This window comes from Tasmannia lanceolata, unplaced genomic scaffold, assembly GCF_043159265.1.
Source record: "Tasmannia lanceolata isolate RefF3 unplaced genomic scaffold, GAP_Taslan_0.1 ptg000006l, whole genome shotgun sequence".
In the NCBI taxonomy this organism is placed as follows: Eukaryota; Viridiplantae; Streptophyta; class Magnoliopsida; order Canellales; family Winteraceae; genus Tasmannia; species Tasmannia lanceolata.
Genome location: NW_027518683.1, coordinates 27122461 through 27266639, shown reverse-complemented (window position 1 = coordinate 27266639; position 144179 = coordinate 27122461). Strand labels below are relative to the sequence as shown.

Genomic DNA, 144179 nt, shown 5'->3' with positions numbered 1-144179 from the left:
GGGTTGTCCAAGGTAACTTAAGGGGTGAGAAGTTTCTTTTAGTTAATTCTTCATTAAACTTTTTCTAAATGACCACCCTTTTGCCACCAAAACCAAAGCAAAATTTTTGAAAAGGGGTTGTCTTATAAACTAATGGGGGGACAAAAATTAAGGGAAAACACTATAGATAGAGCATTTGGGCTCTCATTTGAAAAAAAATTAGGGCTTTTAATCTAATTTTAGAGAGAGGGAGAGAGAGCTTTCTAGAGAGAGAGAGCTCTCTAGACAGAGAGAGAGAGAAGATTCTAGAGAGAGAAAATTCTAGAGAAAGAAGGAGATCTAGAGAAAGAAAAAAGGAGATCTAGAGAGAGAAAAAAGGAGATCTAGAGAGAGAAAGAAGGAGATCCAGAGAAAGAAAGGAGATCTAGAGGGAGAAAGAAGGAGATCTAGAGAGAGAAATAAGCTTCGAAGGAGAGATCCAAGAGAAGAGCATAAGGTTAGTAGATTTTGAGTTTTCTTTGAAAATCTAGCCTAAAATGAAAAATCTAAGTGAAAAATGCTTAAAAATGGTTAGATCTAGCAACCTAGGGCTAAAATCTACCAAAATATGTTTAAAAACATGCCTCATATGAAGATCTAAAGTAATTTACCTCAAATTTTGAGTTTTAGATGAATTTCGATGTGAAAATGGCAAAACTAGGTGCACTCCAGCCTCGTTTTTGCCATTTTCATCAATTTTCAGTTGGAATTAGTGAAAATTTCTCACAAGAAGCTGTAGTACTTGTTGAGATCTTCGATTTGGCGTATAATGACCCAAAATTGGCCAAGAAACGAAGAAGTTATGGCCGTTTTAATATTTCAGCTCAAAATTCGGTGCAAAATGGTGAATCTATGTGTGTTTTTGTGAAAATTTCTTAAAGATCTTCAAAAATGACACTAACATGGTTAGATCTAAGCCTAATCAGCATGTATTATCATATATTTGTGTCGACTTCACATGGATCTTGTGTTTGAATGAAATTTTGATGTGAAATGTCATGAAATTGTTTTGAATTACATGTTGTTCAGATTTTATTTTCATTTTTTTACTAAAATTCGGTTAGATCTAGCGAAAGTGATACACAAGGAAGTTGTAGATTTTTTTGAAATCTTCGATTTGACATCTTCGGGGCCTCTTAACGATGAAAAATGAAAAAGTTATGATAATTTTAAGATGTCAGCCAAAAACACTACATTTTTCGATTTGGACTTGATTGGAAATGGCCGTTGTTTTGCCACTTCCGGCAAGATCCAGCCGAAATTATCAACAGATAAAAGTTTATTTGATTGATTTACCAAGATCCAGCCGAAATTATCAACAGATAAAAGTTTATTTGATTGATTTACTAAAACTTTGTAGTTGAACATTTTTCTTAAAAATGTATTTTTGATCCCCTGTTTTACAAAACCAAATAAGAACTTTTGAAAAAGCAAAACTGCATAAACGAATTTTGAAATCATCCTAAAGATGGCCGTTTTCCGGCCACTTCTGGCGAGAACCGGCTGACATGCATAACTAATCAAATGTTCCCTGATGTGCCGCCTACAACTTTGAGGTATATTACTTTTACTGGTTTTGCCATTTGAATAGTGTAATTGTAAATACAAATTGTTAGCTTCCATGTAGAATGCAAAATGCATGCTTTTGATGCTTGATTCATGCTTAGCCTAGAGGGCGATGAAGGCGTTAGCCCAAGTTCATCCTTTAGAGGGACTTACTTGATCATGGTGGTACCCTCTCTCTTCCTTTCCCTTCCTTAAGTAAGGATTTCCTAGCCTTTTAGGTACCTTTGAACTTTAGGTCCCTTATCCATTGCGTGGGCAATGAAAGAGATATCTAGAGCCCATCCTTAGAGGGACTTACCTGGATATGGTAGTACCCTCTTTTCTCTATTTTCTTCTTCTTTAGGTAGAGAACTTATAGTCTTTTAGATACCCTTTGAACCCCTTCTCATTGCAAGGGTGATGAAGGCGTTAGCCCAAGCCCATCCTTTAGAAGGATTTACTTGGTCATGATAATACCCTCTTTCTTCCTTCTTCTTTATATAGTCTTCTTAGCCTTTAAACACCTCTTAGACATTAGTAGCCCTTTTCATTGCAATGGTAATGAAGGAGTCATCCCAAGCCCATCTTTTAGGGGACTTGTTTAGTCCATATAGCAACCCCTATTCTCTCTTCTCTTTTCCCTTGTATAGAGACTAATTTAGTCTTTTATGTGTTTTTCCTATTATTCATTAGCCCTTTTATTGCAATGACGATGAAGGCGTTAGCCCAAGCCCATCCTTAGAGGACTTGTTTAGTCCAAGTAGCACTCCTCTCTTTAGTTGTAAGACTTGCTCAGTCTTTTAGATAGGTATATCTTGAGCCATTAGATTTTTTTAGCTCCTTCATTGCATGGGCAATGAAAGAGTCATCTAGAGCCCTTTAGCAGACAAGCTATGTCTCATATGGTAAAAGTCACACCCTTTAGAGACAGGCTTTGTCTCATTAGTAAGTCACCCATAGGTGACTATCTAAGTCTCAAGTAGAACACTCCTCTCAGATAAAGACCGACTTGGTCTGTTTGTTTCCATGACCCTACTTATCATTGCAAGGGCAATGATAAGGATACTTGGACCCATCTCTGTGTCTAGGAGACTTGCCCAATCTCACTAGCACCTTTCTTTCTCTCCTCTTCTTCTAGGAGATTTGCTTTAGACTAGTTAGCACTCCCCTTAGAGCTTATAGGTTAACAGTCGGCCTATACATTAGGAGTCAGTCCTTTAGTCTAGGAGTCAGTCCACTAGCATAGGAGTCTGTCCTTGGTCAGAGAGTCTGTCCTTAGTTAGAGAGTCTATCTTTCAGGAGTCTGTCCTACCATCATAGGGAGCTAGGATTCTGTTCAACCTTTCATAAGTCATGTGATTTTGTCCAATCCTTGCAAAGCATAGGATTCTGTCCAACCCTTGCAGAGTCATGATTCTGTCCAAACCCCCGCAAAGCATAAGATTATATCCAACCTTTGAGGGATATTAGAAGTCTGTCTAACCCTTATGATGATAGGAATATGTCCTCTTGAGTCAAAAATAAAAAAACACTTGAAAAACATCTGAAAAGTTATGAGTTTTTAGGAGTAGTTAGGAAAATCTGTTCCAAACTACGTTGGCTTGATCCCCTCTCACGGGGTACGTAGGCAGCTTGGGATCCTTATCCCAAGTCCAGTTAAACCTTCAAAAATAAACATTTCAAACCTTCAAAAAATCCTTAAAAATCATTAATAAATTCAAAACCCTAAAAAATGAAAAATTCTTCAAAATTTTTTCAAAAAAATCTTTCTCTAAAGTTAGGAGTCTGTCCTAGATATTTGTGGTGTCTTAGAGTTAGGAGTCTGTCCTGGTTATGTTGATGCTTTGTGTGTCTTATCGTGTGAGTGTCCCTAGAGTTAGGAGGCCTCGAGTTGTAGTCGGTTAGACACTTAGTTGAACCGATGGTTAGATTAGGATGCACTTAGTTAGCCCATTGTTTTCCTTATGACATATAGCCTAGTTATACATAGGATGTAGGGCCCACCTGCATTGGACTAGGTTAATTTGCATTAGTTTAGGACCATAAAGGTGTGTCTAAAATACTTAAACAACTTAAACATGAGTTGTGGCGTGTTGTGTCGTGTTGAGTCTAGTATGGTCTAGGCACATTTAGGCATCGTAGCTTAGAATAGGCCACCGAACTACGTTGACTCTGGTTCTTCTCGAGGCCGAGATACGTAGAACAACCGGGATGGCCATCCTGGTCCGAGTCAAACTTCACATTAGAGTCTTAGGGTTTGTTGCTAGTGATGTAGGATTTGATGATTATCACTATTTTTTGCATAGATCCATGACTGTGTTTTCTTTCGGACTGAGATTATTCTTTTACTCACATGCTTAGCTGTAGCTCTTTACTGCTTATCAGTTTATTGCTTTTGATTATATTGCTTAGCTGTAGCGCTCATATTCTTAGATACAGCTCTTTACTTTTGTTGATTATTATTTTTGCTATCATCTACTAACGTTTGCTCACTGTGCAGGTTTGTCTCTTTAGCTGTAGATGTGCATGCATATGTTTACCATTTACTTAGATGAGTTGAGTTAGGATTAGATGAATGTATAGAGACTGGTAACAGGGTTATCTGTTATCAGATCGATACTAGTCTTCTACGCCTCTTTATGAGACGGCGACTCTAGTATTCATTCTAACTAGTTGCAGACCCGTGCGATGCACAGAGCAGCCCAAAAAAGAAAGCTTTATAAAATATAAAACATTTTTTTACTGGAGAGGTAAACATGTAACTTATTAGTAGAGAAGTGGTTATAGAGAAAGTTTACCTTCCATCAATATTCTTGATTGTATTCCTTCTATCCAATGTTTTGTATTAGTTGATGCAGGAAAAGATGAATCGCAAAAAGGAAGGAGGATCTTCTAAGACCTGCTTTGAAAAGGCTGTTGCTGCTGAAGAAAATGAATAGATGAGTAGAGAAATTAACATGCAAAGCATAAAAGAAAATAGAAACATCTTGAAAATGTAAAATTAGAATGAAATTCAAAAAATGTCTGCCCATTAGTAGTGCCCGGCCCCCTTTTACAGGTGAAAGAAGTTTGACACTACAAAGGGTAAATTCACAAAGAGATGATAAATGAAACATAAAAGTCCAGAAAAAAAAATTAATTTATACCGCGTCTCCCTTTTCCACCTGTTTCTTCAAAATAAGAGATAAGATATCAACAATTTTAACACATGCAAAGATTAAACACAGCCCAATTCGCCAAATTTGAGGAGAAAAGGATACATAAAAAACAACTAAAAATAGCATAATCAAAGGAATAGAAGGAGCAGATTGGAACATGAACTGCAAAAAACAACATTACAGGGAGAGTCGGCTTTCATTCAAAGAGAACCCTTATGTTGCATATATCACACGTGGATCTATTTACGGTGACAGAGTAATCACTTCCAAATAAGAAAAGAATAGATCAGAAAAGAAATGGAAAAGAAGATAAATCCCTAGAAAAATAAAAGGGAAAAAAGAGAGTTATAGAGAGAAGTATGGTGGCCTTGGAGAGGAAGAAAAGAAGGTTGTATGGTGGGTTCAATTGCAAAAGAGGTCGGATTTCCATTGCAAATACTGAAAGCAGCCGCTTCCTTGAGGAAAAAAGTACACAGGACCATGAATCGGAGGCATGCCTCTCTGATCATTCCTGGGTTCTGTTCAACTACAATATATGATTGTTGCTTAGGGTTTTCTTCGGCCAGTGGAGGAGGTTCTTCTAGCTTTGTGATTATTTATGTAGCAGGCGAGGGAATAACAAAGGGTTTAGAATAGCAATAGAGGAACTGTCTAGAAATAGCAGTGGTTGGCATTTTGGGAATAGCAGGAGAGGATGACCGTTTGGAAATCAAAGGGTTGTATCCGTTTGGAGTTTTTATTCATTATTATGGAAATTCGATTAGACAATCGGCATTTATGGATGGTAGAGGTTTATTCCTATTTGAGCTTGGAAGGGAATTAAGGGCTTTGTTATGAGAAAAAGGAAATAAATACAGTAGCGTTTTTATTCCTACTTGAGCGTGGGAGGGAATTAAAAGCGTTGTTATGAGAAAAAGGAAATAAATATATAATAGCATTTTTAAAATTACGGGATAGAGGAGGGGCTGACACGTGGCACCACCACAGCTTAAAACGTGGCAGACCCGTGTGATGCACGTAGCGATGAAAAAAATTATCTATTTCGTAAATGGTTGCGCTAAAACTAGGAAAATTTGTTACGAAAATGCAAAGATTTCATAATATTGTGAAGTAAGGGTAGAGTTTTCAAAATTATAGGAAAGGGACTGTCAAGGTACGAAATTAGGTCTTTAGGACATATATACCCCTTGGTTTTTCCCACCCTCTTGAGAAGCTCGTTTCCCTATGCTATTTCACCTACCACCTTCTCTTTTTCTTTCTTCTTCCCAAATGGAGTTCCAACGTGAAATACCACCATTGTTGGATACCTTGGTAGGTCATCCAACGTGAATAACAGACAGTCGTTTGGGAAGAAAACACCATTTTTCCTATGCTATTTCACCTACCACCTTCTCTTTTTCTTTCTTCTTCCCAAATGAAGTTCCAACGTGAAATACCACCATTGTTGGATACCTTGGTAGCTCATCCAACGTGAATAACAGACAGTCGTTTGGGAAGAAAACACCATTATTTCTTCTTAGTCGATAATCAAACTCCAAGTATGGCCATTCTCCTCTAGTTGAAAAGGGTTTACATATTCTTTTGTTTTCATGTTTTCATGTTTTCATGATTTCTTGGGTTTTCATTTTTTTCATGTTATTTGTGAGGTTTTTTCATGTTCTCATGGTCTACCAGCTTATTTGTTTGGATGTTACCATGTTTATCTCTCTCTCTCTCTCTCTCTCTCTCTCTCTGTAACTCTCTCTCTCTCTCTATAACTCTTTTGTTATCTGTGTGTGTGTAGAGAGAAGCCTGATTGGATTCGTTTGTATACTTGGACTCTTGGAACCAATAGTTAGGCTTCGGAACCACAATTTAGTGGTTCCCCGGACGTTAAATAGTGGTTTCATTACTGTAAATTATGGTTCCCAAGTGGTTGGTATATTGTATGAGTACTTTATTAGTTGTGAAAGGGATCATGACTGTATCATTAGTGTTTGGAACATATTGGAACCATTACGTAGGCCTTGGAACCACAATTTAGTGGTATCGAGAGGTTACATAGTGGTTCCAAGACTAAAAATTGTAGTTCCAATAGTCGAACTAGTGTTTGATATATTATTACAATATTTTAGTGGTTTTAAAAGTCATCATAGACCTATCATTTGTGTTTAAAACTTATTGGAACTATTACTTAGGCCTTGGTTCCGTAATGGTTCCGCCATATAAAATGTGGTTCCGTAATGGTTCTGCCATAGAAAATGTGGTTCCGTAGTGGTTTCGGCTTATAAAATGTGGTTCCCTACTGGTTCCGTTGTGAAAAATGTGGTTCCGTAATGATTTCGGGGTGAAAAATGTGGTTCCGTAATGGTTCCGCCCTAGAAAATGTGCCGTAGTGGTTTGGGCTTATAAAATGTGGTTTCCTACTGGTTCCGGGCTGAAAAATGTGTTCCCTAATAGGTTCGAGGTATAAAATGTGGTTCCGTAATGGTTCCGCCATAGAAAATGTGGTTCCCTAGTGGTTTCGGCTTATAAAATGTGCTTACCTACTGCTTCCGTTGTGAAAAATGTGGTTCCCTAATGGTTTCGGGGTGAAAAATGTGGTTCCGTGATGGTTCCGACTTGGAAAATGTGGTTCCGTAGTGGTTTCGGCTTATAAAATGGGCATCCCTACTGGTTCCGGGTTGAAAAATGTGGTTCCCTAATGGTTTCGAGGTATAAAATGTGGTTCCGTAATAGTTCCGCCATAGAAAATGTGGTTCCCTAGTGGTTTTGGCTTATAAAATGTGCTTACCTACTGCTTCCGTTGTGAAAAATGTGGTTCCCCAATGGTTTCGGGGTGAAAAATGTGGTTCCGTGATGGTTCTGACTTAGAAAATGTGGTTCCGTAGTGGTTTCGGCTTATAAAATGGGCATCCCTACTGGTTCCGGGTTGAAAAATGTGGTTCCCTAATGGTTTCGAGGTATAAAATGTGGTTCCGTAATGGTTCCGCCATAGAAAATGTGGTCCCCTAGTGGTTTCGGCTTATAAAATGTGCTTACTTACTGGTTCCGTTGTGAAAAATGTGGTTCCCTAATGGTTTCGGGGTGAAAAATGTGGTTCTGTGATGGCTCCGACTTAGAAAATGTGGTTTCGTAGTGGTTTCGGCTTATAAAATGGGCATCCCTACTGGTTCCGGGTTGAAAAATGTGGTTCCCTAATGGTTTCGAGGTATAAAATGTGGTTCCGTAATAGTTCCGCCATAGAAAATGTGGTTCCCTAGTGGTTTTGGCTTATAAAATGTGCTTACCTACTGCTTCTGTTGTGAAAAATGTGGTTCCCTAATGGTTTCGGGGTGAAAAATGTGGTTCCGTGATGGTTCCGACTTAGAAAATGTGGTTCCGTAGTGGTTTCGGCTTATAAAATGGGCATCCCTACTGGTTCCGGGTTGAAAAATGTGGTTCACTAATGGTTTCGAGGTATAAAATGTGGTTCCGTAATGGTTCCGCCATAGAAAATGTGGTTCCCTAGTGGTTTCGGCTTATAAAATGTGCTTACCTACTGGTTCTGTTGTGAAAAATGTGGTTCCCTAATGGTTTCGGGGTGAAAAATGTGGTTCCGTGATGGTTCCGACTTAGAAAATGTGGTTCCGTAGTGGTTTCGGCTTATAAAATGGGCATCCCTACTGGTTCCGTGTTGAAAAATGTGGTTCCCTAATGGTTTTGAGGTATAAAATGTGGTTCCGTAATGGTTCCGCCATAGAAAATGTGGTTCCCTAGTGGTTTTGGCTTATAAAATGTGCTTACCTACTGCTTCCGTTGTGAAAAATGTGGTTCCCTAATGGTTTCGGGGTGAAAAATGTGGTTCCGTGATGGTTCTGACTTAGAAAATGTGGTTCCGTAGTGGTTTCGGCTTATAAAATGGGCATCCCTACTGGTTCCGGGTTGAAAAATGTAGTTCCCTAATGGTTTCGAGGTATAAAATGTGGTTCCGTAATGGTTCCGCCATAGAAAATGTGGTTCCCTAGTGGTTTCGGCTTATAAAATGTGCTTACCTACTGCTTCCGTTGTGAAAAATGTGGTTCCCTAATGGTTTCGGGGTGAAAAATGTGGTTCCGTGATGGTTCCGACTTAGAAAATATGGTTCTGTAGTGGTTTCGGCTTATAAAATGGGCATCCCTACTGGATCCGTATTGGTTTCGGGTTGAAAAATGTGGTTCCCTAATGGTTTCGAGGTATAAAATGTGGTTCCGTAATGTTCCGCCATAGAAAATGTGGTTCCCTAGTGGTTTTGGCTTATAAAATGTGCTTACCTACTGCTTCCGTTGTGAAAAATGTGGTTCCCTAATGGTTTCGGGGAGAAAAATGTGGTTCCGTGATGGTTCCGACTTAGAAAATGTGGTTCCGTAGTGGTTTCGGCTTATAAAATGGGCATCCCTACTGGTTCCGGGTTGAAAAATGTGGTTCCCTAATGGTTTCGAGGTATAAAATGTGGTTCCGTAATGGTTCCGGCATAGAAAATGTGGTTCCCTAGTGGTTTCGGCTTATAAAATGTGCTTACCTACTGCTTCCGTTGTGAAAAATGTGGTTCCCTAATGGTTTCGGGGTGAAAAATGTGGTTCCGTGATGGTTCCGACTTAGAAAATGTGGTTCCGTAGTGGTTTCGGCTTATAAAATGGGCATCCCTACTGGTTCCGGGTTGAAAAATGTGGTTCCCTAATGGTTTCGAGGTATAAAATGTGGTTCCGTAATGGTTCCGCCATAGAAAATGTGGTTCCCTAGTGGTTTTGGCTTATAAAATGTGCTTACCTACTGCTTCCGTTGTGAAAAATGTGGTTCCCTAATGGTTTCGGGTTGAAAAATGTGGTTCCGTGATGGTTCCGACTTAGAAAATGTGGTTCCGTAGTGGTTTCGGCTTATAAAATGGGCATCCCTACTGGTTCCGGGTTGAAAAATGTGGTTCCCTAATGGTTTCGAGGTCTATAATGTGGTCCGTAATGGTTCTGCCATAGAAAATGTGGTTCCCTAGTAGTTTCGGCTTATAAAATGTGCTTACCTACTGCTTTCGTTGTGAAAAATGTGGTTCCCTAATGGTTTCGGGGTGAAAAATGTGGTTCCGTGATGGTTCCCACTTAGAAAATGTGGTTCCGTAGTGGTTTCGGCTTATAAAATGGGCATCCCTACTGGTTCCGGGTTGAAAAATGTGGTTCCCTAATGGTTTCGAGGTATAAAATGTGGTTCCGTAATGGTTCCGCCATAGAAAATGTGGTTCCCTAGTGGTTTTGGCTTATAAAATGTGCTTACCTACTGCTTCCGTTGTGAAAAATGTGGTTCCCTAATGGTTTCGGGGTGAAAAATGTGGTTCCGTGATGGTTCCGACTTAGAAAATGTGGTTCCGTAGTGGGTTCGGCTTATAAAATGGGCATCCCTACTGGTTCCGGGTTGAAAAATGTGGTTCCCTAATGGTTTCGAGGTCTAAAATGTGGTTCCGTAATGGTTCTGCCATAGAAAATGTGGTTCCCTAGTGGTTTCGGCTTATAAAATGTGCTTACCTACTGCTTCCGTTGTGAAAAATGTGGTTCCCTAATGGTTTCGGGGTGAAAAATGTGGTTCCGTGATGGTTCAGACTTAGAAAATGTGGTTCCGTAGTGGTTTCGGCTTATAAAATGGGCATCCCTACTGGTTCCGTATTGGTTTCGGGTTTTAAAATGTGGTTCCCTACTGGTTCCGGGTTGAAAAATGTGGTTCCCTAATGGGTTCGAGGTATAAAATGTGGTTCCCTAATGGGGTGAAAACTGTGGTTCCCTAATGGTTTCGGAGTGAAAAATGTAGTTCTGTAATGGTTCCGACGTAGAAAATGTGGTTCCGTAGTGGTTTCGGCTTATAAAATGTGGTTCCCTAGTGGTTCCGGGGTGAAAACTGTGGTTCCCTAATGGTTTCGGGGTGAAAAATGTAGTTCTGTAATGGTTCCGACGTAGAAAATGTGGTTCCGTACTGGTTTCGGCTTCTAAAATGTGGTTCCCTAGTGGTTCCAGGGTGAAAACTGTGGTTCCCTAATGGTTTCGGGGGAAAAATGTAGTTATGTAATGGTTCCGACGTAGAAAATGTGGTTTCGTATTGATTTCGGCTTATAAAATGTGGTTCCCTACTGGTTCCGTTGTGAAAAATGTGGTTCCCTAATGGTTCCGGGGTGAAAAATGTGGTTCCCTAGTGGTCTCGGGTTGAAAAATGTGGTTCCCTAATGGTCTCGAGGTATGAAATGTGGTTCCGTAATGGTTCCGCCATAGAAATTGTGGTTCCCTAGTGGTTTCAGCTTATAAAATGTGGTTACCTACTGGTTCCGTTGTGAAAAATGTGGTTCCCTAATGGTTTCGGGGTGAAAAATGTGGTTCCGTAATGGGTCCGACTTAGAAAATGTGGTTCCGTACTGGTTTCGGCTTATAAAATGTGGTTCGAAAAGTGTAATAGTATGTTTTGGTCCAATTAATATGATAAGTGTACTAATAATGGTTCTGATCGAAACAGGGTGTGCAAAAATGGTGGAAAACAGGGCTTCTTTTATGTTACACGTTGATGGGTACTTGAAGGATGAAGTATCATTCGAATATATTGGCGGGACGAAAATGTCTTTAACTGTGAATCGCCATATAAATTTTCTAGAATTTCAGTCTCTAATTCACCAAAGGATTGGGACCACTGGATGTCGCATGTCATTATCTATAAAATGTCGATATGTCATGGATCCATATCAAATCGTGTTATGCGACATTCGAAATGATCATGACCTAGGTATGGTAATGATGGTTTTTGAGAATAGCCTCTTTAATTCTATCAGCCTGTCATACGTAAAGAGTACAGAGTTGGAGAAATTATATCTGCACCCATGAAGAGGTAAAATATTAACTCAGCTGGACTTTGGCATTCTTTAAATTCTCATTCCATTAGAATATTATCTGATATGGAAATTTTCATTGCTCAGAAATGTAGTTCAGATAAATGAACATTATGAAGCTTCTACTCCAATCGAACCTGCTTTGAGTCCCAAAAATAATTCCGTTCGTGCAGTGTCAGCAACACCTATTGCAGCTGAAGCTCCCAGCAAACGAAGACGACATGGCGAAGGACATACCAACAATAGGTACTATCCGTGTATTGAATTGTGATTCCATTGATGAATTTATGATTCCATTATTGTTACTCTAATGTTGATCGGGTTGGCAGATATTCAGTAGACTTGGATGAAGATTATGAGGATCCAATTTTTAATGAGACAGAGGAAGATACAACTGAACATAAGAGCACTTCCATGTAATAAATTAAAAAAATTATATTTAGTTGGGAGGTAATATTTTTGTCTCATTGAATTTCATTCTAACCTAGTCCTTTCCTTACCCTACAGGCACGATGCACGGTTCAGTAGGGATTTTCATAGTGATATGCATGTTAATGATGCCATTTGCTAGGATGGTAATGAGGACTTTGATGAGGACAATGAGGACTTTGATGAGGACGATGACAGCCAAGGTGTAGAGCAGGATGGTGTAGATGATCAGGATAGTGTAGATCACATTATCGGGGACGAGGATGGTGTAGATAACATTATCGGAGACCAGGATGGTGTACATAACATTATCGGCGACCCGTTCGGTAATACGTATACAAGGGAGCCGATGGAAGTAGATGAAATGGTTGTGGATGAATTAAATGTGGGGAGAATAGGACTTGAGGAGTTGAAGGTGGGGGGAATCTTCCTGAATTTTAAAGTATTTAAGAACAAAGTTAGAGAGTATGCAATTGATAGGCGTTTTGTATTCGTCCCAGTAGACTCAAAACCTACAAAGTATGCTGTTAGATGCAAGAATGGAAGTTGTCCTTTCAGAATTACTGGGACAAATTACCTGGATTCTGTCAGGGTGACCAGGTTTGTGCCAGAGCATACATGCTCAAGTACGATGAGTGGTAATGATCATCCCCTTACCACGGCATCTTGGGCAGCTGAAACCTGCCTAGGGTTATTTCCCCGTCCAGGAGACGTGACACCTAGTTTGATAAGAGCATACGTCAAGGATAAGTGGAGTATAACCTTAAGCTATACAAAGGCTTTCAATGCGAAGGTCATTATACACGAAATTATGTGTGGAAATGCGGAGGCTTCTTACCGCATCCTTCCTGCATATGCTCAGGAGATGGAGAGATGTAATCCCGGCACCATTATGCGTGTATACCGAACCCGGCAGCTATGGGCTAGTGGAGATGACACATTTGGTCGTTTATTTTGGTCATTCGGCCCCAGCATCCGTGCGTTCAGTTGAACAGTTAGACCCCTGATACTAATTGATGGGACACATTTGCGGGGGAAATATAAAGGGATCTTATTAGCTGCGACAACTCTAGATGGTGATGGTGGATTATTTCCGTTAGCTTTTGTTGTGGTTGAGAACGAGAACTTTGACAGTTGGCTATGGTTTCTTCTTTTACTCCGCCAGAGGGTGATGCCAGTAGAAAAAAACAACAATGAATTTACGATTTCCTCCGATCGGATGAAGGGTCTGCTTAGAGCTGTTGCTGAAGCATTACCGGGAACATACCATAGCTACTGTATTCGTCACCTCAATGCCAATCTGTTGAAGACCTTTAAGAGTCAAAAACTTTGTAAACTATTTTCGAGAGCGGCATATGCCTTAAGGGAGAGTGACCATAAGGAGGCGATGGAACTCATAAAAGCAAAGAATGAAAAAGCAGAGAAATGGATATCTGAGATTCCTAAAGAAAATTGGGCTAATGTACATTTTAAAGGGGCCAGGTGGAATGTGCTCACCACTAATGCAGCAAAGTGCTTCAACAACGTATTGAAGGGCGCAAGGGAGTTGCCGATTGCTGCTCTAGTCGATCACACTAGATGGAAAGTACAAGACTTCTTCCAGTTTCGCCGAAAAGCTGCGGCTACATGGAAAACGCAGTTAACTCATAGAGCAGAAAAGTGGTTGGACAGATCATGTTCGTTTGGCAGTAAGTTTCTACCCCGCATGTGTAGTTGGAATGAATATGAAGTGCTCTCATCCACTCATACGGATAGTGTGGATTTAGAGAAGAAAACATGTACGTGTGGTCTTTTCCAAACGATGGGATTGCCGTGTGGCCATGCCATAGCAGCTATGGGATTAAATAAGCTTGACCGATATAAGTACTGCCAGGATTGGTTTTTGGCTTCAACATATCGGAGTACGTATGAGGAGGTGATTCATCCAACTTTAGATCGAACACAATGGCCCGAGCCATCCTATGATTTAGTAGTACTATTGCCACCGCGAGTAAGACGACAGCCCGGACGACCCAAAAAAGTACGAATAGAGAGAGGGCTGCAATTTGAAAAACATCACAACTGCAAATCATGTGGGGAACCTGGACATAACAAAAGAACGTGTAAAAATCCTCCCCTCGTAAATCGTCAGTTAAATATGACTCCCATCGGCCCATCCGCACCTACACAGAACAGGTATGTTTCATTATTACGCACTCGATATGATTTTCATATTAAACCCATAATTGTTATTGATTGTACCAACTTTCTCTTGTAGGTCCGGAGTGTCCTTCGCACCTCCTTTCTTTACTTAGGGATGGAGTTGTTGGTTTTTCTGTACAAAGTGGCAATGATTTTGGGAACCTTGTTACTACACATGATACTTACTCACAGAAAATTGTAAAATGTGGCAATGATTTTGGGAACCTTGTTACTACACATGGTACTTACTCACACGAAAATTGTTCAATTTATACGTTGTTGTATCTACTAGTTGCCCGGAACTATACATTTTTTGGAACCACAATTTTGGAACACCTGGTTGAATAATTTTGTTTGGAACCACAATTTTATTTGACCTCTCTCTATCTCTCTATCCTCTCTCTCTTTCTCACTCTGTGTATAGAGTTGGTCTCCAATCGGGGATGTCCAGTACTTTTTTGTTCCAACTGGGCATCACTCGGGAGTCCAAATGCGTCGTCGGAATTCGGAATCAGAAGTCCGGTAGTTCCTTCGGACTCCCAAATGATCTCCAGTAGTTTATGGTTTCTACTGGGCATCATTCGGGAGTCCGAATGCCTCGTCGGACATCCGCTTCGGAATTCCAAATGTCCAATCGGACTCCCGAAGGATGTCCAGTACTTTTTCCCCACTGGGAATCATTCGGACATCCGGTTCGGAATTCCGACGCTACAATCGGTCTCCCGAATGATGTCCAGTACTTTTTGTGTTTTACTGGCCATCATTCGGGAGTCCGAATGATTCGTCGGACTTCCGACTCGGAATTTCGACGGTACAATCGGACTCCCGAATGATGTCCAATACTTTTTCTGTTTCACTGGCCATCATTCGGGAGTCCGAATAAATTGTCGAAAATCCGATTCGGAAGTCCGACTGACCAATCGGACTCCCGCTTCATGTCCAGTACATTTTTTGGTTTCACTGGACATCAATCGGGAGTCCGAATGAATCTTCAGAATTCCGATTCGGAAGTTCGACTGAACAATCGGACTCCCGATTGATGTCCAGAACATTTTTTGGTTTCACTGGCCATCAATCGGGAGTCCGAATGAATCTTCGGAATTCCTATTCGGAAGTCCGACTGACCAATCGGACTCCCGAAGGATGTCCAGTACATTTTTTGGGTTTCATTGGACATCAATCGGGAGTCCGAATCCATCTTCGGAATTCCGATTTGGAAGTCCGACTGACCAATCGGACGCCCGAATGATGTCTAGTACATTTTTGGCTTTCACTGGACATCAGTCGGGAGTCCGAAAGCATCGTCGGAATTCCGATCCGGATTTCCGACGGTCCAAGCGGACTCCCGAATGGATTTCCAAACTAGCGTCACGGCTGAGGTATTCCATCTCTTTCAAAACGAACAGCCCACAATCGTAGCTGCAAAACATGTATGCAACAATAAGAATTAATCGTTTACGTAGGTTTCCCTAACTCAAGTAATTGGAAGTTACATCACCCGTTATTTTGTATGGGCCGAACAACGACTTCATCAATGGGGAATGCACTGATATCAATGTCTTTCACCCTTTTGAACTATTGAACAAGGTAATCAACCTACAAATCAATAATTCAGTACGTTATGCCAGTAGTCAGCAGAAATTAATATTCCACAAACGAAATTGGACTTAGGGTAGTACTCACAAGGGGTTGCACCCTTGTAGGATCCGTGCGAGCGACTAGCGAGTCGTAAAGAGCGAAGGTACACTGACCCATATCCAAGACTAGAAGAACCCAATGAACCAAATTTATGTTGACTGGAATTAGTACTTTTCTTAGCTCTTTAACTGAGATATGCTCTAGACGCTGTACGAATTGGGAACATGCTTCGGAATTTTCACATCTATCGGTTATTATAAGTTGCTGCAACCACGAAAAGAAATGTTATAATTGCCGGCAGCTTCAAATATAGAAATCATTACTTGTAATGTAAGTCACATGAATCTCACAGCTAGATGGGTAGTCAGGGAAATGCATGCTTCCTTTTGTTCTTTTCGCAAACATTCGTCCCGCGAGTTCAAGTAGCCCGTATATACATTAACGATCTACAAAACAGACCATTGGTCGACGAGAAGGAACTTAATAAGAAATGTGCGCTCACTCTTTACGTTACTCAATGAACCATATCTAAGAAATAACATAAAATCTTACCGGAGATGATAACCACCCTCTACGATCGCTTAGTAGAAGCAAGTCCTCTTTACACATGTAGTACCCATCACTTTGAATGACTTTGTCACTGCAAATCCAGTGAAAAGTCATCTCCCTCTATGGACCTTAGCTCAGATCATTCTACTAAGGTAACCTATCTATGAATTTGATCGGAGAAGATAGAGTTCCAAAAAGTGGAAAACGGGCTTTCCAACAGAATCTAACTTATAAGGAATTTACCAAGGTTGTAGCACTGCCAATGCATCCACCTTGGTCGCTGCAGGCCCGGTGACTTTGGCAAGAGCATCCTTGAATTTCCGCTGGCCTATGTAATATGGTGATCTCATTGCTCTACTAGGTTTTGTTCGCCTTCGACGTTGCTTTACATTTTTTTCAATGCTCCATTGTTTACTCTTCATTTCGGGAGTGTCAAGCAAGATAGCAACTATATTAGCTGCAGCCTCTCGGTCATCCTCTGTAATTTGACTATTAATATAGATCTCGTCTATTCGATCAACAACCACATCTTTCCCAACATCATACCCAAACTCTACAATATCCATCGTCTTCGGATCTTCTACTAATCCACCCTCCGAACATCCCTTATCACTCCCTATCCCAACGTCCCCATCTTTCTTTTCAATATGTCCTGTTTTATCCATTTCTTCATCATCATTTGTTTGCTTCTTCTTTCTTCGACTATATTTCTTTTTATCCTTCACTACCTTCTCCTCCTCACCCGATAACTGTACACCTTTCTTCTTCAATGAATCTGTCCCTTTCAACTGACTGAACTCACTTTTTAGCTCCCCCACTTCACTTTTTAGCTCCCTCACTTCACTTTTTAGCTCCCTCACTTCATGTTCAAGTTTCTCTATCCTCTCCAACGAAGAACTATGAGATGCAGATTCCTCTACTTCTTTCATAAGTCCCTCTCTTACTTTCATCCCTCTCCTTCTTCGTTCTCTCCCCTTACATGCCACAATTGGCCCGATCGCATTCAGAAGTCCCTCTCACTTTCATCCCTCTCCTTCTTCGTTCTCTCCCCTTACATGCCACAATTGGCCCAATCGCATCCCCCACTGTAGGCGCAATTGCCCCAATCGAATCCCCCATTGAATCCTCTACAGCACTAACAACGTCGTCCTCAACCTGGCCGAGCAGTAGGGCTTCCTCTCTCGCCATAGTTTTAACCATCAGAACCACCTGAAATAAATGTCATATTTTTTTTATTACAAATACGAATGTAAGAAAACAACACGCAAGACATACATACAACGACCAATTAACATTAATCTCTCACCTCTGTTGGTTTTACCATCCCATCACAAACACGGTCAATCAACTTTCTATGCTCCGTTTTCTTCGTATCCTCACCGATCCACTTAAATAGACGTGGATAAGCATCAGGGTAATCAGGTACCCAGAACGTGGTATGCTCAAATACCCATACCTGAAATGCGGCTACATTATTTACGCACTCCTAATAATTTAGAAACAAGTAACTATAAGGCATGAATGGAAACTAACCTGTAAAATGATAGAGCAACCCAATATATGCCCCTTCCCACCAAGTGCAGCATGTGAATTTAAGAACAGGACCAAGAATTCATGAACGAGATAAGCCCACGCAACATCTCCTATAGTCCCCATATCAATATAAGGGAACAGGCAAGAATATGCCTTGTGATCCCTCTGTGCGAACAACACAGTACTGCAAAATAACAATATCATATGTTTCACTTTGGACTTTATCGACTCTTCTTCATTTGAATCCATTTCCGCATGAATAACATTTACGACCTCTTCGAAGGTGGCTGTTGGAAGCCCAAACCTCTAACCATCCACCGTTGTGATGCTATCCCAATTTAGTTGCACCCTCTCCCCTCTCATAGTTAAGCCTAATATTTTGGCTACATCACTAACTAGAAAAGGAACTACAATGCTCCCCAATCTAAATGCTTTCCGCTTCGGATCCCACTTTCTCACCAATGTCGACAAAATCCTCTTGCGCAACTCCACATCCTCGAGGTTCTTGTGTAGTAGCAAATCTCTGAATGGGGTCTCATTTATCAAATTCTTATGCGCATCATGTAACCGGAACGTTTTGAAGGACTCCTAGAAGCGGGAAGGACAGCATCTAGAGAAGACATATCTGGCCAGCAAAAAAAGCTATTAGGAAACAGTTGAGGTAGAAAGTTAAGGAGATGCAAATGGAAATGGAGAAGTTAATCACCATGACGAAGCCGCAACGAAGGAAATGGGAACCTTTGTATCCTTAAGTTTCTATCAGCCTGTACAAAGCAGCAACAACCACTTGAAACACAGTGTTAGTCCCATGCACAGGTAAACAGAATAAAAATTATCCATAAAGGCCTCACAAATATCCCCAAGTCACTTTAGAGTTGTACCATTCATTGGATTAGTAGGACCATTGCTATTCATAACAACCATGAAAACATACCATTCATCCAAGACAGAGAAATTGAACAACCATAATAACATATCATCCATTCATCCATCCTTAATAACATATCAAACCCAAATATAACATACCTACTATCCATCCATCCATAATATCAACCATAATAACATACCATCCATATACATGTCAGAAAAAGTAAACCAAAAAGTAAATAACTGCATAGGGATCATGTACAGTTCTCATCGGCAACAACAACCTAATGATCTGGGGGCAGAAGGCGGCGGACGAACTCACTGAGTGAAGAAACCTGCTTAGTGAGGGAGGTGAATGACGTCCCATACTCCTGCCGGAGGGTGGAGACCTCGGTGCGTAGGGCGCTCACAGCCTGTTGTGTCGCAACATGGTCCTCATGATGAGATGCAAGGAGCTGAGAAAGCGCAGCAAACTTCTCGTCAAAGTACTGACGATGTGCAACGAGCTCCTCTGCCGATACACGCTGACCCTGCGGACGAGGTGGTGGAGCGGGCCTCTGGTCATCAAGTCGCATTGTCTTTATAGTTGTACGATTCATTGGATTAGAAGGACGAACGCGTTCTTCGCTACCTTGGATCAGCTTCTCATGTTGGAAGATACGTGTCAGAAGCATCCCAAATGGTAGACTAGCCAAGGCCTTTGTCCTCGTGTCCTCCATGAAGCTAAGTATGATATAGCCAAGGTGAAGGGGCTGGCCCTTTAGAAGTCGATACATAATAAACACCTCAAAAGGCCGGACCATGTCACTATTACCTCCGCGAGGCGTGATATTGCTGATCAGAATCTTGTGTAGGACTTTGCACCTACGGCTAAGGGAATTGTAGGACACGTTGGTTGACCCGTCATTAGGTGGGGGTCTGCAACCAAGCTCCCCATAAGCAGTGACAGGATCAACCATATAACGATCAAAGTCATCCATGGTACCGGGCCAAAAGAAACTCTGGTCGCCTGTGGTGGGAAGAGAGGCGACTTCACAAAACTTCTCCATGGTCATGCGAAAGGTTTTATTATTGACTATGGACTGGAAGAACTTATAATCTTCGTCGACTCTATAATTGGCATAGAATTGTTTCACAAGAGTCGGGTATGAATCGCAATGTACTCCGAGAAAATTGACCCATCCAAAGGCCACAAAAAGGGATCGAACATCATATCCGGCAAGATCTTCAAAGACGATTTTCCTACCTCGCAATATGCCCTTCCTTTCTATACGACGGACGGAGGATGCCGCCTTTACGGAGCCGACCTCGACATCCTCCTCTCCTTCGCCCATATATTCGGCTTCCTCGGAAGAAGGTGAGGGAGGGGAGGGCTCACGGACAGCCTTCCCTTTCCGTTTGCGGCTGGAAGAGCCTTGGGGCACAGTGCCAGTCTTGTTCACATTCTTCGTGCGCGGCATGATCTCTATATTGGGGTTTTGGCTTACGCTTTTAGGGGGTTGCAAATACGAAAAAGGGAACCACTTCCACTTCTTCTCTGCAGAAACCAGGACAAGATACTTGAACGAAAACAAACTTCAAACACACTATTATTCCATTCACAAAAGTACGATGCAGTAACACACTTCAAACCACATTTAATTACTATTACACACATGGAACACTATATAGATACTTGAATTTAAAAACATTTACAAACTTCAAACAAAACCACTCTTTCTCGCAGAGAAGATCCATGCATACCATTGAAACCCCAAGTGAATAAAACGCATTGAATGAAACCCTTTCACACCGAAAATCAAAAATGCTGAAATACCAAGTCAAATGAAACTCTTTCGAACAACAATTTCGACAGTTGGAACCACATATTAGACTGTTGGAACAGATTACTTACTGATTAGCGCATCCAGGGAACCTTAAATTACACAATTGGAACCAATATTACTAGATAGAGGATCCATCGAATACTGCTTCCAACTTTCTAATATTTGGTTCCATGGATCCAACTTCCATGTTTGGTTGCCTTTTAGCACTAGGTTTATTTTAATCCCACTCTTGTAATGATTACTTGTGGGGTGAATTTTTTAATCCCACTTTTGTAATGATTGCCTTTTCATCCCATCCCAAGATAACCCCACGAACATAAATAAACTCAGGAACCAAAAATAAGCTTCAGAAGATTTTTTTTCTACCCAACATTTCAACCAACCAAAGAAAGTTTTTTTTTTCCCACCATATCTCCCAGGGTATTTTTTTCTCCCACATAACTTCCAGGAACAAAAAAAACCCGGCAACCATACAGAGCATAAATGGAACCATATATGCAACCATAAACCATTGAAAACCTTAAATGAAACCCTATGAACTAGAGTCAAATCCAACATGAAATATGCCGAAACCATTGAAAACCTAAATGAAACCTTTTCAAACCATTGAAACCCATTGAAATCCTAACTGAAACCCCTTAAACCATTGCAAGCATTGAAACCCTAAATGAAAGAATTGAAACCCCAACTAAAACCCTAACTCAAACCATTGACAACTATTGAAATCCTAAATCCTAAATTTTACCCTAAACCATTGAAATACTTTGAAACCCAAAATGAAAATAATGAAACCCTACATGAAACCCTTTCAATCCCAACATGTTGTTTGAAACCCTAAATGAAACCCTTGCAAACCATTGAAACCATTGAAACCAAACCCTAAATTAACCCATTCAAACCACTGAAACCATTGAAACCCTAAATTAAAGCATTGAAAAACCCTACAACAAACCCTAAACCATTCAAACCCATTGAAACCCTAAATGAGATCATTGAAACCATTTAAAGCCCTAAATCAAACCCTTTCAAACCAAAAATCAATGCCCAACCATTGAAAACCTACAAACCCTATATCAAAATACTTTCTTCCTAACAATTAATAGTTCCAGCCCATTGAAACCCTCAAAATTCCAAAACCCTCCAAATGAAACCCCTTCGAAACCATTTCAAAGCCTTAAAAATTACATAGTAATGCATATCCGTTTCACACACTTGTCAACAGGCACTTAAAAGAGCTTCAGAGAGCAATGTAGAGCAACATACATTGTTGAAAGTGTGTGAGATCCAACCCCTAAAAAAAAACCCAAAATAAACTAAACCCTAGAAGAGATATTTGAAAATTACCTTCGTGTAGGGGACGAAACTGAATTCCGGCGAGAGGGGGTTGTTTCTGCCGACTATGTCGTGCTTCCGGCGAGTAGAACGGGCTTCGGGAGAGACGTACGAGGTCGACGGCGAGTTTCTCCAGCGAGATAAACCGTCGTTTCGGAAGAGAGAATGGGAAAAGTGACAAACAGTGAAAGTTTATGGGTCTCCTGCTTCCGGCGAGTACAACGGCCGTCGGGAGCGACGTCGGAGACGAGGTCGACGGCGAGTTTCTCCGGCGAGTCGTTTGGGAAGAGAGAAACAGAGAGAAGGTAAAAACGTAAAAATAAGGGTTGAAAGTAAAAACTCATGGGTTAAAAGTAAAACTAAAGAGGGGTATTTTCGTCTTTTGAAAACCTGACAACCCCTCTTTGACAAATTCTGCAACTCTACCCTTACTTCACAATATTATGAAATCTTTGCATTTTCGTAACAAATTTTCCCTAAAACTATTCTAAAAAATTAAAAATGAGTCAGTATTACAAACTTATTAAACTAAAGAAAATTTAATTGGTAATTGAGAAATATGAGTCAGAATCCGATACATTTTTTTTAGACTCTGTTTCTATGGAAACCAACATATCGAAATTGAAGTTGAAAGAAAAAAGAGAAATCCAATATAAAGGGAAATAGCCTAAAGCAATCAGATACTTTGAACCCAAAGAAAAATCGTAGTCATAAAATCAATAAAAAAATAAGAAAAAACTGTTTCAAAAAAAAAGAAAGATGCATTCGTAACAAGATAAAAAGTTGGAAATGCAAAAAAATGGAAATAAGGACAAATTGTTCGTATAAACTAAAACTTGGCTAATTTTTCTTATATTCAAAGGGGACACATGGACAATGGTATAATTAAAATCATCTTATAAGATAGAGCTGAATATTTGAAGAACCAAAATACTTGTACATGAGTTACGATTATAAAAAGTATGAAGATTAAAAATTTGGTAAACAGTAGCAATAGTGCCAAGTATATCAAAGCAGGGATATAAAGATACAGAAGCAGCCTTTGATTTAATCATGAAACTATGAAAATTTTGAATCCGGAAAAACAGCAACTTCAATGATTGAATAGCAATGAGAACGAATGAAAGATCGTTTGCTACATTCAGAAAAATAGCCCCTTAGGTGACCGACTTCACCGCGAAGCTGATGTTTGGGTATCAGGTAATTGAAACCTTCAAAAAAGTATCAAGAACACATATAAGAAACAAATAATCTTAGGACATTTAATAAAAAGATAGTACGGAATTAAAAAATAAAAAGGGTACACTATTTTTAAAAAAATTAGATATTGATTAAATACTCAAATTCGAGGTGGTGTAAAGAAAGAAGAACAAAACTTCAGTTCTTACTAATGTTATTGAGTTCCAAGTGAAAGGAAACAGCACAAAAGCATAAACCAAACCAAAATCATCATTGGCATACATAAGATGATCCAAAAGAAGAAAAAAAATCATAGCTGATTTTTCGAGGATTTAGAAGCAAATTCCATCGCCTCTCTCATTCTCTTTGTTACATCTTGCATGAATTACAGAGATCGGTCAGTTAAATATAGAATAGCCAGGGAGAGAGCATCAAAAACGTAAAAAAAATTACCTTTGAGAAAAGGAGTGCTTTCCCGTGGATCCGCAAGAGCAAAACAGAGTGGAATTGAGAAACATGATGATCATCATCACTGACGGCAAGGGATGCTAGAGCTACTATTTAGGAAGGGAATGGATAAGCCGAATGAAAATTCCTTAAGAAAGATGTTTTTAAGTTATTATGTGCTATGGAACTGAAACGGACGGGTGGTAACGGAAATGTTTAATTTTGAGTAATTAGGAAGGGTTATCAATTAAAAGAAACGTTTGTATCTTTTGGAAAGGAAAGGATTGGAGGAAACAAATACGTTCTATGTGGTTGTATTTAATACATTAATGTTGGAATTTTTTTTTCAAAAAATGGTCCACTCAGAATTGGTGCAGAATTGGTGCGAGATTTCAAGAACATGAAAATGGAAAACGGCCATTTCAGGGATATGAAGTGATTTGTTAAGAAAATGGAAAACAGAATGGAAAAGGAAAAACGTGCTTTTAAAATAGCGGGATAGAGGAGGGGCTGACACGTGGCAACACCTCAGTTTAGAGGATTCCGCTTTACTTATATATATATATATATATATATATATATATATATATATATATGACGACAGATGGTACTGGTACCAACTTTCTTTAGGCATGGATGTTAGACATGATGTATGGAGATAGGTAGCAGGGTTATCTTATATTGGATAAACTTTAGTCTTCCACGCCTCTCTAAGAGACGTTGGATTCTAGTGTTCATTCCAATGACAGACGACACTGATATCAACTCTTCTTAGGACCTGGATGTTTATTTTTCTTTTGCCTATCCCCAAGACATGCATGCCTAGGTAGACGTCTTCTCGGGGATATTCGTTCCCATTTCACATGATTTTCGCCCAAAATTTTTCAAAATTAATAAAAAAATGGCATAAGAGGCAGGGTATTTACACTCAGGCCAATTGGGGGCGCCTAACACCTTCCCCATTCGTCATCAGGCACGTACTTTTGTATCTCTGGTTATCCGTTGCGACAGAGTATAGTATGGGATCCATGGCCTACTTCCTTGGATGGCGAGTCTGAGTTATTTTAGGTACGTCTCGATTCCGGGCTAGTCCCCGAATCAAGAGGTATCTCATTTTACATCGCCACTCATGCTGTGAGGGCACTCTGTCTAGAGTTCCTTGGTAGAGCTTTCCTTCACGTGTAAAGATCTTAGAGGATCGACGTGGATCTCTTATCCTCACCAGCTTCCTCGGGATCGGGGTCCACAGCCTCGTATGCCATAACCAAGAATCTTCATTTATTGCAGTTAGGAAATTTACATTTTTTTCAATTTAAGTTCATCTAACCCTATCATCTAAACATTCTGTTTTATATGTACAAAGAATTTTATTTTACCATCATTAGCATATTTAATTATGCATTGGTCAGGTTTAAATACTACTTCAAAACCTTTTCACATAACTGACTAATGCTAATTAAATTATGGGATAAGCCATCAACATAAAGGATATCATGTATGGAGGAAGTGAAGTTACTTATGGTGCCTTCAGCAATGGCCTTTCCTTTCTGGTTGTCTCCAAAGGTAAAATTCCCACTATCTTTGATAGAGAGTGATGCAAATTGGGTGAGACCTCCCATCATGTGCCTCGGGCATCCACTATCATTTGTCCTTCTTTTCATGACTCTTTAGTCATTTCTACATGAAAGTAATTTGGTTAGGTCTTCTAAGTACCCATATCTTTTCAATCTTGCTTGAATTGGCTTCATTAATTGAATTTTTGGTTTCCACACAAACTTATCATTCTTAGCATAGAAGCAAGCAAATTTATAATGACCTTCTAGTCCACAATTAGTTACATGTTTTTGTTCCACTAGAGGAGTCTTTTAAAAACTTATTTTCAAGGTTGTTCCGTCTAGATTGCCATTTATATCCAATTCCAACTTTTCATGTGACCAATTATGCACATCAATTAGCTAGTTCAAATTTAGTGTACCACTTTCAAATTTGTCAAATGAGGATTTTAAACTATTACTTAATTGATGATTCCTTATTCTTTTTCTTTAACTTCTCTTTTTCACGCATAAATCTTTCTTTTCATTACTAAGCTTTTCAATAATTTCATTTAAATCACCAAGTTCAAAGCTAAAAGTTTTCTTTTTCAACAGGTAAGTATTCATGATCCTTAGTCAATCATACAATTTTTTTAGTAATATTAGCTAATGAATTTCTAAGTGTTATATTCTTAGCTAGTTGTTCTTCAAGTTGTTCATGTAATTTTTGAAAACCATCAAACAATTCATCAAATGTAAAACCAACATAATCTACTAAGCTTACCTCATTGCAATCTTCTTCTCCTTCAGAGAATTCACTCTCTTCAGCCTCGTCCCATGTGGCCGCCATTCCTTTCTTCTCTTTCCTCTTGAAACTTTCATTTGAGGTGGTCACCTTGTTGAGTGGACACTTAGGTCTAGTGTGTCCCACCTTCTTACATTTGAAGAACCTTGGTTGATCTTCAACTTCTTCCTTCTTCTTGTTGGAGTTTATCATCCTCCTATCACCCATTTTTCCGATGTTTCTTCTTAGGAACCTTGTGAAGTTCCTTGACATTAGGGCAGTGTCCTCTACCAAGATTCCTCCTTCTTTACCTGCATCACTAACCAATGCAATTCCTTTTTCTTTTTCCATTTTGTTTTCAATTACAGTTATTTTATTTTTAAAGATTATTTCATGGGTTGTCAAGGATCCTATTAGTTCTTCTCTGTTCATTTTAGATAGATCTTTAGACTCAATAATAGCAACTACCTTAGACTCCCAATCATTGGGAAGGGATCTTAGGACTTTAGAAACTAGTTCTTTATTTGAAATTTGTTTTGCTAGGCCCTTTAAAGCATTTATCAAATTTATAAATCTTGTATGCATTTCAGCAATTGTTTCATTTGGTTGCATCTCAAAGAGTTCATATTGCCTAAACAAGTGATTAATTTTTTATTCTTTTATTTGACTTGTTCCTTCATGAGTTACTCCAAGTAAACCCTAGATTTCTTTTGTTGTTTCTAAGTTGATTACCCTATTAAATTATTTCGGTAAAAGTGCACAAATTAGGGCATTCATAGATTTTGCATTAATAGTTGAGGCAAGTTGTTCATTTTCATCCCATTCTTCTATGTTTATGCTAGGTTCGATATACCATGTTTCAATTTTGTTTAATGTGTTGAAGTCTAGGGGCTTTTAGATATATTTTCATCCTAGCGTTCCAATACCCATAGTTTGTTCCATTGAAATAGGGTAGTCTATATAGACTGGCCATCCATCTACATTTTGAGGGAAGGTTGCCATTTTAGTGGATCTTAAACTCCAAATCGGTTAAGGTTAGCTAGAGCCAAAGCTCTAATACCAATTGAAAAGGAGATAAGGGAAAGAGATGCACACAAGGATTTATAGTGGTTCGGCATTTAAACCCAAAGGACTACTCCACTCATCTCAAGTTTAGCTCCTTGATGTGTTCCACTAACTTGATCCTACTTGAGTGCCGGATCCAAGCTACGTACAAACGAGCTTCAAACTCCAAGGGATTTATAGTTGGTGCCCTTCCACCTTTAAAATAATAGTACAATTGGAGAAGAGATTAGTGCTTGCTTTGCCTCCTTGATAGGGCTTATTGTACGTTGAATCTTGAAGAAGAAAACTCTCAAATTATATTAGAAGTAATGCCTAAAGCCAAACTCTTAAAGATTTATTCCAAATAGGGAACTAGAATTTTGGATGAGAGTTGAAAGCCAAAATAGGTTTGCAAATGAGAGGAATTATATGGTGGCCACCCTTTATATGTAAAGGGCGGAGAGAGAAAATATCAACCACCTTGATTTTTTATCCAACAAAAAGTCAAAAAAGGGGCTCATGCTAGATAAAAAATCAAGGGTGAAAGTTTTCTCTCTCTCTGCCCATGCTGTTGGATGGCGGCCCACCATATAAAAACTCTGCAAATGATTAATGAGGGCTTAAGAGGGTTGGTATAGAGTTAGAAACCCGAATAAATGAAGTTCCTATGCATTGACAATGAAAAAACCAAAAACTAGCCGTTACTGGGCCCCCAACGGCTCGGGCGGGCTTGGGTGGAAGACCCCTCGGTAGACCGCCCAGCAAGTTGTTGGGCTTTTTTATATTTTTTATCAGGTGCAGTCGACCGGGGATCTCGGTTGACTGAGCTAGGTCGACTGCTCGATAGACTTTGTTCCTTTTTCTTTTTTGTGACCAGAAGGCTCGCGGTCAACTTTATCTGGCAGTCAATCGAGGAACAGAGTTTTCCCAAATTTTAGTTAAAACCATTTTTTTAATTTGTAAAACCCATTTTGAAAGCATTTTGGGAAACATTTGACAGTGCCTTGAGTTTGAAAAAAATCAAAAGAGAAGGATGTACATTTTGAGTTAAAATCTCACTTCTCTTGATCTTGTCTTCAATATGATTCTCCTCTTGATACTTGGTTTGCTTGACATCGATTTGAATTGAAATTCTCCTTTATTCATCTTCAAGGATTGATATCTCCAGTTTTGTCTAGCTCCTTTGCACTTGTTTATGGTTGATCTTCAAGATTTGGGAACTGTGAAAAATCCCAAATATGGCAACCAATAGGGGGAGGGGGGTGTGAATTGGTTGTCTTTCAAAAAGATTTGCCTTCTTTGAAACTTTTCAAGTTCACCCTAGTTTTATCTTTGCTTAATCAAGTTGGGTTATTGGGACAACAATAATGTTGATGATTTATGATCAAAACCCTAATTAGTTTACAACTTGATTAAGAGAGTTATTGGCCTAATTAGCTAAGTATGAATAAACAAGTGAAATTTAATCAATGTAATGATGATATAGCATGTAAGCACAAATAAATGTGAGTGAGATTAGTACCAAGAGGAAAGATACCTCACAAGGATTTTTATAGTGGTTCGATCTATAAACCTAGACCTACTCCACTCTTCTCAAGATGTCCTTGAGGGCTAACACTAATTGAGAATTGGTACAGCGAAGATGGCTCTGCGACTTCCACATTCACTCATGAAGAAGGCTCCGCGTCTCCGAGTACTCGTCAATAATCTCTTCTGGGCGACCAAAATTAAAGCCCTTATAAACTTCCAAGGGAATAGGTGCCCTTTCCACCTTACAATTTTAGTTCAATGAAGAAGAAGAGTTTTAGCCTCTTGATAGGCTTGATTACAAGTTTTAGCTCACAATGATTCTTTCAAAGCAAATTACAAGTAAAGCCTAATCTAATCTCTCAAAGATCTAATCAAGATCAAGGCACAAGAGATGGAGATAGATATGTAAGGAAAAATGGGTGGCAAGTCTTTGTGTAGGCTTTAGATGGGATGGAAATCCTTTTCATCAATAATAAATCCAAGTTCAAACACATATATATGGGTTTTACCCAAAGCTAGCCGTTGATGGGCATTTTGGTAAAAACTGGGTCATTTTAGAAACTAGCCATTATGCCTCAACAGCTCTATTTTTTCCACTACGGCTAGTTGACCCGTGGGGTCCGGTTGTCTACCGAAGGCTTATGTTCATATTTAAAAAAAAAAAACTTTTCTCGGGTCCGGTCGACCGGGGGGTTCGGTCGTCCGAGATTCATACATTGTTGGAAATATGATTTTGTGTTTCTCAGGGGCCGGTCGACCCTGGTAGGGCTGGTTGACCTTGGTAGGCCAGTTGACCGGTTTGCATTAAAATCTGTTTAAAAGGTTGAAAACTATTTTTATATTTCACAATCTTTTGCTTTTGGTTATCAAACACGTTTTGAATACTTTTTAGGGTTTTTGGAGTGTGCCTTGATCAAGAGAAAACATAAGAGAGAGAGAGAAAGGAAATACAATCTACCATAATGTGCACTCTCATGAGTGTCTTTGAACTAGCTTTCATTAGATCTTCCTTTAAGTTGATGGCTTTCTTGGGATGCTCGAATTTGAGCTCCTCCTTGATTGTACCTTCAAGGCATGATGATCCAAGTTTGTTCCAGCTCCTTTGACACTTGACTAGTTCATCTTCAAGCATTGTCCATGTGTGGTGGTGTGTTAGCATGGATTGACCTGTGAATAGCCTTTCTAGTCCAAGGCAATTCATCTGGACTTAAAACTTAATAAAATTGGGTTTGTTGATCACCAAAACAAAGGAATAGCTGAACCCACGGGAACCCTTGGGCTAACATGTGTAATGTTAGATGAGACATGACAATTGAAAACCTGTCTAATGCACATACACTTCAAAGCAACTTATAGTCCATAAAACCTAATCAATTTGGATTTGTTAATCATCAAAACATAGGTGATTAGTTGAACCCTTAGGAACCCTTTGGCTAATATACCTGTGAGGAAAACACAGATCTTGTGAGAAGGGAATGATGGAGTAAAGAAGCGGAGGAGTTTTGGCTAGGATCTTACCTAGTTTTCTCTTGGAAAATGGGTTCATAGCCTCAGAGTCTGGTTCTTACTTGTCAGAAAAAGTTTCTACTTCAGGATTGTTAGTAAGATGCTTGGGAAAACGGTTAGAAATGAACCACTATACCTCTCCCACCAGAGGTTGAAAGTGTTAGTCGACTAGGGACTAACAATGAACTGATGGAGATTAAAAGCCGACCTGAACTGTTCATAAATAGATGAGCTTCAGACAAAGACAAGAAAGTCAACCTGTCGAAGAGGTTGGTATCGGCTGAATAAGTACCTCGAAAACGGGTAGACTGTGGGAGGCCAAATCGGCATGCAAGCAACTGAGGATAGTACACTTCTACGCTGCACTAGTCCATGCTTGTAGCGTCTAAGATTATACCAAAGTGGAGATCACGAGTGATCAGGTAGGCGGCCCAAATGTTGGTCGAGAATCTTCGGTCCAAGGTCGCAGAATGGGTAATTGAATCTCGAAATGATGATGGGCCCAAAAAAGGTGGAGAACATGGGGATGAAAATCACTCAAGTTCTCATATAAGAAAAAAAGGAAAGCAAGCAGTCCCGAAAGGTGATAGACTCCTTCTCATCCGAAGTATACTCGAAGCCAATGGTGAGAGGATCCTGAATACTCGCAAGAGACGACCGAGTTTCTAGGAATATGAATAGAGCCACAATTGTCGAACCCAATGCGGGCCATTAGAGGATGCCCTCTCCCCGCCGAGCAAATCAAGTCGCGGCATCCGGGATAAAAGATTGCAAGAAATATAGAACCTAGGGCAAATTTTCCCATTGCTAGTTTTAGACTACCTTTAATGATTTTGCAAGATTTTGGATAGACTAAAAATTGGCATACCCAAACTACAAGAAAGGCTAGGTATTCTTGGTCAGTCACTGCTCCATCCTATTTTTGGTACAAGGTTTCATAAGTACAATAGACCGATTTCTTGTCAACCACAAAGCTGTGAAAATCTTCGGTAATGTTCAGAGTACCGACAGAGTTTTCATCCTCAAAGGAGGAAACCCAGTTAAACCCGCAATGTCAAGGAGCGTTGGGCACATGGGGTCTATTCTGAAATGAGGGGAGACGGTAACGGAGCACCAAAAAGGGAGGGCGGCAGCTAATTCGGAACGATCGGCGCAGATAAGAAATTTTGACAGATGAATAGCATGATAAATGCCGATTTCTTTCCAGGAATCTCCTTTTCGTTGGAAACTCGATCCACCCAATGTTTCCAAGAAGGGTCGTCCAATGGCCAAGACCTCATATGTGATTACAGGTGGGTAGATTTGGAAGCCTATATGGGGAGCTCCTCTTTGTGATGTTGGGGGAAAGGAAAGCACATGCTTGAAGGAAGCTTTTGGACAATGAGGACCCAAGATGAAAGAACCTGCATCAGAGGTGGCCATGAATGTTTGGACTTTGGACCATACAGAGGGCCGGGTTGATGGTTTGAAAGTTCCTCAGTCTTTCAAGACTACTGGAAGGATTTGGGTTGGATGAGTCGTCAATGGAGCTCACTCTAGAAGGTATGGCTAGGGCTGCAACTCGGGTCGGGCGGGTCGGGTTTTGGAGAACCCAACCTTACCCGAGAAATATCTCGGGTCGGGATTTTTTTCGGAAAACCCATGATTCCCAAATCCGGCCCTACCCATGATAAATCTCGGGCCGGTTCGGGTCGGGTTGGGTTTTTTCACGTTGACGCAATTAAGGAAAATTCTTGTTTCGCAAGGCAACTCAACTCATAGAAGCAGAAATTACACTCACATTACACTTGAATGAAACAATGATGTAATTACACTCACATTACACTTGAATCAAACAATGCTGTAATCAAACAATGTTGTAATTACAATCAAACAATGCTGAATCAAACACTTGAATCAACTCAACTCATAGAAGCAGAAATTACACTCACATACAATAACAGTGGGTGCGTGGGTTTTCACTTTTAACTTTTAACTAAAATAGAAAAAAATGTACATACTATAACTTATGTAACTCGGGTCGGGCCCCTTCAAACCCGGCTCGACCCGAGATTCATGCGGGCTTTTGAATGCTCAACTCGGCTCGACCCGAAACCCATGAAACCTGAACCTAACCCAGGCTATTTTCAGGTCGGGTTGATGCGGGTCGGGTAAAACCCGACTCGAGTTGCAGCCCTAGGTATGGCCTTTTTGGGTTTTGACGAGAAGGAGTTGCCATGACTCAGAAAGAAGAGAAAACGAAACAGAAAAAAAGAAAATAAATCTTAAAGGCAGTGAAGAGATAAAGAAACAAAGTTCAAAATATACTGATTAGATAAAAGATATGATTACCGCCATTTTCCCATTTTCGACATTTATCTCACGGAAAGGCGCTTTGAATCCCTACTAAACAAGTACTCCTAGATGACTACCAATGCATGGAAATGAAGAGTCGTCTACCAGAGGGGCATGAAATTCTGGCCACACTTATAGATACATTCCATCGGTCTTCGCTCGTCGACCAATGAAATATGGGGGGCAATGTTTACGCCCATTTTTGGGATTTAATCGGTCATAAATGACCGAATTAACAAGTGACAGTCCACGTGGACTAAGTCGAACAGAATTATGTGCCATGATGGCACTTAATGGACATCTAGGAGAACATGCATGTACTAGAACCCATAGAGGTGGACATTTATTGAAGATTTCACTAGAGCATATTCATCTTAAGACAGAACATCGGTAGTATGTGACCGAATCAGCACCCTGCTTTCTGCTTGGGTTGACTCAAGGATGTGGCATGGTCGTTTCCAATCGTTGGAAGGTGAATGATAACCACCTGGAGTATGGAGGACATGACAATAAGGTCACCCATGATGCATAGTTACCAATAAGTTTCCCTCCCAGAAGAACATGGGGGAATGAGGAGTGGTTACCAAAATAAAGCTATACAATGAGGCATCAGTTTCCAAGAAAGAGGTCCCAAACCAAATTCAAAACATGTATTAGCGCTTTAACTTTACTTTTCCAGCACTTGTACCTTTTTACTTTCCGTAAGGATTAAGGAAGCAATGCATTCATCTTCTCAGGTGGTGAGTCTGGCTCTTTAGTTTGTCTATCTTTCGCACTGACGTCTAGTTTGTGTGGTTTTGTCGTGTATCCCGAGTGGGACGGTCTGTCTACCCTGAGTGTCTGATGCAAAGGGATCCTCCTATCTCTCCTCTCATGCATGGTGGGCTAGCCGATGGCCTATCCGAGTGTTAAAAGAAACGTCTTTTATTAGCAATAATAATAATAAGTGCTTTTGTGGCTCATTTGCATTTGATTTTCATTTGTGGGTTATAAATAGCATTTCCCTCCATCATTTTGATCAGATCTGGTAATTTCAATTTAAAACTTTGGGGAAATAAAGTCTTTGGGAGAAAACTAATTGTGATGGGAATCTCGTTCAAATCAAGGAAGGTTTAGAGCTTGAATTTCAGATCTTCTTTCTTATCTTATTCTTCCCTTGTATATTGCAAGGTTTTTTTTTCCTTCCTGTGCTGTAATCGTGACCGAGCATCTTAATTGTTGTCTCCCATCTCTTGTCTTGAAATTTCATCTAATAATTTCCTGCAATTTGCATGTGTGGTAAGTAGCCCTAACTCCTGACCTAAATTCATCTAAATTTTGGGTAAAACAATCAGAATTGAAGACGAATATCTGCTAGATCAGACCATGAATCAACTTTCAAAGCCTCTGTTGATTGAACTCTCTTGTGTTTAAAGAGCTGATCTACTTTGTTTCATCAGATCTACAAGGTAGATGATTTCTGCATGTTGAATTTTCAAGGAAAATTGATTTCAATTGTTATTTTCTACAAGTTAATCTCATATCTGTAAAGTCCTTCCCATTTTCCTTCGAGATTAGAGAATTTGCTGTTAATCTTCTTTCTTGAGTCCGATGGATGACTTTTCTCATGTGGTTATTGGTGTAACAAGGGTTTGGAATTTGTAAAAGTTTCAAGAGGACATAATAGTTCCTTAAAAGCTGAAGGACTGAATCTTAACAAGGCTCCATTGGGAAAATTTTCTACATGGAAATTGAGACTAGGTGCTCAATGAATTAAGGACCTTGTTCTTAATGCCCTGCATGCTGTTTGTGGAAATTCTCCAAAGAAACAACTCTATAGCTTCGTGAAATTTAAGCATCCACATTGATGATGGGTTAACTAGCTGATTGTTTTCACCTATAAGTCAAATTCTGAGTTCCAAAGTCTTATTTTTAGCCTCTTTTACACTTCCTTATTTAGTAGCCTTTGTGTCATCCACACCTCTGACACTTACCCTGCATCAGTGTCCCCCACGTTCTGCGAAGGTAGGCACCTCCCTTTTTTACCTTTACCATTGCGCACTGCACCTAGAAAGTCCTTTCCATCCATGCAAAGGTAGAGGAGCCCAAGGAAGAAGTGTCGTTCCCCTCTTCTCAATCGCATGAAATCCAATCACAGGTGATGGAAAGGTCTTCGGTCTTCGACCCCCCTCGAATTGAGAAGAGGGGAAGGGGATGGAAAGGTCTTCGGTCTTCGACCCCCCTCGAATTGAGTTTCCATTTTCTTGCCTCGAGAAAGAAGCTGGCACGCCAGCTTGCAAACATACATACACTCTCCCCGACACATGCACCCGCACACACATGCTCATGCACCCTAGACCGACCGAACACACCACCAATACTAAGCTAGGAATTGAAGATCCATCTTTCAGCTAAACCGGATTTATTGAATTCATAATTCATTAAATACTTGTTATAAATATTAACGAAGTATCTAAGGAAAGGTACTCGAAAGAAGGGACGATCAGAAAGGAATTGCCCAAAGTTTTTTTTTTTTTTTGAACATGGTGGAAATTTATCGAAGAAACGTGCTCACAACCGAAGGGGGTTGGGAGACAAAGAAGAACATACTGCGCAACGAAATTCTTCCATAGTAAGAAAGAGATCATTCATGTTTTTCATCTTTTAGGTGGATTAGGTAGATAAATAGAATTCTCCCTCAATCTTCTGTTATGTGTTTGAATACTGATGAGCACCTAGTAATTGATATTATAACTACAGGACTGGAGCCATAGTTAGGTGGGGAACTTATAATGCGTCTTTGATTGCTTATTGGAATCGCTATTCACATTACTTTGTTTCGATAAATGGTACTGTCTGTAAATCTACTTAGTTATTATCCCCATTGTCAGATTTCCGGCCATCTTCTCATAGTTAAAAAAACCGGACTAAAACTTCTCTAAATGGAAATTGTACTATTTAAGTTATGTCAATAAACAAAATTCCCTAACATATTCACAGTTCCAAACATATAATTATATTTTAATTGATTGCTTCTGTTAAGCTTCCTGAGCTTTCTTGGAAATTTTTCCTTCTTTCAACACTCCCTCCTCCCCTTTCTTGTCTCTATTTTGATTGATGCTTTTGTCGAACATGAATTATACATGCAGCAGCAATGCTTCTCGGGTTGGGTCGGAGCCTTGTTCGGATTGGCAACACTTACTCTTTGGAGTCTCAGTTCCTCGAAGGAGAAGCATGCTATTGAAGATGACAAGCAAGCATGTGCCAACATCGGAGAGGACTGCCACCCACACGAGAGGGTGGCCCGAAATAGCCAATCCGACGGGGGCGGCCTTTGTAATGATTGATAATCCGATGTTCTCGATTATCTTTTGGCGCATCCTATGTGCGAGCCGGATGGCCTGTGGTACCTGTTGAAGTATAAATAATTAAATAACACTAACTCTAGCAGCTTAAGCTTTTGGAGAAATTGGTTGTTTCACATGGCATAAGAGCCCATGAGAGGGAGTGTTGAATTGAAGATTAAGTAATACCAACTACGTTCAAGCATTTGGAGAAATTTGTATTTTTCACATTTTATCAGAGCGGTCACCTCATGGCACGTTCTGGTTTCAAAACCCAAAAACTCTTTGATATTTAAAATCCATGTGTATGGCCAACCCAAAAGTAGGGCCACAAATAAGGGGGAGTGTTTGAAGTATAAATGATTAAATAGCATCAATTCTAACAGCTTAAGCTTTTGGAGAAATTGGTTGTTTCATAGTACCTTCCGAATGTCGTTAGACATTAGTGTTACATGTCCGGTTTCAGTGGCGACTGCGGAGCCGGAGATGCCCATAGAGATACCAACATCGGCCGTAGCTAATGCCGGAGCGTCATTCATTCCGTCACCGACCATGGCTGTTGGCCCTGTTTTCTTGAGCTCTTTGATGATTCTCACTTTCTCTTCCGGCAGGAGCTCTGAATGTACTAGCTCTATTGCTTGCTCTAACTGCAACACACACGGGCAAATGCTATTTAGTGGTATAGTTATAATTCATTTAATATATTAGTGAAATTACAAATGATCGTAACCATCCAATTTGAGGGAACTGTACTTAGATTGGTGTTGAGCATACCTGATCATGAACATGTAAGGCTGCTGCATGGCTGTCTCCAGTGAGCATGGCGGTTTTGATCCCCAACGATTTCAACTCGTTAATAGCTTGTGCAACCCCAGTTCGACACGTGTCTGAGAGATTGAAAATTCCCACTACCTTCCCTTCCATCACCACATATCCTACTGTGAGTCCGTCCTTGATCCCCTCTCCCATTGGACCTAAAATGAAGGAATAGTTCTCTTAGGATTCAGAAAGAATAGCAAAAAATAAATGACAGCAGCCATGAGCTTTGATGATGCTCAAATCTGTCCGAGCAATCGGACGTACAGGCGCGACAGTGTTAATCCCGCCTGATGTCAACTCTATCCGTGACCTGCGCTGACGGACAACAGGTTGGGGACCACATGGAGTTTGAACTCCGTAGGACCCTCCGACGCTCAAGTCAGTATTGAGATCAACAGAATGAGAACTTGGCATAGTAAAGGCAGTGCGTTACCACACACGTGGTGAGTTGGTTTGGTAGGGAGCTGATCCCTTTGAATGGAAAGGAGGGTCCCCTTTTGTAGGAGGTTCCGTTGTTCCAGGTTTGATGTAACGGCGGTATGGCACAGAGCATATCGCTGGGGAGATCTTTGTGATGTGGTAGAGCTTTTCAAGTCAATGGCGATGCATCATATCAGGGTATGGTGACACCATTGTTACTGATGGAGACAATTCGGGGGTTCTATACGGGCGAGATCTTCCGCAAGTGCTGATGGGTGATTGTGGCAGGGACAGATCTCCATGCTACGCTCCTGCTCGTGGCGTGCTTGGAAAGTCGGCTTGGGTGCTTTTCTTTCTCTTGCCACATGTCATCATCTGAGGGGCTTCAACAATTTTTATCTCTATCATATAAGCCCCCCACTTCTTGTCTTGTCAGATTATCTTGTGGCGTAAATTGACCATGACGCTTGAGGTGCCGGGGTTTGCCCTTCTCTCAAGATGTAGAGTGGGGTTGTGAACCGAAGCGGCACAGCTAGTGCACGTTTCCTCATGGTAGGAGAAGAGTGAGCAACGTCGTAAGCATGGGAAGTTGTTCCTTGTCTGAGGTCGTCCACGTGTCGCAATGTTTAGAGAGATGCGACTCTTGCAGTAAATGCTGCTTGGAGATTTCAAGGAGACAGATGGGTCTATTAATGGAGTTCTTCGGCTTCTCCTTCAGGCGTCCTTTCCTTTAGCTCTTTTCTTCTTCCTTAGGCGGAGCCGAGGGTGATGGTACCAGATGAGGGGGAGACACATGATGGAGAGGGTGTGTTCATGCGGAGGGAAGGCTTAGCTTCCAGAAGAATGGAGTCTTTGGGTAAACAGGCTTCGCTCTTGGACGAAGAAGGAGATCTGTCTTGAGTTTTGATCGTGGTGAGGAGAGCTACATCGAGTTTCAACCATGGTGTCGAGGCGTGGGTTGGCTCGGTGTGTGCATCAAGCTTGGCTCCAACGGTTCCGGCTACAGAGGGGCTTCTTCCGTCCCTATGGGTTGAGGGGGGCGGGGAGGTGGTGAGCTCGCTTCGGTGATTCTGTCTGGACGAGTGTTGATGGCGATTCGAGGGCGCCCAAGCTGCTAGAGGCCCTCGTGCTAAGCAACTCCTCAACCTTGATGAAATGTCGGCGTGCCATTTTCGGATGATGGAGGAACGGTGGCTGGCGTCGCTGCCTTCTTGGAGACATCAACCATGGGGAGCTTGGAGTAGCAAAGAAGGAGAGGATCCTCACGAGGATTGGTTCGTCTCAAGGGAGGGGGTCTCTGTTGCTGTTTTGTATTGTCGTCCAGTCCTTGAGTCTCAACCGTGCATGTAATTTTTATTTCTTTATAAGAAAGGCTGAGAGCCTTGTTTGTATAATTTTTTGCATTTTTCTTGAATTGCAGAAGAAATCCAAGGACACATTTGTATAGTCCGCGAGATATTTAGCTCATCAAGGCCGCAAAGTAGAATCAGATGGTGAATGTGCATTCGTCTAGGCTATAGAAGAAATCGAAGGACACATTCGTATAGCCTGCGAGATATTTTGCCCGTCTAGGCCGTGAAGCGAAATCATATGGCAAAGAATGCGAGGCTAGGCTCTCTCATCTAGGCTGTTGAAGAAATCCAAAGACCCATTCATCTAGTACGCGAAATATTTCGCTCGTCTTGACCGTGGAGCAGACTCATATGTAATTCCTTGGGGCTAGGCGCTGATAGAAATCCAAAGGATGCATTAGTCTAGCCTAGAGATATTTCTCTTGTCCATGCCGTGAAGCGGAATCAAATGGAGAAGCCTGAGAGGATAGGTGCTCTTGTCTAGGCTGTTGAGAAATTGAAGGACGCATTCGCCTAGCCCGCGAGATGTTTCGCTCGTCTAGGCCACAATGATGAATCATATGGCGAACCCCTTGAGGTTAGATGGTCTCGTCTAGGCTGTAAAAGAATCCAAGGATGCATTTGTCTAGCTCGCGACATATTTCTCTCGTCTAGGCTGTGCAGTGGATGGGGCTGGAGGTACTGGGCTGCGCAGTGGATGGGGCCGGAGGCACTTCCGAAGCATTCTGGCCAGTTCATGTAAGGCATTTCTGAGGTCGTAGGTCCTTGGTTGGATGATCCTTCATGTCTTTGCATGCTGCTTGGCGTCCCTATTTTTATGCATTCTTTTTTGACGAGTAGGAGTGATTTGTTGTGAATTTGACATTTTTTGGGCGTAATGATTGGGCATGTTTTGCCCTGTACGGGATCATGTTTAGGGTGATGCTTCAATAAGCCAATCAATCAAGATGGGGCCACCTGGCGTGTGCTAAAGGTGGGAAGATGAAGTGGTGCTTTCAAGTCCGCTGAACTTATCATTCTTGCTTTTCTCCTGCTGCTTCTAAGAGATTGAGCATTCTCGTCTTCCACCACTCATAGCTCGCTTGGAGGAATTCGTTGCCACCGAAGCTCCTTCCGACTTAGTTTTCAAGGACGTTGTTCGCATGTAGGACGATTATTATGCCCCAGTAAATATAGGCCTCATTGCACTGCTGCCGAGGCTTCTTTCGACTTAGTTTTCAAGGGCGTTGTTCGCATGTCGGACGATTATTACGTCCCAATGAATATAGGCCTCATTGCCCCTAAATACCAACAGAGGGCATGCTTCTCTGGTGAAAACCTGACGGTCTATGAAGCCATGTTTGAGGCTGGCTTTCGCTTTCCGACGTACAAGTTGTTCCTAACCCTTATCAACTTCTATGGTATTGCGCCTGCATAGATTACGTCGAACGGGTGGGGGGTCATCATTGGCTTTATGTACCTGACGTGGGTGGTGGATAGAGAGGCTTCCCTTGATCTCTTCAGGTACCTTTTTGTGGTTCGGAGCCATGCCGAAGAAGGGTGGTTCAATATTTCACAGCAGTAGGGGTGAAGGTTTTTAGCAGTTTTCCCCGAAAGGTGCCAGACTGGAAGGGCAAGTTTCTGTTTGCCGGGCGTGGTAACTGATTGGGTGATCCTGTCGAAGGAGCGATTAAAGGAGGTTAACATAATCCCTACCCTTATTGTGGAAGACAAGGAGACTCTCGCATGTATCGCGGAGGAAATCAAGGGAAATGGGGCACTTGAGCCTAAAGACTGAGCAAAGCTAGTCGTATGAATGCAGGGTTGAGTCCTAAGAAGTTTGGAGATAAGCGGAAGACGCAGATCCTGCCCGACCTATTGGCGGGTTTGGTTGAGCCGCTAGTGGTTTCCCTACCTTGGGCTGCCAGGTTGTCTAGGATAAGTCCGCCCAATCCAGAGGTCGTCGATTTGACAGAATAGGTCAAGGCCATCACAATGTGCAAGAGGGCGTGGATGACATGGATCTCGGTGGTACGGGCGGTAAAAAGAATGATGGTGTGGCGGATATCGAAGTACATGAAGAGGCTCACGGGCACTCTGGAGGGCCAGGTGATGGACAGTTTTGGGGAGGCCGTCGCTAGCTCAACGAGGCCCCCAGAGGATGGTTAGAATCTGGTGACGGAGGAAGCCAAAATAGGAAATGTCGACGCTGTGTCTGAGGGCGATGTAGCTGAGGGATCCAATGAGGAGGGAATTTTTAATTCATAAACAACTGTCAAATGTTATTACGGCTCCGAACAAGCTAACTAAAAAAGAAAAGGCAAGCTGAGTTTGTACAATTATTAAATCATGGTAGTGCAAATATCAGTATCATTTCAACAGCCATCAAATTAAAGCTATTACAATTCACAAAAAGCTCTCAGCAGCCAATTAAAGGCAAAATTATCAAAACATGCACGGTAGTGCAAGTATCAGTATCCTAAATGATTTGCAAATAATGGTCATAATAGTTTTGAAAAAGATAATAATAATGGCTTCCAGAGAGGCATGATCTTTCATTGCTGAAAAAAGATTAAGGACCAAGTTTCCAAAGAGTATAAAAAATAGAGACACCAGTGTAAGATGCAAAGACAAGGGAAGGAAATATCATATAAAAGTTTAGTATAAAATGAAGAGACACAGGTAAAAGTTGGAAAAACAAGGGGAAGAAATATCATACAAAAGTTTAGAGAGAGAATTTATGTACCTGTAACATATCCCGCTCTGGTTGCAAGCCTTTTATTTCCAATACAAATGTTTTTGTCATCAATTTTTCCATAAATTCCTTCTCCCGGAAAAATTTGGAATTCCTTCACATTTTCCGGTTTGGGTTCGACCCCATTCAATCGACTGTAACCAACAAGTGCGTCTGCCATCGGATGGCTTGATTTACTCTCAATGCTTGAAATCCTGAAACATTCCGAATTTTGTTTTAAATCTAATAAATGATACATGAAATGACCACATGCTTTGAAGGAACATATACTACTAAATGAATTGTGATCGATGGATTGAAGACTGAAATGAAGTTTGAAATTACTAGATTTGCTCATTGACCACCTGATCAATAAAGGGTATAAGGGTAATCAATGCTTTGCATCCTATTTAGGTAAGTGTGTTTTAGTGTAGCACTAAATTAACTATACCCGCCAATGATCAGATCATGTAGAGAGAAGTAAGAACTACTAGAGGATTTTGCCCAGATCGATCATCCCTTATGGCGATTGAGATGAGCTTCTATTCTTCTTTGTAATCTAGTACTTTGCTTAGTTAGATTAGTATAATTCCCAACAGATCTAAAAATATTAATTTGATTTTCATTGAATTCGGTGATCATGGCATATTCAAGATCTAGGTATTGAATAACATTTGAATGCCCTGATCCTAGGTTTACGTGGTGCACCTATCAATAACATAATTGGATTAGTTTGCACCCGTGTAACATAACTGGATTAGTGCCAGATAGAGAAGAAAAGATGTTTCACATATATAGTTTCCTTTTTTATAGGGCTAATGATCAAGGTTTCAAATTTCAGTTTCGGAAAGCGTTTGAGCGTTTCGGTCCTCACCAAAACCAAAATTTTCAGCCGAAAAATTTCAGGCGAAATCTACAAAATCAAATAAAATAATATTTTATTTCATAGAAAATTTCTACAGAAATTACCGAAATTTCGGCCAAAATTTCATTAATTTTGGGATATTATTAAATAAAGGGAAAAATCCATTTTTCGATCGAAATTTCGGTCGACATTTTATACTGTTTCGGGTATACCCTATTTCGGTTTCGGTCGACATTTTATACTGTTTCAGGTATACCCTATTTCGCTTTCGGTCTCGACCGAAGCCCGAAATTTCGGATTCTGGTCCAAATTTAAAACCTTGCTAATGATAAATGCACCCCCTATTTTAACCATGGCCACCCCCAGAATGTCTTTAGGACCACTTTCTTTTGTTACAAAACCACTACAACGGTGCCCTCATGTTTACCGTGGCCACCCTTAGTATTTTTGTGACATCTTTTCTTAGCTAAGAAACCCTAGGAGGGGGTGGCCCTAGCACATGAAAGGGTGTATTTATCAATATTTCCCTTTTTGTTCAAAGAAAGAGAGTGAAAGAAAATAAAGAAATTTCTTCACCAGTACAGCAATGTGTTGGAGCTAAAGTCGGGATCGATGGATCGGAACTCTGTCACCGTGAATTCTCCTCTGGTAATAGTCCCCGTCTTGTCGAAAGCCACAATCTTAATTTTTGCGAGTGATTCAAGATAATCTCCTCCCTTCACTAAAATCCCACTTGCCGCCGCCTTAGTAAGTGCACAAAATGTTGCAACCGGCGTAGAAAGGATGAGCGCGCATGGACATGCTGTTACCAGAATGACCAATGCTGTGCTATACCACCATTTCCGATCATGAACTTTAAATGCAGTTGGAATCACTGCAATACCTGCTGAAATTATCACTACAGCTGCAAAAAAATAAAAAGGGAAGTATACAGTATAAGTAAGAACCAGGCAGTAGTTCCCATGCACATACACACATTTAAAATGGTAGAGAGTGGTTGGACTTGGTACAAATTGATATTTTCATCCCCTCTATTTTTAAACTTTGCTTATCGGCTGTTGCATCACCCACCAAGGTGTCAGCAGACAGTGAAAAAAGTTTAGAGCCCCTTTCGTTACTTGTAAAAATTATTGCATGTAATCTTCTATAGATTATTTGCAAAAGGTTTTGATGAGGGAAATGATATCTGCGCCAAGTGTTTCAATAAACAAACAAGTGGAGCGCTTGTTTATCGAAACACCTTGGCGCAGATATCATTTCCCTTTGATGAAGTTAGATATGATTATTCCAAATAATGGCTATAATAGTTTGGAAACTATGAGAATGGTTCGTTGCTTCAGGATAAATTCACCCCTTTTAAGTTTTTTCTTTGCCTTTAAAACTTAACTAATAACGTTGAAAGGGGGGAGGGGGGGGGATATCATTTCCCTAATAGTTTTAGGAATTATACAGTAAATGGCTTCCAAAGAGGTCTCAAATATTCCATTTGGAAATAAGATTAAATCAAAATATTCTTATTTTCAAATACTTTGGTGACATCCAAAGAGGACTTGTAATCGAGAGACAGTTGTGGATATCATCTCTCACTAGCCTCTTTTGCAAAAAATTAAAGATAGGTTCAGTTGATTCTAATTAATCACTAATATCTTGATTGAGTTTTAAACAATATTTTCAGTAAGTCTAACACGGCGTCTCAAACGGGAATTATAGCCGAAGCGTAAAATTTTAAGATTGACCTAGAATCCTATAGGGAAGAAGAAGAATTCTAGAATCCACTAGGGAAAAGAGAGAGAAAGGAAGAAGAAGAAAGAGATAAAGAGAAACTTTGATTCCAATTTTATTGATTGGTATTTTGTTTACATAGATGCTCTAATATTTATAGAAAAACAAGAAACTAAAAAACAAGAAACTAGATCCCACCAAATCAACAGTATAACTCTTGCCAACTTAAGAGACCCACAAATAAGAAACTAATGCTATAAAAAGCAAAACTTCCGATTGACTTAATGAGAATACAAGATACTAATCTGAAAAAAGAAAGGAAGATATTATTAATCCTAGAATCCTAATAGAATAGGAAACCTACTACTAATGTCCTACATCAGTCCCTCTCACTTGAAAGAAACTCACCCTTGTGTTTAGACAAAAATAAAAAGAACAACCTGAAATCTAGACCCGCTGTGAAATAGATCTCAATGAATGAACTGCTCGCTTCGACTTCCAATTAAATCCTTTCTATCAAATCAGATACTTCAATCTGCTTGGTAATCTGGCAGATGCAGACATAATGTTCGACTTCATTTGACGACAAATTACTCCTTCAATAAACTCTTCGATCTGAGTTACATGTGGCAGAATGTATCCTTCACTATGCTCGGTATGAATGGCATTTTCATAGAAATGGGGTAAATCTCCATCCATCATCTCTGACTTGTGCGCTGCAACTAAGAATTTCATCACGTTTCTCCATTGAGTGATCCGAACTCTCTAGGTTTTCTAAATGGGACTGACTCTCACTTAGTTAACTCTAAGGGTACTTACCCGACAAGAAAAAACTTTCAATCATCACCTCCTCACCCTTATCTCGAGCGTAACAACAGGCAGCACAAGTAAGCAACTCGAGTGATCGTTTGTAGCCACCAACTCTGAATCTTATCACTGAACTGACATGCCCCTTATATTCTCGCCTGGCCTGTTATGGCCTGTTACATGCGCCAATTCTTTTGAATGGTAAGACAGTCCGCTTTCTTCTTGGCACGGGTTTTAGTCGTTTGGGCTTTCTCACGTCTCATTCTAGCTTGAGTCTTCAAGCTCTCTTGATAGGCAACCAGTGTCAATTCTTTAATAAACAAATCATGTACTTAATGGGTAATAGGGTTGTTGAAATAAGAGGCCGCCATAGAGTAATGTGGTTGTAGGTTCACGATCAAATAAGTGGCTTGTGTCCACTTAAAAAAACAACTGACTTGGTTTTATGTAGCTTTTGCAGGTTGGGTGAAACTAGAACTTGCAAAGTGGAATTTGTGTTAAACAGAAAGATGGCTAAAAATCAGAAAAAATCACAGGTTTTTGAAAAACTAGGAAAATGGCTAGATTTTAGGAAATTTTGGCTTTCATGGACGGCTATTAATCAGGGATGTGCAAGGATGGCTGAAAACTTGTAAAAATCAGGGAGCAAGAATGCTAAATTGTAACAAGTTAGGTGGCCAGTTTAGGACGGCTAAAAGCAATAGGAAAGGGTTAACCAAAGGCTGTTTTCCTGGGAATTGTGGCTGGAAATGGTGACAAAAGGTGTTTGGGACTGATTTTTAAGGATGTTATTGGAGGCAAGGTTTTAAATTTCAACCGAAATTCGAAATTTCGGGTTTGGGTCCATACCGAAATCGAAATTGGGTTAACCCGAAACGTTACTTGCTTTCGACCTAAATTTCAAAATTTCGGTTCGAAATTCTATGAAAATCACATGAAAATCTACATTTTACTAATTATTTAATATTTCTCTGAAATTTCGGTTCGCCCAAAATTTTAGACGGGATAAAATATTACTTTTTCAATTTAGGCAGAAACAAGAAGGGAACTTTGGACGTGTGACATTGAGGAGAAATTAAGGGTTGTGCATTGATGAGGTTGAGGGTGCAAATCGGCTACGGTGCAAGAGGGGCTTTGGTGTAAACTAGGATGGGCTAGAAAAAAGGACTTGGTATGCTTGGTTGGTGTTGGGATTGGGCTGAATTAAGGAAGGTTATGGTGGATTTTTATTTTTTTTTAAGAAGTTGTTTGCAAGTTGGCCACTTTGGCACCTAAATCTGTGGAGAAGTCGTGCTGAGGTAAGGACCGGCAAGATGTTTCGCAAGGGCTGAAGTTTAGGGGGTGAAGATGGGATGCGTAGTGAAAATGATTTTTTTGTTTTTTTTTTGTTTTTTGGGTTGAAATTAGGGACAGCAAGGGGCTGTTTGATGTGAGTGTAGAGAAGAGATTTGGGAAGGTAAGGTTGGGTGGAATTAGTATGGGTTTCAACAAGGGTGAGGGATGCGATACAGAGGGGGGCTGTTACGTGCAAAATGAATTGCCCATGGAGTGGTTGTTGCGGATAAGCATCATGAAGTGGTTGTTGAGATAAAGGACATGAATTTTGGATAGATTTTAGTCAATAAGAATTGTGAGGTGTTGTTATCACTTTGCAATATTCTACGAACTGTTGCTATTGTGTAGGAGTGTTGGCATGTAGATGTAGGTTGTTGCTGAACGTGAATAGTGTTTCCTAATTTGTAGGTTTGCTTTCCTATTCTCTTGGTAGTTAAGAGTCCATTATAAATGTAGTTATTGTAGTTCTAGAGATGGGCTTAATGAATGACGAAATTTGTTACAGAAATTGTGTCTTGTGCACAAAAGAGGATTGATTCTTCCCTCGAAGTGGATTAAAGGCCGATCTTCACTTTAAGAAGATCAAAACCGTTGCGAACCGATCTAGGTTCGTAACAAAGTGGTGTCAGAGCAAGGCATGGATGATCCATGGATCAGACGGTTGGAAGCTGCGGTACATTCTCTTGCAGTGGGACAAGAGAGGATGATCAAGGAGATGGAGGTGACATTTTTTGCTCTGAACGCTCGGCTTGACGAGATGACGGCTACACGTACGCACGGCCCGAAGGAAAGCTCCAACAACCAAGATCGTAATGGTGGAGGTAGATTTTATGGCATCTATGTGACAAATGTTGCACATTTAATGAATTCTTGTCTTCCCAAGTACAGAAAAGGAAAGGAGAAAAAGCCACAAAAGAAAGGCGTTTGTCAACCTTGTCAATTCCGACAAGGTCGTCGTTAGAAAATCCGTCGTTCCTTGCAACATATACAATGCCAACGAGCAAAATCTCTTCCACGACCATCTGTGTGTCAAAATTTTAAAAAATTACGGCGATGGACCTTTGGTGATCAATACAGTTAGATTAATTTGAAAATGGAGTTCCCTCAACCCTTGATAATGCCATACAAAATGGAGACTAGTCGTAGGATGAAGAAAAGAAGAAAGGGAGCAAGAAGGAAAAGAGAAAAGGATAAGAGAGAAGACTTTCGAAAAATTCTGCACAAGAAGAATTCATTTTTCTCCTGACCAGTGCATTATCTCCAACCTTGAGGACAAGGTTGATTTGAAGAGGGGTGGATTGTTACGTGCAAAATGAATTGCCCATGAAGTGGTTGTTGCGGATAAGCATGATGAGGTGTTTTTTGAGACAAACCACATGAATTTTGGATTTATTTTAGTCAATAAGAATTGTGAGGTGTTGTTATCACTTTGCAATATTCTAGGAACTGTTGCTATTGTGTAGGAGTGTTGGCACGTAGATGTAGGTTGTTGCTGAACGTGAATAGTGTTTCCTATTTTGTAGGTTTGCTTTCCTATTCTCTTGGTAGTTAAGAGTCCATTATAAATGTAGTTATTGTAGTTCTAGAGATGGGCTTAGTGAATGAAGAAATTTGTTACAGAAATTGTGTCTTGTGCACAAAGGAGGATTGATCCTTCTCTTGAAGTGGGTTAAAGGCCGATCTTCCCTTTAAGAAGATCAAAACCGTTGCAAACCGATCTAGGTTCGTAACATGGGCTTCTTCTAATTGGGATTAATTGGATCATCGGAAAAGAGGAAAGAAGCTGCGGATAGAAGTGGAAGATAAGGATGCACCTGTTTCTGGCAGCAAGAGGTCTTCTCTTTGATGGGAGCACCTCACCATGAGTAGAAGCTTGGTCTTGGGGTAAACCCGCGTAGCAGGATCTTGTATCCGCTTTGGTACCAGCTAACATGGAAGATCAAACGGGAATCGCAGCCGAAGCGTATGATCTGAAGATTGTCTTAGAATCCACTAGGGAAGAAGAAGAATAATCCTTGAATCCACTAGGGAAAAGAGAGAAAAGGGAAGAAGAAGAGATAAAAAGAAACTTTGACTACAATATTATTGATTGATCTTTTTCTTACATACATGCTCTAATATTTAAAGATAAACAAGAAACTAAATCCTACCAAATCAACAATATAACTCTTGCCAACATAAGAGACTCACAAATAGGAAACTAATGCAATTAAAAGCAAAACTTCCTATTGACTTAATAAGAAAATAAGATACTAATCCTATTAAAAGTGAGAGAAAGATATTACTAATCCTAGCATCATTGTAGAATAGGAAACCTACTACTAATGTCCTACATCGAAGTTCCCAAATCTACTAAAGTTACTACACATTTTTTTACAAAGTGCCTTTGCATGAGCAACTCTTAATGCACAATGTTTTTTGTCCAAAAGATTTTGTTGTTTTTTTGTAACTTGAACCATTTTAATATATGAAACACTTGGACTGGAAATTTTTTGGCCAAAAAAGTAAGAATTTTACAGGTGATTGAGAATTATTTGCCAAAAAGAGTTCGGTTTAGTATTTAGAGACATTTTAGAAATATTATTCAGAAAGTTAAAACTTTTAGGTTGTTTCATAATTTTAAAGGACCACTTGAGAAATCGTTTCCCAACTAGAGATTTATAGGAAAAATGTCTTTTATTTAAACAAAAGTATTCAACAGCTGACCTGGTGTGTAGAATTTAGAACAATTGTCTATGATTCTTTGTATCTTGGATTTGTTGTGTTGTGCTTCTTCTACTAGCTTTGCCATTCTAGCTACTGCAGAGTCGTCAGCTAGGTTAGTGGTTTCTACACTAATATAACCTGCAAATTTTCCGAAAAGAAAAAAAATGTAATTACAATAATCTGTTAATATTTAGGCCTTGACGTCAAAATCTTTCAGAAAATAAAATCCGTGGAAAAAGAAAGTGAAGAAAAAGAATGAAGAAGCTACCATTTAAATTTATGGTCCCTGCCCAAACCCGCGATTGAATTTGCTTAACAACGGGTACAGACTCGCCCGTTAAACTTCTCTCGTCCACTTCGCACTGCCCTTCTACAACAATTCCATCAATAGGAATCACTTCCCCGGCTTTAACGGCTACGATCATGCTCACCTGCACGTCTTCAACGTTCATGATGAGACCATTTTCCGCTAAGACCGCTTTTTGTGGGGCCATACTCATCAATGAAGACATAACCGTGGCAGCCTGTAACATGTGTGCGATTTTAAAAAATGTTGTTTCATTCAATATTGAACATAAAATAGTTCATATAAAGATCCAATGTTAAAATGAATTTTCCCCAATAAATCCCTAATACTCAAAATGTTTCCCATTTAGTCATTGGAAATGGTGAAATGGCCTAGAACTTCAACTTTAGAATAAAAATTCTAGAAAGTTCCAAAATTCACATTTCTAAAAAAAAAAAAAATTTCAGTTTTATGGCGGTACAGAAAAAAAGGTCAAAAAGTCATGAAGCGATTTTGTTTCTAAAAAAAAACTTTAGTACGTGATTTATGGTTTTTTTTTTTTTTTTTTTTTTTTTGGGGGGGGGGGGGGGGGGGGGGGGGGTGGGGGTGGTTGGTAAATTGGATCCCTAAACTTTATCATTTGCCTCTAGATTGTGGAAACAAAAAAAAAATCATAAGGCCTTGTCTGACGGCCAGGAATTTTTTTTCATGATAAACTGGTGTTTGCAAGTGCTGAGAGAGGGCTAGGGCACTGGGAGAAGGAGAGAGATTTGAGAGGGCACAACTGAGATAAGCCTAAGAAGTGCCTAAAAATCAGGAAAAAGTGGACATAGAGTTTTTTATTTCCTGATTTTTAGCCACTTCTCATCACTTGAAGATACTAGTTTCATGATTTTTGTTTCCTGATTTTTGGCCACTTCACCCTCATCTTTAGGGCTGCAACTCGGGCCGGGTGGGTCTGGTTTTGAAGAACCCAACCCTACCCGAGAAATATCTCGGGTCGGGTTTTTTTCCGTAAAACCCACGATTCCCAAACCCGGCTCTACCCATGATAAATTTCGGGCTGGGTTGGGCCGGGTTGGGTTTTTTTTACGTTGACGCAATTTTTTAAGGAAAACTCTTGTTTGGCAAGGCAACTCAACTCATAGAAGTAGAAAAACTCAAGCATGGCAAACTCTTTAGTGCATTAACTAATAACTAGTCCAAAGAGAATAAATTGATGCATTACCAAATGAAAATGATTATACTCAAATGAGATAAACAGCAAACTATTTAGTTGAAACTTGAAACCCTAGAGCTAAAGGGGGGAAACCAACAGAAGATGGAAAGAGTCCCTGTGATTGCGTGCGTGCATGAGTTTTACTTTTAAGTTTTCACTTTTAAAGTAACAAAGTTTTAGAAAAAAAAATACATACTATAACTTAAGTACCTCTGGTCGGGTGGGGCCCCTTCAAACCCTGCTCAATCTGAGATTTATGCGGGCTTTTGGATCGTAGACCCGGCTCGACCCGAAAACTGAGAAACATGAACCCAACCCAAGCTATTTTCGGATCGGGTCGATGCGGGTCGGGTAAAACCCGACCCATGTTGCAGCCCTACTCATCTTCACTTAAGAGACCAATTTGTCATGAAGAAAAAAAATCGTGGTTACCAATGGAGCCCTAAGAAATTCTTTTACAAGAAATGTTTTTAATGCAATCCAAACAGGACCTTAGGGACTTACTGGAAATGTTTTCTTCAAGAGAAACTGCTTGGCTAAGTCTCGATTCTTGATGATTAAAAGGTATATAATTTACAGTCTAGGGCTTTATAGGTAAAATTTCCTAAAAATTAATAAATCTACAAGATTTTAAATTTTTTCCAATTTTTATTTTAATATTCATTCATTGGATATTACCTGAAAGATTTTTCACTATTAAAGATAGAAATGAGCAAGATTTGCAGTTTTGCACATCTCCGAAAACAGTAACCGAAACTGTCAAATAGCAGGAACTTTGAAGATAGAAACATGCTAATGCTGCACATCTATCAAAATGGCATTCTAGACTGAAAATGGGAATTTGTTATAAATACAAGAGATATGCAAATCTCTCAGTATAATAGTTGTGAATCTGATTTTACATTTGTATTATGTATTTTCCCAATATATTATTTGGATTATTTATAAATATAGTCTCCCAAGCCAAGAATAGCCATGAGGAGTTCACATTCTAACGAAGTTCCATTGTTGCATGGTATCAGAGCTTGGGAGAGTGATTTCTTTCTGACGACGACGATCTGATTTCTTTTCAGTAAAGTAGCTGCATTATCTTTCTATGGTAAGTCTTGGTTGCTTGCTCCTTGTTAGGTTTTCATCTTTGTTGCAACTCTCCTTATATTTTCGCAATGGCTACCGACAACAACAATCCCGTCCAAATTCAATCCCAAAGCAGCTCCTCTTCTGACGTTTATGCCTCCTCTCCTTAATACATTCACCATTTCGACAACCCTGGTGCCGTCTTGGAGTCCAAACCTTTAACAGGTGATAACTATTACAACAGGTAAAGAGCCATAAAAATGGCTCTCAATGCCAAAAACAAGTTTTCCTTCATCGATGGTTCCTTACCCCGTCCTACTACATCTTCTCCTACCTTCAGTTCATGGGATCGTTCCAACGATATGTTCGTCCCATGGATTCTCAATGTCATTTCTGGTGACATTTCAGACAGTAATCTTCATGCATCCTTCAACATGAAATTTGGACAGATTTTTGTGACCGGTTTTCTCAAAGCCAAGCTACTCAAATCTTTGATTTACTCGTTCAATCACTAGTCTCCATCAAGAATCATTGTCCATCATTCAATACTATTGCAAGTTGAAGTCATATTGGGATGAACTCTCGTCAATTTCTTATATCCCTTCTTGCTCCTCTGGTGTCTCAAAGTTCCTTTGAGCTCCAACAACGTTTGATACAATTGTTGGAAGTTTCTATGTTTAAAACTTCCCAATTTGGTTTGTGGCCTTGCATTAAGGAACCTTTGGCTTAAAGCTGTTAATCACACTTATTTAGAATGGTTCTTCGGTTCCAAGATCAGCATTAAGGCTTGCTAATCTTGTGCATAAAGGAGCCATACGAATTTGCTAAATTTAGGAGTTTTATGGGTGCTATTTGCCTATTTAAAGAGAGTCTTGGTTCCTCTTCCTATCAACACAACAATAAAGTTCCATTAAGAGAGAGAACTTACTTTGAAGAGGTTTCCCATAAGCCTAGTGGTGAGGAGAAGGGAGAAAAGAACAAGGGGCATTTCCGGGCCGATTCGGTGCACAGAAAAGAGAAAAACATCGTTGGAGTATGAAACTTCAAAGGTGCGGCCATGGTACTTCTAACCCTTCTAGTTAGATATGAATTTTTCTTTGATTTGGATGCCAAAGATCATAGGGGATCACTAAAGTCAATGTTTAGAATAACAATTGGTATCAGAGCCATAGGTTTATGATTCTAATTCGAAGAAAATTTCAGGTTTGGATGACAAATATAGTGATTATGTACCTCACCGGAAAATTGATCCCCGTCGGCAACCGACGAAATTTTTCGTTGAGTGGCCTGTACCCTCATGTTCCTCTCCGACCGACGGACCATGCCTAAAAATTTATTGTCAATCCGACAACTAGAGAAGGAAATTGATGGTTTTGAAGTTGGAAGGCAATTTTGTAATTTCTTCTGTAAGCTAATGGTTTTGGAAAGTGGCATCGATGGGGAAGAAGACCAGAAGGGTAGTTTGGATATACCTAACAGGGAATAGTAGTTTTGAAGCTTTAAAGTTTACTTTTAATGGTTGTGATCAAAACTGTTATGTGGTTTTGAAACAACTTATATTGAATGGTAATATTTAAACTTCAGATGTTTCTTTGGTAAGTGTAGTGGCGTCACCGTGACAGTACCGCGGCTCATGGTGACGCGCGCATCTTGCTTCTAAACCAGTTTTGAATTCCGGGGGCTTGTTCAACCCCTTTTCCGTAGATTCTTGGCCCACCGAAAATGGTTCTGGAACCCTCTAGGTCACCTCTATCTTATGTGAAAATTTCAGAGGTCTCACCTCTCAATATTTTTGAAATCTAGACTTTATGGCATATTTGGGTTCCCTTACTACAATATTTTTGGACCAATTTTTGGAGAATATTTTGCAAGATAGGACCTGTTCCTAGGGTTTTCCGGCATTCCGGATCCATTAGAGGAGGTTTCAAAGCCATCCAAGACTTGGATCTTATACTTCATGTGAAAAAAGTGAATGTAGGCCTCCCTTTGTGAATGGTTTTTGGATCACTTTAAAGTTCCAGTTCTTGGTTTATTATGAAGGATACTTGCTTAGTCATTCTTGGATGTATTCATTGCCAAAAATATATTTATTTCATGCATGTTTAATTCATTTTAATTGCACCCAAACATATATTCTGAATGTTTTATATGCTCTTGATTGATGTTTTAACCCTTTCGAGCCCTCATTATTGAGGTTTTGAGGTGTACTATTAGTTGGTTACATCGAAATTCTGCTATCGGACATGAATTTGATATGAAGATGTCCATTTTAAGCTCTTTTAAATATCCAACCATGTTTTATGTGTACCACGTTTGGATTTTGTTGGATTACATAAGGAATGTTTGTGATTGTTTTGTGAAGTACCTTTGGATTCATACAAGAAAGTTTACAAAGGACTCCTACTGATTTTGAGGCACAAATTAAGATCCTAATACATGTGAACATACACTAAGGGATTGAAATCTTGTGAGTTGCCATATTAGTTGGTCATGTTTGAACACTGTTGTTACACTTGTAGCTATTTAGCTTCCTTTATGTATCCAACTATAATTTCTGCATTTTCATGTTGGAAGTTTTGATGATTCACTTGAGAAGTTTTGTGCCTGTGTGTAAAGGACCTTCGGATTCATACAACAAAGTTTCCAAAGGATCCCTATTGGTCATGAGGGACAAAATTGAGAAGCTTACATATGTATGTATAGACACTGAGAATTTTCAATATTGAAATTGCATAAGAGCTTTGATCGGCCCAACAAAAGGTCATTGCTCACATGTAATTCTTGTGTATGTGATTGCAAAATTTCAGTTTTGTATTCTCCATAAATGTGATTGAGATGTTATATTTTCTAAGATAAATACTTTGTTAAATCTTCTCTTCTATGGCCAAATCCTTTTTTTTTAATGATGTGATATCTTTTAAATTGTAATGATTGCTTTAGTGTAATATTGGTGCATGTTACAATTTGGTGTGCGAGATCACACTCCATTGGCGGCTACCCATTGTGTATCGTGGCTCAGCCCAACAGAAGGGCCACGATGGCATGCTAGGTGTCTCCGCAAGATCATATAGGGATATTTTGCGTGATCTTGTAGAGATCTAACAAATCGGTGAATGTTAAATAAATTGATGTGATGAACTCTAATTAAACTCCAATTGCGAATAATAGATGTTAAAAGTAGTGAGCTTGTTGAAAAGTTTAAATCCATGTCATTGAACCCTAGAATACCTGACTGTGTTAAAAAAGGACAATGAGAGGACAAAACCTTAGTGAGTGATAAAATGGATGGATATTGTTTTAGGCTACATAGATATAGACTATACATCATCAACAGGCAAGCCCACTAAATTCACATATGAAAGAAGCTTGTGAATAGTGGGAGTGCACTAATCCTATCAGTTTGGAACTCCATTTTAACTAAAATACAAGATATTTTTTCTGACTTGGAATCCAGAGGAGGTTATGAATGTAGCTAATGAACTTTTCGTATAGTTATTCAGGACACTCGTAAGTTCCCTTAAGATAAGTTTGGAAAACCCTAAAATGAGTTGACCAAAGCGGTCTTAATAAGCATATTTTGACTTGAAATTCCAAGGGTGGTCCCGAATTGGCAACAAATGAGGAGTGAGAAAATTACGTTCTAACAAGTTTTAGACTTTGAAAAAACTCAAACCCAATTTTAGAAATTAAGAGATCAATAAAATAAATTCAAGCACACAAGTTAAATCTAAAGGTGCAAATGCAAATATAGAGCAAAAGATAAGAAAGAGTGCACCCGAGATTTAAAGTGGTTCGGTCCTCCAAACGCGAGGCCTACTCCACTCCACCAACAAAAATCCGTTGATGGCTTCACTATGTGATCTTCTTAACTTCGGCGAAGATCGGTGCCGATTACAAATTCCAACCGCCTTTAACCTTGGTGGCGATCTTCACCACGGAGAGTGGGCTACGCTTCTCCGAACACTCGCCCAAATACAATCTTGAATGAAGAAGGAAAGAACAAAAAACAATCCCTCACAAGGGTTTACAAAATGTAGAAGATGTACAAATAAGCCTATGATCCAAATCCCAAAATTTAGATGATGAGAGGCACAAATAAGTTTGATTCACTCTAAGGATGTGCAAGTAGGTTTTTAGAGTGTTAGGATTGATGGTTAGGGTATTTAGAATGCCCATATATATAGAGGAACCAAAATATGACCGTTCAGTGGCATTGCTGTAATTTCTGGAAAATTCCCAACGGCTCAAAATCCGACCGTTATAGTGTTCTCGGAGTTCCGAGAATATTTCTCGGAGTTCCGAGCAAATTCTCGGAGTTCCGAGAAAAATCTCGAAGTTCCGGGAATACACAGAAGTTGGAAAAAGTCTACTGGACCATTTCTCGGAGCTCCGAGAAATCGCTCGGAGTTCCGAGCTCGGAGCTCCGAGAATTCTCTCGGAGTTCCGAGAAGCCTATGAAAACCAGATTTTCAATTGTTGATTTTGGGCTTCCAACTTTACATTAACTTGGGATTGTTATGAGGGTTCCAAAGTGTTGGAACACCACAAAGTCAATCACTTAAGCATTTAGGGTGTGTGTGTGATTACTAATTTATGCCTTTTAAAATCTAAATCTAGGTTTGGATCAATACAATCTAAAATGACTTGATCTTCAATGGAATTCTTCAAGTCTTCATTTACCTTGGATATTGATGACTTTGGCCTTCATGATGTGGTCCAATGAGAACTTCTTGGCCTCAATCCAAGCAATGTTGTCTTAGCACCAATGTGATCTACAACTTAAACAATCAAAACACATTAGTGATCATACATCACTTGTGTATTGGAATCATCAAAATAAGATGCGAATGCCAAGGTGGAAACCATTGGGCTTACATGACTTCTTAGGGTTTAGACCCTTAGTAATGGTGACTTTCAGGTCTTTTCAAAGGCAATATATAGAGTCCGCAGTTATGGTGACCCGGTAGGGTCAATTAGTAGAGATTAAGACTTGATATTAAGCATTGCCCCTGTGTTGGATGGATGACACAAAGTATTGATACCTCAAGTTTGCAATGGCTGAGAAAATGAGATAGGATCCTGCTTTTTCTTCTATGTAAGTACTCCCAAAAACAAATTGATAGATAGATTCAGATCTTAATACCCATGTTTGAGTTTCATGTGAGGTTTCTTATGAGTAGAGTCTAAGTAGAGGAGAACTAGATCATTACAGTTAAGAATAAGAATAAAGTAATGATTTGCGGCCATTATTGTTCTCTGTTAATTTCTGAATATTGGTTCCAATGGTTTAAGAAACCCTATTTCGAGAAACTTGGTTCTATCAGCTATGAATCATAGTTTGGAAGCCTAACAGATTTTTTCTAATTTTTTCATTCCCATTCAGTATGTATGTAGTCCTTTTGAAGACAATCCATAAAGATTAGGATTGGTTTCTTCTGATGATCAGACTGGAATTACCTTACATGAGATTTAAGTAATGTGTGAAATAAACAAATCGAATGGATAAGAGCTTATCCAATTAGTGACTCGAACAATAGGCCACATATCTAATTAATGGATTGAAAGTTCTGAATTCATTTGACTTTACTGATTTTAGTATTTGTATGGAGTACATGAAAGGAAAAATTATAGAGTTAAAGGGTCTAAGGGTTTCCCCTGTAGTATTGGTCCACTAAAGGTCATTTATGCTACGATCAGGAGACCTTTTCTAACTCTGAAGGTTGGTGAGAGAGATTGTTAGTCTCTAACCCTTATAGTTGATATTCCCAGTTATTATTAATTATCTCATTAAATGAAGGCCAGAAGCCGTGGATATGCTTGTGATATATAAGGTAAAAGTTGAGAACTTATTTAACTTAAAGATCAAAACCTTGAGTCCTATAATGGTAAAGAGTATTTTAGCAGCACTCATAAATGGGCTGTGATCCGAGGCCTTTCGGCTTATATCTGCAAGAGAATGGTATTGCTGAAAGGCAAGACCATACTCTTAAGGACATGGTGAGAAGTATGATTTGCAACTCATCTTTGCCTGAGTTCCTATGTGGAGATGCCTTAAAGACGGCAGTGCAAATCCTAAGTCGGATTCCTAATAAAATCAGACCTAAGACCCCTTGTGTGTTATGGGTTAGTAGGGAGCCAAGGCTAGAGTATTTGTACATAAAAGGATTGATTGGCCGAGGATAAATTTTATAATCCCTAATTTAGAAAATTGGACCATAAAACTATTAATTGCTTTTTAGTGGCTTGACGTCATGAAGGAAGAGCTGCTCTCGATGGAAAAGCAACCAAATTTGGAGACTCAGCAAGTTGCCCAATGGAGTCAGGCCAGTTAGCCGTAAGTGGGTCTTTGATACCAATGTTTGACTCAAAGGGTAGCATTGAGATGCATAAAGTAAGATTGGTTGTAAAAACCTGCACTCAGAAAGGATGAATAGACTATAGAGAAACTTTCTATTCAGTTTCAAAGAAAGACTCTATGGAAAGGCATGACTTTGGTAGCTCCTTTTGTTCTGGAGTCGCACCAGGTGTCTAGGTAATGGTACTTAAATTTTTACATACTAATCATATGATTTGGGTTCAATAAAGATCTCATATATAAATGAATGTATCTTAGGGATAGGTGGAGTGATACCATCATTTTGGTAGAGTGAGTTGATTACTTTTCCCTTGTTGCATTAATACCAAGCAAGGGCAGGCACTTGGCCTAGATAATTCTTCTTCCCAAAGGTGATGAATTACTCTAGTGCCATGTTGACTATGTCTTGGAAGGAAACTTGGTATAGAGGATCTAAGTGGAACATTCTATATAATAAAAATCCATGTTCATCTAGTTAGAACTTAAGGATTGCGAACATTATCTTAGAAAGCCTATATTGAGAAAGGTCCTAAAATTATTAACATGGATAAGTACCCCACTAGTAGTTTCCCTAGTGGTTAGGGACAATATATTCAATCAAGTTACTAGGTCCCAAGATCAATTTAGAACAGGAGCAGATGATGAGAATCCCCTATAATTCCTCAATTGGGAATCTAACGAGTGCGTAAGTCTGCCCTTGTATCGGTATAACCCATGTGGTGGGCAATCTTAGAAGGCACCGAAGGTCGTGTGTTGTCCATAAGGGACTGAAGGTTTTTTGTTTACATATAGTAGATCGGACAACCTGTAAGTATATTGGTTGATCTGATTTTAGCTTTCGAGTTGTTGGACACCTTGAGTTCTGCTTAAAGATCTTTTGGCAGAAAGTCTTGGATCGTGGAAGAATGTCAGAGATATACCATTAGTTGCTTCTACCTTGGGTTTGGAGTTTATTGTGTTTTACAAGGCTTTATTCTATGCCTTGTGTTTGCGGAATTTTGTCTCAAGGTGTTACCCTATTGATAGTTAAGAAGTTGTTGAGAATGTATTATGATAATTCATTTATGGTTTTACTTTTCCAAGAATGACAAATAAAGTAGTCAATGTGTTGACATATTGTTGTGAGGAAGAGAATTCAGGATTAGTTGATGTCTATTGAGTATATAAGTACCACACTTATGTTAGCAGATCCAGTAACAAAAGGCTTACCACCTCGGGTCTTTAATGACCATGTAGTGCATAAGATTGGTGGGTAAGTCATTATTTTATTTGGTTATAGACATTGTAATGTGATAACTTTTGAGCTCGATCCTTATAAATAAAAGTTGTCTAGGGTGCAACTCAGGTCGATTTTTTGGAATTCGGGTTGAGCTTTTACGTTAAAATCAGGATCATTCCAATTCATTTTTTAGCAAAAGTTCAACCCGACCCAACCAAATTTGCACCCCTATTGTCTGCTACTCCATTATTTGTATTGTGCACATTGAATAGTTATTTTATAAGAAGAATGTCGGTGATGACATAAAGTGGACATAGTTTATACAAGTTGGTAAATTTACTAGCTTTGTGACCATGGGGAGGTCCTTGGATAATTTAGTAGTCCAATGATTACATGATCCGTTGTTAGTACACTTATTTAACAGAATGCAAGGAAAAGGTTATCGTGATTAGTAAATATTGTGTCAAGGTTTAAAGCCCATACAAGGCCAAGTGGGAGACTGTTAAAAGTTTCTATGTTTAAAACTTCCCAATTTAGTTTGTGGCCTTTCATTAAGCAACCTTTGGCTAAAATTTGCTAATCACACTTAATTAGAAATGTTCTTGGGTTCCAAGATTAGCATTAAGGCTTGCTAATCTTGTGCATAAAGGAGCCAAACGAATTTGCTAAATTTAGGAGCTGTATCCTAATTAAAGAGACTCTTGGTCCCTCTTCCTATCACCGCAATATTAGAGTTCCATTAAAAGAGAGAACTCACTTTGAAAGAGGTTTCCCATAAGCCTAGTGGTGAGGAGATGGAAGAGAAGAGCAAGGGGCATTTCCGGGCCGATTCGGTGCTCAAAAAATTGAAAAACATCATTGGATTGCGAATCTTCAAAGGTGTGGCCATGTTGAAAGGTAATTCTAACCCTTCTATTTAGATGTGAATTTTTCTTTGATTTGGATGCCAAAGATCATAAGGGATCACTTAAGTAAACGTTTAGAAGAATAACAATCTCCTATGAATTCTTTGCTCCGAAGCCAGATCCTTTTTATGGATTCTTTGCTTTTTGTCAACAATGTTTGCAACTTACTTCTTCAAGAAGAATGCCAAAGAAACCTTCACCTTCAACCAAAACCCTTGGTTGAAATAGTGGCACTCGCTACTACTTCAAGTGTGGGCTCTTCTTCTACCACCAAACAACCACAATCTGTTGGTTTTTTATTTTATTTTTATGGGTAAGCTGGGGACACAATCTGTTGGTTGTGATCATTATAGAAGAACGAATCATACCACTAAGAATTGTTGGCTTATTTATTGCTTCGCGAAGCGAAGCAACCATCAGCTACCACTTGGCAACTCTAGCCGAAATTCTTAGGGTTCTCAACCCGGTCGATCCCTGCCCACTCGCCCCAATAATACTACCACAATTTTTAATGATGGTGCTCGCTCTACCCTAAGTGCCAGTGATGGCCTCAAAAGCCATGGCCCGATGTCCCTCAACCATGGGACAACTCGTTTGGATGGCCCTTCTCCAGCCTTCATCAATGATCGTTATCATCGCCTGATCTCGCTAATCATGCCAGGTACCCCAGATACCACTTCATCAACCAATCTTGCTGGAAAGAACTTTTGTTTTCTTACTCACTCTCCATATCAATGGATTATAGTCGGTAAAGCCACAGACCATAAGGTTTCTGAACCATCTTTTCTTTCTACATTACATACGCCACTATCTTCTAAACTTGGCATTCTCCAATCGCAAGCCATGAATTCTCATATTGGTTCCCCTAACATTTCTCGTTCTTTGAGACTTGATAAAGTTCTTTGCATCCCATCCTGTAATCATAACTTACTTTATGTTGGCAAATTAATCAGTACCATGAATTGTTCCATTACCTTCTTTCCTGATCATTGTACCTTGCAGGACTTGTCCACGAAGACGATGATTGATTTGGGCTAGCTTAATGGAGGCCTCTACATACTTCGACTACTTTCCAAAAACAAAGCATTTATCTCTACCACTCCAAAATCGATTGACTTATGGCACTGGCAGCTGGGGCACCCATCTCCAGCTCAGTTACAAGTTTTTTTCTCAAGAGCTATCTACTATTTAATTTTCCAATAAATCTATTCCTAATGTTCGTCCACTTGCAAAACAGACACGCCTTTCTTTTCCATATTTCATCTACCTTGATTTTTAGTTTGCTTCATGTTGATATCTGGGGACCTTATACTGTTCCATCACATTGCAATGCTAAAAATTTTCTTACCATCATAGATGACTTCACTTGTGCTACTTGGATCTACCTCATGGAGTACAAGTCTGAAACTACTCATTATTTAAAACTGTTTGTGGCTCTTGCTAAAACCCAATTCCAATGTCAAGTTCAAACAATACGAACTAACAACGGGAGTGAGTTTCTTTCTCACGATATGCAAACATTCTTTCACAAAGAAGGTATTGTTCATCGGCGTAGTTACGTGGAGGCACCACAACAAAATAGTGTTGTGGAACGTAAGCACCAAGACCTTTTAAAAGTTGCTCGAGATTTACGGTTCCAAGTACATCTCCCCTTGTAATTTTGGGCTGAATGTATCCTCACGGCTAATTTAATTAATCCAATTCCAACACCGTTGCTAAATAACAGCTCCACATAGGGGTGCAACTCGGGTCGGGTTCAACCCGAAAAGAAGTTGGGTTGTGATCGGGTTGGGTTGATTTTTGCCAACCCGGGTTCAGTTCAGAATGGAAAAAGGGTTCCTTAGGTTAGTTCAGGTTGGCCTCAACCCAACCCGAGTTTCACCCCTAGCTCCCCATCTAAAATTCTATTTCAATGAAAGCCTCGCCATGATCATCTCCATATTTTCAGTTGTCTACTTTGCCTTTAACATACAAAATCGTGATAAATTTGACCCAATGGCTCATCATTGTATCTTTGTGGGTTACCCCTTTGCTCAAAAGGGTTACCAAGTCTATGATTTGAAGACTCAATCTATCTTCAACATCAGAGATGTTCACTTTCATGAGCAAAATATTTTCTTCTGCTAGTTCCCAACCGTCAGCCGAGAATCCTATTCGCGTACTACCCTTACTGGCACCCGACCATGGCCCTGCACCCTCACCACCAAACCATCATCCTACTAACCGTCCGTCTTTTACACCTCCATCTAACCCCTCCACGCTTCCGCAAGAACTCAATGTCACCACCCAAATTTCACCCTCCACTATCCCACTTGCTACTCGCAAATGTACCCACTCCCACAAACCACCACCATATTTGAGTGCTTATCACTGTTCTCACTCTTCTTCCATGCCCACTCCATCTAACAAGTCTGCCACTATAGGATCTGCAGGTATTCCTTATCTTTTGTCCAATTTTTTGAGTTACCACAATTTTTCTCCATCTAAAGATTGCCTTTCTTAAAGCCTTGAAGTAATGGCGAGAGACACTGACACGAGATCCGAGCTCTTGAAAACAAAAACACGTGGACCATTACTTCTTTACCTCTGAAAAAGCATCCCATAGGGTGCAAATGAATCTTTAAGGTCAAATAAAAGGCAGATGGCACCATAGAGCATTATAAGGCATGTCTTGTTGCCAATTGCTACACTCAGATGGAAGGTTTCGACTGCCACAAGACCTTCACCCAAGTAGCTAAGCTTATTATTGTTCGATGCCTCATTGCTCTCACTGCCACTAAGCTTTAGCCGATAGAGCAATTCTTAATGATGACCTAGACGAAGAGGTTTATATAAAAACCCCACCTGAATTTCATAAAGAGGGGGAGCATTCCATTTGTAAACTCAATAAGTTACTATATGGACTCAAACAAGCCTCTCGTAATTAGTTTAGAAAACATCATGGTAACTCATCTATATTTCTACTTGTTCATGTAGATGATATCATGGTAACGGAAAACGATGAAAATGCCATATCTTCTACAAAGGATTTTTTGCGCACCCAATTTAATATTAAAGAACTTGGACCACTAAAGTACTTTCATGATCATCTAAAGGTCTTTTCTTACTCATAAGAAATATGCTTTGTAGATTTTCAATGACATAAGCCTTACTGAGCGTGAACTGATGCATTTCCTTTGGAGCTATTGGAGAAGGCATTATTTTTTCTTTTATAATTTAACACTCCCCCTGATTTGTGGCCCCTCTTTCTTTGGGTTGGCCTACACATGGCACATGTGGCCCCCACTTTTGGGTTGACCATTGCATGTGAATTTTTGACATCAAGGGAGTTTGAACTCGGGACCTTTGCTCTGATACCATGTGAAACAACTAGTTATTCCAAAAAGCTTAAGATTTTGGAGTAACTGGTAGTTTATCATTTTATCAGAGCAGGTGGATCCGACCAAGCACTAAGCGCAACGTTAGGGAACCCGTCCTCCCGGTCACAGTAAATCTCCCATTCTTCTTCCTTGTTCTGTTTTATTTCAACAAAAAAATTTCTCTAGTCCTAGATTGGTTAAACCGCTGAACATGTCACCACCGACTCTTCATGGAGTCCCTTTTACTTTAGGTCTTTGAGTTTTAGAAGTTGGTTTGAGTATCTATTCAAAACCGGTTGGATAGCTACTGTTTAGGGTTTTCCTTTTGTTCATAGTTTATCTAGGCAACTGGCATATATATTAGATAATGCTTTTATTTGTAAGGACTCTGGATGATAAGTTAGACTAGTTGATTGTATTTGGTAACTTAGTTGTGGTAATCGTGCAAACAACCTGTGTATATATAAGCATATGGATACGAGAATAAAGTTCATCTTCCACGGTTTTCGAGATTGCAACTTCTTTCTCATTTTTTTTATTCTTTCCTCTTGTTACTTTTCAATTATTTTGTTATCTTATTCTTCCAAATTACCAAAGAAAGGTTTACAAGTGGTATCAGAGCAGGTGTTCGCTCGGAATACCGGTTTGTTCTTGGATTTGCTTCGAAGGGGATATCGAAGTGGGAATAGAGAATACCGGTTTATTCTTTGGTTGCTTCGAGGTGATATCGAGGTTGGAAGAAGAGATGGCGAAAAGTGTTGGTATGTTGGCGGGGATTGAAAAGTTCAACAATACGAATTACATCTATTGGAAGTCGTGCTTGGAGTCGTATCTTCAACGCCAGGATCTATGGGAGATAGTGAATGGCAACGACACCGAAACACCAGTAGAGAGAGGAGTGGATACGCTACGGAAGTAGAAGATCCGTGCCGGAAAAGCGTTGTACGTATTGAAGGCGTCAATACAAAAGGAGTTGATTGAGCATATTAGAGATGCGAAAACTCCAAAAGATGCGTGGGAGGCACTCTCGTCTCTCTTTTCACTAGCGAACGATGCACGGTTGCAGTTCTTGGAGAACGAGATCGGCTCATTAACACAACGTAATTTATTTGTTTCTGATTATTTTATGAAAGCTAAAAACATGTGTAATGAGATATCTTAATTAGATGAGGAGTCTAAGATTAGTGAAAGCCGAATGTGGAGAATGATTATCCGCGGCTTGAGGCCTGAGTTTAGCGGTTTTATCACACTGCTATTCGTGGCTGGCCAACACAACCGTCTCTCCTGGAGTTGGAGAATCTCTTGATTAATCAAGAGATGTTGGCTAGGCAGATGGCCGGATTGTCTGTAAAAGAGAGTGAGGAAGTGCTTGTAGTGAATAACAAGCGGAAGTGACAGAAAAATAAGAAGCCAAAAGACGACTATAAGAGAGATGATCGGGCTAATAACAACGAAAAATCACATGAAAAATGTGATTTTTATTGTTATGGATGTGATAAGCCTGGTCATATTAGAAGAAATTGTCCGGCTAGGGTTGAGATCGATGATGGGAATTTTATCATCGAATCCAAAGACAAGGAGGATGATGCCGATGGCGAATGGGATATGCAAGCTTCTTTTGCTTGTGATGTAGCAGTGGAAGAGACTACTACAGAATTTGACTTTGAGGGGGAGATTTCTTTTGCACTGAATGTTGCAAAATCTCCTTTTGTAGAGTCATGATTGTGAAACAAATTTGGTTGGTGATCAAGAGACACTTACGGAAGAGTGTAATGTCTCAGAAGATCGTAAGGTGGAGGAGCCGACTTTTTTTGAAGAGGCAAAAGACATCAATGAGTGGAAAATCACCATGGGCGAGGAGATCACTGCCTTGAGGAAGAATGAAACATGGGATCTTGTCCCAGCTCCACCAAACGTAAAGCCTATTTCTTGTAGATGGGTATTTAAGGTGAAGCAAAAGGAGGATGGTTCGATTGATCGATACAAGGCAAGGCTAGTGGCACGAGGTTTTTCCCAACAATATGGGATTGATTTTGATGAGACGTTTAGTCCGGTAGCGAAGATCACTACGGTTCATGTGTTGATTGCATTGGCGGCAAGTAAAGGATGGCAGTTGTGGCAGATGGACGTAAAAAATGTATTCCTTTATGGGGAACTTGATAAAGAGATCTACATGGTCCAACCACAAGGATTTGAATGTCAGAAAAATCCTAGCTACGTGTGTAAGCTAAGGAAGGCGTTGTATGGCTTAAAGCAAGCACCACGTGCTTGGTATGGAAAAATTGTAGAGTTCTTGGTATTCAATGGGTATACCGTAGCACCAACGGATTCCAGCTTGTTTGTGAAAAAGATAGGAGGACATGCGGCTATTGTTCTTGTTTACGTTGATGATCTAGTCATCACGGGAGATACCATAGGAGAAGTAAAGGCCATCCGTAAATATCTTACCGTAAAATTTGAGATGAAGGAGCTTGGGGAGGTCAACCACTTCCTTAGTTTGGAGGTAATCTACAGATCTAAGGGTCTATTTTTGTGTCAGAAGAAATACACATCTGACATCTTAGAGAAGTTTGGTATGGCAAACTGCAAGTCGATCTCAACTCCGATTGCGGTAAATGAACGACTACGGAAAGAAGATAGGGAGATTTTGAAGGATACTACAATGTATAGACGGCTAGTTGGGAGTCTTATATATTTATCACTTACACGGCCTGACATAACTCATGCAGTCAGCGTTGTAAGCCAATTCATGGAGAAACAAAAAAAGCCACATCTGGATGCAGTTCGTCGAATATTGCGATATCTTACAGGCACGATTAATTATGGAATCCTTTATGAAAAAGGGGTTCCATTTGAGATTTATGGTTGTTGTGATGCTAGTTATGCAGATGGCCATTCTACACGCAGATCAACAACTGGATACATATTCAGTGGCGGATCTGGAGCAGTATCTTGGTGTAGCAAGCAACAATCAGTGGTTGCATTGTCAACAACTGAAGCGGAATATCGAGCAGCAACGATGGCAGCTCAAGAATGTACGTGGTTACTTCAGTTGTTGCAGGATGTTGGGCAAGATATTGACTATACGGTTGGATTGTATTGTGATAATGAAAGTGCAATTCGACTTGCGGAGAATTCGGTGTTCCACGCAAGAACTAAACACATCGAAGTTCATCATCATTACATTCGGGAAAAGGTTTTGTGTGGCGAAATTTCACTGGCACCGATTGAAACCAATGAGCAGATTTCGGATATTTTTACGAAGGGGCTACCAATCGACAAATTCAGAAAGTTTCGTGAAGAGCTCGGTTTGATGAGCATTAGTCAATGCTCGGAAGGAACTTAGAGTGGCTTGTGGAGAGTTAACGCTGAAGGGGAGTGCTAGAGTCATTATTGATTCATGCACGGTGTCAGAGGGGCCGGGCCGAAGGGTTTGAGTAGTTTGGCGAGTCGATGTTGAAGGGGAGAATTGTGAATGTGTCACCACCTACTCTTCATGGAGTCCCTTTTACTTTAGGTCTTTGAGTTTTAGAAGTTGGTTTTAGTATCTAATCAAAACAGGTTGGATAGCTACTGTTTAGAGTTTTCCTTTTGTTCATAGTTTATCTAGGCTAATGGGATATATCTTAAATAATGCTTTTATTTGTTAGGACTCCGGATGATAAGTTAGACTAGTTTGATTGTAGCAGGAGCTAGGATACGAGAATAAAGTTTATCTTCCACAGTTTCCGAGATTGCAACTTCTTTCTCGTTTTTTTTATTCTTTCCTCTTGTTACTTTTCAATTATTTTGTTATCTTATTCTTTCAAATTATCAAAGAAAGGTTTACACGACCATCTAGCCGCTGCTCATCCCAATTTTCTATGTGTTGTGGGCTTACCATTGTTGGCAGCAGCCGTGGCTTCCATGATAGGAATTAGTTGGAAGGGATTGGCAATCAGCAATTTCATTGTCATTGCCTCCAATCACATCTCCTCAGGCAAGCATTAGAACCCTGCGCTTCTGTTCTTTTCCACAGCTTCCACGCTCAATCTTTGTCTCTTGCAGCCACTTCCTCTAATACACCCCTTTGTGGGTTTTCCTCAGCAGCCTTCTCTACCGCCATTAATGTTGCACGCGATTTTCACCTCTCAGGGCGTCAACAAGAAAAAGAAGATATGTCATGGAATAGATCTTGAAGTCTAAAGTTAGAAGAAGCCAAAGTTAGAGGAATCCAAGAAAGAATTGTAACCTGGTTTGATGATGGATAGCTATCAATGTCATATGTAACAAGCTAAGAGAAGGATTATGCCTTTTGGCAAGATATCATTACACATATTACATTGAGCCTTTTATGAGGAAGAGTGAAAATGCCCACTACAAGAACACCTTCCATCTTTGATCCTTGCACCCTATGTTGTCCCTAGCAAAATTGCTAACCCAGAAATTGATAAAGGCACCCCTTTAGAAAATAATTCTTGGATTTTCTCTCCTACCTTCGATGACCCATATCTTCCTGAATATACCCCTCTTATTTTGATATTCACACCCCTAATTTGATATGTGCACACTCTTTTTCTCTTCTTACTCAAAGTTTCGTCTTGTTGTCGCCGTCGTTAAATTAGTCATTCATTGTCGCTCATCTCATTTCTATTTTCTTCCAAATCTTTAATTTTCAAATCTAAATTTCATATTTCAATTGAGGTAACTCTTCGAGGTGCATGCCTGAAATTAATCGCTCTACTCAGTTGAGGGTCCTCGATTCTATGAGATTATTTGATCCATCGAGGCTTTGATCCATTGTGACACATTTCTAGAAGGTTCAGTATTCAAAACCGTCCTAAAGACTTGCCCATTCCAGCTTGAGTCCAATCCAGTTCATTGAGGCTCTTCGCTGCTCATCTTTCATGCGACACATTCTTCAACAACAGGTAGGAATCGTCTTTAGCAATATCAACAACAGGTGAACATCAATCGTAGCAGTGTGCATCAAAATTTGCAAAATTTTTATTTCCTTTTGGTGATATCTATTGTAATAAAACGTGTATCGATTTTCAATTCATATATGTTTGAGGGAGCATATTGGAGAATAAAATCAGATCAAGATCAAACTTTCTGAGATTTGATTTGATTAGGCTAGATTGAGTAGCTGGGTAAGATTAGGCAAGTGAATTAGATTAGGATAATCTCTTTCCCTAATTATCTTATTCTCTTGCTATGTTTATCATTTGCGTGTTATATAAAATCATTCCTTATGCATATTGTAATTGATCCAAGTTTAGTGAAATTCCTAAACTTAACAGGAACAACATCTAAAGATCGACAATTCTTGTGAATTGTTAGAAGATGCATCTATTTATTGGCGTCTCATTGGAAGGCTAATCTATCTAACCATTTCCTCAGTGCACATATTAAATCGGTTCATAGACCAACCTCGTAAGCCCAACATGGACACAACATCCATTCTACTTTGCTATCTCAAAAGCTGATGTAGGTGGCCGCGGAAGCGCCTTCATCGATCTTTGGGAAAGGATCGGATCTTCAATGGAAAGTGTCGATTCTTGCAAAGGGATGCAAGAAATCTAAACTCAAGGATAAATCTTGCATGAAACAAGATATAAAGTGAAGAAAAAGGAGAAAAGATTAGAAAAAACCTAATCGTGTTTCCAATTTCACAAGAAAGAAAACAAAGATAGATGAGAAGAGAGAACTCTCCCAAACCTCTCCAAAACAAAAAGAATCTCTACTCAATTTCAAACTCAACAACCATTTACAAATGAGAGGGAATGGCTATTTATAGCCAATTACAAAGTAAAATGACCCTAATGCCCCTAACTAATATCAATTGACCAAAATACCATGAGTGATGCTAAAATAACCAAACTACCCCTGCTTGAACCAAAAGACACAAAAGACATGTGACTAAACTCACCAACCTACCACTAGGCTAATGCATCAAATGCTAAAACTACTATACTACGAGCATGGAAGGGCCAATGTAGAGATTCCAGGGGATGCTCCTGCATCAAACTCCCCGTCTTGAAAGAACTCGTCCTCGAGTTCCCCACCGGCCTCATCATCGTCGGACTCCACCCGGATCAAAGATGAATATGACCCATGCTCTCTTCATGGTATGCAACTCATAGTAGTCGCACATCCATAAATCTCTCTGCACTTTAGTAGTATGGCTGTAATAGCAGTGGTAAAAGGCATCATCATGGCGAATGTTATGCATATAGATCAGTCCATGTAGTAGGGTTGCCGGATACACTTCATAAAATTCATCTTGAAGTGTTTCATCTACCTTGGACAGCATCTCAAAGGCTTCAACTACAGCTGCTCTAACCCCTTTTGCATCATAGCTGAACTCATTCTTTTGTATATTCCTGTTCTTTTCAACGTCATCCGTATGTTTAACCTCAATGCCACCTGTCTGGATAGTGTCGAACATAAAATAATTAACCTCATATTCGTTTACAGCAAAGAGAAACATGGCCATATCAACCTCATATTCTTCATTTGCATCCCCATCTTCATAATAAAAAGTATAACTGTCCATGTTAACAGTAATCTCATCATCAAATTCATCATGACTGTTATACCCATCATCAATGTCAATCAGGGAAACAACTTGGACATTCTCCTTTTGTTCCATGCGAAGTTGCTGCACTATGCTGTCCTCTTTATCAATGACCGCTTTTTCATGAGTAGTATCCACCTCTAGCTCATTTATCTCACTCCCAACATCATCTAGCTCAATGCCTTCATCACCTGGTTCCAAAACAATGACCTCTTCGGCCTCATCTTGGCTTTCAATTTGTGAATGACTGTTATGCTCATTTTCCTCTTTAATATCTTGCTTATGTATTAGCTCATGGCGGCCTTGGATGTAATGATCATTTATATAGCAAGTGGAAGGTGCAAAAATAAAAGAAGAGTAAGAAAGTACCCTAGATGACGGTGGTTGAGATGTAGGTGGAGGTGAAAGAATAGCAACTCTCGGCCTTGATTTCAACATATAGTGATATCCATAAGGAAGAAATTGTCGTGCCACCTCTTTGTTCAATTCTTCCCAAGTCCGAATTGGAAGTTCATCTAATTCCCGTCGCCGGTAATTCAATGATCACCACCAAGTCTTGACCCGGTCTCTAAATCTTGCCACAACCTTAGGCACTTGATCCTTAGGAGGTACTCTCTTGGAATCAAACTCTTCCTCCACTTCATGAACCCACTCTACTATTTCCATGGCCTCCATTCCCCAATAAAGCTCAGGGATCTCCATCCATTTATCGCCATACACGCTCAAAGAGAATCTAGGGGCTGCTTGATAGAAAGAGTCATGCTCACATTCATCCTCCATATACCTATCCCACTCCCCTTCTTGAAAAGCATGCTTACTTATGGGAAGGGACTTGTGGTGCAATGAATCGAGCCGCTCTTGTTGTTGCTTAAAACCTTGTATTTCAGTACTTAGTCTCTTCTCACCCTCCAAAAGTTGTGAAATGAGCTGATTGTAGTATGATGTATTTGCAGCCATGTTATTTTCTTTAGACTGCGTAGAACTGTGAGTGATAAATTCGCTTTAAGTTCTAACAAGTACTGGGCAAACAACAGTAATATCAGCTGGTTTCAACACTGAATTGAATTGGCCATGGATGATTTCAGTTGGAGTTCAGAGTTCTATTTGGGTAGAATTTCAGAGCAGCACTGGTTCGGCTTCCAATAGCTTTTCATTTATTCAATTGCAGCTGCTCAAGTCGTGCAATGATCTAGTACCTTTGAAACAAATCATCAAACAGCATGTAGGCCTTAGCAATTGCTTTCAACAACACAAGTATTTGTGTGCATGTGAAAGAGCATACTCCTACTCCATCCTAACCGTGTGCACAGCATGATTGGTTGTTTTAAACTTGAAGCATGATTTTTTTTGTTCAATCAATGGCTCTGAGTTTCAATCCTAGGCTCAAAATGAACGAAAATAGAATCTTTTGAGCAGGAACTATTCTCGTGAAACTAGGAAGAAGATGTTCTCAAGTGAAGAACGATCTGGATCTCGTGAGGCTTCAATTGCTCAGATCAACGACAATTAAGATGATGAGATTACTTATCTGCAACAGATCTTGAAAAATTACTCAACTTTTCCACCAAGAACAGAGTAATATGACCGATCTACACACTTTCTTTGATTTTACCAGATGTTCTCCACAAATTGCATCAGATCTCTGCAAATTTATTCCAAGATCGGCTGAAATGAAGAAATTTCGGCGATTTGAGCTCTGATACCATTTGATGTAGGGGCTGCGGAAGCACCTTCATCGATCTTTGGGAAAGGATCGGATCTTCAATGGAAAGTGTCGATTCTTGCAAAGGGATGCAAGAAATCTAAAATCAGGGATAAATCTTGCATGAAACAAGATATAAAGTGAAGAAAAAGGAGAAAAGATTAGAAAAAACCTAATCTTGTTTCCAATTTCACAAGAAAGAAAACAAAGATAGATGAGAAGAGAGAACCCTCCCAAACCTCTCCAAAAAAAAAAAGAATCTCTACTCAATTTCAAACTCAACAACCATTTACAAATGAGAGGGAATGGCTATTTATAGCCAATTACAAAGTAAAATGACCCTAATGCCCCTAACTAATATCAAATGACCAAAATACCATGAGTGATGCTAAAATAACCAAACTACCCCTACTTGAACCAAAAGACACAAAAGACATGTAAAATGATCAAATTCACCAACCTACCACTAGGCTAATGCATCAAATGCTAAAACTACTATACTACGAGCATGGAAGGGCCAATGTAGAGATTCCAGGGATGCTCCTGCATCAAACTCCAGGACAGGGCCACTTCTTACCCTCCTCATGTTCTCTATAGCTGAGTGCCTATTATGACTTCTATTGGGCAAGTTGACCTATGACTAGGAAGTCCACGTCAGGATATTGAATCATGCTAGGCCAACCACCCATTTCTTGGAAAACGAAAAAGGAAAGCACAATATCCCGTTTTTCTGCAGAGGCAAAATATCATTCCATGGCTATGGCAACTTGTGAAGTTCAGTGGGTACAATACTTGCCCAATGACCTTGGCATTCCTCAGCACTCACCAATCACCTTACACTGTGACAATCGAGCTACTCTTCACCTTGCAACTAATCCGGTCTTTCACAAACAGACCAAAAATATTGAACTCAATTGTCACCTTGTTAGAGCAACTAACCTTCATACCACCAAAATATCAATCAGCCGACATCTTCCCCAAATCCATAACCCTTGGAATTCCCCAAAAATGAGCATCTCTACTCTCGATTTGTCTCATTGACCCATCGTCGTGATGAATCACAAATCCATAACCCTTGGAATTCTCAAGGCATCCTACGAAGGTACATTTTATGGTTTTATGGCTAAGTTCCGTATTAACAATCCTAAATTTGTTGTAAATAGAAGTGATATGCAAATCTTTCAATATAGTAGTTATGTATGTGATTTTATATCATTCCATGTGTATTTTTCCAATATGTTATTTGGATTATTATTTATAAATAGAGTCTCCCAAGCCAAGAATGGCCATGGGGAGTTTTACATTCTGAAGATAACAATCTGAAAGGTTTGCATGTTTCTATCTCCAAAATTTCTGCCATGTGACAGCTTCTGTTACTGTTTTGGGAGATGTGCAAATCTTGCACATTTCTATCTTTAATAGTCAGACATCAAGAAAAGTCTAAAATAGTTGTCATTAAAAAAAAAAAAGAGGGTTATCTATCCAACATAAGGAGGTGTATATAATAAAGGGATAATTACATTTACACCCCCTCTAGTTTACATCCCCTCTAGTTTTGTTGGGTTTTTTTCACTGGACGGTGCAAACAGCGCGCGTGAAATGACCCATTTGCCCTCTGTTTTAAGTTGATTGGAAATGAAGAAAACAACAGTTAGGTTTTTTATCTTTGGGTTTTTACTCGACGGAACTGGATTTGGTGCGGGTGGTGGAGTCGGTGGTGGTGCTAGCGGTGGTGGTGGTGGTGGGTCAGGACACGGTGGTGGATTCGGTGCGGGTGGTGGTGTAGGAGGTGGCGCTGGGGGTGGTGTGGGTGGTGGTGGAGGATTTGGAGGGGGTGGAGGAGGTGGTGTTGGTGGTGGATAAGGGCAGGGTGGAGGATTTGGTGCGGGTGGTGGTGTAGGAGGTGATGCAAGACGAGGCGTTGGGGGTGGTGGTGGAGGGGGCAGTGGTGGAGGTGGTGGATCCGGGCAGGGTGGAGGATTCGGTGCGGGTGATGGTGTAGGAGGTGGTGTAGGAGGTGGTGCAGGAGGAGGCATTGGGGGTGGCGGTGGAGGGGGCAGTGGTGGAGTTGGTGGTGGGTCCGGACAGGGTGGCGGATTCGGTGCGGGTGGTGGTGTAAGAGGTGGTGCCGGGGGTGGTGTTGGTGGTGGTGGAGGATTTGGACGGGGTGGTGTTTCAGATATTTAAAAAAAAACGGTCTGTAAATGCCTTATACAAAGAGAACATAGATATGGGGGATTTTGGTCCATAAAATATTAACCCTGGTTACTTTCTACGGTTCCGTCGGGTTAACGTAACGGCCAGTTGACGGAAGGTGTATACTTATAACAAAACGAAACTAGAGGGGATGTCTTTGTCACTTTTAAAACTATAGGGGTTGAAGTGGATGTGTCAGAAACTAGAGGGGGTGTAAATGTAATTATCCCTATAATAAAATATAAAGTACAGTAGTTTGTTTTTTTCCCTTTGTTTGGCTGTATTTTTTGACCATCTTGGACCTTCAGCTTTGTTCTTATTTTGTAAAGGAAATGATATATGCACCCCCTTTTTCGTCCTTGGCCCCTTCTAGTGCAAACCCCTTCTAGTGCAAAGAGAGTAGCAGCGGGTAGACCTGGCAAACGGACGGGCCGGGTCAAAATGACCCGTAAAATTTTACGGGTTACTAAGTGTGGACCCGTACGGGCCGGGTCGACCCCCGCATTTTTAAAGAATTTTTGTATTCTAAATGCCCTGAACCGAAAATGATATTTCCACCCCTCTTGCTTTTCTGATTTAGAAGAGGGAAAAAGGGGACTGACGTTTTGTGATGGACTGATGGCTGGGTTTAAAAACAATTTTTTATTGCACAGTTTTCCACCTCCAATTAAGTCTAAGTAGAGAGAGAGAGAGGACTGACAAAAACAATTTTTTATTCCACAGTTTTATTGCAGCATAGTTTTTTATTGCACAGGTTTCAAAAGCAAATTTTTATTGCACAGTTTTCCACTTTCTCGTCCAGGAATTTATGACGGAAAAACACTTACTCCTCTTTTTCACAGGCACCCGCGGGTCCACTCGGCCCGGACCTTTTGACGGGCCGGGTCGACCCGCTGGTCCGGGTCACTTTTTGCCGGGTCTAGCAGCGGGTCCTGCTTGGCTCAAAAACTAGGAGTGCAACTCGGGTCGGGTGCAACCCGAATCCGGCAGGTTGAACCCGAATTTGGGTTGGGTTGGGTTGGGTTTTTTTTCAAATCGGGTTGAGTTGGGTTGGGTTGGGAGAAATCAACCCGAATTGGAAATCAGGTTAGGTCGGGTTGGGGTGTTGGGCAATCCGACCCGACCAGACCCGAAACCTGATTTCCAATTCCGATATGTGCTTAAATGTGCTGAAAACCTAATTTTAACTTAACACATTTCCCATTGAAGCTAGAAATGTGCTTAAATTTCAACATAAATGTATCCTTCAGTTCAGTTACAAATAGTTTTTTTTTATGGTGGGCGCCTGTGTAGGAATGTGAGCAAAAAAAAAAATAGTGGGGCCCACAAAAGATATGTGCATGAATTGGAAATCGGGTTGGGTCGGGTTGAGCCCAGCCGAGTTGAAAATCAGGTTGGGTTGAAAAAATGGGTTCCTCGGGTTAGGTCGGGTTGGCCTCAACCCGACCCGAGTTGCACCCCGACAAAAACATAAAGAAGTAAACAGAAAAAGGGAAGAAAAATTAAGTTGTGGCGTATTAGACAGACCTTGTGACTAGCTCTTGATTCAAGCCATTCAGCAATTGTGAATAGGAAGACAATAGACGCTGCTTCGGTGTAATCTCTCATCGCAATCGTACCACCCACTGCAAAAATATCAATGAATATAATGTAACTTTTATTAGAAATGAAAACTGAGAGATGATACCGCCACCCACTTGGTTTAATTGGTAAAATACCATATTAAGTCTCTACTTCTTTCGAAGTAAAATGGGCGTAATTAATTGGTAAAATAACATATTAAGTCTCTACTTCTTTCGAAGTAAAATGGGCGTTTTCAAGTGGAAAATGAGTGTGAGATTTGTTCTACGACCATTTTATGGGGCCTAATGTAAAAATATCAATGTGTATATGTCAATGTGATTGAAAGCAAGATGGTATTGCCACCCACTTGGTTTGGTAACATTGTTCAAGCAATCAAGACTAGAATTACCATGAAAAAATTACCCTCAGCATTTTTCAAGGATGGTTGGGAAAATTTTGGTGGAGAATTTACCTGTGATCAATATGAGAATATTGATGTCGAGTGAGAGACTACGGATCGAAGCTATGCTTTTCAGGATAATCGGTAGAAGGCCAACCACTGCTGCTCCTAGAGCGAGCCAATACAGTGGAGCAAAAAGATACTTAAAAAGTGACAATAGGAGTAAACATCCAGACGCCAATGTATAAGGACTTGGCCAATGTTTTCCATTTTTTTCTTCCCCAAATACTCTAACATTTGCTTCGAGCCTCGCCTGATTTAGTAGCTTAACTGAAATCAATCAGAAACATAGATACATAGAAACAGAGATAATATTATCAAACAATGTGATTATTCTTGACCAAATTACAACATATTTCAATTACCAACAAAAATCAGGGCAATACTGAATGTGTGATACTTCAGTTTTAGTGGAAGAGTTTTTCGGTTGGGAGCCTCATTGTAATTTAATGAGAAATATCCAGTATTACCTTTGAATGATCCTAACAGTTCATCTGATGTTGGTTCTCCTTTTGTGTTTATCCAGTATAGGCCTGGGGGGACTGTTATAGGCGCAGATATTGGGATCCTGCCTAACCCCAGCTTGCCAATCAAAAAAAAAAAACAGTTCATCTGATGTGAACTATGTTGGATCAGCAATGGCCCAAAAATCATCGAAAATCTGACAATTCTAACATCTAATAAAGCATATTTTGATCTGCATTTTCAGCCAAAATACATATTATTAGGGGATTTACTTGCCACTTTCGTGGAAAGCCGGCCATTTCTCGACCGGCTTTTGCGTGTGATGAGAGCCATGTTAGATGAATTAATGAGTAAGACAAAATCTGCCAAAAAGAATTTTCAGATTGGACTTGACTTTTGGGTCATTGGATATCCAATGTAGGGCCTATCAAATGAGTGGTCTGGGTCAACCAATGTGAGGCCCACTTTTTTTCAGTATGTCTCATTGTATCACAATGCTAAGCCCTATTGAAGAATTCCCCATTTTAGGGACAGAAAAAAAATGCTAAACTACTAAATATTCTTGTATTCCAATAAACTGAATAGAAACAAGGAAATGATATCGACACTTCCATGTTTTGATAATTGCACTATTTTTTTTTTATTCACACTTTCCTATTTGGATCTCACAGGCTATTAGAATTCACAAAAAAGTGTTTTGTCAATATTCTTTCTCATTGGAAACCAATTTAAGCTGAATCAAATTGCTAAACTTCTACTCAAAGGGCATTATGGTTATGTGGTCTGTTCTTTTCGGGTCAATATATAGAAAAGTGTGGATGGTATGGTAATTTTCCAGTGAACAGAAGTAGTGCTCTTGGAAATTTTACCTATCTGAAGCTGAGAAATAAAGTGGTTGTCATGGACAACTATGACTGTTTTTGAAGGTACAATCACTGAAACGTTCTCAACTCCTTCCAATGGCTTCAAAATCTTTTCAATCAGAGAAACCTCAGATGAACAGCAAAGCCCCAAAACATCAAAATAGCTCTTCTGGGATCTGATCACATTGGTTTTAACACTAGCCATCTCTAACTGTAAACTCCCCAGAACAAAGGAATTAAAAAAGACAAGAGGTCAGTCATTTGATTCAATACCCAGATACAAAAAAACAACAAAACAAAACAAAAATCCATTTCTGTAAGCTAAGATTATAAAGAAAGCTATTAGAACTTAAAGCCCTGATAAATTGCAATTTCATTCCATTTCTACTTGAAAACAAGAGTTGCCTCCAAATTCAGGTTATGAAACATGGATCCATGGCATTTCGAATTTCAGTGCATTACCCATTTCTGTAACTTTTCTTTTGCAAAAGGGATGACAGAAGAAAAAAATATCTTGGAAATGCAGGTAATGAAAGAGCTCCACCATAAGAAAGAAAAAAAGAAAAAGGTGATGGAACTCGAAAGGAAGAAATGAGAAAAGCGGAAGAAAGAATGTTGGGTAAACTTTCAGGTCTTTTGCCATCCAGTGTGTATTGATACCATAAACAAATGCATTGAGAAAAAGAGACTAGTCACTGATTAATGACATCCCAAAAGTACCACTAAATACTAAAATAAAATATAGGGCCAAGAGAGGAAGGCAGAGAGTGAAAATATGACAAAATAAAGCGGAAAATATAACAACAAGCAAGTGAATCAAGGAATAGAAACTAGTCACTGATTATAGACCTGAAAGTAGTACAGACAAGACCCAAAAAAGAGGCAAAGGAGGACTCATCATCAGCGATGGGAGGAGGAGAAGGCGGCAGAGATAGAAAGGTTAGAAAAATTGGCTGCAGCTTTTGTTTAGGAATCTAAAGAGTCTCAGGACTCGCTGAATAGGAAAGTAAGTCAGGAAGTTCGAGAACGGTTGGGAAGGAGAGAAGAAGGTAGAGATAAAGGCCAAATGATTGAGCAATATTCAGGGGGGTAGAGGACAATGGTTATTCCTCTGAAGAATTTGATGAAATGTTGGCTATAAGAGATGCCTTCGGGATAGGCTATGGATGACTTTGAGGCTACAAAAAAATGTTCGTGGCTATGGCGATAAGGGGAAAAAAAGAAAAGAAGGGAGAACCAAAATGAACAGGAGGCCGGGATGCGGGTTGAGGTAAAGGGGGCCGAGGGTCGTGAACCCTAAAGGAACTATCATCTGGCCCCTCTCCTATAGATAGTCAGCTTTTTAATTAGGTTTTGTGTCTTGGTGTTAGGTTTTTGCTTTTTGGTTATCTTTTTTTAGGTTGTTGATATTATGGGAATGATGTGATACAGATAGTTAGTGTAGTGCTTTGCAATGTGGTGGTATAGTTTTTCTTTTATAAGTGATAAGAGGTTTGAATTCATTTCATAGAAGAGTGGCAAAGTTTTTTGGCCGGCTGCCAACCTGATGCAAACCCTCCTCCTTTATCCTAGCTTGGGACAGGCTGTGACAAAGGCTTGAATTTTTTCCTTTTATCTTCTTCATGAATTTTTTTCTAAAGGATTCATTTAGTCGACCCCAACTAGTTTGGGACAAAGACTTTCTTGAGTTGAGTTGAGAAGTGATAAGAGGTTTGATCGAAGATTAGTTGGGGTTAGAATTATGGAAGAGGTGTTTTTTTGGTGAAGAATAAACTTGATAGATGGTGGCAGTTTTAGGTGAGATAGTCAAAAGGATGTGATGCGTATGGTCGGAAAGAAGATGGTTGGTTAACTTAGAGGGTGTTTAGTTCTTGAAGAAGGTGGATTTTATTACTCTGGAGGCAGCATGACAGCGAGGAACACAATGAAGATCTTCACTATGCTTCAACACTTGTGGTCGCTATAGACAATAATCTTTTATTGGAAGCTTTAGAGCATTTGTTTGGAAGTTGATTCTCCTTGACTTGAGAGACTTTTGGGTCATTCGCTTTGGTGATATCCTTCCCTTGAGCCTTTCCTTGCACTCAGGAGGTTGGGAGAAAAGAAATTTCAGTGGTGGATTTAGAAGTAGTTCGATTAAGAGATCCGTCAGATCAAGCTTATTATGATGTAACTAAGAGTAATTCTTTTTGTTTTATCGTTAGATCAGGAGAATACTCTTGACTAATCATACTATGTACCCAATGTAATTCTCTTAGTATTAATAATTTTGTGAATTTATTTTTAAAAAAAATCGTTTTTAATTCAAAATTCATTTTCAACAAACACTTTTATTTTAAAAATCACTAACAATCATCCACCATTTTCAAAATCAAAGGAAATGATTATCTCATCAAACTTGGAATTCTTATACATAATTTAAAGTATCTCTCGATTTGAACCTTCACTTAGCGAGAACATATTAAAGTTGATCAGAATTGCATAGTAGACGTATCAATTTGAACTAGTGATTCTATTCAACCAACTGGAAACATTTCACACATAACTTTTCTTCTCCTTAGGTAATTTTTAAAAGCCGACACAAGTATTGGCGTTGTGTCTATATCTTAGTTTCATGATGACTCTAGAGACTAGCTAGGTCTCATAGAAAGCGGCACCAATCCCACACTCATATAGGTAAGCTTATCAAAAGTGCCCTTGTAACTAAAGCACTACAACACCATGTTATAAGCCTATTAAGAGTCCATACGCTCAGCCTCTTCCTTTACACATTACGTGTACCAAGCACTTTCCCTTAAGATAACAAATCATTTATATTATAGTGCTTGCAACCACTCTGTGTACTTGGACCCATTGAACTCAAGACTTGATGTCTCCTCAAGCATTGAATTGAGGTTCCATCATCGGTGATTATTTGATATTGGCGTAAGCTACACCATCAATCTTCTCGAGAGACCTTTGGAATGTGGTGGTATAGTGCAAAACTTACTATCACAATATAAAGATATAAGTGGCATTGGATTAGGCCAAACTGAAATTTTTAATAAAATTCCTTAGCCGCATTGCCTCTTTATAGCAAGAAGCCAATACAACAAATTCTGGCTCCATAGTGGAATTACCTATAAATCCTTGATTCTTAGAGGCCCGGGAGATAAGTCCCCTACCATATGTGCATATCCAATCACTCATTAATGTATGCCTAGATTTTAATTGGCACGTATGTATCCTTCTTTTACTACAGGATACACAATCTATAGTCAATTCTTTTAAGACATGTTAAAATCTATATATTACGTGCCAATGCAACCAACCATGACTATTAATAAACCAATTAGGTTTATTTAATACAAATATTGTGTCAAGTTTATTACATATCATGGTAAATATTAAACCACCGATACTATTGGCATTCTCTAACTCAGAATCAGTTTTACCACTATTACAACTTTCATGTCACATGTGTAGAACTCGGTAGGTCATCATTTTCTTTCATAATTCTAATTCCCAAGACCACAATTGTAAGTTTGTAACACCATGTCTTTTATGTCTAATTTTGATTCTCAAAATATATTGATATTATTAATATCAAAAGCAAAGAACAATATGCCATCCACACATATAATCATATGTTAACATCTTTAATTTTGTTTGTCATACACATACTATGTATCCTAGTATCATTTGATGTTATATCCTCAAGGGTTAATTGTCTAATTTTGGTGGCTTGTGAGTCACCTAGCCAAAATAACATATGGTGCTATCACCACATTCTTCACATCCTAAATGAAATGTAAAAGGATCTCTTTTGAGGATGGCAACACAATGATCAGAAGGCTATTTTCCAGTAACGAAATGTCGTGAATCCGCATTGTTAGAGGTATGTGAAAAACTCTCTTGCTGGTGATTGTTAAAGGTTGCTTGCAAACCGAGAGTAGAGGCAGTTAAGGTGGCAACGGGAGCTTCGGAGCTTGGATTTCTCGTGACGAAATGAAAAGAGGTTGCTGTGAACACAAAGGTCTAAGAACAACGGAGACGGGTCAGGTTTCATGTGGGGCATTATTTTGTTCCGCCATAGAAACTGGTCAGAGAAGGCACAAAAGGATTTGACCGGTTGTGGATGTGGATGGAATCATATTTGCAATTACAAACAACTTTCCACGGATTCCAGGGAAGACAGCTTCCGTGGTTTCGTCCCTTGCAGAATCGAGAGTTGTGAAACTATTATGAAGATTTTGGATTGGATCCAATCTTCTATCCTCAATACCAAGAAGTGAAGAAACTTCTCAACAGCAGACTCGTTTTCAGTTATTTCCATGTATAGTTCAATCAAGGAGTTTTCACAACCGTTAAAAAAATTGGAAGTTTCTATGGTTTCCTATTTAGTAGCGTAAATTTGAGAGAATGGAGAAAAGAACATCATTTAGAAGATCATTTCCATGTTTGGAAATATCTGCATAATTTTACATGTTTATGTTAAGTGTTTGTATTTCCATTTGGCTTAATGTACAGAGTTCGTTTCCAGAGAGTATACACATGGTTTATCTTTCTCCAATATCTAAACCCCGGGTCACACAAATAGTTTATAACAAGCAACCCAAAAAAGGAATAAGAATTCAGCATCATTAAACCCTAATTGGAAATAACTTATGTAATAATCAGTTGAATTCAATATCGAGTTAAAATGTGTGAAGAACTAAGGAGATTCGAGACCAGATTTTACCATAACCAGAAGTTTTTATTCAACATGTATGTTTATTGAAAAACAAAATTATCTGCATCATTGAAAACCACTAGCTCAAATCCGAATCATGGAGCCTTAGAAAGGGAAACTATCACTGAAAACCACCCACATAAAAATAAATAAATAAATAGATAACCAAGAAACCCAAACGAAAGCCATGTTTGGATTTCAATTTATGATAGAGACTAGTTAGAAAAAACAAGACTTGAACATTGAAACCAGAAACTTAAAAATAAACTCCAAAAAACCAATGATCAGATAAATTAAATTTGGATAGCTTCACAATGATAAATTCCCATCTAATTTTCCAACAAAGCCATAGTTTGGATTGAGGAAAAGCTCACAGAAAGGTCTGAAATCAGAAATTCTTTTCTGAATATCTGAAAAGCTATGAGAATCTCTATAAAAAAAACACAGGGGAGAAGCTTCAAGAAGGTAAGTGAAGCTTTGGTTGAAAGAACATACACACAAGGGAAAGAGAATTATACAGCAAATCTTGAATTGTTCTTTGGAATAATTTACTCACCTTTATAAGGAATAAAAATTGTAGCAAAATAAGTAGTTGGACAGAAGGGAATCCAGTCAAGCAAAGGAGAGCAGATTTGTATTGGATGGGATTTGTTCTGAAAGAGAAGGGATTTGCATGGCAATTTCGGGGAAAGCCATTTTTGAGCCTGGCTTTCGAATGAGAGAGCAGCCACCTCTCATGAATTAAATCAATAAGTCAAAACTAACAAAAAGTCAACCTGGGATTATATATTATTTTATTATGGTTTTTTATGAACATATAGCTATTTAGTATACATTTATTTATTTCCGTTTACGTGTGCTCTTTTATTACCTTGGTCTTCTTTTAATTCTTTATCTTTGTTCCTTTTCATATGTATATATATATCTCTCCCTTACTCGCTAGATAATAGCTTCACCAGAGGAATGCTGATTGGGGCCGGATAAAATTCACCCCAACATAAATGATATAAACCCTCCTTTTTCCCATTTTTCCCGGTTGCAAAGTTACAACACGTGAACTCTCTCGTTGGTTTTTTGTGTGGCCTTGCTTTTTGTGCCACCTCTCTCTCTATGGGGCCAACAATTAAAAAGTTTAGATTCAAGGTGGGCCTAACTTGCTTTTCTTTAAAAAAACATGCAAACACGCTATTGACACCACATAGTATTTTTTTTTTTTTTTTTGGAAAAATTCTCAAAAAAATGTGATTTTTATCTGAAAATCTCAGAAAAGGGTTAAGCTGGCTAATTTCTCAAAAAGGGGTGAAACGCATCCCAATGAGTGTTTTAGGACAAAAATGCCATTGTTTTGGTTTTCCCTCCAAGAAAGTAAGTGTTAGCCTATGGGTTCAACAGTCACCTAAGTTTTGATATATTACAAACCTTAATTGATTGTAAATACGATTTCACAAGTTGTCTTGTAGCTTATGTGTGTTTCAGAATCAAACTCAAAGGAGTACACTAGATCAATCAAGCGGACAAAGGCATCAACGAAAGATGATAAAAATATCAAGAAGCACCAGGGACCTCAAAGGAATGAGTTTGAGACTGTTGACTCAAGACCAACAGGATATGTAAAGTGTCTAGAGTTAGGAGTTAATTCTCCACTTTAGAGTGTATGTTGAATTCCTCAATGACACTAAGCAAGGCTCAAGATCACCACTCAATATCAAAAAGATCTCAATAAAATTTCAAAAGCTACACAAAAAGTTAACTACAAACTCAGTTGATCTTAAAACGTAATTACCCTGTATAATCAGACTGCCGAGAAAAATCTCGGATGTCCGTCTCGGACGTCCGATGATTTAATCGAATTTCCGTTTATGAAGGCAAAAATCTGTAAAACTACTGGAGCCAAATCGGACTGTCGAGAGAAACCTCGGATGTCCTTATCGGACGTCCGATGCTTTCGTCGGATTTCCGATTATAAAGGGAGATGTTTGTAAAACTACTGGAATCATATCGGGCTTCCTAGAGGTTGGTCGGATGTCCGAATCGGACGTCCGATATTTCTATCAGCTATCCGAGTGTGAAGAAAAATGTCAAATGAATTTTAACCAAAACTACTGGAACTTGGTCGGACGTCCGAAGGTTTTGTAGGACGTCCGAAAATTGAATTTCTTGCTTAGTAACAGCTAGTCTCGGACATCCGAACCTACCTTCCAGGGTTGAATTTTCCAAAAACCTAAGAATCTTTCCTAATTTATCAATATTACGTTTTCAATCTTTCCTCATTGATCATATCAATGCTTTTCTTATTAAGATCTCATAGAACACACCTTATATATATTGAGTTTTTAAGATCATTAAAATCAACTGAGTCATATTGAATTAGTGAGGTGATTCTTGAGCTTCCACCTTGTGATCAAATTGAGGTTTTCAATTAGGGTGTTATCAATAAAAGATCTCTTGTGCTCATTTGTGTATCAAGCCTAGAAGAGGCCAAGGGTACAATTGTATTTCCTTTATTCCATTGTAGTGTGTGCTTGTGAGAGGGTTTAATCCCTGTGTTGGTGTTGTAAGACGCCCTCCGATTCAGGCTTGGAGTGGATCGGATATAGTGGAGATCAGCGACAAAGTGGACGTAGGGATTTCCCTAACCACTACAAAAATCCGGTGATTCGTCTCTTGACTCGTACCTCTCTTCCATCTTCATGGTGAATGGTATGTTAATAACCCTAGTTATTTTTTATGTGTTGCAAGAATTAAAAAATTGATAATTTACTCTTCTTAAAATCAACAAACATTCAAATAAACTAATTCACCTCCCTTTTGGATTGCCATAAGGAATTTCAGTAAGCAACGGATCCCAATGCATTTCACCTAACATTTTTACTTTTTTGCCTTCTTCTTCCTTCTTCCCCACACCAAAAGGAAACTCCATTGTCTGTTGTAAAAATCCATTGAAATTCCATTGCAGAGAGGTGAAACTCCCCTCTCCTAAAATCTAGATTTTATTGGATCTCGTTATTTTTCTTTGGCTATCAAACCTAAGCTTCTCTGGTAGGTCCATTGTAATACATTTGCATAGGTTTAACAAGTTCCTTACAATGCTATGGTGTATTGTCATCATCTTGTTTATTTGTTAGGGATTTGTTAGGGTTTTGTTAGGCATATTGTCACCATCATCTTTACAATGCTATGGTGTATTGTCATAATCTCTCTCTCTCTCTCTCTCTCTCTCTCTCTCTCTCTCTATTGCCCTCTATGTTTCTATTTAGAGTAAACCGGGATGAAATTCATGTCTATACAATTACAACCACCATTGAAATGTATAGAAGTAATATTTTGCTCTCGGAACCACTGTTGATATCTAGGAACCAGTATTTAAACACTCAAAATCACCTATTATACCTATGAACCACTATTTACAACTATGTAGTGATTCCGAGGTATAAATAGCGGTTCCAATGTATAAATAGTGGTTCCAGAGTAGAAATATTGCTTCACACAATCTAACAGTATTTCATTGGGTGTCAAAGTTGCAATGAATTTATGAGCAATTGGTTAAATAGTTGTCTAAACACTCAGATCTTATGGTGGTTCATAGTTTAGATGGCCTAATACTTGTTCCGAGAGTTTAAATTGTGAGATTGAAATAGTTATGCAGTCAAAACTACTATAAAAAGTGAGAATGACGGTATTTATTGGGTTTTAAACACTCGGAACCACTCATTATACCTAGGAAACACTATTTACCACCATGTAGTGGTTCCAAGCTATAAATAGTGGTTCCAGAGTAGAAATATTGCTTCATAATCTAATAGTACTTCAGTGGATGTCAAAGTTGCAATGAATTTATGAACAATGGGTTAAATAGTTGTCTAAACAATCAGATCTTATGGTGGTTCATAGTTTAGATGGCCTAATAGTTGTTCCGAGAGTTTAATTTGTGATTACAAAAAGTTATGCACTCAAGACCACTATAAAAAGTGAGAATGACTGTATTTATTGGGTTTTAAACACTCGGAACCAGTCATTATACATAGGAACCACTATTTACCACCACGTAGTGGTTCCAAGGTATAAATAGTGGTTCCATAGTAGAAATATTGCTTCACACAATCTAATAATACTTCATTGGATGTCAAAGTTGCAACGAATTTACGAACAATTGGTTAAATAGTTGTCTAAACAGGTAGATCTTATGGTGGTTCGTAGTTTAGATGGCCTAATACTTGTTCTGAGAGTTTACTTTGTGATTACAAAAAGTTATGCACTCAAAACCACTATAAAAAGTGAGAATGACTGTATTTATTGGGCTTTAAACACTCGGAACCAGTCATTATACCTAGGAACCACTATTTACCACCATGTAGTGGTTCCAATAGATAAATAGTGGTTCTAGAGTAGAAATTGCTTCACACAATCTAATAGTACTCCAGTGGATGTCAAAGTTGCAATGAATTTATGAACAATGGGTTAAACAGTTGTCTAAACAGTCAGATTTTATGGTGGTTCATAGTTTAGATGGCCTAATACTTGTTCCGAGAGTTTAATTTGTGCTTACAAAAAGTTATGCACTCAAAACCACTATAGAAAGTGAGAATGAGTGTATTTATACGGTTTTAAACACTTAGAACCACTAATTATACTTAGGAACCACTAATTTTACCTAGGAACCACTATTTACCAGTATGTAGTGGTTCCAAGGTACAAATAGTTGTTCCATAGTAGAAATATTGCTTCACACAATCTAATAGTATTTCATTGGGCATCAGATGTTATGGTCGTTCACAGTTTAGATGTCCTAATAGTGGTTTTTTGATCTTTCGGGTAGATTGTTGTTTCACACAATCTCTCTCTCCATACACACACAACACGAATAGTTGGTGGGCCCAACAGAAACCGTTGATGGTATGGTGGGCCTATCTTTGAACAACGTAGGCCCCACCCATTCCACACCATAGGATAATCCAAACCGTCCATTTGATGGGCCATAAACGTAAATAGGTTGTGTCCCAAAATATCATTTCGATAGGCTAATCCTAGCCCTTCATTCTAAATAGAAACTACATCTTTTGCAACCTCTATAGATTGCAGGGTTGTGATCATCCTATGGAAATGATTTTTGGGGCACAACCTATTTACATTGTGGCCCATCAAATGAATGGTTTGGATCATCCTATGGAGTTGGTCGTACAGTAACATTAAGGCCCGTCCACAATATAGGATGATCCAAGCCGTCCATGGTTTGGATAATCCTATAGAGTTGGTCGTACAGTAACATTAAGGCCCAATCGTAGGCCCCACCTATATGTTTCAAATGAAGCGTACCGTCCACAACATAGGATGATCCAAGCTGTCCATGGTTTGGATCATCCTATGGTGTGGTTCGTACAGTAACATTAACCCAATTTAAGCCCCACTCATATTTTTAAAATTAAGTGTACCGTCCAGACCATAGGATGATCCGAGCCGTCCATTTGATGGGCCATAACATTAATCGCTTGTGCCCCAAAAATCATTTGCATAGGATGATCACAACCCTCCAATGTATAGAGGTTTCCGTAATAAGCAATTTCTCTTTATATCTGAGGGCTAGGATCATCATATGGAAATGGTTTTTTGGGACACAACCTATTTACGATGTGGCCTGTCAAATGGACTGCTTGGATCATCCTATGGTCTGGACGGTACTCTGTCATAGTGGGTTGAATTTGGGCACCAACCCACCAAGGAGGAGAAGTTTGGGGGGCCCCTCAACTGTTCCTGTTGTGGAGAGAGAGAGAGAGAGAGAGAGAGAGAGAGAGGTGGGAAAAGGTCAAAATGTTAGGTGAAATGCATTGGGATCCGTTGCTTACTTTCTTGGAGGGAAAACCAACACAAGGGCATTTTTGTCCTAAAACACTCCTTGGGATGCGTTTCACCCCTTTTTGAGAAATTAGCCAACTTAACCCTTTTCTGAGATTTTTAGATAAAATCACTTTTTTTTAAGAATTTTCCCTTTTTTTTTAAAAAAAATCACATTTACCCAACTTAAAATAACCAAACCATTCAATTTTTGGTCTAAGGCCTGTTTTTGTTGGGGCCTACCAAATGAACGGTTTGGATCTTTGAAAAGGTGGGCTCCAATGAAATTGTTTATAAGTACATGCAAGTATTTTTTTTTTTATTAGAGTTGGACCTACCTTGTTCAAAGATCTAAATCATTTTGCAGCCTAACGTAGACAGGCCATTCCCAAAAATAAGTTTCTTCTATTTTGTGCCATATTTGTGGGTCCCATTGTAGTGTCTGCTTCTACGCGTATGTGCATACATTTTCCTAAAATACATTGGGCCCCTCCTTGTTAGGAGATTCAATCCATTCATATGTTGGGCCCCAAGGTGAATCGGTTGTAACCCAGAAATCGCCTGTGTTGGATGATCCTAATAAACTACACCATATCCAAATCTCCACTGATAGGAAGGTCAGGGTGACCCTAAGGAGACCATTTCATTGTGCCGCCTATTTACATTGGACCCTAGCAACTGATGGTTACTCCATTTTAAAAAAAAAAAATAGCTGCACGTACAGATGAACATCACATAACATGTATTTATTTGAAAATTCATTGTGGCCCACCTTGCTCAAAAATCCAAACCGTTAATTTCTTTGGCTCGAATGTAAATAGGCATTTTCATAAAAATAATACCCACCGGATGATCTCAACACTTCGATCTATAGAGGTTTATTTATGGTGTAGTCCGTTTACAGATAGGTGAGTTTGGCTCAGCCTATGAAGAAGATTTTAAGGGCAAGGCTAATTTATGTGGAGGCCCAAAAAATAAAAAGATCAGTTGTTTTAATAATGTGGGCCCAATTAATTTTGTTTTTAAAATACACTTTATATCGTGTTTGTAGATAGTTGTTAGTTGTAGGCCTACCTGGATCAAAGATCTAAACCATTCAATTGTTGGGCCTCAACAACTGATGGTTTAGATCTTTGAACAAGGTGGGCCCACTCTAGTTTAAAAAAATAGTTGGACCTATATACGGACACCTCATAACGTTTATTTATTAGAAAATTCACTAGGGCGCGCCTTGTTCGACGATGCAGACCATTCATTTGTTGGGCCCCAATGTAAATAGGTATTTCCGTAAAAAAAAATCCCCATTGGATGATCCAAACTCTCAGATCTGTAGATGTTTGTATATGATGTCATATGTTTGCAGATTGGAAGATTAGGCTGATCCTACGGAGATGATTTTATGGGCAAGGCCTATTTTTGTTGTGGCCCTAAAATCAATGGTTTGGATCTTTTAATAAAGTGGGCCCAAGTGAGTTTTTTTTAAATACTGTGATACGGTGTTTGTACATAGGTGTGTATTTTTTTTTTTGAAAAAAAAAAACAATTCACAGTGTGTGCCCCCGTCGAGAGAAAGAAGGCACAAAAAGCGAAGCAACTAGAGGGTGAGTTCACCTGTTGTAAAGTCTCACCGTTCGTTTCGAGCGCTTATGCCTAGATCCACCGTCATGATATTAGTATGATCTACCTTGGGGAAACCTAATGGAGAGATGGCATGACCTGAAATTCACTCTCATCAGATGATTATGACCGTTTGATAAGCCAACTTGAGTTTACTTGAGATTTGGTCGTTGCTTAATTTTTATGCAACGACTGTTTTTTTTTATGGTTGGTCACGTGGGACTTCTTAGATAAGTGTGTTTAGCTGGTTGCTTAAATTTTACTTAATGACTTTCTTATGTTGGGTCACATGGGAACGCTTGGTTAAATGCATTTCCTACTATCATACCCGGTATTTTTTAATTGAATTGTGTTTAGGTCGGTACTTAATTTTTATGCAACGAGTGGGTAGCATCAATTTATCTAATAGGAACTCTTAGATAAGTATATTTCCTACTGTCTTTCCAGGTATTTTTTAAATGAATTAGATAGATTTTTCTGTTAGGTAGACAACCCCCACCCTCTCCCTCTTCTTTTAACCATGGACCTCCTCCAGTGGTCCTACTAATGTTGAATTGTTTTTACTCATAAAGACACTATGTAAACACCTCATTTTGTCAAGACCGAACTAATGATAGGTTACTGTGATGATGGATCCTATAATTACTCTTGAAGCTTCTCTGGTCTTTCTCACGATATCTCTCTCAGTAATTCTTTAGGTTTTTTCCAAAACACAAAGTTACCCAAACCACCCGAACAACCCAAACACCCTGCAATCAAGCTTGCATCCAGAACCATCCGAGTTTACCAAAACCTTCCAAAAAAGCTCTAAAATAATCAAACAAATGTCCCAAGGATAAAGCTCAATAGCTCAACACCCTCAACAAACACAACATCCTGAAGATCCAAACACCAAAACTCAGAAAAATATCTATAGAAAACCATTTCTAGGGGCAGGAACCACCTTTCGGTCACCAGAAACCACCTTTTAGAAACCGGAAACCTCTTTGGCTACCAGGAACAACCTTCCTAAAGTCATAGATCACTTAACCCGTAAACCAGCTCCAAAGAACGGGAACCAGAACCCAACTTCCAGGGACCCGGAACCCATATATAGGACCTGGAAACCACTTTTGGTCACCCGAAACCACTTTCTGGGAACTAGAAATCACCCTCGGTTACGAAGAAATAGTCCTCAGAATCCAAAGATCACATTTGGCAACCCAAGAGATTTTATTGAAAACCAGAAACCATTTACCTGCAACCAAGAGCAAATTACCATATTTCGGTCACCAAAAACCATAAAGTAACTACCGAAAGTTTCTTTTGCACTGCTCAGAACCATTTTCTGCGAATTAGAGATCAGTGCAGGTCATCGAAACAACTATTTGGATGTGCACCAACCCTCCTGCACCCAAAAATCCACTACCTGAAGCCCGAAACCACTTTTCTAAACCTCAAAATCTTATATACATTAACTGGGAACCAAAACTAGTAGTGGGACCCACGTCCCTACGATTTTGGGGAGGCTCGTGCGATTTTGGAGCCTCCAAAAATCGCAGGAAGAAGGGACCTCTCCCTCTCATTTATCATCCCTTCTTCCTTCCACTTGCTTTTGCTCTGATTTTCACACCCATGTTTTGGGTGTGACACCGTTTTAGCATTAATCCCCCCCCATTTGGTTAGTACACCCCATTTACCCTTTAACACCACTCCCTCTCTGGTATTTACACCCCTTTCCCCTTCGATTTTAGAAAACCCTATAGAGAGAAAGAGAGAGAAACTGACAAATGCTTGGAGAGATTTTTAGAACCAGTTTCTGCTGAAATCTTGTTAGCCTAAGGTTTCCTATTGGTTCCACTAATGACCTTTTTCCTTGTTGTTTTGATGCTAACAAACCCAAATTGATTAGTTATTATGGACTAATGTGTCGCCTTGTAGTATTAATCCTTAGACAGGAAAGTCACATGTCAATCCAAAGTTAGCACACTAGGACAATACAACACAACACATGGCTTGATGATCAACATGCACAAATGAACAAAGAGCTTACACACAATGGTGACATCGTCCTTGAAAGATGTCCAATCAAGAGCTCAAATTGAAGATCCTACAAGCATGCCATTACACAATGCCAAGTTGAGCTTGAAGATGAACAAGCATTGGTGACCTACTCATACTTCCAAAGTGAAGATCTATTCAAGAGAGAGTCACATGGACCAAAGCAATTCAAGTGTTCAACTTCGAGACCAAGAGTCTATGAAGACCTTTGACGCCAATACGATCAAGGTGCTAAGTAGTTTTACCTTTTAAATTGTATTGAAGATCTCTTTCAAGAGTGCGGGAGCCAGTTTTTTCTCCCGCGTGCATTGGGGCGGCAGGGGATCACCACGTCGGATTTTTTGGGAGTGTTTGTTGATTTGTGTTTCTTGTGCACTCAGGATCGTGGTTCGGATTTCACAAAAAATAGAAACTCAGAGTCGCCACCTAGGTTAGGGCCTAGGACCCGTGTCTGCTCTTCCGATGAAACAGGTACGGATACCCGAGTTTCATTGGAGGAGCAGTAACCGAAGGGGTTCTCTTGCTCAGGGCCTAGAATCCGTAATTTTGCTCTATTTGTTAAGGCATGGCCCTTACATCTGGGTAAGGGTTATGGTTACATTCGGGGAAGGTGTTAGGCACCCGTCATGCCCGAGTAAGCTCGGTCTCTTAACTTGAGTTGGCATTTTTGAAGAATTTAATCAGAAAGCTTCTCTTTTTATCCTTTATTTGGATTAGGCTTAATTCCATAATGTAAATAAAATGAATTTACAAAGAAAATAAAATAAGCGATTCAGGTCGTTATCCTGATTGAAGTCGTACGCTGTAGTATTAGTCCAGGAAGGATCTCACAACTGACCACAATCAGGATAACTAAATCAAACAGAAAAGACAACGCATAAGGGAAAGAAAACTATGGGTTTATGATTCCCTATGTTTGTTCAACACCGTGAAGCACCAGGGCTCTTGTCTCTGTCTCTTTTGTCTTTGGTAGGACCGGAGACAGAGTGGCAAGATAAAGAGAGGGAATGTAGCCCTATTTACAAAGAGATGAGAGAGATTTACGTTACAGGATCTAGGGTAATAGGTACCCTAAATCCCATAACTTCCCTACACCGATTTTTTGTAACAGATGTGCAGAAAGCAGGAAAATAAATGTAATTTTAGCAGGAAGGTGTGAGGATTTCTTCAGAGAAATTGGCAGCGTAACAATGCTAGTTGGACGGAGGGGCCTTGAGTTTGCCGAGATTTTGGCAGAACAACGGCTCTATCTAGACGAAGGGATCTCGAGTTTGCCGAGATTTCTGCAGAACAATGGCGCTATCTGGATGAAGGGGCTTCGGGTTCTCCAAAAATTCGGCAGAACAACGGCGCTATTATAGATAAATAGCCCAAAAGTTCTCCGAAATTCGGCAAAACAACGGAGCTATTCGGACGAAGGGGCTTCGGGTTCTCCGAAAATTCGGTAGAACAACTACGCTATTGTAGATAAATTGATCCTACTTGAGTGCTGGATTCAAGCTATGTACAAACGAGCTTCAAACTCCAAGGGATTTATAGTTGGTGCCCTTCCACCTTTAAAATAATCGTACAATTGGAGAAGAGATTAGTGCTTGCTTTGCCTCCTTGATAGGGATTATTGCACGTTGAATCTTGAAGAAGAAAACTCTCAAATTATATTAGAAGTAATGCCTAAAGTCAAACTCTTAAAGATTTATTCCAAATAGGGAACTAGAATTTTGGATGAGAGTTGAAAGCCAAAATAGGTTTGCAAATGAGAGAAATTATATGGTGGCCGCCCTTTATATGTAAAGGGCGGAGAGAGAAAATATCAACCACCTTGATTTTTTATCCAACAAAAAGTCAAAAAAGGGGCTCATGTTGGATCAAAAATCAAGGGTGAAAGTTTTCTCTCTCTCTGCCCATGTTGTTGGATGGCGGCCCACCATATAAAAACTCTGCAAATGATTAATGAGGGCTTAAGAGGGTTGGTATAGAGTTAGAAACCCAAATAAATGTAGTTCCTATGCATTTACAGTGAAAAAACCAAAAACTAGCCGTTACTGGGCCGCCAACGGCTCGGGCGGGCTTGGGTGGACGACCCCTCGATAGACCGCCCAGCTAGCTGTAGGGCTTTTTTATAGTTTTTATCAGGTGCGGTCGACTGTCCGATAGACTTTGTTCCTTTTTCTTTTTTTGTGACCAGAAGACTCGCGGTGAACTTTATCTGGCAGTCAATCGAGGAACAAAGTTTTCCCAAATTTTAAGTTAAAACCATTTTTATAATTTGTAAAACCCATTTTGAAAACATTTTGGGAAACATTTGACAGTGCCTTGAGTTTGAAAAAATCAAAAGAGAAGGATGTACATTTTGAGTTAAAATCTTGCTTCTCTTGATCTTGTCTTCAATATGATTCTCCTCTTGATACATGGTTTGCTTGACATCGATTTGAATTGAAATTCTCCTTTATTCATCTTCAAGGATTGATATCTCCAGTTTTGTCTAGCTCCTTTGCACTTGTTTATGGTTGATCTTCAAGATTTGGGAAATGTGAAAAATCCCAAGTATGGCAACCAATAGGGAGGGGGGGTGAATTGGTTGTCTTAAAAAAAGATTTGCCTTCTTTGAAACTTTTCAAGTTCACCCTCGTTTTATCTTTGCTTAATCAAGTTGGGTTAATGGGACAGCAATAATGTTGATGATTTATGATCAAAACCCTAATTAGTTTACAACTTGATTAAGAGAGTTATTGGCCTAATTAGCTAAGTATGAATAAACAAGTGAAATTTAATCAATGTAATGATGATATAGCATGTAAGCACAAATAAATGTGAGTGAGATTGGTACCAAGAGAAAAGATACCTCACAAAGATTTTTATAGTGGTTCGATCTATAAACCTAAACCTACTCCAATCTTCTCAAGATGTCCTTGAGGGCTAACACTAATTGAGAATTGGTACAGCGAAGATGGCTCTGCGACTTCCACATTCACCCATGAAGAAGGCCCCGCGTCTCCGAGTACTTGTCAACAATCTCTTCTGGGCGACCAAAATTAAAGCCCTTATAAACTTCCAAGGGAATAGGTGCCCTTTCCACCTTACAATTTTAGTTCAATAAAGAAGAAGAGTTTTAGCCTCTTGATAGGCTTGATTACAAGTTTTAGCTCACAATGATTCTTTCAAAGCAAAGTACAAGTAAAGCCTAATCTAATCTCTCAAAGATCTAATCAGGATCAAGGCACAAGAGATGGAGATAGATATGTAAGGAAAAATGGGTGGCAAGTGTTTGTGTAGGCTTTAGATGGGATGGAAAACCTTTTCATCAATAATAAATCCAAGTTCAAACACATATATATGGGTTTTACCCAAAGCTAGCCGTTGATGGGCATTTTGGTAAAAACTGGGTCATTTTAGAAACTAGCCATTATGCCTCAATGACTATATTTTTTCCACTAGGGCCAGTTGACCGGTGAGGTTCAGTTGTCTACCCGAAGGCTTATGTTCATATTTTAAAAACAAACTTTTCTCAGGTCCGGTCGACCGGAGGGTTCGGTCGTCCGAGATTCATATGCTGTTGGAAATACGATTTTGTGTTTCTCAGGGGCCGGTCAACCCTGGTAGGCCGGTCGACCGGTCTGCATTAAAATCTGTTTAAAAAGTTGAAAACTATTTTATATTTCAGAATCTTTTGCTTTGGTTATCAAACACGTTTTGAATACTTTTTAGGGTTTTTGGAGTGTGCCTTGATCAAGAGAAAACATAAGAGAGAGAGAGAGAGAGAGAGAGAGAGAGAGAGAGAGAGAGAAAGGAAATACAATCTACCATAATGTGCACTCTCTTGAGTGTCTCTTGACCTAGCCTTCGTTAGATCTTCCTTTAAAGTCCATGGCTTTCTTGGGACGCTTGAACTTGAGCTCCTCCTTGATTGTACCTTCAAAGCATGATGATCCAAGTTTGTTCCAGTTGACTAGTTCACCCTCAAGCATTGGACATGTGTGGTGGTGTGCTAGCATGGATTGACCTGTGAATAGCCTTTCTATAGCGCAACAGTCCAAGGCAATTCATCAGGACTTAAAACTTAATAAATTTGGGTTTGTTGATCACCAAAACAAAGGAATAGCTGAACCCACGGAAACCCTTGGGCTAACATGTGTAATGTTAGATGAGATATGACAATTGAAAACCTGTCTAATGCACATACACTTCAAGGCAACTCATAGTCCATAAAACCTAATCAATTTGGGTTTGTTAATCATCAAAACATAGGTGATTAGTTGAACCTTTAGAAATCCTTCAGCTAACATACCTATCAAGAAAACAAAAAGATCATGTGAGAAGGGAATGATGGAGTAACGAAGCGGAGGAGGTTTGGCTAGGTTCTTACCTAGTTTTCCCTTGGAAAATGGGTTGATAGCCTCAGAGTCTGGTTCGTACTTGTCCGAAAAAGTTTCTACATCAGGATCGTTAGTAAGATGTTTCGGGAAAACGGTTAGAAATGGTCCACTATACCTCTCCCACCAGAGGTTGAAAGTGTCAGTCGACTAGGGACGAACAATGAACTCATGGATATTAAAAGCCGGTCTCAACTCTTCATAAATAGATGAGCTTATTGTTGTTTCAGCCAAAGAAAAGAAAATCAACCTGTCGAAGAGGTTGGTATTGGCTGAATAAGTAACTGGATAAGGGATAGACTGTGGGAGGCCAAATCGGCGACCAAGCAACTGAGGATAGTACACTTCTACCCTGCACTTGTCCATGCTTGTAGCATCTAAGAAAAATACCAAAGTGAAGATCACGAGGGATCAGGTAGGTGGCCCAAATGTTGGTTGAGAGTCTTCGGTCCAAGGTCGTAGAAAGGGTAATTGAATCTCGAAAAAATGATGGGCCCAAAAAGGTAGAGAACATGGGGATGAAAATCACTCAAGTTTTCAGATCAAAAAGAAAAGCAAGCAGTCCCAAAAGGTGAGAGACTCCTTCTCATCCGAAGTATACTCAAAGCCGATGGTGAGAGGATCCTTAATACTCGCAAGAGACGGCCGAGTTTCTAGGAATATGAATAGAGCCACAATTGAAGAACCCGGTGCGGGCCATTAGAGGATGCCCCTGCCCCCACCCCCTACCCCTCGCGCAAATGAAGTCGCGGCATCTGCGATAAAGGGTTGCAAGAAATATGGAACCTAGGGCAAATTTTCAGCCTTGGAATAAAGCCATTGCTAGTTTTAGATTACCTTTAATGATTTTGCAAGAATTTGGATAGACTAAAAAATTGGCATACCCAAACTAGAAGAAAGGCTAGGTATTCTTGGTCTGTCACTGCTCCATCCTATTTTTGGTACAAGGTTTCATAAGTATGATAGACCAATTTCTTGTCAACCACTAAGCTGTGAAAATCTTCGGTAATGTTCAGACAGACAGAGTATTCATCCCCAAAAGAGGAAACCCAGTTAAACCTGCAATGTCAAGGAGCGTTGTGCTCATGGGGCCTATTCCGAAATGAGGGGGGTCGGTAACGGAGCACCAAAAATCGAGGGCGGCAGCTAATTCGGAACTATCGGCGCAGATACGAAATTTTGACAGATAAATAGCATGAAAAGTGCATATTTCTTTCCAGGAATCCCCTTTTTCGTTGGAAACTCGATCCACCCAATGTTTCCAAGAAGGGTCGTCCAATGGCCAAGACCTCATATGTGATTACAGGCGTAGATTTGGAGGCCTATATGGGGAGCTCCGCTTTGTGATGTTGGGGGAAAGGAAAGCACATGCTTGAAGGAAGCTTTTGGACAATGAGGACCCACGATGAAAGAACCTGCATCAGAGGTGGCCATGAATGTTTGGACTTTGGACCATACAGAGGGCCGGGTTGATGGTTTGAAAGTTCCTCAGTCTATCAAGACTAGTGGAAGGATTTGGGTTGGATGAGTCGTCAACGGAGCTCACTCTAGAGGGTATGGCCTTTTTGGGTTTTGACGAGAAGGAGTTGCCATGACTGAGAAAGAAGAGAAAACGAAACAGAAAAAAAGAAAATAAATCTTATAGGCAGTGAAGAGATAAAGAAACAAAGTTCAAAATATACTGATTAGATAAAAGATATGATTACCGCCGTTTTCCCACTCAGAAAGGAGTACTCGAATCCCTACTAAAGAAGTACTCCTGGAAGACTACCAATGCATGGAAATGAAGAGTCGTCAACCAGAGGGGCATGAAATTCTGGCCACACTGATAGATACATTCCATCGGTCTTCGCTCGTCGACCAATGAAATATGGGGGGCAATGTTTACGCTCATTTTTGGGATTTAATCGGTCATAAATGGCCGAATTAACAAGTGACAGTCCACGTGGACTAAGTCAACAGAATTATATGCCATGATGGCACTTAATGGACATCTAGGAGAACGTGCATGTACTAGAACCCATAGAGGTGGACATTTATTGAAGATTTCACTAGAGCATATTCATCTTAAGAGAGAACATCAGTAGTATGGGACCGAATCCGCACGCTGCTTTCTGTTTGGATTGACTCAAGGATGTGGCATGGTCGTTTCCAATCGTTGGTCACCCATGATGCATAGTTACCAAAAAGTTTCCCTCTCAGAAGAACATGGGGTAATGAGGAGTGGTTACCAAAATAAAGCTATACAATGAGGTATCATTTTCCAAGAAAGAGGTCCCAGACCAAATTCAAAACATTTATTAGCGCTTTAACTTTACTTTTTCAGCACTTGTACCCTTTTACTTTCCGTAGTTGTAGCTGTACCCGGATTAAGGAAGCAATGCATTCATCTTCTCAGCTCTGGGGAATTAAAGCAATGCATTCCCCAAAGTTTCAATTTAAAACTTTGGGGAATTAAAGTCTTTGGGAGAAAACTACTTGTGATGGGAATCTGGTTCAAATCAAGGAAGGTTTAGTGCTTGAATTTCAGCTCTTCTTTCTTGTCTTATTCTTCCCTTGTATATTGCAAGGTTTTTATTCCTTCCTGTGCTGTAATCGTGACCGAGCATCTTAATTGTTGTCTCCCATCTCTTGTCCTGAAATTTCATCTAATAATTTCCTGCAATTTGCATGTGTGGTAAGTAGCCCTAACTCCTGAGCTAAATTCATCTAAATTTTGGGTAAAACAATCAGAATTGAAGACGAATATCTGCTAGAAGCTTGTCAAGGAGCTGATCTTAGCTGAAATTTAAATTGATGAAGTTCAGATATAGATCAGACCATGAATCAACTTTCAAAGCCTCTGTTGATTGAACTCTCTTGTGTTTAAAGAGCTGATCTACTTTGTTTCATCAGATCTACAAGGTAGATGATTTCTGCATGTTGAATTTTCAAGGAAAATTGATTACAATTGTTATTTTCTACAAGTTAATCTCATATCTGTAAAGTCCTTCCCATTTTCCTTCGAGATTAGAGAATTTGTTGTTAATCTTCTTTCTTGAGTCCGATGGATGACTTTTCTCATGTGGTTATTGGTGTAACAAGGGTTTGGAATTTGTAAAAGTTTCAAGAGGACATAATAGTTCCTTAAAAGCTGAAGGACTGAATCTTAACAAGGCTCCATTTGGAAAATTTTCTACATGGAAATTGTAGAAAATTTATCGAAGAAACGTGCTCACAACCGAAGGGGGTTGGGAGACAAAGAAGAACATACTGCGCAAAGAAATTCTTCCATAGTAAGAAAGAGATCATTCATGTTTTCCTTCTTTTAGGTGGATTAGGTAGATAAATAGAACTCTCCCTCAATCTTCTGTTATGTGTTTGAATACTGATGAGCACCTAGTAATTGATATTATAACTACAGGACTGGAGCCATAGTTAGGTGGGGAACTTATAATGCGTCTTTGATTGCTTATTGGAATCGCTATTCACATTACTTTGTTTCGATAAATGGTACTGTCTGTAAATCTACTTAGTTATTATCCCCATTGTCAGATTTCCCGCCATCTTCTCATAGTTAAAAAAACCGGACTAAAACTTCTCTAAATGGAAATTGCTATTTAAGTTATGTCAATAAACAAAATTCCCTAACATATTCACAGTTCCATACATATAATTATATTTTAATTGATTCCTTCTGTTAAGCTTCTTAAGCTTTCTTGGAAATCTTTCCTTCTTTCAACACCCCCTCCTCCCCTTTCATGTCTCTATTTTGATTGATGCTTTTGTCGAACATGAATTATACATGCAACAGCAATGCTTCTCGGGTTGGGTCGGAGCCTTGCTCGGATTGGCAACACTTACTCTTCGGAGTCTCAGTTCCTCGAAGAAGAAGCATGCTATTGAAGATGACAAGTAAGCACGTGCCAACATCGGAGAGGACTGCCACCCACACGAGAGGGTGGCCGGAAATAGCCAATCCGACGGGGGCGGCCTTTGTAATGATTGATAATCCGATATTCTCGATTATCTTTTGGCGCGTCCTACGTGCGAGCCGGATGGCCTGTGGTGCCTGTTGAAGTATAAATAATTAAATAACACTAACTCTAGCAGCTTAAGCTTTTGGAGAAATTGGTTGTTTCACATGGTATAAGAGCCCATGAGAGGGAGTGTTGAATTGAAGATTAAGTAACACCAACTATGTTCAAGCATTTGGAGAAATTTGTATTTTTCACATTTTATCAGAGCTGTCACCTCATGGCAGGTTCTGGTTTCAAAACCCAACAACTCTTTGATATTTAAAATCCACGTGTATGGCCAACCCAAAAGTAGGGCCACAAATAAGGGGGAGTGTTCGAATTATATATGATTAAATAGCATCAATTCTAACAGCTTAAGCTTTTGGAAAAATTGGTTGTTTCATAGTACCTTCCGAATGTCGTTAGACATTAGTGTTACATGTACGGTTTCAGTGGCGACTGCGGAGCCAGAGATGCCCATAGAGATACCAACATCGGCCGTAGCTAATGCCGGAGCGTCATTCATTCCGTCACCGACCATGGCTGTTGGCCCTGTTTTCTTGAGCTCTTTGATGATTCTCACTTTCTCTTCCGGCAGGAGCTCTGAATGTACTAGCTCTATTGCTTGCTCTAACTGCAACACACACACGGGCAAATGCTATTTAGTGGTATAGTTATAATTCATTTAATATATTAGTGAAATTACAAATGATCGTAACCATCCAATTTGAGGGAACTGTACTTAGACTGGTGTTGAGCATACCTGATCATGAACATGTAAGGCTGCTGCATGGCTGTCTCCAGTGAGCATGGCGGTTTTGATCCCCAACGATTTCAACTCGTTAATAGCTTGTGCAACCCCAGTTCGACACGTGTTTGAAGATTGAAAATTCCCACTACCTTCCCTTCCATCACCACGTATCCTACTGTGAGTCCGTCCTTGATCCCCTCTCCCATTGGACCTAAAATGAAGGAATAGTTCTCTTAGGATTCAGAAAGAATAGCAAAAAATAAATGACAGCAGCCATGAGCTTTGATGATGCTCAAATCTGTCCGAGCAATCGGACGTACAGGCGCGACAGTGTCAATCCCGCCTGATGTCAACTCTATCCGTGACCTGCGCTGACGGACAACAGGTTGGGGACCACAAGGAGTTTGAACTCCATAGGACCCTTCGACCGACGCTCAAGTCAGTATTGAGATCAACTGAATGAGAACTTGGCATAGCAAAGGCAGTGCGTTACCACACACGTGGTGAGTTGGTTTGGTAGGGAGGTGATCCCTTTGAATGGAAAGGAGGGTCCCCTTTTGTAGGAGGTTCCGTTGTTCCAGGTTTGATGTAACGGCGGTATGGCACAGAGCATATCGCTGGGGAGATCTTTGTGATGTGGTAGAGCTTTTCAAGTCAATGGCGATGCATCATATCAGGATATGGTGACACCATTGTTACTGATGGAGACAATTCGGGGGTTCTATACGGGCTAGATCTTCCGCAAGTGCTGATGGGTGATTGTGGCAGGTACAGATCTCCATGCTACGCTCCTGCTCGTGGCGTGCTTGGAAAGTCGGGTTGGGTGCTTTTCTTTCTCTTGCCATGTGTCATCATCGGAGGGGCTTCAACAATTTTTATCTCTATCATATAAGCCCCCCACTTCTTGTCTTGTTAGATTATCTTGTGGCGTAAATCGACCATGACGCTTGAGGTGCCGGGGTTTGCCCTTTTCTCGAGATGTAGAGTGGGGTTGTGAACCGAAGCGGCACAGCTAGTGGACATTTCCTCATGGTAGGAGAAGGGTGAGCAACGTCGTAAGCATGGGAAGTTGTTCCTTGTCTAAGGTCGTCCACGTGTCGCAATGTTTAGAGAGATGCGACTCTTGCAGTAAATGCTGCTTGGAGATTTCAAGGAGACAGATGGGTCTATAAATGGAGTTCTTCGGCTTCTCCTTCAGGCGTCCTTTCCTTTAGGTCTTTTCTTCTTCCTTAGGCGGAGCCGAGGGTGATGATACCAGATGAGGGGGAGACACATGATGGAGAGGGTGTGTTCATGCGGAGGGGAGGCTTAGCTTCCGGAAGAATGGAGTCTTTGGGTAAACAGGCTTCGCTCTTGGACGAAGAAGGAGATCTGTCTTGAGTTTTGACCGTGGTGAGGAGAGTTACATCGAGTTTCAACCATGGCGTCGAGGCGTGGGTTGGCTCGGGGTGTGCATCGAGCATGGCTCCCACGGGTTCCGGCTACGGAGGGGCTTCTTCCATCCCTATGGGTTGAGGGGGGCGGGGAGGTGGTGAGCTCGCTTCGGTGATTCTGTCTGGACGAGCAGTGTGGCGGCCAGACGTCTCTAAAGAGACCATAGTGTTGATGGCGATTCGAGGGCGCCCAAGCCGCTAGAGGCCCTCGTGCTAAGCAACTCCTCAACTTTAAGGAAATGTCGGCGTGGCATTTTTGGATGATGGAGGAACGGTGGTTGGCGTCGCTGCCTTCTTGGAGACATCAACCATGGGGAGCTTGGAGCAGCAAAGAAGGAGAGGATCCTCACGAGGATTGGTTCATCTCAAGGGAGGGGGTCTCTGTTGCTATTTTGTATTGTCGTCCAGTCCTTGAGTCTCAACCGTGTATGTAATTTTTATTTCTTTATAAGAAAGGCCGAGAGCCTTGTTTGTATAATTTTTTTCATTTTTCTTGAATTGCAGAAGAAATCGAAGGACACATTCGTATAGCCTGCGAGATATTTTGCCCGTCTAGGCCGTGAAGCTAAATCATATGGCGAAGAATGCGAGGCTAGGCTCTCTCATCTAGGCTGTTGAAGAAATCCAAAGACCCAATCGTCTAGTACGCGAGATATTTCGCTCGTCTTGACCGTGGAGCAGACTCATATGTAATTTCTTGAGGCTAGGCGCTGATAGAAATCCAAAGGATGCATTAGTCTAGCCCGTGAGATATTTCTCTTGTCCATGCCGCGAAGCGGAATCAAATGGAGAAGCTTGCGAGGATAGGCGCTCTTGTCTAGGCTGTTGAGAAATCGAAGGACGTATTCGCCTAGCCCGCGAGATGTTTCGCTCGTCTAGGCCACAATGATGAATCATATGGCGAACCCCTTGAGGTTAGATGGTCTTGAGGTTAGATGGTCTCGTGTAAGCCCAAGGGTCTACTCTCCAATCTTGTTTTGATGATTCTAAACATAATTGATTGTGTTTTTTGAATACTAATCAATTTGCTTTGAAGTGTTGTGTTTAAGATAGGATTAATCATTGAAGAAACCAACACTCAACTCGGTCATGCTTGAAGATATACTCAACAAGAGCCAAAGGAGCTAAGTCAAGCTCACATCTTCACTCAAGCAAGCATCCAAAGATGGAAGATCATTTGAAGACCAAAGCTAAAGAGGGATTGAAGATCACATAGGTATCATTGTACATCCTCTCTCTTTAGGTTCTCAAGTCAAGGCAAAGTATTTTCAAAGTGTTTTTCAAAATGTTTTTCAAATAACACTTTAAGAACTTCAACGGTTTAGTGAATGATTATGCGGTGGACCAACATGTTGGGACCCTCATAAACATTCCAAAATTATCATAGGAGTCAAGTTCCAAAAGCCAAAAATCACACAAAAATTAAAGGTAAAATTTCCAGATTTTTTAGGCTTCTCGGAACTCCGAGATTTTTCTCGGAGCTCCGAGAATGGAGCTCGGAACTCCGAGAGTTCCCTCGGAACTCCGAGAGTTCCCTCGGAACTCTGAGAAATGGTCCAGTACCTTCTGGACAATTTCTCGGAACTCCGAGAAATTTCTCGGAACTCCGAGAAATGGTCCAGTAGAATTTATTTTGTTTCTGGCCGTTCTCTCGGAACTCCGAGAACATTTCTCGGAACTCCGAGATTTTCTCGGAACTCCGAGAATGGTTCTCGGAACTCCGAGAACCTCGCGACAGACTAAAAACTAGCCGTTGGGATTCAAATTAATTTTTGGTTTTTGATATTTCCACCCCCAAACGGTCATATTCTTTGGTGTGGCTATATATACAACATGTAGATAAGTTTTTCTCCCTCTCTTGATTTTTGAAAAACATCCTTAAGCATCAAAGAACATTTGCAATCCATTTTTGCTTGAGTTTTTGTTTTCTTCCCAAACTTGCCTTTCACTTGTGAATCTTTTGAGTTTGGATATCTTAGTGCTTTCACTTGCAAATCACCATCATTGAAGAGCAATCAAGGATCTACAAAGAGCATCAAGCTTTCAAGAAGAAGCCAAGCTATTCTCTTCCATATCTTGTATAGGTGGCTAGGGCATTCCTTTCTTAATTCCCTAGAGAGCAACCGCTTAGAACTCGGCGGAGAAGGAGAGTCTTTGTAAAGGTGTAAGGGCATCCTTGTTTAATATCCCTTGGATTTGTAAACGCCTCGGAGCCGGGCATCGTGGAGGTCTCCTATAGTGGAATCCCTCAAGTGCGACCTTGAGTAGAGTGGAGTAGGCCGTTGGCCGAACCACTATATATCGGTGTGTCATTTCTCACTCTTGCATTTCCATTATTGTTTGGTTTGGCATTTCATTTTGTTTGTCAATTATATTTGCACTAACCAAATATTTAATTAAGTGAAGAAAATTCCAATTAGGGTTCATAGGTAATTTTCAAAAGGCCTAATTTTAATTTAAATTCAATTCACCCCCCCTCTTGGTTATTTCAATTGGTATCAGAGCCTCGTCTCTATTTTTTTGAAAACCCTAACCGGTTTAGAGTAAAGATTCAAAAATGGCAAACTACCCTCAACACCATGAAGGTTATTCAAACACTAGGCCACCCTATTTTGATGGAACAAACTATGGGTTTTGGAAAACCAAAATGAAAATCTTTTTAACCCAAGACTATCAAATGTGGAGAGCAATTAATAATGAATATATTTTACCCACAAGAAATTTAAATGATTGGACCGAAGCCGAACAACAAGCTTCGAATTATAATGCCAAAGCCATGAATTCTCTCATTTGTGCTCTATCTCCCAGAGAATTCAATAGAGTATCAAATTTGAATTCGGCTAAGGAAATTTGGGACACTCTAGAAGTCACCCATGAAGGAACCAATCAAGTTAAAGAATCTAAAATGAACCATCTTTTTCGGCAATACGAACTTTTTCAAATGACACCCTATGAAACAATTGCCGACATGTACACTAGATTCACCAATCTTGTAAATGGATTAAGGGGACTTGGAAAACAATTTTCCAATAGAGATTTAGTAACTAAAATTCTTAGGTCCCTACCTTTGTCTTGGGAATCCAAAACCTCCGCAATCACCGAAGCCAAGGACATGAACACTTTGAACCTAGATGAACTTATAGGGTCCTTGATCACACATGAAATGATTTTCAAAACAAAAGCACCCGAAATCGAAACTAAAATCGAGAAAGGAAAAGGAATTGCTTTTGCTTGTAATGTAGGTGAAAGTGAAGATGCAAAGGAAGACATCGAGGATGAAGTAGCCCTCCTAACAAGAAGGATCAAATTCTTGCAAAGGAACATGGGAGGCATGAGAAATAGAAGGACAAACCCTTCATTCAAGAAGAAAGAAGAAGTTGGTGATGGATCTTCTCAACCCCGATGTTACGGTTGCAAAAAGCTTGGACACATTCGTCCGGATTGTCCACTCAACAATGAACCAAATTCAAACAACCGCTTCAAGAGAAGAGAAGGCAAGAAAGGAATGTCCGCCACATGGGATGAGGAGATTGAAAGCGAAGGCGAACAAAATGATGGGGAAGATTGCCTATTAGCAAGAAATGTGTGCTTCATGGCCTCAACAAACGACAACAATGAGGTAAACACTTTAAATGATGTCATTGTCTTACAAGAAGTCTTAGATTCCTTACAAAGTGCAAATGATGAACTTGAAATTCAATTTGATAAAATTGCATCACTTGAAAATTCTCTTGCTAACATGACAAAAGAATTTGGTTGGTTAAAAAAAGATCATGAATTTTTAGATGATGAAAATGAAAAATGCAAAGTAGAAATTCATGAGCTAAATGCTACCATTAAGACTTTGAATGAAAATCGACAAAATCTTTCTATTGAAAATAACAAACTAAAACATGAAAACGGTAAACTATCTTTTGAATATGTTGAACTCAAGAAACTCTTTGAAAAATTTGAAAATAGTTCATTAAAATTGGATAAACTTGTAAATCTTCAAAGAATGTCAAGTGACAAAAGTGGACTTGGACATAGATGGAATACCACAATATCTAACTACAAAAACAAACTTGAAAAGACTTCTTCTAGTAGTACCAAAATTTGCTTTTATTGTGGATTGGTAGGTCATTATAAGGTTGCCTGCTTGCATGCTAAACAAGATAAGATCAAATTGAACTCTAAAGTGAAAACACATGAACATAGCAAGATTAGGAAGATTTGGGTACCTAAGGGATCTCACTTGCCTATTCCTATGTAGGTATGCCTTAAAAGCCACAACAAGAGGAACACATGGTACCTTGATAGTGGATGCTCTAGACACATGACCGGAGATCTCACTCAATTCGCATCCCTATCACTCAAGGATGGTGGAGAAGTTACCTTTGGAGATGATAAGAAAGGAAAAGTCAAAGGTGAAGGCACCATAGGTAACTCTACCTCTCCCATACATGATGTACTCTTTGTTGATGGCTTGTCCCATAATCTTATTAGCATTAGTCAATTATGTGATAATGGTTTTGAAGTTGTCTTCAATCCCGATAAATGCATTGTTAAAAATAAGATAAATGGAGAAGTCAAATTCATAGGTTCTAGAGACAATAACATTTACACAATTGGACTTGATGATCTTAGACTTCAAAATGTAACTTGTCTTAATGCCATAAGTGAGGATTCTTGGCTATGGCATAGGAGGTTGGGTCATGCCGGAATGGATCTCATTTCGACCCTCTCCTCAAAAGAAAGTGTTAGAGGATTGCCTAAGTTCAAATTCATCAAAGATCACATTTGTAGAACTTGTCAACTAGGAAAACAATTAAAAAGCTCATTTGCACCTAAAAATATGATTTCAACTTCCTACCCCTTGGAGCTACTTCATATGGATCTTTTTGGACCAATGAAGACAAGTAGCCTTGGTGGAAAGAGGTACGTGTTTGTAGTTGTGGATGACTACTCACGATTCACTTGGGTCATATTTCTAGGACATAAAGATGAAACTTATGAAAACTTCCTAACATTGTGCAATCAAATTCAAAATGAAAAAGGTATTGCCATCTCCCACATTAGAAGTGATCATGGAACGGAATTTGAAAATGTACACTTTGACACTTATTGTAATGAACATGGCATAAAACACAATTTTTCCGCACCTAGAACACCGCAACAAAATGGAGTAGTAGAAAGAAAGAATCGTACTCTCCAAGAAATGGCTAGAACAATGTTGCATGAAAATGATCTCCCTAGATATTTTTGGGCGGAAGCGGTTAGCACCGCTTGCTATATCATAAACAGGGTATACTTAAGGCCAATCTCTAAGAAAACACCTTATGAGCTTTGGAAAAACTTGAAACCAAATATAAGCTATTTTAGAGTGTTTGGATGTAAATGCTTCATTTTGAACATTAGAGATAATTTACATAAATTTGATAAGAAGTCGGATGATGGAATTTTCTTAGGGTATTCTTCTCATAGTAAAGCATATAGAGTATTTAATAGGAGAACCCTAGTAGTAGAAGAATCCATGCATGTGACATTTGATGAAAGAGAGCCAACACCTCAAGAAATGCCACATGATGAGGATGAACCCATTGAACATCTTTTTCCAAAATTGAGTGCTCCTCCTCATGCATCTACTAGTCATACACCACCTAGTGAGGAAGTAGAAAATGAAAATGATGCCTCATTACCTAGGGATAGGAGAACATTGGTTGATCATCCTGAATCCCAAATTTTAGGTGATGCCACATTGCCAGTAAGAACTAGATCATACTATCGTAGTGTGAGCAATAATTTGGCGTTCCTATCCGAATTAGAACCAAAATCCATCAAGGAAGCAGAAAAGGATGAACATTGGTTGATGGCCATGCAAGAAGAGTTGAGTCAATTCGAAAGGAACAAGGTATGGAGGCTAGTACCTAGACCTAGTGATCATCCCGTCATTGGCACAAGATGGGTGTATAGAAATAAATTGGATGAAAATGGAATCATCACTAGAAACAAAGCTAGGCTTGTAGCCCAAGGGTACAATCAGGAGGAAGGAATAGACTATGATGAGACATTTGCTCCTGTTGCCCGTATGGAGGCTATTAGGATACTTTTGGCATATGCATCTCATAAAGGTTTTAAACTATACCAAATGGATGTCAAAAGTGCCTTCCTAAATGGCTATATCTAAGAGGAAGTGTATGTTGAGCAACCTCCAGGTTTTGAAGACTTCAAACATCCAAATCATGTCTTCAGGCTTGATAAGGCTTTATATGGATTAAAGCAAGCTCCTAGAGCTTGGTATGAGAGGCTTTGCACTTTCTTGGTAGAAAAAGGATTTGAGATGGGAAAGGTGGATAAAACTCTGTTTATCAAAAGAGAACATCAAGATATCCTCCTTGTCCAGATTTATGTGGATGATACCATTTGTGGCTCAACTAATCAAAAATTATGTGATGAATTTGCAACTTTAATGAAAAATGAATTTGAAATGAGCATGATGGGAGAGTTAACCTACTTCTTAGGACTCCAAATTAAACAATACAAAAATGGAATATTTTTAAATCAAGAAAAATATACAAAGGAGTTATTAAAGAAGTATGGCATGGATAGCAGTAAAACATCAAGAATTCCCATGAGTACTACTGCTAAGCTAGAAAAGGATGAATTTGGCAAATCTGTGGATCAAAAATTGTATAGGGGTATGATAGGTAGTTTGCTCTATTTGACAGCCAGCAGACCAGACATTATGTTTACTGTCTGTCTCTGTGCTCGATTTCAATCAGATCCTAAAGAGTCTCACCTATCGGCAGTCAAGAAGATCTTCAAGTACCTAAGAGGAACTCAAAGTCTAGGACTGTGGTATGAAAGATCATCCTCCTTCACTCTCATCGGATATTCAGATGCAGACTTCGCTGGATGTAGAGTAGATAGGAAAAGCACTAGTGGGACTTGCCAATTCTTGGGTAAATCACTTGTTTCGTGGTTTAGCAAGAAGCAAAATTCAGTAGCCCTGTCCACAACAGAAGCAGAATATGTGGCAGCTGGAGCTTGCTGTGCTCAAGTCCTATGGATGAAAAGCACATTGATGGACTATGCAATTAAAATGGACAATATTCTCATCCAATGTGACAATACTAGTGCTATAAGCTTAACAAAGAACCCCATACAACACTCAAGAACAAAACACATTGAGATTAGGCATCACTTCATTAGAAATCACTCACAAAAAGGGGATATTTGCTTAAAATATATCAACACTGAAGATCAATTAGCGGATATCTTTACAAAACCCCTTAGTGATGATAGAATTTGCTATATACGAAGTGCCTTAAACATATGGAGTGCAGATCAAGTTAAAGAAATTGCCAAATAAATACTTTGTGCCTTTCACCAGCTTATCTCTATAGTATTTATATATATATCATCTTTGTTTGGTAGTATCTGCATGAATGAGATGTCCAATTTTTAATCCTAAAAATCACTCAATTGGTACTCTTAGCCTTCTTAGTTTTCTAAGTCGGAGAGGTACTTTCACTTTAATCAAAATATCTAACATTTTGACACATGTCAACATCTCGATCATGAACAGGTATATGTGCATTACTTGGTTATATATTTTCTTATACCATAAGCATAAATTCAGGGGGAGTTATCCACTCCAAATTTTTTTTACGCCTTTTCTGTCGATGACAAAAGGGGGAGAAGGTTTTAAATTGATTATCTATTCAATTCACTACATGCACCACATGCTTAAAATTTGTATCAATTATCTATGTGCATATATTGAGGGGGAGTTCCAGTATTCACTTGCTTATTATGTCACTCCACACACCTCATAATCAATCTTGTTTGTCATCATCAAAAAGGGGGAGATTGTAAGCCCAAGGGTCTACTCTCCAATCTTGTTTTGATGATTCTAAACATAATTGATTGTGTTTTTTGAATACTAATCAATTTGCTTTGAAGTGTTGTGTTTAAGATAGGATTAATCATTGAAGAAACCAACACTCAACTCGGTCATGCTTGAAGATATACTCAACAAGAGCCAAAGGAGCTAAGTCAAGCTCACATCTTCACTCAAGCAAGCATCCAAAGATGGAAGATCATTTGAAGACCAAAGCTAAAGAGGGATTGAAGATCACATAGGTATCATTGTACATCCTCTCTCTTTAGGTTCTCAAGTCAAGGCAAAGTATTTTCAAAGTGTTTTTCAAAATGTTTTTCAAATAACACTTTAAGAACTTCAACGGTTTAGTGAATGATTATGCTGTGGACCAACATGTTGGGACCCTCATAAACATTCCAAAATTATCATAGGAGTCAAGTTCCAAAAGCCAAAAATCACACAAAAATTAAAGGTAAAATTTCCAGATTTTTTAGGCTTCTCGGAACTCCGAGATTTTTCTCGGAGCTCCGAGAATGGAGCTCGGAACTCCGAGAGTTCCCTCGGAACTCTGAGAAATGGTCCAGTACCTTCTGGACAATTTCTCGGAACTCCGAGAAATTTCTCGGAACTCCGAGAAATGGTCCAGTAGAATTTATTTTGTTTCTGGCCGTTCTCTCGGAACTCCGAGAACATTTCTCGGAACTCCGAGATTTTCTCGGAACTCCGAGAATGGTTCTCGGAACTCCGAGAACCTCGCGACAGACTAAAAACTAGCCGTTGGGATTCAAATTAATTTTTGGTTTTTGATATTTCCACCCCCAAACGGTCATATTCTTTGGTGTGGCTATATATACAACATGTAGAGAAGTTTTTCTCCCTCTCTTGATTTTTGAAAAACATCCTTAAGCATCAAAGAACATTTGCAATCCATTTTTGCTTGAGTTTTTGTTTTCTTCCCAAACTTGCCTTTCACTTGTGAATCTTTTGAGTTTGGATATCTTAGTGCTTTCACTTGCAAGGATCTACAAAGAGCATCAAGCTTTCAAGAAGAAGCCAAGCTATTCTCTTCCATATCTTGTATAGGTGGCTAGGGCATTCCTTTCTTAATTCCCTAGAGAGCAACCGCTTAGAACTCGGCGGAGAAGGAGAGTCTTTGTAAAGGTGTAAGGGCATCCTTGTTTAATATCCCTTGGATTTGTAAACGCCTCGGAGCCGGGCATCGTGGAGGTCTCCTATAGTGGAATCCCTCAAGTGCGACCTTGAGTAGAGTGGAGTAGGCCGTTGGCCGAACCACTATATATCGGTGTGTCATTTCTCACTCTTGCATTTCCATTATTGTTTGGTTTGGCATTTCATTTTGTTTGTCAATTATATTTGCACTAACCAAATATTTAATTAAGTGAAGAAAATTCCAATTAGGGTTCATAGGTAATTTTCAAAAGGCCTAATTTTAATTTAAATTCAATTCACCCCCCCTCTTGGTTATTTCATCTCGTCTAGGCTGTAAAAGAATCCAAGGATGCATTTGTCTAGCTCGCGACATATTTCTCTCGTCTAGGCTGCGCAGTGGATGGGGCCGGAGGCACTGGCTGCCCAGTGGATGGGGTCGGAGGCACTTCCGAAGCATTCTGGCCAGTTCATGTAAGGCATTTCTGAGGTCGTAGGTCCTTGGTTGGATGATCCTTCGTGTCTTTGCATGCTGCTTGGCGTCCCTATTTTTTTTTTTTTTGAAATAGCGATTTGCATTAATAAGAAAAAATGACAAGGGAGCACCCGAGAAGGGGCAACCCAGAGAACAAAAACAAGAAAGAAACAGAGAAGAAGAAGAAAAGATACAATAAAAATATTACGGGGGAAGATGATCAAACCAGAGAATACTCTCCCTCCCAACTCCCTGCTTGGCTAACCCATCCGCCTTTTCGTTTGCCGACCTCCAAACGTAATTAAAGACAATAGCAGAACCTGCAACAAAATCCTCAATTTCATCAAATAACGCCAAAAATCTCCAAGGAGGAGCTACACCACCCTTCAACCACCGAATGACATTCAATGAATCCCTTTCAACAATGATATGGTCTAATACTTCTCTACTCAACTTCTTGATCCCAAAATAGGCAACTTTAACTTCCACCTCAGAAGAAACACACACACCAATAGGACCAGAAAAAGCCCAAAGAATCTCACCAAACTCATCACGGCAAAGACTGCCCACCCCCGCTGGACCCGGGTTTCCAAAACAAGCACCATCAAAGTTGATTTTCAACATTCCTAGCATCAGAGGCTCCCATCTTTGGACTATGTTAATTTTCCTCTCAGTACTAAAGCACACTTCCCTCCAATGTTCCCAAAGATCAAAGGCCGATACAAAAAGAAAGGATGGATAACATCTAACCCATGATATGACCAATGCTATAATCTGCATGTACAAATAATAAGGTGATTTGGCCAAACCCTCAAACACCCTAGAGTTTCTTTCCTTCCAAACCACCCACCACGTAGTTAGCCAACATACATTCCACAATAATTTCCCTCTCTTTTTCCATGGCATAAACCCCCACATACTCAAAAGATTCTGAATAGTTCTAGGGAAGACCCAAGTGATTCCAAACCTCAGAAAGATACATCTCCATATGATCCTGGTGAAAGAACAGTGCATGAACAAATGATCCACAGATTCCCCATCATTAAGACAAAGAGGGCAGTAATCAATTAGCAACAACCCACGGTTTCTCAAGAAGTTAATAGTTTGTATCCTTTGACGACAAACGGCCCAACCGAAGATACTAACCTGAGGTGGGCAATGAAAATTCCATACCTTTGCAGAAAATGCAGGAACAGAACGAGGCATCGAACCATTATAAAAAGATTTGACAGAGAAAATGCCGGATGATTCCACTGTCCATATTCTTTTGTCTTGACCCCCACGTTTTACATAGCACTTATTAAGGAGCCGCCGCAACCGAGATTTATCCTCACTTTCCCACTCAAAAAGGATTCTTCTAAAGGCAGGACAACATATCAACTTACCACCACTACGATCAAAACATTCACAAACGAAGGCTTCTTTGTTAACAGCCACCCGATACAACCTAGGGAACAAGATCCCTTAACTGCTCCTCTTCACACCACACATCACTCCAAAACTTAATTCTATCACCACCATAGACCCTGAACCTCACCTTTAGATTAAAGGAACAAGCTAATTTCAAGATATCTCTCCACGCAGTCAACTCCTTTTTCTTATATTCGTCCTTTGATTCCCACCCACCCGGAATACAGCCATACTTACTACAAATCACCTTAGCCCATAAATTAGACTGCTCTTCCCCAAATCTCCACAACCATTTCCCCAATAAGGCATGGTTAAACTCCCTAAACCTCCTGTCGGAATATGTAACTTGCCTAAGGGCATTTAGGACTTTGTACATTCCTTTATGTTTTAGTATAAAGATATGAGTCAGGGGGAGATAACCCTAACTCATTTTATTTTCTCTGTCTAAACTTTCGTCTAACATGGTATCAGAGCTTTAGGGTTTTCTGATCCCTAGGGTTCTCCAGCAGCCTCCATCTTCTCCGCCACCCCCTGCCGCGAAACCCATCTTTTCCTCCTGAGGAGGAGCCGTCCTCCCTCCGAGCCGAAGGCACCAGTCCCTCCCTCCCTCCCTCGTTCTCTCTCCTAGCCGAAGGTACCAGACCCTCCCTCCCTCGTTCTCTCTCCGAGCCGAAGGTACTAGACCCTCCCTCCACACATTCTCTACCCAAGGAGGAAATTATTTTCCAAGAACGAGGATTTGCACCCCCCCAAAATTTTCTAGGAAAATATTTTCTCCCCAGCTTGGAAAACTTTTTCCAGGACCGAGGATTTGCACCCCCCCCAAAATTTTTCAGAAAAATATTTTCTTCCCAGCTTGGAAAACTCTTTCCAGGACCGAGGATTTGCACCCCCCCAAAATTTTCCAGGAAAATGTTTTCTGACCCCCCCCCCCCCCCACACAAAATCACTTTCCTAGAAATAAGTTTCCGTGGCTGTGTTTCGCCTCGGATCAAAAAAAAATTTTTTTCCAGCCCCCAATTTGTAGGTTTTCTGGTAAGCCTCATTCTTAGAGCCGTGTCTAGCTTTCTTGGCCTACCCTAGTTTGCCCACCTATTCTGTTATTCGTCTTGGTTTGGATTGTCTGTTTCTTTCTTGCTTGTTATGGAGGAGGTGCTTGACAATCCTTCCGCAGGAATGGCTCCTGGTGTTCGTTCGACACCCTCTTTGACGTCTTCTTCGTCATCATCTCTTTCTGTGGATGGATCATTCCCACATATCACTACTATTAAGTTGGATGGGGCAAACTATGTTACTTGGAAAGCAGCCGTCGAGAAGTATCTTATTGCCCGTGGGAAAGCACACGTCATTCGTCGTGATCCTCCTCCTACGACGGATCCCACTTTTGATCGATGGGAACAGGAGGATGCTCTTGTTTGCACCCTTCTGTGGCAGAGTATGGCCCCTCACGTCTCTGGGCCCTTGATGCTCCTGCCTACTGCGAAACGGATATGGGATCAAGTTACTCTTCTTTACTCCGGTGTGGCAAACATTAGTCGGATCTGCTCTACCTATTCTGAGTGGGTGCGTTTCCGCCGTGGTGATCTTTCTCTTGCCACCCATTACAGCCAATTCGTTGGCCTCTGTCAGCGGCTTGATGTTTACATGCCGCTTACCACGGATCTCACAGAGGCTGCCCGTCAGAGGGATCAGATCCGTGTTGTGCAGTACCTTGAGAGTTTGGGTCCAGAGTACATGCATCTTCGTCAGCAGATTATCGGTTCTGGCGCTATTCTTTCCCTTACTGAGGTTTACTCCAGCGTCCAGCAGTGCTCTCCTGGTGATCCACTGATATCTGTTCCTATTGATGGTTCTGCTCTCGCGACCTATAATGGCGGTACTCGCCCGCCTCGTGGAGGAGCCTCCTCTGGTCGTGGTGGTGGTCGTACCGGCCGTGGTGGTGGTCGTTCTGGTGGTGGCCGTGGCCGTTCTTTTTGCACTCACTGTCAGCGCGAGGGACATTATATTGACCATTGCTATACCCTGCATCCCGAGCTTCGTCAGGCACGCTCGGCTCACATGGGTGCTACTACTGCTTCGGTTTCAGATTGCGCTCCCTCTGCTTTTGTTCCTGCACCAGCTGATTCCACCTATACATTATTCCGTGCCGATTATGAGGAGTTCCAGCGTCTGCGGCTCAGTTCTCGTCCTCCCTCTGCAGGTTTAGCCCAGCCAGGTAGTTCACCCACTACCCTTCTATCTAGCTCAGGGTCATGGATCATTGACTCTGGGGCATCCAATCACCTGACTGGTAACTCTTCTCAGCTTCATTCTTTTCGCTCTTTCTCATCTCCCTCTCAGTCTATCACCCTTGCTGATGGGTCCACTACACCTATCACTGGTGTTGGTCATATCTCCCCTCATCGTGCTCTTACCTTATCTTCTGTTTTATGTGTCCCAAAATCACCATTTAGTTTACTTTCAGTTAGCCAAATTACTAAGTCTCGTCATTGTTCTGTCTCATTTTTCCCATCTTACTGTTTGTTTCAGGATCTCTCGACTGGGAAGACGATTGGAACGGGTTGTGAGGTAGATGGACTCTATCGTCTTGACTGCCGGCCGCCTACTGTCTTACATAGCTCTGTGGATACATTTCAGTGGCATTGTCGCCTGGGGCATCCTTCACTTCAGCGGCTGCAGTAAACTTCTCTGGTTCCCGGACCTTTTTCTAGTTTTCAGTGCGAGTCCTGTGAACTCGGGAAGCACTGTCGTGTGTCGTTTCCGTCCCGGATCATTAGTCGAGTGTCTAGTCCATTTGAATTAGTCCATTCTGATGTATGGGGACCCTCTAGGGTCGCGTCTAGTACTGACTTTCGGTATTTTATTGTGTTTATTGATGACTTCTCACGCATGACCTGGTTATATTTGCTTAAGAGTCGATCCGACGTGTTTTTTGCTTTTCGCACATTTCATTCTGAAATTAAGAATCAATATAATTGCAATATTAAATGTCTTCGTACTGACAATGCTAGAGAATATTTTTCTGATACTAATGGCTTTCAATCCTATCTCTCCCAACATGAGATTTTACATCAGTCTTCATGTGCGTACACCTCTCAACATAATGGGGTTGCTGAGAGGAAACTTCGTTATTTGCTTGAAGTAGGTCGCACTCTTCTTTTTCAGATGAGTGTTCCTAAGGCATACTGGAGTGATGCCCTTCTCATGGCGTGTTTCTTAGCAAATCGCCTTCCTTCCTCTGTCTTAGAGGGTGCCTCTTCTTTCGAGATTTTATCTCCTAGTAAGGAACCGTTTCCTCTGACACCTCGTGTATTTGGATGCGTTTGTTTTGTTCATCACCTTGGACCTGGCCGTGACAAACTCGATTCCCGGTCTGAGCGTTGTGTCTTTCTTGGGTATTCCCGTACGCAGAAAGGCTATCGTTGCTATAGCCCTCGTCTGCGTCGCTGGTTTGTCTCAGCCGATGTTACGTTCTTTGAGTCTGAGGCATTCTTCCAACATGGCGCGGCATCTTTCACCCCTTCTCTCGAGTCCGAGGTCTCGCTTCCCTTACCAGGTCTTCCTGCTTCTCCTCCGTCATCTCCTATTTCCGTGCCGCCAGCTTCTGCAGCTTCTACTTCTTCTGCCACATTGGAGAAGCCAGCTCCACCTAAAATTACACAGCAGTATCAGCGGCGCCAAGTTACAGATAGGTCTCTTCTACCTCCTCTCGCACAATCATCTTCTGAGCCGATGATCCCTCTCTCCCGCTCTCAGGTATCCTGGCTTGTCGGTAAACTTATATATCTCACGGTTACTCGGCCAGATATTTCATATGCTGTTGGAGTTGTCAGTCAATATATGAGCTCTCCACGTACTTCTCACTGGGCTGCGGTGACACAGATTCTTAAGTATTTGAAAGGGGCTCCAGGGAAGGGATTGATGTTCAAAAGACATGGCCATATGAAAGTTGAAGGCTTCTCTGATTCAGATTGGGCTGGTTCCCCAGCAGATAGACGGTCCACCACTGGGTATTGTACATTTGTAGGTGGCAATCTTGTTTCATGGAAGAGTAAGAAACAGGATGTTATAGCTAAGTCCAGTGCAGAGGCTGAATACAGGGCAATGGCACAGATAAGTACAGAACTTATTTGGCTACGTTCACTTCTTTCTGAAATTGGCTTCATTTCATCTTCTCCTTCGCAGCTTTATTGCGACAACAAAGCTGCAATATACATTGCCAACAATCCAGTCTTCCATGAGCGCACCAAGCATATTGAAGTGGATTGTCATTTTATCCGTCAAAGAATCCAGAAAAGAGAGATTTGCACTGATATGTTTACAAAGTCCTTAAATAAGTCAAAATTGAATGATATATGTAACAAGCTAGGAATGTATGATATCTACATTCCAGCTTGAGGGGGAGTGTTGGAATATGTAACTTGCCTAAGGGCATTTAGGACTTTGTACATTCCTTTATGTTTTAGTATAAAGATATGAGTCAGGGGGAGATAACCCTAACTCAATTTATTTTCTCTGTCTAAACTTTCGTCTAACACCTCCTAATGCCCAAACCTCCAAACTTCATAGGAACACATATATCGCTCCAGTTTACTAAAGAGATGCCTTTCTTCTCCTCATTTCCACCCCACAAAAATCTACGCTGGATCTTTTCAATACGCAAGGCAACACTAACCGGACACATGAAAAGAGACATAAAATATATAGGCAAATTGGCCAATACAGCCTTAATCAATACCAACCTACCTCCCCTAGACACAATATTTCTCTTCCAAGTATCCAACCTTCTCCCAATCTTCTCAATTATCGGTTCCCAAACAGTTTTATCCGGTTTACTAACTCCTAAAGGTAAACCAAGATAAGAAGCGGGAAGGTAATCAAGATCACACCCTAAAATTCCGGCCATCTCTAAAGCCTCAGCCGAGGGAATATTTAGGGCATACATTTTAGACTTGTGAAAATTTGATCTTTGACCAGAGATAAGTTCATAACATCTTAGAGAAGCTTTCAAATTGAGCACTTGAACCTTATGAGGTTCACAAAATAAAAGGGTGTCGTCCGCAAATTGTAAGTGAGATACCTCTACATTATCACCCCCTATTTTAAAACCCTTAAACATCTCCAGGCTACTACTACCTTTAGCCAGCAATCTACTAAGAATTTCTGCCATAATTACAAGCAAGAAAGGGGATAACAGATCCCCTTGCCTAAGAACTCGGGAGGATTTGAAAAAACCTTTGGGAGACCCATTGATCAGAACCGAGAACCACGCCGAGGATAAGCACACCCTAATCCATTGGCGCCATCTTTCCCCAAACCCCATTCTATCGAGTAACATATCTAAACACTCCCACTCCACCCTATCATATGCTTTTTCCATGTCCAATTTACACAAGATCCCTTTCAACCCAAGCCTGCGATAATAATCAATAGCCTCATTCGCAATGAGGGAACAATCCAAAATTTGTCTTTTGGCCACAAAGGCACATTGACTATTAGAGATAATCATAGGGAGCACTCTTTTAAGGCGCTCCGCTAACACCTTAGCTAAGATCTTATATAAACATCCCACAAGACTAATAGGTCGAAAATCAGAAACCTTGGAAGACCCCACAACCTTTGGAACTAGAGTAATAAAAGTAGCCCCAGTACCCTTGTCTAACACCATGCCCTGATAGAATTCCCTAAAGAAACCGACTATATCTTCCTTCACATATGGCCAACATGCTTGGAAGAATGCCAAATAAAAACCATCCGGCCCAGGAGCCTTATCTCTACCCAAGGAGAAAACCTCTCTCTCAATTTCCTCCTCCTCAAAAGGCTTCTCCAAAACTCTGCATTGATCCTCGTCTAGGCGCTTAAAAACCAACTCCTCTAGAGTCGGTCTTAAAGAACCATCCGACGAGTACAATTTCTTATAAAATTCCAAGATCACTTCAGTGATCTCATCCTTATCTATGATCTTTTCACCCTCAGCCTCCAAGAACTCAATCCTACTACCCCTCCTCCTAACACTAGCCATGGCATGAAAATATGTCGTGTTCTTATCCCCCTCCTTTAGCCATTTAACTCTCGACTTTTGTCTCCAGGATATTTCCTCATGCGTATACCATTCTGCTCCGCCTTAATTCTACCCAACTCCTCTCTCAAGTTGATGTTCCCATTCCCCTCACCCTCAAGAAAATTTATTTCCCCTATCCTACTCTCCAACCATCTCATACGATTTTGATCAAAGGCTCTTTTCTCTTTTACCCTTTCCCGCAACTTTTTCTTCACAAATCTGAGCTTACGACCTATTACCACATCTGAAGGCCCTTCCGATTTAAGAAAACTCCACCATTCCCCCAACCTTTCCTCCATACGAGGAGCTTGCAACCATGCAATCTCAAATCTAAACGGAGGAGGACCCCAAGATTCAAGCCTAGGATCTAAAAGAATAGGGCAATGATCGGACACCGAGTGAATCAAGGATCTTTGATACACATCAGGAACCAGATTCGACCAACCGGGACATATAAGAAACCGATCAATCTTGCTCTGACTCTCGCCTCTATTCCAAGTAAAACGAGCCCCAGCCAACAGAAGATTGGAATTGGAATAATAAAAGCTTTTGAGATGATCTTTGTAGTCGTAGGAGAAGTAGATGTAGTTGTATGTAGTGTAGGAGATAAAAGAGTTGTAGTTGTAGGAGAAGATTTGAAGAAGAAATGAGTTGTGAAAAAACAATGGTTAGAGGGCTATTTATAGCTTTTTGGGTGAAAAATGATGCAAAATGCCCTCCCAACAGCTATAAAACGGTCATAAAATGAGGGTAGAAGTGTAAAAAACAGTCCCCAACAGCTATAATGGCATTTCTGTAATTTTGGGATTTTTTATTATTTTTATTATTTTTATTGCAAATAACGAAAAATGCCCTCCTAACCATGGTTTTAAATTTCAACCGAAATCCGAAATTTCGGCCTACACCGAAATGGACCAAAACCGAAACGGTCATTTATTTCGGCCGAAATTTCGGAATTTCGATCGAAATTTTGGTTTTTCCGAAATTTGACCCAAAAAAACTGTTTTTTTATATTAATTTAATATTTTACCGAAATTTCAACCGAAATTTAATATTAAATAAAATATTTGTTTCGGGTTATGTACCAGATTTTGACCGAAATTTCAAAATTTCGGTTCGAATTTTGAAATTCCATGGTCCGAAACCAGTACCGAAACCGAAATTTTAAACCTTGCTCCTAACAACTATAAAACTGTCACAAAATGAGGGCAAATGTGTAAAATACACTCCCCAACGGCCATAAATGAATTTTTGTAATTTTTTGGATTTTTTTTGGAAAAAGACCAAAAATGTCCTCCCAACAACTATAAAATGGTCATAAAATGAGGGCAAATCTGTAAAATACACTCCTCAACGGACTTAATGGCATTTTAGTAATTTTTTAGAATTTTTTTGAAAATATTCCGCCTCTCCTGACCGTTCTGGCCGGATTAGGGCATTCTGCCAGGAATTCCGGTTTCCACCGGAATTCTGGCTTCCGCCGGAATTCCGGCTGGAACGACCGGCATCCAGACCGGAACGGAAAATATACCCATTCCGTTCCGGAATCCGGTCGGAACGGAGCGGAATTAATAACTAAGATAAGAATAGTTCCATCTCTTTTCCTATTAGAAAAATGATGCCATGCACTCTAATAATAGAGAAAACAAATCGAAACACCAGATCTGGACCCTTGAATTTCAGATTCCTTAAATCTCTAAATCTTCATAAAGTCCTCCCAAAATCAATAAAAACGAAAAATGATTAAAATTCAATTCATTTGAAACACCTGAAAGATATGAGCTATTCAAACTAATCATTTCCATATGATCAATTAGAGATGTTGCGTACAACTGATGAAGAGTTCGATTGAGATAGGTTTTCCTAAGATCTCTTGATGTTGTTTGGTTGTGGGATCAAGAGACCTTGACTCATTTGGATTTAGATTCGCTCTAATACCATGTAGATAGTGAAAAAGTAGAATGCAAACAGGAAGAAGAAAGTGAAGAAAAAAAGGAGAGGAATTTCGTAGGAATGGAAGTCAGCCTAGTTGAGCAGGCTCCATTCTTTTGTTAACTTGAGAAGTTATATGAACTTCCAAAATACCATCGTCCATATGTATAATCTCTAATAAACTATGTTTTTTTTTTAAGGTTGATTTCAATAAAACTCTAATAAACTATTAACATCACTAAAATGAGTACCCATATTTCAATAAGAAAAAATCTTAGATAGCCATCTTATTTTCTACGGTGTTAAATAGACAAATTTAGTAAATCTATTATCCATTAGGCTCTTATGACAGAAGGCTTTTGTAGGCAATCGGTGAAGACATCATTTGAAGGACCATTTCTTTGAGTCTCTCGAGATTAGGCGTCATTGTGGCTAGATGAATCCCACAAGCCATTTAGGCTCTCATCCCACAAGAAATTTCGGCCTGAAACCGAAGCATTTCGGTTTCAGTGGTGGCCAAAACTGACACCGAAACCGAAAGTTAAAACCTTGGACTCGAATTAAGCTACATTTTCAAAGGAGTTGTTGGTTCCTTAATTGGTGGAGGAAGATTCTACCATGAGGATTGCTTGAGCATGTAGTTTGAGTCCATCGATAGGTTTTTCTAAGATCGCTTGATGTTGTTTGATTGTTGGATCAATAGATCTAGACTCATTTGGATCTAGATTCCCTCTGTTACTATGTAGATACTGAAAGTAAGCAAGCAAAAAAAAAGAAAGAGAAGAAAAAACAGGAGGAATTTCGTGGGGATGTAATCAGCAGAGTTGAGCAGGTTCCTTTCTTTTATTAACTTAAGAAGCTATATAAACTTCCAAAATACCATTGTCTATGTTTATAATCTCTAATAAACTAAAAACATCACTAAAACGAGTAGCCATATTTCAAAAAAATAAAAAATAAAAAAACTTTGATACCCATATTATTTTCTACGTTGGTAAGTAGAGAGATTTAGCAATCTACTATCCATTAGGCTTTTTATCAGAATAGGCTTTTGCAGCCTCTCGGTGAAGACATCCTTAGGGGGACCATTTCTATGAGTCACTCCAGATTAGGCTTCTTTGTGGCTAGCTGAATACCACTAGCCATTTAGGCTATCATCGCTCAGCACTGGCAGTGTTTTTAGGAATGCTATGGGGGAAATTGTCAGATTGTGATCGATTGTTATCAAGACTCGAATGAAGCTACATTTTCAAGGAGTTGTCGGGTCCTTCATTGGTAGAGGAAGATTCTACCAACAGGATTGCTTGAGGATCTAGTCTGAGCCCATCCTATGGCGGTCAAATGTTATTTTGGAAGTATTTGAGCTGAGTAGAATTATCATCTACTCTCAATTTTCATTGAGGATCATTATTGGAGTGGTGGGCTCCTTAGCTGTGGTCTTTGTGGATAGAAGTTTAGAACTTCCTTTTTTGTAGTTATTCCTTGTGCATCCTTGCTATTTCTTTATGTGATTTTGCAGGCTTATCTCATTCCACATATTTTGAAGTTTGTGGCATATTTGTTGTGTTGTTTTTAAGAGAATTTGTCACTGCTATCCAATACAAAAATGGGAGATGATTTTTTCACGCCCCTGTATGAGGGATGCATCCCCCCCTTTTTGCATGATTTGAAGTAAAAAAGCGTTAAAGTTGCCCACAATTCACGTTAAAGGGGGGCGCATCCCTCATGGGAGGGGGGGAGGGGGGGAGTGAAAAAATCATCTCCCTACAAAAATTCATCAAAAGAAAAGTTGGAGTCTAACCTCTATAGAGAATAACAAACATCATGGAGGAGAGTATTGGTAGATGAGATGATGAATAGGTTTCTCTCTTTTATGTTCAGAGAAGAGCAATGCTTGAGGTTCCTCTTTAACTAAGAGGAGATTTTGAGAGAGGAGCTTCCTATTGTTCTCAGTTTTCCTTTACAAAAGTGCATACTTTTTTCTTGCTTGGGCGTCAAGCATTTGCCCCTCAATTGTTGTCGTCGTTCTTTCTTGTTAAAGTTTAGTATCATTCAAAGATGGGGAGACTTAAGATTGCCCCAAATTGGTTTGATCTACATTTTTCTCCATTGAAAGAGGTCTATCATTGTTTCCATTTTTTTTTGAGTGCATTGTTTGAATTTCATGATATGTTTGGAATACTCAGTAAGCAACAAGCTCCTTTTTTTTCTAAACTCAAAAAGAGCAGAAGAAAATTGGAAAAAATGAGCTGCACATGAAGTCCTTCTGACCTAATACATGCCTTAGTGTTACATACATAAGGGACATGATATGTCTTGACCAAGTCGATGTGATTTTGGTAGAGTCCTAGAGATCGTTTGGTCGCCAAGGCTGCTACCGGAGATAGCCCAAAATAGGGGGAGTACTCCGGATATCATGGAAGATATTTTGAGTACTCCGTCCAATAGGAGCGAGAATCGAAGAATTCAAATTGGACCTAAACCAACAGATTTAGGATGCAATCAAAGAGGCCTCAAAAGCAGCCAGCCCTTGATTCTCAAAGTTGGAGTCTTTCCATTGGTTTGACCAGATACCTGTTTTTTCGACTCTATTTCTTGGAAAACCACGTCGCAACCAGCAATGAAATTAGATCTATTTCCCTGCCCCCTCCTGAATGCCCCAAATTGGTTTGATCTACATTTTTCTCCATTGAAAGAGGTCTATCATTGTTTCCATTTTTTTTTGAGTGCATTGTTTGAATTTCATGATCTGTTTGGAATACTCAGTAAGCAACAAGCTCCTTTTTTTTCTAAACTCAAAAAGAGCAGAAGAAAATTGGAAAAAAATGAACTGCACATGAAGTCCTTCTGACCTAATACATGCCTTAGTGTTACATACATAAGGGACATGGTTTGTCTTGACCAAGTCGATGTGATTTTGGTAGAGTCCTAGAGATCGTTTGGTTGCCGAGGCTGCTACCGGAGATAGCCCAAAATAGGGGGAGTACTCTGGATATCATGGAAGATATTTTGAGTACTCCATCCAATAGGAGCGAGAATCGAAGAATTCAAATTGGACCTAAACCAACAGATTTAGGATGCAGTCAAAGAGGCCTCAAAACCAGCCAGCCCTTGATTCTCAAAGTTGGAGTCTTTCCATTGGTTTGACCAGATACCTGTTTTTTTTACTCTATTTCTTGGAAAACCACGTCGCAACCAGCAATAATATTAGATCTATTTCCCTGCCCCCTCCTGAATGCTTTCAGCTCAATCTCAAGCCAAGATCAGGAAAAAAATGCATTGACTCGAGTCTCTATTACTACCTCCTAGATTAGGAGCCTAGGAGTGTAGCAGTAGGAGTTTCAGACTTCAGTAAATGGTCATTTTAGAATTACTTGATCCAATGTGATGACATTGTGAGGTGACTAATCAATCTTTTAATTTACATCATTTTGGTTTCATGGAGCAACCACATTGTATACTATAGGGGTTGTTTTTCATGTTATAGATGCTAACTTATTTCTATGAGCATCTGGAAATATTTGATCTGTGGTAAAGCATTTTATTGGTTAATTTTAGGCAATCGATTTGTCCATTTCTTTTCAATTACATCTTTAAATTCATCTACAAGTTGTTTCATATTGGGTTGTTACTATAGAAAATGAATGACTTAGTTTTACACCTTACGTAGTTTGTAAATATTTCTTCTTGTTCCCTATTTTTCATTTGAATACCGTAAGGCTTATGCCCCGATAACCTTTCCATAGTACGGTTGGTGGTAGACTTGACAAAGCCAGTTTCATGTTTCTTTCCATTTTGTAATTTATGATTACTATCTTTTTCTGGATTACAGTTATCATGAAATCCCAGAACATGCAATATATCGGCTTGGAGGTACATCCTGCATTATGCTTGTGTCAATTCATGGATGAAGGAGCTAAATGTTTCTACTATTAGAGATTTTCTGCGATTTGTAGCATCTGATACTTTTACTCTGTCTGCAAGTATTGTCATGTGAAAAACTTTTGTTTATAATATGTGATAGTATTTATATTCGCTATTATTTGGAAAATAGTTCTGTCATTGCCCTCTTTCAAAATTACCTGGTGTTAGCGGTTGCATGATCAGTGTGCTGCCTTCCGTTGCTTCTGTTCTCGTTGACGTTACATCTTGAATATCTTCTTTTGATCTACCTTATATATTAATGTCTGTGGCTCTCTCCTCTCTAGATTTGACTATTCGTAGTGTCAATGCTGCTTAATATTGATTACTTTTGATTTAGCTGCTAAGCCCAGTGCTAATGTACAGTCTTGAATTACTCTCAATGCTAATTGAATCTCATTCCTTAAATGCATTCATGTAAATAACATATAGGTGTCTTCTCCATGTATGGTTGCGACTAATTATTTGCTTCTTTCAGTGTCTTTAAAATCATATGATATTCCTTAGTTCGTATATATCCATGTGAATAATGTGTTGTCCACATAAATAAGATTGTCACAGGCCACTTGCGGAAAAATGTTCAAGTTTTTTGTGATAAATATATTAGATATATGTGCAATAATTAACTAAAAAAATGGTTTTATAGACGCAACTTTGAACCTGTTTTATTCTCAATCTCTTCTGTACTTGTTTTATATAATATGGCTAATCTAGCCATGTGTTAAATATTTCGCATTGTTATTTTGGAAACATGACCAGTCAAGCTTGGAAATGTAGAAGACAGTTTGGTTTGGCAAACTGGACAAGCTTGGTAGCAAGTTAAACCCCTACCAAGAAGGGTATTATTCCGTGAACATAATTTTCCAAGTGGAGCTCTCTATTCTTTTTGGATTTACATACCACTTCCTACTTGACAAGGTGTTTGATTTTTTAGCTTCTTCTTTACCTTCGTACGAGATTTTATGCTGCAACTTCTTAGTCTTCATCGCCTCCTATATCAGAATTCGGCTCTTTGCTATTTTCTTCTTCTGATGTCCTTTCTTTTTAGAAATGTTCTTGCTATGCTGAGTTCAGTTAACTTGCTATAACTCTTGTTAATTTTTTCTTCTTCTTTTAGTTTGGACTGTCATCCAACTGCTCACTTGAAGTGTCATGCTTAAGTCATTTCGAAAATTACGACCACTTATCCATGAAAAGATTTTTTTTTTTCTTTCTCCCATAAACCATAATATTGCCTTTCTTTTTCTATAAACAATAATCTCGCTCTGCTAAACCCTACAACCTATTTCTTGTTCTCATATCTGGCTTCTAGATATGCATTTTATTTAGATTTGCTTTATTCCTTTCTGTTGATTCAAGTGCCTTATGATTGGATATTGGTACATATTTCTTTAGTTTGAACTTTTCAGTTTCACGACATGTGAATTATTTTATTGTTCAGAATAGCCTCTCAGGAAACTTGGCTATCAGCACGATGCTTTTCTTTCTTCTCCAAGTTCTGTGGCAGGTATTCTTGATTATATGACTTCCAAAAAGATTTTTTACATTGAATTTCTGCATTTTTGTGGGACATTAGTATATATGTCACTGCAAGGATGAGATGTGAAAGGCACACTGAATCCTTGGAATATGTAGCCACATTAAAAGTTGGAATATCTAGATTGTTGCCAAAAAATTAAACCACTTTTTAGAGTTAGCGACCTCAGTGCTATATTCATAAGCACCTAAAAAGTTTTACTACACTTTTGTATTGTTACCTCGGAACATTTATAGTAAAAATTTAGCTTTTCTGGTATTGTATTTTGGGCTCTTTAGCATATAGGATCATATGCGGTAGGAAAGGAACAAATACAGTGCATTGTTGAATGTAAATAAAATTGTAAGAGAGTATCAATATCCTGATCTTCGTTTTTATCAGAAATTGGATGAGGCAAATCAAACCGAATATCAAAGTCAGGAACCAAGTATATAACCAACCTGGTACCCTAAAATTATTTTCCTTCACATTGTAAAGTAGAAAATGAGAGAATTGTGTGGTCCAGTTCTTCTGTCTAACTAAATCTTTGAAGTATCTTTCTGTGTTCTCAAAATGATTTAAGTATCTTTTCTGCGTCTCCTTCGAGATGGGGTTTGAAGCAGCGAGCGGTTCGTTCGCCCGGTAAGCGGCAAGTTACTTGCAATGAGAGAGAGAGACCTTTCTGTTCTGTCAAAATGATTAGAGTGCCCCCATTTTTATTTTTTTATTTTTCCTGGTTCTCTTTTGAGTTTGGGTTTGGGTTTCGAGCAGCAAGAGGTACTACCAGTAAGCGGCAAGTGGCCGGCATTTAGTGGTGAGAGAGAGAGAGAGAGGTTGTGGTAGGGGCGATCAATTGCGTTGCATGACCAAGAGTGGGATTTCAAGCAACGAGCTGTACGCCCAGTAAGCGGCAAGTTACTTGCAATGAGAGAGACCTTTATGTTCTGTCAAAATGATTAAAGAGTTTTTTTATGGTTCTCCTTTGAGTTTGGGCTTCGAGAAGCATTAGTTACTAACAGTAAGCGGCTAGTGGTCAGCATTTAGTGGAGAGAGAGAGAGAGAGAGAGAGAGAGAGAGAGAGAGAGAGAGAGGTGTGGCAGGGTCTATCAATTGCGTTGTGCGACCAAGAGTTGTAATGGTGCGTCATGGTGGGCGCAAGTGAGTGGGAGGAAAGTAGGGGAGAGAGGTGGTAGGGCGGTGAGAAATTATGTTGTAGGACTGAGAATTGCAATGCCACGTGGTGATGGGAACAAGCGACCGTGGTGTCTGGTAGTGGCTGTTTCTGTATGCGATATGGGAAGTGGTGATGTTGAAAGTCTCTTGAGAAGTTGAGTGTTTCAAAAGATTTGTGAGCCTGTACGAAACCTGCCTGTTTGATCTGTTTCTAGTTCAATTGGAACTGGAAAAATCTGTTTTTGGTCTATTCAGACTATATCTCAAGCTTGATTCCCACCCGGTCCATGCTTGGTTCTGGTAACATTAAAATAATAACCAGGCTGGTGTGCGTAATTTTGAATTCTGCTAGTTTCAATTGAACAATAAGGATTCGAAAATAAGGAGCTCTAACCCTGCAGTGCTTCCGGAGCTTCTCACAGAGAGAGAGAGAGAGAGAGAGAGAGAGAGAGAGAGAGAGAGAGAGAGAGAGAGAGGTGGTTGTGGTGGTGTGTGTGTGTGGGGGGGGGGGGGCGGTGTGTTGTTTAAATTTCGGTTTCGGATGCCACAGAAATGGATATGTCAGTTCCTGTTAGAAATTTCAGTGGAAATCCTGTAAAATCACGGAAATTTATTGAAACATATGCAAATGATAATTTTAAGATGAAACTGCAGAAATTGCTAGAATAAGCACAAATGCACACTTAAAAACCATCACATAGGTAGGACAACCATCCATAATAGTATAACAAGAACGGACACCGAGTACATGCACTGTGGCACATGTCTGATAATTCAATACACACCCACCTTTCCCTTTTAATTCATATAATTTTTTTTTGAAAATGACCATTTAATTCATATAAATATTTATGCATAATGCATGCGTCACTATCATTAAAAAATATAATGCATATAATGCATTTCACACGCAATTAATATAGATATATTTACTCATACTGATATAATATACTACCAAGTACCAATACACTTGCAGTTTTGATTTCGGTAGGATGGAAATGGAAACATGTAAGCCATTTCATGCCGGTATTTGTGAAAATTTAAAACCATGGGAACGACAGCCAATTGTGTTGTGCGACTAAGAGTTGTGTTAGTGTGTGGTGGTGGCAGCAACGGTAGCGGCGGGAGAGAGGTCGTGGTGGTGGCGGCAACGTTTGTTGTGCGGCTGAGATTTATGGGCTTCTAGTGGCGAAACAAGTGACATTGACACGTGGTGGTGGCAGCTTATATGGTGTGCGATGTTCGCGTGGCTTGGGGTGGTCACTGCAGGTAACAATGCAAAAGGATATGGGAAGTGGTGATGATGCTACTCTCTTGAGAAGTTGAGTGCTGGAGGAGATGTATGAACCTGTACAAAAGCGGCCTGTTTGGTTATGATAGCATTAAAATAATATCCAAGCTGATGCACATAATTTTAGATTCTCCTAGCATCAATTGAATGATAAAGGCAATTTCTGAAAATAAGTTGTTCCAACCCTGCAGTGCTTCTGGAGCATCTCAATTAGTGCTCGTGTACTTACTATGAGCAGCTTATTTTTTTTTAAAGATGAAAATTTTATTGATACTATGAACGATACAATGGGAACCAGGGGTCCCAACCTGCATTACATAGAATCAATTAAAGGTGGCCAGGAGTATACTCCTGAGCCAGAAAAAACGAAGAAAATCTACTAATCATCCGCTTCACCGAGGACCACCCATCCTTGTACTGCCTTTCTACAGAACAAGAGGTTTCCTTCCCTAATAACTAGAGTCACCACCTAGAGAGTCTTCACTGCCCCCAAACCTCCAAAGGTCGAATTCAACGAAAAGCGCCATATTTGGGGGCCTCTCATGCAAGGCTTTCCTCAAAATAGATTTGTCATCTCCATTTAGATGGTCATTCAGTTTGGTGATGTAGGCAAGCCATCAAAATCGGAAGAGATTCATCCATGCTATACTGAATCTGGGGCTCTAGCAGATATACAACCCTGGAGACCAGGATCAGGACATCCAGAGGATTGCTAGATACCTGACCTTCTTCCATCATACAACAAACTACCATCTTCATGTAGAGCCGATTATTCCTCCGCCCAACCCCCAAAACCAATCCAAAATTCTGGCAAAATCCCAGAATAAAAGCTGATTACTTAGGAAAACTGATTTTCTCGGGTCCTCATAGGAGGCCATTCCTACTACTCTAAAAATCCTATATTCAAAATGGAAGGGGAGGGCCTTTTAATAATCGAAGCGAAGGACTAGAGATCCTTGGAATCTCCAATCCTAGAGAAGGGTGCTACGAATTTTGATGACACGCCTCTGTCTTTACCAGCCAAAATCAATACATCCACCTACTTTTAATTGACTAAGACTTTTTCAGCCCCGGGAACCCCAACTATAGATTTAGTTATAGATGGGTCCAGACCTAGGCAACCTGGAACACAAGTTTAGAAGTCTAACCAATCTGTTGAAGTTCTTCTTTGCACCCGGTTTGGAACCCAAGATGGTACTCAGTTTATTCATAATGAAACGTGCTTGGGAACTTCACCCCCTATCTGGGAAAAATGAATCATTAAAAGAACTGCTAGGGGCACGGTTAACAAAATTCTTTCTGGCGTATGAAGGACGCCTCTGCCGGATATGAGGGGTAGATTTCTTGGGACTCGCCAACGTACCCAAAAAATCTTTCCCGTTAAGAAGCTTATATCTTGGGACTCGCCAACGTAATATGAGCAGCTTATATCTCGTTAAGAAGTGAACAATAGCTGTAACTTAACAAAGACAGCTCCCAAAACTGGGTCATCATTTTCTTACCAAGAGGCCAAAGGCTAAATGTTTTACAAGGCCATCCCCATGTGTGTCCATGGCCATGCATCATGCTTTCTGTGTGTTTTAATCATGTTGAGAACTGAAGGAATATAAGAGGGATAAAAAAACAAACCCTCTATTCTAAGGCTCAAATATCTTATTAAGACTAACAATGCTCTCTTTGCAGTTATCTCAGAGCCTTTGACCGGAAAATCTGATATCAGTTCTATTCCCCGTATTGTGGGGATGTACCAATTTTTAGTAGAAGATACCTGCCCTAAAATATGGATTGGGTAGAAAGGAAGCATCTCTTTTTCTATTGTAAGCTTTACGCAACATGCAGTTTCTGCTTCCTATAATGGAGATATGATGTTTGCTGTGTTTACTTTTGTTTATGCAAATTGGTTCATTATACGCAGAGCTCTTTACGAATATCTAATTGAATCCCGCAACACTATAAAATCTAAAGGGTTAGTTGGGGGATACTTTAATGCTCTCCTTAACATTGAAGTGAAGGCTGGTGGGAGAGCCCCAGTTCTTAAGATCTATGCATGACTTTCAAGCTGTAATCAATGCGGGAATAGATTCACCAGATGTAGCAATCAATTAAAGGTTAGGCATTTAGCAAGAAAACTCTCTGACCATACTCCTCCGCTATTCTATTTTATCAAACTAAACCTTATTGTGAAAAGACCTTTATGGTTGTAGAAAATGGATAGTTGATGATAGATTCATAGTTGTTGTGGGTGAGGACTAGAAAAAACTTATGTATGGAAGTAGCTTATATGCTCTAGAAGCTAAACCGAAGAGGCTAAAAAAGCTGAAAATTTGGAATAAGTTTTGGGAGATTTATTTCAGACTTAAGAGATGCTGAATATATGGTTACTTTGGCTGGTAACTTGTACGATGAGAATCCCTATTCTCAAATACCGAATATTTGGCTCTTGCTGTCAGAACCTTGCTTCAATCTTTGCTCAAAGAAGCGATATTTATGAGGCAAAACTCAAGGAAAAAGTGGCTGAAAGAAAGTGAGAAAGTTTTTCCATGCATCGGTAATGCATTGGAATTCTTATACTATCTTAAGTAGATTGTGGCCTACTGATGAATGGGTGGAAGGTCAGACATCTATTTAGGAATTGATGAGTGGATATTATAAAGATTTGTGGACTAATGAAGGACCAGCCTCTAATGTTAATTTGTTAGATATCATTCCTTAATGTATCATTGATGAGGGCAGTGAAAAACTGATGAACCGTTGGAAACTGAAATTAAAACTGCAGTTTTCGGGATGTCAGTTGATAGTACGCTGTGGCCTGATGATTACAACAGTAAATTCTTCACTCGTTGTTGGAAAATATTTAAAGGGGATGATCAGGACTATTAGAGAGTTCTTCCTGGGCCAACCATTGCCGAAATCATATAGTTCCAACTTTCATCACCATTACACCAAAGCACGAATCTCCAAGAGGCATGTCAGATCACTAATTACTCTATTCAACTTCAGTTACAAAATAATTTCTAAGGCGATTATTAATCACATGATGGATATTATTCAAAATATTTTTTTTCTGGAACAAAATGCTTTCTTGAAAGGTAAGAACATCATTGAAATTATACCATATTGCTAGAAATGATTCAGAACATGGATAGAAAGTCTTATGGGGCAATGTCATCTTGAGGCTTGATATGACCAAAGCATACAATCGTGTTAAATGAGATAATTTTTGGTGGTTCTTGCTGAGTTCGGATTTTGCAGCCCGTTTATAAATCTGATTAATGGAGATCCACTCTCTCAATATCTATTCGTCGTTACAGAAGAGATAATGAGCAGAGGGTTGAGGAAGTTATTTGAACTAGCTGAATATTATTTTTGTTCAAGAGGGCATATTCCCATCTACTATTGCTTTTTTGTATACGATACTATAATATTCTCCAATGGTAGAAAGAGATCGATTAACAACATTATGAAATTTTTGGCTCTGTACGAAGCTGTGTCTGGTCAACTTTTTAATAAAGGAAAAAGTTTCTTTTCCTGCTCTGAAAAATCGCCCTTGGCCAGAAGGAAGATAATAAGCGGTACTATGATTTTTCAATTGAAAAGTCTTCCTATAGATTATATGGGATCTCTACTATACAATGGTACACTTAAGATTATATAATTTGAGAAGTTGATTTAGAAAGTGCGATGGCGGGTGGTGGGATGAAAATAGAAGTGTCTAACGGTGGGAGTAAGCTCATCTTACTCTATCATGTGATGTCATCTATCCCCATTCATATTATTTCTGCTATTAAGCTCGCTATAGGCATTCAAAAACGGATTGAAAGTATATTTGCAAACTTTTGATGGGACACCATAAAGTTTGGCAAGAGAGTTTGGGCGGCCTAAGACAAGTTGAATAAGCCAAAGGATAAAGGAGTTCTGAATGCGGAGTCGTTAATGGACTTTTGCAATGTTTCAAAATCAAAAGTATCCACAACTTGCACCAAAAATCAAACTCATGGAGTGCATTTCTGAAGTCGAGATACTTGAAAGGTGAGAGCTTGTATTTGACGGTTCCACAATCAGGTGACTCAAAACAATGGAGAGACATGCTCTGGTTTGAAGACGAATGGTTAGATAGCATCAGATGAATTGTTGAGAAAGGAAACATCTACTTGTGGACTGATAAGTGGTTCGACAATTGTCCTCTTACAGACCTTGGCTCCAAAGTCTTTGGCGTAGATTTGAAACTCAGGGTGAAAGACATCTTGAAATAGGATAGTACTGTGAATCTTTCTGACGTGGAAAATAATCTCTCTCGAGAGGTTAATGATAGTATGAAAGCCACAATATTGAAGATATCTTCCAAGAGTGACAAGCTGGCTTGAATTCCTAATACCTTTGGCCATTTCTTAACTAGATCTGCTTGAAATGTGGTTTGTATTAAGCTGTGTCAAAAAACCTGGCTGAAGTTTATATGGAAAGGCTTGCCAATGAAAGTTTCTTTCTCTTGAGAATCTTTGCAAGAGCAATTTTTGTGGATAGTAGGATTAAGGATATATTTATTCTTATTACATCCAAATGTAATTGTTGTACGAAGGAAAAAGAAGAAAGCTTTGATCCTTTGCTCGTTGAGAGTGTTTTAGCAAGAGATCTATTCAGTCGTTTTGCTAATATATTAAATGTCTTTATTATTCAAAATTAACCAATCACCGCATGGCTCCTTCAATGGTTTAAGCTATCAAAAAGGAGGAAAATTCGACGTTCGGTTTCTTACTGAATTTTATTCCATCCTTTATCAGCTGGGAAATTTGGAAGGAGAGATGCAAGCGGCATCTGTTAGATACTTCTAAAACTAATAATATTATTGCTAGAGCAATTATGACTTGGGGCACCACGCTCGCAAAGTCTTTTCTCCATCTTAGAGTGCTCCTATTTGGAGGTGTCAACTCTTCAGTTTCAACAATGAAACTTTTTAATTGTAGGAGTCATATGAGTAACCTTATCTTTTCTTTTTCTCATTTGTATGAAGTTGGTCCTAACTTGTGGGCTGAATTGAGAGTCATTTTAGATAGCCTTTAGGTTTCTTTGAGATTTGGATTGACGGCGACACTAAAGCCATGTTTTGGCGACCACAAAATTTTCTCTCAGGAATATTAGTGTATCAAGTGTTGAGAAAGGATTAGGAAGGGTGGGAGGAGAGTCTTGAGAGGGCATGAGCGAGGCACGAGGGGATGGTGAGAAGTGTAAAAAACATGGAAAAAATAAATTGCGTTTTCAACAGAGTTTTTATTTTCTTGTTTTTCAACCTTTTTCTCACCCTCTCCTCACTCGGTCCCTCTCAAGTCTCTCTGTCTCACATCCTCTCTTACCACTTGGTAAGCTAATATTTTATGGTCTATGGTTGAGATGATCAATTCCGGTAAGGAGTCTCCATGGTATATAAGTTATTACTAGCAGGATTTAAAGGATCTTGTTACTAGATCAAGATCAAGATCAAGCCGAGGTTTATCTACCAATATAGAGAAGACAATCAAGTAGCGGATTCTTTTGCTAATTTCGTCTGTGATATGAAATATAGTCCGGTCTTTTAGGAATGGAAAGGTCTTCCTAGTCAAGGGGGGCTTTAAGGTTTGTTGTTTTGGGAATTTCTAATATTCTGTCCAAGTGATTTCTTTCTTGCATTTTTGGGTTTTGAGGGAAGGTGACATGTTCTTGTCTTATCTTTCTTTAATATCAAGAAAATTTAAGGTGTCGGCATGGGTTCCTACATTCCAGATCATAGTTGCCGGAAACTCCTTGGCCGGGTGGGAAACTTGTATCCCTTAAAATGCGTTTCTCTGGGAAACTCGTTTCTCCTAAAACATGGGAAACGCGTTTCAGAAACATTTTCGAAACATGATAAAAAAATTGGAGAAATGTTTCCAAAACGCGTGGGAAACATATGAGAAACTTATGTAAATAATGTGTGAAACGCGTGATTAACGTATGCAGCACTCATAGAAAACGCATGTGAAACGTGTAGGAAACATGTGTGGAACTTACGAAAATCATTTTGGAAAAAACACAACAAAATTGTGGAATAGATATTAAAAAAGAAAACAATAGCATATATTGTAATATAAATAAAAATAATATAAATAAAAATAAGAAAAATTCTAATAGAAATTTGAAATTAATAAAATTTAAATCTACTAAACAACGTATTTTGGGTTTCTCTTGTATTTCATGTGTTTTTTTCTATCGTTTCTGAAACGTTTCTAATTCGTTTCCAAAGACGTTTCACATATTTGCAGTGAAGTTAAATCCGCACAACCATGATTCGACATTTTGATCACTCACTTTGGTTTACAGTTCTCTGATTGGCTGCTGAGAGCATTTTGGGAATGGTAATAGCCTTTGACAACTGGTTAAAATGTGTTTTACAAGGTGACTTGTCCCATTATCAAAACATGGTCACGCAGATATCAGTCTCTTAAGTCTTTTCTTGGTATCATGTGAGTTGGAAGTGGATTTAGTTGTACAACATGGTTATTTCTGTGAGATGCTTCTTGAATCATGTTCACTTTGTTTAATTTTTTCTGCTTATGCTTTAAACTTTGTTTAATTTCTCCTGCTTATGTTTATTAGAGAATGAAACATTGCCAAACATGTGATAGCCATGATACTTCGTCATATTATCTAACAGAATAATTTATAATGGCTTGCTAGGTTGTGTTCTTGATATGGCATATTTATTGTGTCTGTTTCAACATAAAAACCGATGAGTGGGTAGGTTCTTAAAGCAATTATTTTACTGATTTTCGTAGCTGTGCTTATCTTGCTCCCAACATTTATATGAGTATAACCCATGTGATTATTCAGATAAACTGGAAGAAATATCCAGAGTTCCACCTCATTGTTCAGCCTCAACCAGGTAAAATACATATATCAGCACAAGAACTATTGAACCTAAGATGTCGATTGAGTTTCTGTCCAATATGTTTCTAACGATATTCATGAGTCTTGCCAATGTACTTTTCCAGGGCAACCTAGTCCGGAAATGAGATTTAGAAACCCATATCATAAGGGTATTATACTCAACATTAAGGAGTTCCTAAAAGTGGAGTCATAGACCCATTCTACGCATGAGTTTCCAGACCTCAGACGACTTGGGTTCAATGCATGGTCCCTTTCTACTAACAACAATCTATTCAGGTCAAGGTCTGAGCTCAATTCAAAGTAGGATTTGGTCACTGGTTTATCCACTAAGATGTGGGTTAAGGAGATAGGCCAGTAATTATTGGCAATATTTGGCTAGCAGCTCGGAGAGTGTTTTGGAGTCTCCAGCTTTCGCCATTCCTAGAAAAGAATGAAGTGTTTTGGAGTTGACAGGGTAGATTGGTACGAGTTCTTCAACGACACAATCATTGGATTCCCATAAGCCACAAGATGGAACTCCTGGTTACCAAATGGAAAGTGACTCAAACCATGTGGTAATGGTTTCCTAATTCACAATATATGTACATATAAGTATATAACCAAATGGAAAACTCAAGTGACTCAAACCATTTCAGGGTGCGATCATACCAGCACAATGCACTGGATACCATTAGAACTCCGAAGTTAAGCGTCCTTTGAAGTTAAGCGTGCTTGGGCGAGAGTAGTACTATAATGGGTGACCTCCTGGGAATTCCTCGTGTTGCACCCCTCTAATTTGTTAATTTTTTAATAAAAAGGTGACTCAAACCATGTGGTAACGGTTTCTTATTTCACAATATATATGTATGTATACGTACGTGTGTGTGTGTGTGTGTGTGTGTGTGTGTGTGTATTGCTGATGAAAATTTCATATTTCTCAGTTTCATGAACCACACCTCTGGCGTGAACATTTGTTGTCTTTTCTAGTCAACAATCTTCATCTGATACTGAAATTTTCATAGTTTTGAATCTGTGAAACATCATCTGTACATGAACTGTAAACTATTTTTCTGAACCCAAAGGAAGATCTTTATGAAGAAACGTAATTGTATACTCGTTCACAAAATTCAATCTTTCCCGGCATAAAGTTCCCCAAAGCCTCTCCCTTTCAGCTCCAAATCCACCCTTTGTTCATATCCTCTATGCTTATGCTTGAAAGATTTCTCATTCGCAAAATTCAGATTCTGTTTTTCTACATAAAGTGTTTGACAATTCAAATAAGGACTTGCTCTCCTAACATTTTAGAAGCTGTTTATTCTTAATTCTTTTCAATTTAAAACATTCCTATATTCAAAACTCATCACTCCATATTTGTTTTATCATTTGTGGTGATTAAATCTTTTCAATTTAAAACATTTCCATATGCAAAACTCATCACTCCATTTTTTTTTTTAATTGTTTATGGTGTTTAACACTTACTTGATTGATGATACCCTGCATCTCCAATAAGACCATTCTTTGTCATTAAAAAAGACACTTTAAAAATTCCTTATTTCATCTTGAGAGACCTACCTCTTGCAACTCAAAATTCCTTGATTTTTAACCTCCATTTCCTATATCCCTTTGTAATATCTTGATTGTCAATTTCATTTAGGGGCCCGTTTGGATATGCGGATTTTAGAATCCAGGATTTCTTCAAAATTGTAGCTAAGAGACAAGAGAAGAAGCGGACTAGCCGTCGTTTTTGATTTTTCGCCCTTCTTTCCGTCAGCAAGAGAGTAGCAAATCGTCCCATATTTCCAGGTTTTAGAAATCTCATGATGCAGGAGAGTTTTTAAAACCTGAATTTCTCACTTAAAATCCAAGAAACGCTGTTAGGGCAACATAGAGCAGCTTGATCATGAACTCTCTTTTACACTGTGTACCTGGATTCTAAAATCCGTGTATCCAAACAGCCCCTTAGTGTTTAAGCTCCACCATCTTCCCTCAAAAAAAGTCACTAGGACTCAAAAGCTTCACTATCTCCCCCTCCAAAAATTTATCACCTCCATAAAACAACCTGCATTCGAACTCCATAACACCATCTTCTCCCCAAGTTCCATGACTCAATCTCTGTAGCCATGCTCAATTATTAGATGCCACCGTATCTCTCAATCTCCGTAGTCATGCTCGATTATTAGATTCCACTTTGTCTCTTCTATATTTTTTGGTCATTGAACATGGGACCTGGACAATAGGTGGCTTGACGATTTCAACTGGTAGCTGGGATTTGAGTCTTAAAGGTTGTTGAGAATAATCATGAACTTAAGCCAGTTCATGGTGATGTACCTGAAACTTCATCTTACAAGATCATGGATGTCTTTCCCGTTGAGATATTTGACCCATTGGATCAGTATATTATTGTAGGTATGTAACAAAAATCTTTTGATACTTATAATTTGTTTATATCTTTCCTCATGCAAAGAGGAATTTAGTTTATTTTGCTCTAATTTTGTCATGTTCTCAGCAAATTTATCGGACTTGGCCTTTTCTTTATTGATTGATTGCAAAAATCAACCGTCTAGATTTTCTTGGAAGAACTCTATACCTGGTTTGATGGTTCATAGTATCATCAGCTCATAGTGGAGTCAACGGCAGTAAGCTAGACTTGTGGCCTCCGGTTGAATCAGTGAATTTGATCATTTCCTCATGGCACGTGTTGGGTCTGAAAAGTGGTGATTTGGAAAGAATTTAACAGCCGATGTCTTTTTAGCATTTTTCTTGAGGAAATTCACTACACTGCTATATGTAACTTATTCATCATCTTGAGCAACATCTGTCTAACGTCTTCTGTTTTGAAGTTTCTTGTTCAACCTTCTACTATTTACTATTCTCTGTTAAAGGGCAAACAAATGTCCCCGGCTCAAGGCTTTGGACTTTGCAGTTTGATGAAAAATTTGGTTGGACGACGAGAGGAGAGAACATTAGCACCACAAGGGCACCATGTAAGAAAAAAAAAGCAATGATGTTCCAAACATGTCTGGGAGTCGGTGGGGTTTGAATACAATATTGGCAACCAAACATGGAATCGGCTTTCATTGGCATTTGAAATTCCAATTAATGCCAAGAGTTCTGCTCCCAAACAGGGCAAACATGACTTGTCAAGTATATAGCAAGCTTCTATATATTGATTACTAGTGGGACACCCGTGCGATGCACGGGCGATACTATGAAAAATAAGGCATAATTTACCCAAGAGTATCATTAAATGTAGACAAGTCAGTCAAGATCATAAGCCAATCACCCCAAGGGTTAGCAAGCATCAAAGGAGAGGATTAATGGTTAACAAAATCTAAGAAAATTACACCCATTCAGTGGAAATTCCACTGTTGATCCACACAATGGACAGTCCACATACTGGAGTTCTCAATGCAATAATACAAAGACACACAACATACCAACAGATAGGATGACCGAATTCAAAAACAAAAGCTTGTAAATTCAAAAAACAATGCTCCCTCAAGAAGAACTTCTCCTCCTTCAGAGTTTTCTCCAGAGATCTACTCTCCTAGGGTTTCTTCTGCAGAAATAATTCTGATTTACATCTCTTTAGGTATGTATATAGACACAAACCCTAGGTTTAAAGTGAATTTACTAAAGTATCATTAGCTATTACCCTATATACTAATTTTCCCTTGAAAAAACTTTGACAAAAATGTCCCCAGGCTAGGGCATCTAAATTTGTACCATATATAATAATAGGAAACCTCAAGTGTCGATGACGGCCAAAAGCTTATAATTACCAAAAGTTTATAATAATAAATTTAACCATTGAGCTAGAGGCTCAAGCCCGGATCAAAATCATCTTGATATTATTCAGGTTATCCGATCTTTTCCAAACTCCAATTTATAACTCCAAGAATGTCTTAAACATGTTAATTACTGTTCATTTGCTATAAAACTGTGTAATTACACATCGATCTGAAGTTTTGAACTTAAAAAACTTTTGGCTCTCATCCTCCCCTTCTGCACCCAATGACACATGCATCATCCAGTAGAGATCTATTTTCAGCACGAAATGTCATTGTGCCTGATGGGGTATAAAAACTCCGGCCTCTCACAGGCCGCCACCTGTCCTGGAGTAGGTGAACTCCAGCCTCTCACAGGCCGCCACCTGTCCTGGAGTAGGTGAGCTCCAGCCTCTCACAGGCTGCCACCTGTCCTGGAGTAGGTGAGCTCCAGCCTCTCACAGGCCACCACCTGTCCTGGACACCTGTCCTGGACACCTCACCAGGTTTTCCCCTATAAAAAGGGGTCCAAAGCTCAAACTAATGGGTAATACGAAAATCCCTCTCCCCAAAACTCTTAGACTCCCTCCTTCACTCCTGCTCATACTAACTTGAGTGTCGAAGGGTCTGTCCGGAGTAAAACCCGGGTTGGTCTTCTGACCTCGCTTGCCTTGTGCAGGACTCAGCCCTCATAGCAGGACTCAGCCACTTTCACTCACTCTCACTCCGATCCCTCAGGACGCAGCTCCTTTGGTCATTAAGCTCAGCTCTCACGCCACTGCTGTACCTGTTACCGATTTTCGGTCTAACAGATTGGCGCCATCCGTGGGACCCTGAACTAAAAGTTGTTCCACTCATCTCACAAAAATGGCAGGGCACAAGAGTGCGCGCATCCCAACTGCACGGACCACCCAAACCGTGCTGCCCCGCAGGACTCCGAGCGGGCAAATCGCCTCACTGGTGGTAGCAGCTTCTGCTACCGCCGAGCAGAGCCCTGCTTGCTCGGAGCACCTGAACCCCATGCCCACTCCGGAGCAAGTTCAAGCTCTCTTTCAGCAAATGACAGCTCTTGTCGGGCAGTACCAGCAGCTACTTCAGGCGCCTCCCCAACCTCCTCCAGAAGCTCCACGACCTGTCCAAGAGAGGCCAGACATCCACAGGGGAGATTCATCGCGCCATGGTGAGGACCGAACTCACCACTCCACCAGACAAGTCCGTCACCCCACGGCTAGGCATGCACAGACAGAGCCTCACCGCCATCGAAGGTCGCGATCTCGCTCTGCGCAAAGGCACCGAGCTCATGAAGAACGTGCATCACTAGTGAAGTCCCGGCCTCGTCATAGGAGTCCGGAAAGTCAGTCCGGCTCCGTGGCGAGCCAATCTGTGGGGAGAGGCAGGTCACCAGACCATAGAGCTGACCCTATGCTACAGAGAATGGAGGAAATGGACCACCGGATAGAGGAACTGGCGAAGGACCAAAGCCGGCCTGCCTCTAGGGCGTTCTCAAGCAGGACGCCGTTCACCGACGATGTCTTGGGTGCCCCAGCACCCAGAGGGTTTAAAATGCCAACCGTCCAGCAGTACGAAGGGACCACTGATCCCGTGGACCACTTGGAGACATTCAGGACAATGATGCTCCTCCAAGGCGCCTCCGATGGCTTCCTTTGCAGGGCATTCCCGACGACACTGACTGGTGCGGCGAGAGACTGGTACTCCAGGATCAAACCGAACTCTATCAGTAACTTCGACGATTTCGGGGAGGACTTGGTCCGCCACTTCATGAGTAGCCGCAGGCCGAGGAAAACAACAGCATCCTTGATGGCTCTGCGACAGGACGACAATGAGCCCCTGAAAGCCTTCGTCCGCCGCTTCAACAGGGAGGCACTTCAGGTGCCAAATTTAGATCCCTCAGCAGCTATGAATGCGCTCCTCGCGGGTGCCAGATCTAATGACTTCCGCCGGACGGTAGCTCGCCAGAATCCGCACTCATTAGCGGACCTAATGACTGGAGCTGAAGAGTACATAATAGTAGAAGAAACATTGGTAGCCCTTAACTCCAATAGGAGGAGAACCTCTGAAGATAAAAACCCTCCCAAGCAGTGTAGGGAGGATAAACCTCCCAGAAGAGAGAAGTCTCCACCTCCACAGAGGAGAGAAGAGAGCTTCACGCCTCTCAATACCTCCAGGAAACATATATTGGCTGCTATCAGCGAAGAAGAATTCGTGAGGTGGCCTGCTAAGATGATCTCCAAAGGAAACAGGAGAGATCCATCGAAATACTGTCGGTTCCACAGGGACCATGGTCATGACACGGATGAGTGCTGGCAGCTCAAGGAGGAAATCGAGCAGCTGATCGGCCGCGGCTATTTGAAAAAGTATATTCGAATTGACGGCCGCAAACCGGAGCGCAAGGAAAAGAGTCCCCAGGGCTGCAGCCCTCAGAGATCGCAGCCGCCCCCTGCTCGGAACAAATCCCCTCTGCCAGCCACTACGCAGCCAGAGGCATCTCGATCCCAGCCAAGGGGGGTCATCAGTACCATCATGGGCGGACCTGCTGCTGGAGGCACGTCCTCCGTCGCGCGCCAAGCGTATGCGTGGCGAGTTAACGCAATGCACACCTCCAGTAAAAAGACGAGGACGGAGAATGAAATTTCCTTTTCAGACGCAGATCTGGACAACCTCATAATACCGCACGACGACGCACTGGTTTTAACCATGCTCGTCCCCAACTGGGAAGTAAAGAAGATCCTTGTAGACAACGGTAGTTCGGCGGACATATTATACTACCACGCCTTTCAGAAGATGATGATAGGCGATGACCGCTTGAAGCTGGCGAACTCAGATCTGTTTGGCTTCTCTGGGGAGGTTGTGAAAGTAGAGGGGCAGATTGAGCTCCCAGTCCTTGTCGGAGAACCACCATGTCAAGCGTTAGCCATGGTCAATTTTCTGGTAGTAAGGGCCACTTCGGTCTACAATGCTATCTTAGGACGGCCTGGATAGAACCTGATCCGTGCGGTGGCTTCGGCTTATCACCAAAAGATGAAATTCATAATGCCCAATGGCATGGGAGAAGTTCGAGGAGACCAGCCCCAATCCAAGGAGTGCTACGCAATGGCACTCAAAGGCAAAAATGCAGTGGAATCATTGCCAATCGAACTGCTTGACGTAAGGGACGAACTCAGGGGGACTCAGCCCACTGAGGACCTTACCTCCATCCCATTATGTCCAAATGATAAGGAAAAAGTCGCTTTGATCGGCTCCTCTCTCAGCAGTAGCATTCAGCGCCAGCTTACCGAGTTTCTCCTAGACATTGCAGATGTCTTTGCGTGGGTCCCTGCTGATATGCCTGGCATTGATCCGGAGATCAGCACGCACAGACTCGGTGTCGATTCAACTTGCAGACCGGTTAAGCAGAAGAGGAGGCATTTCGCTTTCGAAAGGCGACAGGCGATAAAAGAAGAGGTGGAGAGGCTTCTGAAGGCTGACTTCATTCGGAAAATCCGATATCCGGACTGGCTGGCAAATGTAGTCCTAGTAAAGAAGACCAACGGAAAATGGAGGACCTGCGTCGATTTCACTGATCTAAACAAAGCCTGTCCAAAGGACAGCTATCCACTCCCGAAAATTGATCAGCTCATCGACGCCACTGCAGGTCACGAATTGTTGAGCTTCATGGACGCCTTCTCCGGATACAACCAGATTAGGATGTACGAATCGGATATACCAAAAACCTCCTTTGTCACAGATCAAGGGACCTACTGCTACCGTGTTATGCCCTTCGGCCTCAGTACGCACCTAGGCCAGCCATCAAGGCTCAGGTACTGGCGGACTTTGTGGCCGAGTGCACTATTCCCCAGCCAATGGCCGATTCTGAAGCTGTTCAACCCTTGGCCATGGAGAAATCAGTTACTGAAGAATGTACAGCTGAGGGGACTGAGACAGAAATCAGTCATGTACCCGCAAAGCAGGACTCGACAATCGCCACATTAATCTGGGAAGTACATGTCGACGGTTCTTCGAACAAAAGTGGCTGTGGAGCCGGCCTCATCCTCACTGGGCCGGATGACTTCACTGCGGATTATGCCCTGAGGTTCGGATTCCGCGCATCTAACAACAAGGCAGAATATGAAGCTCTCCTCGCCGGGATGAGTCTCGCGATCCAGACCGGCGCTCGGAAGCTAAAAGCATACTGCGACTCTCAGCTGGTTGCAAACCAGATTCAAGGAGTCTATGAAGCCCGTGACGAGCGTATGACTAAATACCTCTCCAAGGTCCGCCAGCTAGCTAGCAAGTTCGAAAGTTATCAGAATCCCCAGAGCAGAGAACACAAAGGCAGATGTGCTGTCAAAATTGGCCGCCTCCGGATACACCACTCTCAAGAGCATATGCATGGAGTTTCTACAGAGATCCAGTATCGAAAGTGAAGCTGCCGAGATAATGCAGGTGGAGAGCGAACCGTGCTGGATGGACGAGATCATTAACTATCTGCGCGATGGTAAACTCCCCGAAACAAAGAAAGAGGCCCGCAAGGTGATACAGAGAGCTGCCCGATTCTCCCTCAGTAGTGACAACCTGTACAAAAGATCCTATACTCTACCATATCTGAAGTGCCTTAGGCCGGGCGACGCTGCATACGCCTTGCAGGAGACACATGAGGGGATCTATGGAGAGCATCTGGGGGGCAAAGCCCTGGCCATCAAAGTGCTACTCAGAGGCCTGTATTGGCCTACCATAAGGCAAGACGCACTGAGTCTGGTTAAAAGGTGCGAGAGGTGTCAGAAATTCTCTCCCATCATCCACCAGCCTGTCGTAGCAATGGCCCCAATTATCAGTCCACTCCCCTTCGCAGTGTGGGGAATGGATATCCTGGGCCCTTTTCCACCGGCCTCCGGAAGCGTATGTTCGTGGTAGTGGCGATTGACTATTTTACTAAGTGGGTGGAGGCTGAACCCCTAGCCCATATCACCGAGCAAAACTTGCAGAACTTTTTCTAAAAATCAGTAGTTTGTAGATTTGGGATTCCCCGCGCCTTGATAACGGACAACGGCAAACAGTTCGACTGTCGGAACTTTCGGAAGTTCTGTTCCGACTTGAAAATAGAACAGAGGTTCACTTCGGTAGCTCACCCCCAGACCAATGGGCAAACAGAAGTAACTAACAGAATCCTGCTCCAAGGGATAAAGAAAAGACTGGATGAAAAAGCTGGTCGGTGGGCAGATGAGCTTTATCATGTTCTCTGGGTGTATCGCACTACTCCACGCACGCCAACGGGTGAATCACCATTCAACCTCTCCTTTGGAACAGAGGCTGTGATACCAGTTGATATAGGCAGCCCGTCTCCCAGAGTCACCAGCTTCAATGAGCAGCTCAATGGCGACGGACTCCGTCCAAATCTCGACTTACTA

General features: G+C 40.1%; 1 protein-coding gene, 1 long non-coding RNA gene and 1 pseudogene across 3 annotated transcripts; 2 read left to right on the top strand and 1 right to left on the bottom strand.

Moving 5' to 3' along the window:
* Positions 1-35171: 35171 nt before the first annotated feature.
* On the bottom strand, positions 35172-81979 carry LOC143878533 (cadmium/zinc-transporting ATPase HMA2-like). Of its 2 annotated transcripts, none has more exons than XM_077380803.1 (11): positions 81840-81979; positions 76579-76783; positions 75257-75514; positions 74749-74846; positions 48613-48868; positions 48345-48482; positions 42351-42678; positions 40922-41124; positions 36380-36579; positions 36028-36252; positions 35172-35671 (listed from the first exon to the last, which is right to left on the bottom strand). In XM_077380803.1, exons 2-11 carry the CDS (start codon positions 76775-76777, stop codon positions 35399-35401), a joined length of 2178 nt encoding a protein of 725 aa, XP_077236918.1. In that variant the 5' UTR covers positions 76778-76783; positions 81840-81979; the 3' UTR covers positions 35172-35398. The 2 variants fall into 2 exon arrangements, with proteins under 2 accessions (XP_077236918.1, XP_077236919.1); XM_077380804.1 differs by having other exon boundaries at positions 42351-42648.
* Positions 81980-97161: 15182 nt separating this feature from the next.
* LOC143878532 (uncharacterized) lies at positions 97162-134881 on the top strand. Its single transcript, XR_013251007.1, has 4 exons — positions 97162-98043; positions 124063-124103; positions 125593-125658; positions 134819-134881. It is a non-coding gene; the product is annotated as an uncharacterized LOC143878532 (long non-coding RNA).
* A 781-nt stretch (positions 134882-135662) lies between these two features.
* On the top strand, positions 135663-135797 carry LOC143880511 (5S ribosomal RNA; annotated as a pseudogene).
* The last annotated feature ends 8382 nt before the right edge of the window (positions 135798-144179 follow it).

Coding starts and splice junctions, on each gene's coding strand:
- LOC143878533 (XM_077380803.1), bottom strand. CDS start 76,777: ATGGCTAGTGTTAAAACCAATGTGATCAGATCCCAGAAGAGCTATTTT. Junction 74,847..75,256: donor TATTCTCATATTGATCACAG/GTAAATTCTCCA, acceptor ATATTTTTGCAG/TGGGTGGTACGATTGCGATG. Junction 36,580..40,921: donor CAGAGCGGGATATGTTACAG/GTACATAAATTC, acceptor CCTTCATTTTAG/GTCCAATGGGAGAGGGGATC.